This window comes from Lactuca virosa, chromosome 9, assembly GCF_052849685.1.
Source record: "Lactuca virosa cultivar CGN04683 chromosome 9, Lactuca_virosa_CGN04683_v6, whole genome shotgun sequence".
NCBI lineage: Eukaryota > Viridiplantae > Streptophyta > Magnoliopsida > Asterales > Asteraceae > Lactuca > Lactuca virosa.
Window position 1 is genome coordinate 92,730,000 of NC_136434.1, and position 144,179 is coordinate 92,874,178.

General features: G+C 37.0%; 3 protein-coding genes, 1 non-coding gene and 1 pseudogene across 4 annotated transcripts; 4 read left to right on the forward strand and 1 right to left on the reverse strand.

Moving 5' to 3' along the window:
- The first annotated feature begins 16,848 nt into the window (after window positions 1-16,848).
- Window positions 16,849-17,959, forward strand: LOC145136179 (protein ZW2-like). Its single transcript, XM_079070360.1, has one exon. It carries the CDS (start codon window positions 17,107-17,109, stop codon window positions 17,794-17,796), a length of 690 nt encoding a protein of 229 aa, XP_078926486.1. The 5' UTR covers window positions 16,849-17,106; the 3' UTR covers window positions 17,797-17,959.
- Window positions 17,960-42,380: 24,421 nt separating this feature from the next.
- Window positions 42,381-43,930, forward strand: LOC145139543 (uncharacterized). The gene is made up of 3 exons (XM_079073334.1): window positions 42,381-42,714; window positions 42,776-43,266; window positions 43,625-43,930. The coding sequence occupies exons 1-3, from the start codon at window positions 42,381-42,383 to the stop codon at window positions 43,928-43,930; spliced, it is 1,131 nt and encodes a 376-aa protein (XP_078929460.1).
- Window positions 43,931-44,202: 272 nt separating this feature from the next.
- LOC145135990 (protein ZW2 pseudogene) lies at window positions 44,203-45,479 on the forward strand (annotated as a pseudogene).
- Window positions 45,480-134,033: 88,554 nt separating this feature from the next.
- On the reverse strand, window positions 134,034-134,106 carry TRNAA-AGC (transfer RNA alanine (anticodon AGC)). Its single transcript has one exon. It is a non-coding gene; the product is annotated as a tRNA-Ala (tRNA).
- A 980-nt stretch (window positions 134,107-135,086) lies between these two features.
- LOC145139544 (uncharacterized) lies at window positions 135,087-136,280 on the forward strand. The gene is made up of 2 exons (XM_079073335.1): window positions 135,087-135,616; window positions 135,776-136,280. Exons 1-2 carry the CDS (start codon window positions 135,087-135,089, stop codon window positions 136,278-136,280), a joined length of 1,035 nt encoding a protein of 344 aa, XP_078929461.1.
- Window positions 136,281-144,179: the final 7,899 nt, after the last annotated feature.

Genomic DNA, 144,179 nt, shown 5'->3' on the forward strand with positions numbered 1-144,179 from the left:
GGCATATTTAAATCTAGGGTTTTATGAGGAGCTTGTTAGAGGCATGAAAATGGATAAAGTTGGAAACTTTATCCATTAAGACCATATTTCGAAGTACTTTGGAAAATATGAGCCTTGGTCTTAAGGGATTAAGTGCTTAATAAAAGAAGGCTTCTACCTCAAAAAGCACGACGCAACCAAGAAAGGACCGCGTCACGAGAATTGCGTTGGGTTCGCGACTAATTTGTTGCCTAGTGATCGCGATGAGACCAGAAGCCAGGTCGCGGCGCTGGTAGATTGTTGACTTTTTGACTCGTTTGACTTTTGGTCAAACTTTGATTAGAGTTTTTGACCGAGGATTTGTCTCGGATTGGTATTAGGTGGTTTGTGCTAGTTGTCTACTTTCCGGAGGCTGTTGTTGAGATTCTGCTGCTAGACTTAGGTGAGTTTTCTAACTATATTGTGTGTGACATGATATGTCTAATGTGTGATAGGATGTGTGTGTTTTGTTAGTATATAATTATGTGATAGACTAAAATAGTCTTATGTTAGGATATCTGACATGTTTACTTGGGGGGTTATGTTACTATTAGTATATCGTTAAGTGAATGCCATATAGGTTGTACATATTTAAAGTTAGATAGACTTAGAACTCTTGATCAAGCCTTATTGCATGATCCTTGTATGGTATATTGCTTTCGGGTAGGAACATTCGTTATTCTGTCTATCTTATTGTCGACTATGTATTTGAAACTGGTGATGTAGCTGCATAAGCTTTCTTTGTGGCAGTCGTAGCAGTATAGTGGATAAGAAATCTCCTTCTTAGATATATGAACCAAATGGCGGAGCATTATGGACTAGATTGATTAGAAGTCAAGTAATCGGAACTTGAACAAGGAAGGTGACATGGAATGCCTTCTTTATCGCTCTTGCCTTTGAACCCATGACTATGCATTCAAGACGATTCATAAATAATAACAGAAACTTTGGTATAGTTTGTGTGATGGTTAAGGGTCTATAGTTTGTATGCTGGCTGAGAGCCTATAGCTAGTATGAGGGTTGTGACCCCATAATTGTTCGATGGTTGAGAGCCTACAATAGTATGATGGCTGGGAGCCTGTGATTGTTATGCACGATAAGATCGTAGGCTTATTGTTGTATGCATTGTATGTGATGGAATTTGTGGTATATTGGAGAACTCACTAAATTTTATGCTTATTTTGTTAAGTTAAATGTTTTAGGTTGTTCAAGTGTGAAAAGGAAGGGTGCGACATGACTGTACATTCGCATCGGTGTTATGTCGTTATTTTGAGTCTTTGGCTAGTTTTTATAATATAGCTTTGGCTTAACCTTTTGATTTTGAAACAAATGGACTTTATGATATGTATTTAAAAAATGGATTGTAGATGTTTAATCTTCTTTTAAAAATAAAAATTGTGGTTTGAAAATTGGAACGTTATGCATTCTACATTTGAAAGTAAGCCTAATTCCCTAACACTTGCTGAGCCTGGCTTGTTGTGACTCCCACCAACTCCATTATATATCCTGACATTGTGAATCAAAACTATTTTTTCACAAAACCTATGATTGTTGGTTAAAAAGTAAAAACAAAAATTGTTATATGGATTTAAAATTACAAAACAAGATGCATACATTTTACAGTTCAATTTTTGGCCCAAACACACCATGATCACCCTAAAAAAGGGTTATTAACACACCATGATCACCATAAAAAAAGGGTTATTGAAATAAAAATCTTTAGGTTTGTCACGATTTGTTGGTTTTGTCCCTATGTTTGTTCATTTTTATCCTTAAGTTTTTCAAGTTTTTTTATTTTTGCTATTTTTACCTGTAATAACAGGTTTCAAGGTTACCATGAAATATTATTTGCAAAAAAAACCCTTAAGTTTATAAAATATTTTGCAAAAAAGCTCTTAAGTTTACAAATCTTAATAATGGTTTGGTATGTTGTTTAGGATGCTCGAATTAGTATTGATGAACACAGAGTGACATCGCTTCTTATCAAGACCGAATGGAATAAGATCTTTCCAAGTAAGGTTAATATGTTTCCAGTGAGAGCTATATTGGACCGTTTTTGTGACAACTCGATACTTTCTAGCCAACAAAAGTCAATTTCCGTTAAATAAAATGTCGAATTTTGTTTATTCCGTTAAGCTCTTGTGGGTTAGGAAATAATCTAATATATATAAATAAAGTTTATATAAGTTTTCGGAACCAAAAACACTCGAAAAATCCAGTTTCCTTCGAAAAATCAGCAAAAATCGTTCAACCCAGTGTTTACGGCCGCAAACCCTTGGGCCGTAAACTCGTTTACGGCCGTAAACTCGTTTACGGCCGTAAACCCGTTTCCGACCTTAAACCCAACCGGTATAAAGGTTTTTCCCTGAGAGATTCCTCAATTTTCATCTTTTTCACTCGAAAATCCTCTCAAAGTGTTCCCAAGAACCTCCCAAGAACATTCAAATCATCAAGATCAAACCTTCAAATCTTCAAGTTTTTCCTCAAGAACACCAAGAACACCAAGAACATCTTCAAATATTCAAAGGCTGCAAACCGTTTACAGCCGAAAACCGTTCACGGCCGCAAACCGTTTACGGCTGCAAACAGCCTTGAGCCGTGAACCTTGGCTACAAACCCTCGTTTTCCACAAAATAAAAGTCTCGGTAACATTCCTAACCAAAAAGCAAGTGTTTTCTAACACTTTAATTAATGGATTCGCTAATTTAAATACAATTATGTGTTTAATTATCATTAGGATACCATTAATTCTGCGTACTCCAACTCGAGGGTCATCTTTCCGGTTTTGCTGTCAAGCTCGTACACACAACCAACTGTGAGTTCATACCCCTACACTTTTACTGTTTTTAACATTTTCAGGGGGGAATACAAGCAAAACACAAAGAAATTTTGTGTTCTTATATAAAGGATTTCAAAAGGATTAAAACTTATGCAACTGATACAACCAAGAGATCACCACATTTTATAAAATATTTAGATATTTTATCCCTTTTATAACATGCTGATCATGAGGGAAGTTTTTCAACATACAACCATAATTGCAAAGTTTTCAGTACAAAACATGAACCCAATACATAAAAAACATGCAAACTATAATAGGTATGGTTTGGGATTCAACACACGATTTTATCAAGTCCAGAGCTTATACATTAACAAACATATAAACTATGTTAGATATAGTTTATGACATACATTACTACTTTCTAAGAACAAGAGTACAATACTAAATAATTATTTAAGTATAATTATTTTACTCTACAAGTATACATACAGTTTCAAGTACAAGAGAACAATACAATACTACACGTAAACTAGTTAATACAGGGTTGTGAGGAACTACTTCAATCGTACCCTTCGGGGCGCAGAACTAAATCCTAACACAGTATAACCAGAGTCTCCTGGAGGGAGAGCGTGAGATTTGTGAATAGATCTATTCGGGACTGACAATCCCACACCTGAACTGCTAGCTACAGTTAGGCAGGCATGCCTGGGGTGACAAATGTCATAACATCCGACGCCTGAAGAATGTCGTAGAGGTCACTAGGTCATATCAAGCATGGTTATACCAAACTCACAACAGTATAAACTAACCATTTGTTTACGGGATTTCAATTCTTCAAATAGTTTTATTTTCAGTAATAGAACTATCATACACTACAACTGGAGGATTCCAGGGGATACAAATACATGCTTTTATTTTAAGTAATAAAACTACTATACATATTGGTGGTAGCCAGGGTTTTCATACAGAACATACTATACAGACTGGTGGTAGCCATGGTTTTCATACAGAACATACTATACATACTGGTAGTAGCCAGGGTTTTCATACAGAACATACCATACAAAGGTTTTCGTACAGAACATACTATACAATCCAACTGGTGTTAACCAGGCAGACAAACTAACATTTTCATATACTACTACAAAATACAATAACGAACATACATTTTAGTCTTAGGGTTTAAGACTACTTTTCATTACTAAAGAAAATATTGGATTTTCTTGAGAACATGCAAACATTTTACAGATTTATAGACAGGTTTTCATTACAAAAATATACTTATGAACTCACCAGCTTTAATGCTGATACTCTTTCAAAACCGCTCGTATTCTCAGAAAATCAGTAGACAGGTATTCCTGCACGCTTTTGAGAAGACGAAGCTTTTAGAGTCGCGTCTTTTAATACTTTTGATTATACTTTTGATGTATACAGACTATGTATCAAACAGATGTAAATACCTTATATATATTCTGTAACATCCATAAAATTCAAGCCAATTTAAAAGTTTTTAAAACATTTCAAAACCAATAAGTATTACACTTGTATTTTCAAAATGGTTTATTATCAGAGTTTCCCAGAGACCATACATCCAAAACACGAGGATATGTACGATCACGCCTTCGCCTTGCCGAGTCATCTGAAGCACCTGAAACAATAAACTGAAACCGTAAGCACAAAGCTTAGTGAGTTCCCCCAAAATACCAACACCATACAAATATATCCATAACATATACCAATTCAGAACAACATGCATAATGAGCTGTCAGCTTGACTGGACCGCCTTACAGAGTCTATCTGGACTGTTCTCCGAGCCTTCGGCACGTCTGGACCGCCTCGCAGGGCCTAAAGCCTATCCGGACCGCTCGTCGGGACTTCGGTCTGACTGAATCCCTTTACAGGGCCTTCAGTTTATCCGAACCGCCCTGGGTATGTTGGCCTTCAGCACAAAGCAGGATTGCCTCAACCCAACCCCAAATCAACAAACATGTGTACATAAATATCACACTTGTATATATATAACAGTCATGCCAATCTAACAGATCATCAATCATAGCAACATCCTATAACCAGGATACCAGTCTAACATATCATAGCAGCATGCAACATCCTATCTACCAGGATACCGATCTAACAGATCATGATAACATACAACATCCTATATTCCAGGATACCGATCTAACAGATCATGATAACATACAACATCCTATGTACCAGGATACTGATCTAACAGATCATAACATACGACATCCTATATACCACGATATTGATCTAACAGATCATAACAACCTACAAGCATACGATAACCAGAATAACAATCTAAAGGGCCGGCCTTGGTGCCTTAGACCATGTTGATAAAGTGAGGGTAACTCACCTGCCACTGCTAAAGTCCTGCAGATAAAACTCGAGCTGCTGGTTGACAGATTCCCGAGCTGTCAACATCAAACAACACCCAATTAATAATTGGGTTCCAAGCCTAAGGTCAAACTCACACTCCAAAGGCCCAACAGTCAAGTAATGGGCCAAAGCCCAGCATATGGCCCAATTTTCCAAATTGGGCCCAAGACTCTCACATGGGCCTTATCCTCAAACCCATACAATTATTTAGTCCATTTACTTATTCTTGGAAAGCCCATTAATAGTTCAATTACCAAATCCCACTAGAAAGGCCCAACTCAAGGCCCAAGTGAAATTAGGGTTTTCACATGAAATGATGATTAGGGTTAAGTGTTTCTCACTTAACCCATTAGGCTTAATCCATTAAGGACTTAATCCGTTAACTCCAATATTATCTTCGGTTAATTTACAATAATTGTTAATTACTATTTTAGGTTGTTAAATAATTTCCACGCGTGTCCCGATCAATTCCCGAAATTAGGGTTTTAAGCCATTAGGGTTTTCCAAACCCTAATTAGGGTTTTCTACCCAATACTAGTCCATTAATCAATCAGTTGGGATTTTAGGTCACTTTGGGCCCCATTGGGCCCATTAGGGTTTTATTAGATCAATTAGGGTTTTCTTGGGCTCATTAGGGCTTCATTGGGCCCACTAGGGTTTCATGCATCCCATACGAATCAAACACAGCAAGGTAAGCACACCGCCACCCGACATGGAGGCCGGTGGCGGCAGGAGGCGGCAACCACCACCTTAGGGTGGTGGTTTAGACTTTTCTTTCTCATTATTCCGATACTGTTACAATTTACAATGCAAAATACCAAATTCACACACTCACACACTCACTAAAATACACATGCACAGCGGCAGCCACCACCTCACGGTGGTGGCGGCGGATTCTCGGTCTTCCGGCCAATTAGACTGCGCACACACCACACCAACAAACAAAACGTACCCATCCCTTTCTTGCTTCCGATCTGTAAGATGCACCCCAGCCACTCTCGGGGTGGCCCACGGCGGCGACCGCAACGCTTTGGAACGACAGCCACCACCTCACGGTGGTGGCGATGATCTCCTTTGGTTTTCAGCTGAACAACAGCACGCCCCGACGAGATTTTCCTCGGAATCAGGTCGCAACCACCACTTGGTGGTGCGTGACGACGACGGCGATATCCCAAGCGACCACCTCGGCGGCTAAAGGCTGTGGTTTAGGTCATCGGAACCACAACAGTGAAAAGAAGAGGAGGAGTCGCCTTCTCCGATAGAATAACAGCCATAGAACCTCCTTATCAATCAGCTCCGACTCACGGCTTCTCCTCTCGCCGGTAACTACAACAGCGGCATCAACACGATGGCAGGGTCCGGCAGCGGCGGTCGCCAACGGCAGTGACGAAACAGCAGCGCTTGGGGACTGCCATCACCCTCAATATCGGTCTTCTATGTCGATGGTTGCACCGTCGGTTGACTCGGACACGACGTCTGGACATGGCGGCAATGAATAGGACGACTAGAGAATGGAGGAAGGAGAGGAGGGTGGCGGCTGGATGGATGAAGAGGGAGTGGGGGGTGTCGGCTGCTTCATCTCTTAGGGTTAGGTTAAGAAGTTACGCTAAATACCCGATACACATAAAGCTTCATCCCATATTGACACAACTCGTCCCTCCTTCTCTTTTTTCCTTACAAAACAACTCCTTAATTTCCCTTTTTAACCCCTGCCTTCAAAACCCTTTACAATTTGAGTCTGAAATTTACCATTTAGCCCTTAACTTCCATCATCTCTTTATATTAAGTCCCAACAATTACCCAATAGTCCCTGCCTTCATAATTATTTACGAACCCATCCAAAACTCACATCTTTAACCCTCGGAAATCAAAAGTATATCATTTGTCACCCCGAAACCAACACTCCATTTATTATTATCTGATTTGAACTATAACAACATATAATATTAATAATTGCTTCTCAGGGTTTCGGGTTTATTATTTAATTATTATATTTTAAACGGGATGTTACAACTCTCCCCCACTTAAATTTGATTTCGTCCTCGAAATCGTTTCTTATCATTCCTTACACGCCCGACAACCTGAACTACAATCCCGAGCATAACCCTAGCCCTTCCAGGGCAACCGAACCAACTCTCGCAGGGTTCTAAAACCTGAAAATAAACGAATTCCTTGCCATATGATCACATTACTTGATCCGAAATCTGAAGTCTCGAGATGGTCTGGCTTCCTGACAGACCTCTCATACCAAATCATTATTGTTGAGCCCAGTCTGCTTGTCCCTCATCTAACTATTCAACTTCTGATATCAGGTGTTCCAACATCTAGATACCTCTCATACACTTGAAGACCCAATTTGTCAATACCGCCCAAAACACGAAGACTGTATGATCACTGATCTGCCTGAAGCAGTATGCCGCCACATGGCTGCTTTCCAAAATCTATCGAGACCTCCCTGGTCACAACTCGTTCATCAATCATCTGACATACCGGGTCCCGGCCCAGTCGCGGAGCTAAAGGACTCCCACATGGTTGCCTCACACGGCTTCCGTACGAAATCCTTCCCTGGAACTAGTTGCCACTAGTTATCATGCCACTGCGACTCTAACAACCTCCTGATCCAACCGATCGGATCCACGCATCGAATCCTGTCGTTACCAAATCCATGACTAAAAGCGGTTGCTACATGACCAATGGTAGCCTTACATTACACACAACCTTAAGCAATTCATTACTTCCTTGGTCTCATAACTGTAGTGGCGTTCCTACAGTCTTATCACTAGCTTAACCAGGTCTAATCCCCAGAACCTGAACGACAGAACATTCTAATCCCAAGCCTTCCTAAAACCGACGGATACCCATTCAGATCTACTCCCAGTCCCCAACTGGAGTATTACCCGATCCAAACAGATTAATCCTATGAGACACTTTGAACTGATGAGATCACCAAGATCCTATGTACTCTATCCGATTTCTAGAAATTACTTCCGATCAAACCAAAAATACACCGGAGTCTTCAGCCTACTCCAGTAACATGTTCAATACTTGGGAACAGACCTACTGATTGTTATAGCATAGCAGCATACTCAATACCGCACATAAATCTACAAACATATACAGAGTCTTCAGCATGACTGGACCGCCTCACCAGGCCTTCAGTCATCCGGACCACTCTAAACTGTTGAGCATCTCCTTGGACCACCCCCTGGTGATCTTTCCCATGTATACTTTTCTCACCCACTTAGGGTTCCGAAATCCTGATCCATTTCATGGACTCTAACCCCGGCCTACCCCTAGGCCTCATGTCGATCGTCCACCCTCTCGGAAATTCTTGGTCTGTTCCCTAACCTGCGTGTCTACCACATACGCTAATAACCCGCACACCCGTGCTGAATGTACTGCCGAGCCCTGGCAGCTAACAAAACCCTCAATCTATCCATCCAAAACCCTCAGAGTCGAGCACACCCTCGACCGAATACTCGAACTGATCTCAATTCATGACTAGAACTCCAACCTGGTTTCCCGACTTCTGCTATCAAGCACCAAGAAGACGTTATAAACATGCTCGGGAGTTTTACCGAACTCCCAATTCACCACCCACAAACTAAACAACCACTTGGGTTGTCTTCCTTCTTGACAACGATGCGAGACTTATCCCTTTTTCAACATTGCTCCTGCTTCTGCACCTCGAGACGATTCTCCCCCACTTAACTTTGACTAAGTCTTCACAATACATGATAATTTGGAGAATTCCCGATCCTTCTCACTTTCCAACGATCGATCTGATCACATCCAACTCTCACCAACTAGTGCTCCATTACCAGCCAATCACAAGTGATCACACACTTCTAATAACTAAAGGAATACTTACGGGATCCCAGGGAACCAGCAGTCCCTGATGCTCGAATGATCCCACACCCAAATCTTGAAGTCCAAAGATAGATGCTCCAACTAATGTCTCAACAATGAGATACTTCCCTTGGCGCTTTCCTTCGCCAATCAATAACGGTTACTAAAACCACTGCATCCTGACAATGCTGAATAACCATCCTGTGGGACCCTGTTCTCAGACCTCGCATATAATACTCTTCTTCCCCAAAGTGCTCCAACAAATCTCCCGCCCTCGACTGTAGAAATAATATCATTTATGGTCTCGCACCCTGATTCGCTCACCAGCTCGATCATCCACAACTGAACTGCAGTAGCTAAAATAACCTTTGTCCTATACCGGGCTGCAAACTACTCCCAAGACATAATCTATAATCCCCAAAAGTGCGATAGGTTGCACAATCAATCCTTACCGTCTGATACAAGAGATACAAGGCAACCCAGACCTCACAAAATACTTATGCCACATCGACCCACCTACGCTCACCGGCGCTGAAATAATATCACCAATCCCTGCAACCAATTGTCCCTGAGCTGGAATACAACTTGATCCTGGGTCACAAGCATGCTTACTCCTTCGAGCTTGAAGAACTGAAAGGGCACAATCCTTGCTCTATAAAACGACAGCCCAATCCATCAATTAACCATTCCACTTCCAGCTATCAAAACTCCAATTGAACATAATCATCACTCCTTTCCGAAGTCCCCCGCGACTCACATTCCAGCCTCAAGCAAAACCCCCGAAGCCTCACATCTAGAAACTCATGTTGTTAGCCTCTCCCGCTCAATTCGCGGAACATAACGAGTACAGAACATCTCCCTGATCCCACATAACTGCAGCCCTCGGCTCATCATAATATGCACCAGTAGCAAATCCCGGTACTAGAAAGCTCGACCAGCTCCTCTCCCTGCCGTTGTTAGAGCTGCTATAGTTGTCACGACAATCGTCTCAACACTAGCTGTATAGCGCTCGTCGAATACTCAACCATGGAGGTCGTGATATACCCAAACATCTCCGACAACTGTCCTCGAACAATCTCGATTACCTCCTCCCGAATAATCTCACTGACATGATCCTCTGACACACTGGCCTATCCTGGCTGCCAACTCTCAATCCTGACCCGGATCCGACTCAAAACATATCGTAACCACCATTCTGGTAATTCACCAGAAAGATCCTTGACAATCCATATACTGACAGGGGACCAACTCCCAACCCAACCCTAGGGGTTGTGACTTCCTTGATACGCGTATGGGTCCTGTGCTTTCAGTAGTACGGGCCCATACTACCTTCCACACCTACCCATATTTGTCTCAAGTATCACCACAACTCCCTAACTGAATACATAATATGGCGATCGCTCAAACCTCACTCCTAGAGGAAGGCTAACTGTCTCACAACTGATCTACTGATCTCACACAATCCACCCGTCCATGAAACTTCCACCAACCCTGTAGCACTAGTGCATGCTAGCCATACATAAAGCTGGACCTTATAGACTTTCGAATATCTAATCCTACCCTAAGCCCTAATCAATAAGAACAGAACATAAGGCCAAATCAAACATTCTTGGGCTATAAGATCTTAGTTATATACAGCCGTGATGCATACATTAAACAACTACAGTAATGATGTCAATCTCATATAAGGAAACCCTAGGCTAGCAGACATCATGTAATCAGGCAATTCTATCATGCAATTCCTGAAGATCTCTAGCCTAGCACTAGCATGCTGTTCTAACACATCACCATATCAAATAACTGTATGGTATTTTGGGGTCTACTTACTGGCTCCGGCTGATCGTACACCCTGCATCCCCCTTTACTTATTTTGAAAACCATTTTAGAAATCATTTTGAAAACCTTTCCTTGATTTGAGACTGGATTCACACGAATGTTCCTCCAATTCACTCAAACCAAGGCTCTGATACCAACTTGTAACATCCATAAAATTCAAGCCAATTTAAAACTTTTTAAAACATTTCAAAACCAATAAGTATTACACTTGTATTTTCAAAATGGTTTATTATCAAAGTTTCCCAGAGACCATACGTCCAAAACACGAGGATGTGTACGATCACGCCTTCGCCTTGCCGAGTCATCTGAAGCACCTGAAACAATAAACTGAAACCGTAAGCACAAAGCTTAGTGAGTTCCCCCAAAATACCAACACCATACAAATATATCCATAACATATACCAATTCAGAACAACATGCATAATGAGCTGTCAGCTTGACTGGACCACCTTACAGGCCTTCAGTCTATCTGGACTGTTCTCCGAGCCTTCGGCACGTTTGGACCGCCTCGCAGGGCCTAAAGCCTATCCGGACCGCTCGCCGGGCCTTTCGGTCTGACTGAATCCCTTTACACGGCCTTCAGTTTATCCGGACCGCCCTGGGTATGTTGGCCTTCAGCACAAAGCAGGATTGCCTCAACCCAACCCCAAATCAACAAACATGTGTACATAAATATCACACTTGTATATATATAACAGTCATGCCAATCTAACAGATCATCAATCATAGCAACATCTTATAACCAGGATACCAGTCTAACATATCATAGCAGCATGCAACATCCTATCTACTAGCATACCGATCTAACAGATCATGATAACATACAACATCCTATATTCCAGGATACCGATCTAACAGATCATGATAACATACAACATCCTATGTACTAGGATACTGATCTAACAGATCATAACATACGACATTCTACCAGGATACTGATCTAACAGATCATAACAGCCTACAAGCATACGATAACCAGAATAACAATCTAAAGGGTCGACCTTGGTGCCTTAGACCCTGTTGATATAGTGAGGGTAACTCACCTGGCACTGCTGAAGTCCTGCAGATAAAACTCGAGCTGCTGGTTGACAGATTCCCGAGCTGTCAACATCAAACAACACCCAATTAATAATTGGGTTCCAAGCCTAAGGTCAAACTCACACTCCAAAGGCCCAACAGTCAAGTAATGGGCCAAAGCCCAGCATATGGCCCAATTTTCCAAATTGGGCCCAAGACTCTCACATGGGCCTTATCCTCAAACCCATACAATTATTTAGTCCATTTACTTATTCTTGGAAAGCCCATTAATAGTTCAATTACCAAAGCCCACTAGAAAGGCCCAACTCAAGGCCCAAGTGAAATTAGGGTTTTCACATGAAATGATGATTAGGGTTAAGTGTTTCTCACTTAACCCATTAGGCTTAATCCATTAAGGACTTAATCCGTTAACTCCAATATTATCTTCGGTTAATTTACAATAATTGTTAATTACTATTTTAGGTTGTTAAATAATTTCCACGCGTGTCCCGATCAATTCCCGAAATTAGGGTTTTAAGCCATTAGGGTTTTCCAAACCCTAATTAGGGTTTTCTACCCAATACTAGTCCATTAATCAATCAGTTGGGATTTTAGGTCACTTTGGGCCCCATTGGGCCCATTAGGGTTTTATTAGATCAATTAGGGTTTACTTGGGCCCATTAGGGCTTCATTGGGCCCACTAGGGCTTCATGCATCCCATACGAATCAAACACAGCAAGGTAAGCACACCGCCACCCGACATGGAGGCCGGTGGCGGCAGGAGGCGGCAACCACCACCTTAGGGTGGTGGTTTAGACTTTTCTTTCTCATTATTCCGATACTGTTACAATTTACAATGCAAAATACCAAATTCACACACTCACACACTCACTAAAATACACATGCACAGCGGCAGCCACCACCTCACGGTGGTGGCGGCGGATTCTCGGTTTTCCGGCAATTAGACTGCACACACACCACACCAACGAACAAAACGTACCCATCCCTTTCTTGCTTCGGATCTGTAAGATGCACCCCTGCCACTCTCGGGGTGGCCCACGGCGGCGACCGCAACGCTTTGGAACGACAGCCACCACCTCACGGTGGTGGCAATGATCTCCTTTGGTTTTCAGCTGAACAACAGCACACCCCGACGAGATTTTCCTCGGAATCAGGTCGCAACCACCACTTGGTGGTGCGTGACGACAACGGCGATATCCCAAGCGACCACCTCGGCGGCTAAAGGCTACGGTTTAGGTCATCGGAACCACAACAGTGAAGGGAAGAGGAGGAGTCGCCTTCTCCGATAGAATAACAACCATAGAACCTCCTTATCAATCAGCTCCGACTCACGGCTTCTCCTCTCGCCGGTAACTACAACAGCGGCATCAACACGATGGCAGGGTCCGGCAGCGGCGGTCGCCAACGGCAGTGACGAAACATCAGCGCTTGGGGACTGCCATCACCCTCAATATCGGTCTTCTATGTCGATGGTTGCACCGTCGGTTGACTCGGACACGACGTCTGGACATGGCGGCAATGGATAGGACGACTAGAGAATGGAGGAAGGAGAGGAGGGTGGCGGCTGGATGGATGAAGAGGGAGTGGGGGGTGTCGGCTGCTTCATCTCTTAGGGTTAGGTTAAGAAGTTACGCTAAATACCCGATACACATAAAGCTTCATCCCATATTGACACAACTCGTCCCTCCTTCTCTTTTTTCCTTACAAAACAACTCCTTAATTTCCCTTTTTAACCCCTGCCTTCAAAACCCTTTACAATTTGAGTCCGAAATTTACCATTTAGCCCTTAACTTCCATCATCTCTTTATATTAAGTCCCAACAATTACCCAATAGTCCCTGCCTTCATAATTATTTACGAACCCATCCAAAACTCACACCTTTAACCCTCGGAAATCAAAAGTATATCATTTGTCACCCCGAAACCAACACTCCATTTATTATTATCTGATTTGAACTATAACAACATATAATATTAATAATTGCTTCTCGGGGTTCCGGGTTTATTATTTAATTATTAATATTCCTTGTTCCTTATACCCGATTTGTAATAACTCTATAGAAGAAATTTGGCATGTTCTCATCAAGTGTGAAGTGGTGTCCCAAATTCTTCTCAAGATAATTCGTTGGTGTGATATAGACTTATCTAATTTTATTATTATCCGTGAATTACCTAATTTTTTTGGATTCGTTGCATATGTATGCGGCTCGTAAAGCAATTTTGGAAGTGATCATAGTCACTACGTCGTGGTTCAGTTTGGAATTTGTAACATCCCGATGTTCAGGTACTTCTAAATTCATCCCTATAATTCAATTTAATTTTTAGTTTGGAGGCACCAACACGGCTTGTCTAAATATTAAAAGACGCGGGTTTTATTTGGGCAACACAACGTGTTTCCTCTTGGAACACGACGTGTTGACCACCGAAAATGAAACCCTAATATTTCGGGGTTTTCTCCCTATTTAAAGGAATGTGGAGGATAGGATTTGTTCACCCTCAGCCTCCATCAGCCCCTCAAGCTCGGAAAGAAACCCTAATCATTTCCTCTCCCATTTGTGAATGTAGTTGGTGTTTTGAAGGAAGAAGGTAAAAGAAGGAAGCAAAGATCTAGCAAGCAAGCCCCATTCTTCAGTTTGGCACTCTCCTGGACCTTTGTAAGTGTCCAAGACCCGATTTTTATCATTCAAAGTTATTAGATCTTGAGTTTTGTCCCTTTTTCTCCTTGTTCTTGGATGTTTCATTGGATGTATCTCATAAAGTTTGCAACTTTATGAATCTCCAAGTCAAGGTGACCTAGTAGTGGCTTGGATCTGGTCTTTAACTAAGTTTTGATGCCATGCATAGAGATTAGGTCATAAATCCCCCTTTTGACCTAATATGGGTTCAAGACATGCATTGGACATGTATGTCTAAAAAGCACCAACCTTTGGGATGATTTAGGTGTTAGAACCACTTCTGGAAGGGATGGACTTCAGATCTTAAGGATTAAGGGTATTGTGGTTAAGCCCTTGCATTATCAAGCTTGTAATTTGGGTTTTTGGACCTTTTGGTAGTCCCAATAGATAAAGTTGAAAACTTTATCCTTCCTAATCACATATTTGGTCTAGATCTGAGCTTTGGAGCTCTTGGGGTTGAAAAGGCAGCTGAATGTATTAAGCTGTTGGAACTCTGGCGAACACGTTGTGTTTGCAAGTCAACACACGTGTTGGCTGAAGTTTTCCTGTCTGTTTGGATGCTCGCGGAACAGGGCGTAGTCAAGGGGAACACGACGTGTTGGGTCAACATGGACTGTTGACCTTGACCGTTGACTTTAAACAAGTTGGACTTTGAGGGTATTTTGGGTTCTTGATGGAATTGGTCACTTGGTAGATGTAGGTATTGTGTAGAGAGCTGAGATTTTGGAGTCAGACCTCATCAGTTCTGTTCAGTCTGCGAGGTGAGTTTTCCCCACTGTACTTACGGGTCGAAGGCACCAAGGACGGCCTATTGGTTTGACAACCTGATATTCGCTGATATGCTGAGTATGGAATAGATATGCATGCTAGTTTTGATATGGTGGTTGGTAGATCTGTAGGACTGCCTGTGATATTGTCGGATTATTTGTGTATGTTATTATCTGTTATATGACGACATATTGAGTGGGTTGGGTTGAGGTTGTACTGCTCCGTGCGGTAGCCAATAAACCCTGGAGCAATCCAGATATGAGCTGAGGGTCGAGGAGGGCATGCCAGACTCATATTGAGGGGTCATGAGCATTCCAGATACGAGCTGAGGGTCGAGAAAGGCATGCCAGACTCGTATTGAGGGCTTTGTGGTATTCAGTCCGGGGACTGATCTGGTCGGGGAGCAAGCCATGCATAAGTTATGGGTCGAGGGCAAGCCAAACTTATGTTGTGGGCTCAGGGGTAATCCAGTCTGTTAGTTGTGGACTCATTGCATGTTGTTATTATATAAGTGTTATTTGTTGTGTTGGTATTTTGGTGGAACTCACTAAGCATTGGGCTTACAGTTTTGGGTTATGTTTCAGATATCTCAGATGATCGCGGGAAGGCGAATGCGTGATCGAACACCTCCTCGTGTTTTGTTCTATGATTTTGGGAAAACTCTAATATTAAACATGTTTCGAAAACTATTTTGTAAACAATGATGATTTATGAGTTTTTTTTAAAGTTTAAAATTTTCATGAATTTTATGGATGTTACAGAATTTCAGAAATAAATGCATTTTTAATACAAATAAATCAAGAAAGAATAAAATGTTTGAAGACATAGTTTTGATTGCTTTTAGTTGGATAGCTCATAGGAAGTATAAATTCCAATTTAAATGGCACCATTGGTTTCTGAATCCTCTTTTATACTTGATGTAAATGGTTTATTTTTGCTCTAGGTCCTTGTTATAATGTGGTTTTTTAATGTATTCAACCGTTCAAAAAATAAAAATAAAAACCTTTATTCGTATAATATGTAAACATAGGGTAAAAAACGTAAATAAAGCCTTTAAATCTTTATGAAAAAAACATATTTATATAAAAACATAAAATATTTATAAACTTAAGTGTTTTTATGCAAATAATATGTCATTGTAACTTGTTATTACACATAATTTTTTTTTTAAAACTCACAGAAATAAACAGAACAAAAAATTATCATGTAAACAAAGGGCGTGTTCGGTACGGAGCGTTTGAGAGTTTCTAGTTTCTAGCGTTTGACAAAACGTTCAATTTTGAACAAAAAGACTCGTTCGACACTACAAACTTCTAGCGTTTAGTTTAAACAAAACGCTCCAAAGCTACTTCATGTAGCGTTTAACAAAACGCTATAAGCTACAAACTACACGCTACCAACTAATTTTGCCGAACAGACCCAAAAATTATAAATCTTTGGAAAACTAAAACATAACAAAAAAAAAAGGAAAAAAAAAAGAAAAAAAGAAAAAACTAAAAGAGTAAGCAGAGTAGCAGACATAGATAATCGGAGTCTGATTAAAAAATGAGGTGTCGGTGGATAAGCCTCGTACGTGCCACTCGCAGCTGATTTCCCTGTAACCAGGGTTACTTCATACGTCACCTTTGCCTGCATATTCCACTTGTACTCGCAAGCATTCCAGAACCATCGGCAAATTTCTCTTCCACCGCCACCGTATAAATTTCAGCAGCTCAAGCAAAATTTTCCGGCGTATTTGTTCCAAATGACGAAATCCAGAAGAGCAATCGACACAAATGCAATAGAGTTCGAGAATTTCTTCCAAGGATGGTTAGTTCGTCAGGAACATTACCTGGAAGACCTCCGATCGGCTATGCAAACCTGTGACGCCTCCGAAGATGATCTCCGTGATTTGATCGCTCGTGTTCTCGCGCATTACCTGCAATACTTCGAGGAGAAATCTCGAATCGCGAATCATGATGTGTCGTTAGTTTTCTCGCCGCCGTGGTTTTCGTCTTTTGAACGGAGTTTCTTCTGGGTTGCTGGATTTAAGCCCGGATTAACGTTTCGCGTTGTGGATCGTTCGGTGGAGGATATGAATAAGGAGCAGGTGGAGATGATGGAGAGGCTGAAGGCGGAGACGAAGGCTGAGGAGAGGGAATTGGAGAATGAGTTGGCGATGATTCAGGAAAGCGTAGCGGCGCCGCCGATTGTTGAGGTTGCTAGGAGAGGAGAGAATTGGTTGGCGAATGGGAAGTATGACAAAATGGAATCGGCGTTTGAGACATTGAAAGAGCAGTTGGAGGTGGTTGTGGCGAACGCGGATATGTTGAGGTCGAGAGTGGCGGAGAGGGTGGTGGAGATTTTAACGCCGGTGCAGAACGTGAGGTTTTTAGCGGCAGTGACAGAGTTGCAGCTCAAAATAAGGACGCGTGGTTGGCAGCTTGATTCCTAGCGAGGAGAGAGAGGACGATGAGTTATGACTTGTAATCCGTTTCTCTTCTTTACCAAATAAGAAAAAGTTAGATTAGAAATTTTGGTCGTTTTTTTGTTATAAATTAATCAAGACTTCTCCTATGAATATTTTTGAATTAGAGAGTTATTAAAATTTGTTTTAATGTTGTGATAAATGTGCCTTAGGGTACCTTAAGATCACAAGCTTGATTCTAACTTCTAAGATTTTTACGAATTTAAGATCTTACAAACAAAAAAATCTCCATCTTACAAGGATTTATTTGATTTACAATGGGCTTATAGGATAATCGGATATTAAAATCTTAAATTCTTCATATCGATTTTAACATGATCTGATCCCATCCTATTAGTTTTATAACTTTATTATCTAGTTGAGTCTTAAAAATCCGTCTATTTGATTTGAAAAAAAAATGCAAGTTGCAAGAAGCCTCATAGAACATTACCGGTTCATTTTGAATTAGACATGTTATAATTATGATATTCTTTTTGTGATCTTAAGCCTTTACTTGTACATATCACAATGATCTTGATTTTGTTTGTAATTAACATGTTTTTATGGTCTTAACAATAAAAATTATGGTTCATGCTTAAAAACTTACGGTCTCAGCAACAAAAAGTTATGGTACATGCTTAAGGAAATAAAGTTGATTCCATATCGAGGTTTTAATCAACATCAATTTATAATCTATATTGTACACTCAAGACTTCACAAGCAAATTTGAATATGAGTTTATTTTAATAGGAACTTACGATCCTGATCCGATCTTATAATCACGATCTTACAAAAGATAAAACGATCCTGCTAAGATCATGATCTTGACAATCTTGCTATCAATTTGTTTTTTAAGGGCCGATTACTTGTATATGTAACGATATTTTAAGTTATTAAATTAATTTATACGGCAAGAAGTAAGATCAATATGAGAGAACAATTGTTTTGTAGTAAGTCATTGTGTAAATATAGAGATCGATATAAAGTTGTCTTGATCAAAATAAATGTTAGTGATTTCAGTGTTATGAATTCTTTAGTATAATCAGTAGGATAACTCGATAGTCAAGACAAGATTAAGTTAGTTTTAGCATTATTGCGAGTTTGTAATGTGTAGAATGTTGGTGATTTTGTATCATCAATGTGTATTTAAGTGTAATGGATTGACTTGTTGACCAAAAATCAATCTTGATGAATATTAAATAAGTAAGGAAGGTGCGGAGTGCACACTTGTTTAAGTTCATTCAAGATTCAAAGTAGATTGTCATTTATGGGCGAAGCCCCTAAACGAACGGGGGTCCGGGGGCAGCGGCCCTGGGAGCGGGGTCCAAGGGGCAGAGCCCCTAGCTAGGGTTGAACCCAGTTTTTTGACTTCATTTTAACCTTTATTAATGATCCGATTTTAGTGACAGTTTATGACTGTTATAAACTGGTTTTGACAGTTGGAGTGGTTTTTGGACAAAGAAAACTACCTTGACAATTTTCAGACAACTGAAGTACTTAATCATTTTGGTCATCATTTTCCCGGGACAATAACAATCACGAAAATCATACTTCATATTCTCTGTTCTTGAAACTCTTCTGAGTCTTATCCGATTAAAGGTTGTGAGTACCACCCAAATACTGTAATCTGAAAGTGTACACACGATTCTCAGAATTTCCAAGCCTTTTATTACCCCGAACTTCTAACATAGAATGTACGTTTGTATAAGCTTATATGACTTTTAAGAATATATACCAAATTAAAATCCGTAGCTAATCTGCTAGGTAATTTGCTATAGAGTAATTGGCCATAACTATTTCGCTACAAAATTTATTACAAAATTAAATTACGTACCTAATATGTGAATAATTATGAAATTTTTATCCAGAATCAAAAGTGTGTAGCTAGCCTGCTATGGAATTTGCTACTGAATCAAAATATATTGCTTTTTGCTACAAATTTTTTATTGTAACAACCCAAAAATCGTGATAAAATTTTTCATTTTAAAATCAACAGTTTCGATTATCAAATTGTTCCAAAATATCCACAAAGTACAATATCAAAATCATCAGAGTAATAATATCCAAAAGGTGCGGAAATCATGAGGGAGAATGTTGTGCCATCACGCCGGGCTCTTCCCCTTTGAACCGGAAGCACCTGAAAACATAAACATAAAATGTAAGCACAAGGCTTAGTGAGTTCCCCCAAAGTACCACATACAAAACATACAACTGGGCCTCCCCCTGTGGTATATTTCAACTCAATAAACAAATATGGGCCCCGCCCTAAGGCCTCGCCCTGTGTTATATTTCAACCTGAACATGCCATAGTGGGCCCCACCCTGGGGTGTATTTCAACGTGAACATGCCATAGTGAGCCCTGCCCTGGGGTGTATTTCAACCTGATCATATAAACATATATGTCACATAACAACTAGCATTCTACATAACAGAATAATGGGCCGACATTGGTTCCTTCGACCTATGGATACAGTGAGGAGACTCACCTCAGGAACAGACGAAATAGCTACACAACATGCGGCTCCGAATACCGACTCTGCCGGTTATCGTTACATAAAACAGTGACCACTACTCAGACTACAACTCAAAATACCCAAAATACCCCTAGGTCAATCTTAGTCAAATCCTGGTCAAAAACAAAAGTCAACCGAGTCAAATCCATCAGACAAAACCCTAATATCGGGTCTCACGTCATTACCAGTCCTTGGTCACATCGTGAGAGTCGACCAGGTCCGATCCCAACAACTCGCTCCCGATTCAGATAACTCAGTCACGAATTTCCTACTGGACTGACCTCACGATGTGGGAATCACAAAGTCACGTCGTGAGTTCTATGAACTCAACGACTTACTGTTGGATTAATGTCTAAGTCCATAACTATATTTGGTATGTACTTGACCCGACCCGGCATGGTTCATTTGGGTTGCACTTCACCGACACAATTTATATGGAAAGTCTTTTGAGAATAGTATATTTATGATTTATATTAATATATTATAAGTTCTAATATATTAATATGGAATCATATTATTTAATTAGTATCGATCAAGAATTAATTTAGAATTAATTAAGTGATCAAAAAGAACTAATTAAATATGGACTCTTATATATATGGAATGAGCCAAGTTCATTTAGGTTGGGCTAAGCTTTCATGGATGGTCCATGGAGCTTTTAACCCATGGATCCTATGTAAATGAAAGGTCATGGGTATTAGGGTTTACATGGATGTAACCCTAATCCTCCATAATATATAAAGGGGTCATTGGCTCACAAAATTGGTACAAGTGTGTGAAAATAAGAGTGGGCCGATTTTAGTGTGCATACATATTCTCTCAAGTTCTTCCAAGGTGTTTTGGTGATTTGTGATTCCATTTGAGGCTTCCACACTATTGGGGCTAAGCTCTTAAAGCTTGAAGACATCAAGCTACATCAAAAGGTATGTCATCTAACTAGAACTTTGTAGTATAGGTGCTTCATAATATGCTAGTTATGATGAAACCTTGGAATAGTTAATATTTGCATGTATAATAGAGAAAACATAGATCCAAGGTTTATAGGGTTGCATGTACACCATAGGAGTGTTAGAATGCTCAAAACCCAATAGTGGTATCAGAGTCATGGGTTGTTTTCTGTTATATTGATGCAAATGTTTTATTTTCAAAGTTGGAAAAAAAAAGAAAAAAAACATGACGTTTGTCAAATTTTAAGATAATTACTTGTTTTTGTGAAAAACTATTTATTTGTAAAATTTGAATCATTTGCTATATGAGTTGAATTAGGTCAAATTTAGTAAAATATAAAATGATATGATTATTTTATTAGTTTTAAAAGTTTGATCTAAAGAGTTTTTTGAAACCTCCATAAGTTATGGATATGAAAAGGTTTTTAAAAAAATTGATTCAAAGTTTTTTATGGAGTTACAAAACTTGGTCTTAATGTTTTAAAGAATTCCATAACTTGTTCTTAAGTTATGGAACATGAAAAGTTTCATCATAAAACAAGTATTTAACTCCATAAGTTATGGAATCCAAAAGTTTTCAAGAGCTACAAAACTTGCCCTCAAGTTTTGGAATTTGGAAAAAGTTTTTTTTATGATAAAAAAAAAGAATTGAATTCTAAAAGTCTTGGGTTCATAATTTAAACAATTAATTAAATGGTTTTAATTTTGAATTTAATAATTGGAATTATGATGTTTTTATTGAATAATTCAATTAACTCTTATGGACTTTATTAATAGTTAATTAAAGCGTTTAATTAAAAGAGTATTATTAATCCATAAATATATGGTTTGAGTTTAATTTAATTAATAGTTAATTAAAGCGTTTATAAAAAGAACTTTGAAAAGAGAAAATAATTTTGAAAAAAGAAAAGGGTGTGGTGCATGCAATCAACCGATCTCAAGTAAGTTCTCTCAATTTACCCATACAATTTTATGTTATGATACTGCATGTTAGATTAGGGCTAAGGATCTAGGAATGATGCCTTATGTTCCTGCTATATGTGTATCATCTTTATGAATTGCATGCTAGTGCAGATTAGTCAGTGATATGATTGCATGATTAGGATATGCTTGATTATGTTTACTCGATGCTCGAATGCTGCTTGCTTTGTGCTTTTAGGAGTCTTAGTTATCTTTTACTAACTAGTAAACGAATATGTTAAGTTACATATTTCAAGGACTAAATAATTTCAGAAGGTTAGGTCTAGCTATATTTCGCAGCTCTTGTTTGAGTCCAACCGTTGTAGGGTAGGATCTCTCATTCGAAGAATTATCTTGTCTTAACGATATGTAATGGTATTTGCGAGCTAGTTAGGGGGAGATAACAAGGACTTCTTATGCAGCTGATGGCTGAGAATGGGTTGGTGATTACCTTAGGGCAAGCCTAAGATGCGAGTAATGTTGGGAGCAATAGTAGTAGTGAAAGCGACTTGGTGGAGTCGAGGAAATTCTTGAGGAAAGTACAGATAGATGTGGAAGGTAGTATGGGCCCATACTACTAAAAGCAGAGAATCCGTACTCGAGTCAAGGATGGCTGAGATAAAACTAGGAAACTTGTAGCGTGTGTATGATCCCTCTAGTTATGATGAGTATTTTGATGGTTATTATGATATGTTGCAGCATGGTGATGCTACGTACCAGACCAGTTGGCAGTTCAGGTGCCGGTGAGGGCTCAGGCTCGGGCTCTGGTGCCGGGCAGCTGGATGACCAGATGAGAGAGTTTATTTCAGCTGAGATTATGCGCAATATTATGGACCAGACTCCTGTGATCTTCTGTACGGTCAAGGAGGGCATTCTGGAGATTTTGGACGAGAGGTTGGGTGCGTTCCGCATCGAGATGGCGACCATGTTAGGGGCGCACACATTGACATTCAGGGAGTTTAGAGCATGCGGAGCTCCAGACTATCAAGGGGCTAAGGACCCCATTGCTAGCAGCCGATGGTTGGCAGATGTCGCCAACGCTTTTCGTACTAGCCGGTGTCCCGAAGGGGACAAGGTCCGACTCCCCTCCATTCTTTTGAAGGACAGATCACTTGATTGGTGAGAGGAGGTTGGACATGCCATTAGAGATGATGTCGTGTTGGACGCGATGAGATGGAGTGACTTCTCGGCCAGGTTAAGGGTCGAGTTTGCACCAGTTATTGAGGTGCATCAGTTAGCACGGGAGTTTCAGGATTTCCAGCAGACTACAGAGACGGTGACTGAGACCATCGCTAAGTTCAGAGAGAGGGACCTCTCTTGTTCTGCAGTATGTAGCGGACGAGGAAATGAAGAAGACTCGATACCATGAGATGCTGAGGAGCGACATTAGACAGTTTGTGAGTCGGTCCAACTGCTAGACGCTGGAGGATATGATCGCTCGAGACAGGGAGAGGGAGATCGACTTAGAGGCAGAAAGGAAGAGGAAACCAGATGAGGTGCAGACATCTGTAGGTTCGGGAAAGAGGCCCAAGGTATCAGATTCTAGATCGAAAGGTCATCAGGACCGTAGCCACTGTGGCAAGTGCGGTAGGACACACGAGGGTGCGTGTAGGAGTGGTAGTGGTGGTGATTCTGGCTGCTTAAAGTGCGGTCGGATCGGGCATTATAGCAGGGATTGTACTGCTGTCACCACCCAAGTATCGGATCTGATCTGCTTCCATTGCAGTCAGCGGGGCCACAAGAAGGCCTAATGTCCGAGTTTGACAGCGGCAGGACAGGTGATTGCACCTGACCCTGCGACGTTGAGGATCACCGACGGCCGTCAGGGCCGGGCAGAGGCGCCTGCAGCGAGGAGCAGGGCTTTCCAGATGACTACAGAGGAGACACGATCAGCTTCCGATGTTGCAGGTGTGTAACTTTTTCCTATCTGTCAGTTTTTATTTATGATTTTATTGCTATTTTCTTGCATCCATATGAGTAGTTGTATCTTGGAATTATGCTTCCTGCTTATGTTCGAATTATATGCCATCTGCATACCATGGGTCTTAGGGTAGTAGTGTGGGGACGTCTCCGTGTAAGGTGGATTCTCAGGATGCGATAGTTGTAGCAAGTGTGAAGGGACCCCGGGAAGTGTCCCGACAGTCTTCAAGGGCCTTACTGCTTTAGTGTCGGTTAGTTTGGGAACATTAACAGTGGTAAGCGTGGGTTGCCAGCAATATTGATCACTGGATGATACGAAGGATTGGGGATCCTTCCAGCCTGATGTGCTATAAGATGTTAGTTGAACCAAAGTGGGGGAGAGTTCTCCAAGGGTTCAGGAACAGAAGGAAGTGTGGATTTAGGATGAGTGTTGTAAGACTGCGGGATAGCCGTAGAATTCACTAGCAGCCAGACAACGTGGAAAGTGTTGTAAGACTACGGGATAGCCGTAGCAATCACTAGCAGCCAGACAGCGTGGAAAGTGTTGTAAGACTGCGGGATTTCCGTAGCATTCACTAACAGTCAGACAACGTGGAAAATGTTGTAAGACTGTGGGTTAGCCGCAACATTCATTAGCAGCCAGTTAGCAGAGTGTGGGCGGGGGCCCGTATCTCCTAGTTAGCAGAGTGTGGGCGGGGGCCCGTATCTTCTAGTCAGCAGAGTGTGGGCGAGGCCCATATCCCCTAGTCAGCATGATCAGAATCAGGAAATGATAGGTAGATAGGATTTGATGTGGAGTTGTACATGCGTATCCCTAGATAGGTAAGACCTGAGAGCAATACCACTTCGTAGTATGGTTCGGGTGAGACCCGTGGGCGAGGTCCGTGCGATCATAGCAAGGCAGGTAGGACCTGGCAGAGACCGTAGGGTCAAGGTAGGGGATCGGAGATCCCAAGACTATAGAGCCAGAAGTGGAAATGTAAATAGAGCAGTTTTCGATAGCCGGAGTTTTTCTTCGGAGGTCGCAGGGAGCGACTAAGAGGGTGTTATTTAGTTCGGCAACCGGGTGAGAATCCGGTATTTCAGATAATTGGCAGTTAAGTTGGGAACTGGGAGGTCTCGGATCGGTTGGAAAGTGGGTAAGAGGCAGCAGGATCTTCAGACAGGTAGTGATAAGAGAATTCTTATGTGGAGCAGCCAATTGACCGAGATATGCTAAGTCACTCACAACGGGATTAAATAATCTCAAAGTAAATAATTTGACTCTGTTGCGCAGCTCTCGTCTGAGTCTAACCGTTGCAGGGACGAATCTTTTACTCGTAGGATTATCTGATTCACACGTTGAGCTGGGTGTTCAGCATCTGGACATAGTAAGTGGAATCATTCAGTGGGTAATGGCGTAATGACCGGCACTGGGAGTGGCTGGGATTTCAGTTATGGGAGAGGATTTATCCTTCATAGAGATAGGAAAAGGTTTTGTTGCTTATGTACAGTTGCCTTGGGAAACCCTTTGACTGCGTAGGGTAATGATTGTACCCCTTATGATGCCACGTATAAGTACTCGAGGAGTACATAAAGGATTGTCGGCAGTGGTGAGAGCAGTGTACCCAGGAATTATAGTGATTAAAGTGGTCTCAAGATTTTACCTCCAGGGAGTAGCATTTCGCTCAGAAAACAGGATGGAGGGCTAAGTGAAGCGATCCTTCTGAGGATTGGACCAAGCAGACAAGGTTATGCACCGTATATGATTGTTGTGAGACGTTTTCGGGGCAGGTGACTTCGAGGACGAAGTCTAGTTTAAGTGGGGAGAGTTGTAACACCCGAAATCCAGAAGGCCAATTAAGGAAAGAAAAAAAAAACCCAAATCAAAAGGTAACTCGTCGAGTCAAATAAGGAGAACTCGACGAGTAGGAATAGATTTGGGACGCGGGTTGGGAAACCTACTCGATGAGTTGGAGGGACCAACTAGACAAGTTGGTCTGGGTTTGGGAAACCCTAAATCCGAGTTTTTGTACCCTATTTAAGCATCCTATTGCCCACCTTTCAGCCTCATTTCCAGCCTCCATTGTCTAAACCCTAGATCTCGAACCCTAATACCACAGTGAGCCATTTTTGAGTGATCTTGTGAGTGTTGAAGCTTGGGGAGGAAAGAGAAGCTTGGGGAATCAAGAAGAAGCTAGTGGATCCAGAAACACCTCGCCTTTCTCATCATTTCTGGGTAAGAAAGTCTCAACCTTGCTCACTAATCACTTAGATCTCCTTTCTTACCTCTTTAGTGGGTTTTTGGTCCAATGAGCTTGATCCTTGGGAAATGGACGTCCCAAGTGTACATCTTTCCAGATCTAGATCCTTGGAGAGCTTTCATGGCATAAAGGTGCAAACTTTATGGCCATTGAAGCCCCATGCAAGTTATAGATGGTTGTTTTGGCCTTTTAAGCTCCAAAAGGCCATGCATGAAGGAAAAAGGTGGAAGCTTTACGTGTTTTGTAGTATCTAGAGCCCATATCTCAGTTTATATGCCTTGGTTTAGAGTGTTGTTGATGTTTGGATCAAGATCTAAGTCTTAAAGGACTAGGGTTTGAGCTATAGCCATTAAGTGAGAGTATTAACGGGTAAAGCTGGAAACTTTACCCTTAAAAGGACATTTTAAGTGTATATGAGAAGTATGAAGCTTAGATCTAAAGAGTAGGGGCTTAATTCATTAAGAAGGCCCAAACGGACTAGGAACTCGGCGAGTCCATGGAGGGACTCGACGAGTTGAGTTGGTTTGTCCCGATTCTGTACAGGAGGAACTCGACGAGTCTGTGAAGGGACTCGACGAGTTAGTTCGTCTTTTCGCGACTATGAGTAGCAAGGGAACTTGGCGAGTCAGGGGGGTGACTCGACGAGTTGAGTCAACTCTGTGCGTTGACTTTGACTTTGACCAAGGTTGACCTAGTTTGAAGGCATTTAGACAAGAGTATGTGAGGGGTGGAATGGTCTTCTACCCCAGTGAGGACTTATGGTTAAGTTATAAGAATCCCAGAATTATCTAAGTTATATGATGATCGGTAGCTCGGGGAGTTGAGAGAGCAGCAGTTCAGGGATCTGTCAGCTAGCAGCGAGAGGTTTATTCGCGGGATTCGGCAGTCAGCTTGTGAGGTGAGTCTCCTCACTGTTTGCATGGGTCTACGGCCATAATGCCGGCCCATTTAGTTTATGTATGGTAGGAAGACCCGAGGGTTAGCCCTAGGTATTGTACGATAGTATGTTCTTCCGGACCAAGGTCCTATGATGCGCGGTGCCCGAGGAATGTTTGCATGTTAGATTATACTTGTTGTCTGCGTGATACTTGTATGTGCTTGGTAGGGAGGTGAGTGTGGGCGAGGTCTCGTATCTCATCACTAGCTGAGTGTGGACGGGGTTCTACATCTCATTATTAGCAGAGTAGGGGGCCCGTATCTCACTATCAGCAGGAGTGTGGACGGGGTTCCATGACTTATCAGTAGCAGGACAGGGGCGGGGCCCAAGATAGGTGAGGCCTTAGGACAGGAATACATCTAGAGTATGTTTCTTTATGTGCTAGTATGATTATGTGATATTATTGTATGCGTATAGCGGGTGGGGCCCAGAGACAGGCGGGGCCTAAGAGAAACAAATTTGTATACCGAGCAGGGCTCGATGTCAGGCGGGGCCTGATTCCGGACACTGTCCGATGCCGGGCGGGGCCCGATGTAGGGCGGGTGCCCAGTATATGTGGTTATGTGTATGGTATGTGGTAGTATGGGGAACTCACTAAGCTTCGTGTTTACGGTTTTTAGTTTTGGTTTCAGGTATTTTCAGTTGCAGAGAGAATAGCTCGGGATGACTGCATTACACACACCAAGATGATTTAGCCTGGGATGTTTACTCTGATAATAATTTTTTGAGATATTTTGACTATGCTTTGATGAAATGATTTGATAACTAAGGTTTTATTTAATGATTTAAAATGAAATTTTTGGTCATGATTTTTGGAATGTTTCAATGGCTCTTATACCACACCAACTTCCAGATCTGGACAATATGATGATCAAGGAACCGTTAGAATCCATAAAGTTGCTAACTTTATAGATTTACTTTACTCAAGCATGCTTAACATAAAGAAGTATGGACAAAACCCTAGATCTATCCTTAATATGCAATAAAAAATTGAACCTTTGATACTTACAATGGTCCAACAACAAGAAGAGATGATGATGATGATGATGATGATGACACTTTTCCCACTCCACCACTAGAGCACTTCTTTCCTCTTCTTCTCTCATTCTTCAAGCTATAAAACGCACCAAAAATGACTAATGGCCTCAACGATGATTGATATAAGGAGTTTCTGGAGGCTTAAAGTGTGAGGGGGGATGAGGGTGGACAACCCTAGCCCTCTTATTCCATTAAATACCGAAAAATTAGGGTTTTGGTCATCAGACCGCTCTCACGTCGTGAGCAACAAGGAATGCAGGTCAACAAGTCAACCCTAGCTCACGACGTGGAGACATTACTCACGTCGTGACTTCATCCAAATGCTAAAGAAAACCTCGAAATCATGTACCTTAAAACTGAATGCTACACTTATACTAGGTGTGAGACCCATGTATTACATAGATTTATTTAAAAAAAATTAAATATGAAATTTTGACAATTTGAGAAGTTTGAATTTATAAGAAAAATGAGAAAAAATTTAAATTATTAAAATTAATGAGGCTTTAATACATTGAATACATTACATATATAAACCTTTTCTAATAAATACCTTACATATATATTACCTTACATATTAAATGTGAATTTTAATTTAATAAAATGAAAAATACAATAAAATGACAAGTGGAAAATAGAAAATTGAAAAATTCTAGAAAATGTCATGTGTCCAAATGAAGGAGAAGAGGACATATGACAAAAAGATTTTGCTTTATTAGGAAGGATTAGTCGCAAAATACAAGTGCACTCCTATAGAAAGAAAATATAAATATTTTGTTGTTATATATAAAATTAAAATATATTGTTATTATCGAAAAAAGATTTAAAAAAATATAAATATATTCAAGTTATGAGCAAAACATATTTTAAATAAAAAAAATACATCGTCTACATTTTGAAAAAGAAGTCCTTTCTTATTTTTCACTATTCACCCTTGATATTAATACATGACTAGGTTTTCTTAAAGTGTATATATATATATATATATATATATATATATATATATATATATATATATATATATATATATATATCCCCTAATCTAATAAATAAGTACATTTATGCTACATGACAATTGCTAAGCACGCTCCCATTGAATTTTCCCGCTCTAAACATCAATGTGAATTTCCAGCTTTGCCCTTGCAATCGAGGATATAACCTGTTCCTTCTAATAAGGTAATTCCATAATCTACTTTCCTGATTTTTTGGAGAAATTTGAATTCTTCTTTTGATTAATTTTAGTTTGATACGAAAGAGGCATGAAATAAGCAATAATTTATCACATCAAAAAAAATCAGGAACTCCAATTTTGATTCGATTTTGTAGACCGTCTTCCTGACTTCATATATTTTAGGTGTTTTAAACCATCTTGGAATGAAGAGCAGATAGATTTTATAATGGTCGGAGAATGTTCAGAAGTTATCAAAGCATGTGGAGAAGACGATCATCATTTTGATTTTGAGGTATATATATTTTATTTATTTCTCTATGGTTAGGATGTAACTGATGCATCAGTGTTTGGTTTCCATAGTACCAAATCATGAGCATCGTAGTGTTACTCATCATTGAATCTGAAGTTCATCATCGAAGGCATGTATTCGTTTCTTTTAACGTTTTTTTGGCTTAACAAATTCCATTAGTATGTACTCCAAGATATTAACCTGATTTTTGCTTAACATTTTAGTCTGTGTTTCTTCTACATGTTTTATTTTTTGCGATAAGATCGATCTTATGTTGGTGTTTTGATGCAGTTTGTGCCTACAGGCTACAACGCATGTCCCTCTAGGAGTTGTATGATTGTCAAACTGAACAGATGAACCTAAAGTTTATAATTCATTGAATGTTCAATTGCCCACAGAGTGTTCGATCATTTGCTTGAGTGAGTTTTGTAAGTTTATTAGTAACTTTTGAGGTCAAGTGAAAACCAATTTTGCTATTTAAAATCCAGTGACTCCGACCACTACCATTTAAAATCCCAACATCAATCTCCCTATCTGTGTGTTTCAATCAAGCTTCTGGTGCCATGGGTGATCATCTAGCATCTACAACTCCAACCATCTTTAAATACTCATCGTTCTTCATTTTCTATAATTTTCAATTTTGTTTGGAATTTAAAGTTGGGGTTTTCATTCTATCGGAAGCAACAGACGGCCAAACAACTGGATTTCAGAGATATACCGTATTCGTCGGGGTGCGGTCGATAGCTTAGGGATTCTTCTGGATGACGATGATAACAAAAGGAGTTTTAACAGGACTCCTTTTAGGTGGGGAGCGACGTCGTTGATCGGTGAAACATCATTCATCGATAGGTGGGGCTCCTTCTCATCGATTTTATGATTTTTTTATTATTTCCCAGGTTTGGATTTTAGGTATGTAAATGTTTAAATCTATAAATACGCATCTGTTTTATTGTTTTTTGATTTTACATGCTTGAATATTAGGTCTGTAAATGTTCATTGATTGTGTTTTAATTGATTCCCAGTCAGTAAAATAAGGTATCAAGGTTCCACAATTTACTTTAATTTCAAGACACTTCGCTTCTACACATTTCTAATTGCATTCAAATTCTTCTCATGTTTCAATCAACAGTCTCAGATAAAAGGTGGTGATTCTTCTGGCATGTCTGATATTGTGGACAAATCATTTGGCTTTCCTGTTAAAGATTCATTTACTCAAACAAGGTTTCTACTTCATATCATGAAACCTGCAATGTTTGATTGTTAGTGTAATACCTAAAATGCACTTTGATGAAAGTTGTTTGGTTTATGATGACAGTACATTGCTATATCTTGTATTTAATCTTTTCATGTCATTTTAAAAGTTTTCCTGGGTATGCCTTCAACCTTTAAATTTATATTGGAACGTGTAAGTTGAAAAGTATATATATATATATATATATATATATATATATATATATATATATATATGTGTGTGTGTGTGTGTGTGTGTATGTGTGTGTAGGTCTATATTTAGTTGAATGGATTTAAAAATAATCCAAAATTACACCTTTTAAACTATAAATCAACCTTTAAATTTTTATACATTATCGTTTTTCTTTTAAAAATGAATGATTATATTCTTTTTTTACATAATCTTCCAAATACAAGTCGATTTTTGACTACTTATTTGTATTTTCATCTTTTTGCATCTTTTTTTTTGTTTTTTTTTTCATTTTTTGAAAGCACTTCATTCAAAAACAGCACCTCTATTCAAGACATTTGGTTGGGTAGCTATGAAGTATTCATCTACAAACGTAAAGATCTGTTCGATTTTTACTTTTTGGAAGCAAGAGTTTTGGTTCATTTTAATATATTGCATAAGATTCTTGGCTATTGTTGTAGATATGTTCATCTAGTTAATTACGGGATGCACCTGACCTTTGTAATTGCTCTTATACTAAAGATTTTGAAGTTGATTTATTATGTTGATTACCCAATTAAATCTTTTGCTCTTATATTTTTGCCTAAGTGGTCATCAAGTTGGAAATCTCCTACATTTAGGAATTTATCTGCTGAGAATTGGTTATTTTTTAATTAACTTCCAAGTTTCTATTATATTTTTTTGGGTTTAAATTAGATCCTAAAATGCGTGGTCAAAGAAAAAAAAATCAATTAAAGGCATAACTTGGTGTTTCTTTTATGGTCGGTTGTCTCTTTAGATCAACAACAACAACATTAACACGAGATGCATGGTTAGCCGGTACCGACATGTCAGTAATCTATTTTGGACTATTGGAGTGTAGATCTGTAGGAAAGTCACTTATGGGGCCATGGGGTGTTCTTTGACCCAAATGATAAGAATAAAAACTGTGTTTATGTTATACTTGGTCGTAAAATTGGTGTTTCTAAATTAATATTGAAATACTATAATAAAAATAAAAATTGTAATAGCAATAATAATAATGATGATATACTTCAGTTATTGTTGTAAGCAACATGTTTTAGCGTGTAAATTTATCTTATAAGAAAGGCTTAATCCTAATAGTTAAAATATTTCTTATGAGCAAGGTTTAATGCTAATAGTTAATTAGTGAGTATATTTTTATTATCGTTTATATTATTTTATTTTGTTAACCGTTGTGGTACACGAGTTTTCACCTTATTATTGTTAAAAGTAATTTTTTTTATTTGAATATTAGAAATAATTCGCTAGTAATTGGTGGTCAGGAGGAACCAACAAATTTTATATTGCAACTTCAAATTGTTTACATTTACAATTTACTTATTCAAAACTCTAATTAACAAAAACAATTTTTAAAAAAAATTGTAAATAAATATTAAATGTAATACTTCATATTTTGTTTATTTTGATGTTTTAATGATAACTTGTAAGTTTATTTAAAGTATATCAAGTATGATGAATAATGAAACACTAACATAAAAAATGGAAGAACTAAAAAGATACACATTAAAAATGTTAATTTATTAAGTAATTACGTTATATTCGGTGGGTTTGTGGGATAATATTTGTATATAAAAACATTAAATTAATTGTTACTTTGTAAATTTTGGAGGGTTAGTGGGATAATATTTTAAATAAAAACATTAAATTGATTGTTACTTTATAAATTTTGCAGACATTTTAAAATAAACTTTACATTAATATGTATTTTGAGAAAACATATATTTATTGGCTTATATTTCTTGGGAAACTCTTTAACATACACGAGTATACAACAGTGGTCGAAGTTGAAAATTGACAAATAAATGTTTAATCATGAATATAATAGTTAAACAAATGTGTCAAGCGATTAATTACATTTCCAATTTTTAATAAAAATATATATCCTGTTTTAATGCTCTTTGGAATACGAAATGCTTCAAAAAAATTAACTATTTACTATCCGCCGAAAGGAAACTAATCGATAAAGGAATTTATTCGCCAGAAAAAAAATTTATTCACTTCACCTGTTATTGATAAAACATCTAAGTTTACAAATAAATCTTTGTTTACAAATGTATGATTAATGATCATAATTTTGAAGTTTCAATATTTTTTTACTTTGTCACAGTAGATTCCACGGGTTGTAACCTAGTATATATATATATATATATATATATATATATATATATATATATATATATATATATATATATATATATATATATATATATATATATATATATAGGGCTAGGTTATAATATGGATGGACAACTATTGTGCGGACGTGTGGACAATGCTATTCTCTATGAGAAATACTAAGAGAATATGTTGTTTGCTAATGTGAATACGTTCAACCTTACACAACTATCGTCATTTTCATGCATTCTCACTAATTCTTATTTATTTTTGTTCTCACGCATCGTTTTTTACTTATTTTCATTCTTACAGAATACGACTCAATAAACATTCTGACAACATTATGACAGAATGAGAATAATAATAAAAAGTCTATAATAACCTTATAGACGATTTAATTAGTGAGAATGTGTGATAATGACAATAATTATGTAAGATTGAACGTATTCACATTACCAAACAACATATTTTCTTTATCATTCTCACATAATAACACTGTCCACACGTCCGCACAATAGATGTCAATCCACATTTAAACCTATATATATATATATATATATATATATATATATATATATATATATATATATATATATATATATATATATATATATATATATCTTGATGCATCATAGCTGCCCGACATACCATACAATTATAACTTTCACTATAAGAATATCGGGCTTTTGTGGCGATATCATTAGCGTCAACAACCACTATGAGCAGCAACACCCAACATTAGCGTTAGGTGTCGCCTCTAATAGTATTTGTCGCTGTTTAGCTCATCAGACCCGATCTGTGTGAATCTCTGGGGTTAAACCTTATTTTTCGATTTTGTGCCTAATCAAACGGTCAAAACCAAGATAAGCACACAACAATAGCGGTGACCCCAATACCGGCGACGGGTGTCGCCGGTAATACTTGAAAAAAAAGACCGCCAACAATTCCCTCCAAAGTTGTCGCTGCTATTAATAACCCGTCGCCGCTAATACGTGTCACATATAATAACCCTCCATGTTCATTCCTTCCCTCTTTTATGTTCTTTTTTCTCTATCAACAGTTTGACGAAATTACTACCCTTCCGTCGATTTCGTCGAATTTTTACCAACAAAGGCCACAATCGACAACCTATCAATACTCTGGACACGAGGTACCTCATCACCTCCACGATAGTATCGACAATGACAGGTGACCAATCCGCGTGAAACCTCCATCTTTTTTCTTTTTCTTTTTTGTATTACTTCTATGGTCCCCAATGAACAAACTCGTCGATTTTGTCGAATTTTACCAGTTATCTGTATGAACTGCTGCTCCCTGCCGAAATTTCTAGCTTTATGTCAAAATATCGATTATGCTGTCAGAGTATTGCCACCAATACCCTTCTCCGTCGGATTACGACACCACAGGTTCTATATAACATGTTTTATTTTTTTTATATGTATAATGTATATTTTGTGTATGTATATGTATATTTGTATGTGCATTTATATGTATAATGCATATATGGAAAAAAAAGACAATTATATATATATAGGGAAAATGACATAAAAGCTCTTAAGTTTTCACAAAAATATCGGTTTTACCCTTGGACGTGTTTTATGTCCAGTAAAGCCCGGAATTTTGTTTAATTTGTTCATTTTTACCCTTGTAGCCGGTTTCCAGGTAACCTACCGGTTACCTAATGCCATTAAAGCCCTTGAATTTTCAAAAATGTTTAGATTTACCCTTAAGTTTTTCAAAAATGTTCGGATTTACCCTTACATTGATTGTTGTTGTTATTATTGTTATTATTATTATTATTATTAATACATTTTTAATTGTATAAAAATATTTTATACATACATTTTTAAATGTATAAAAATATTTTATACATTTTAATACATTTTTAAATGTATAAAAATATTTTATACACACATTTTTAAATGTATAAAAATATTTTTACTAATATAAATATATTTTTAAAAATATATGTACTTGTATTTAGTATTTATATACATTTGAAAACCCTAAATCTTCATCTATAATTGTTGAATCGAACAGAAAAAGCTTGATAAAGTAAAAAATGTCGTCAATGACTGATTTTACAAAAACAAATGCTTCAGATCAATATAAAAATTGATGCATTTCGTGATCTTTTTTGTGAACTTACAACAATCATAAATGAAGTTTACACTTGTATTTGACATTTCGTTATCAATTTTTGAGATAAAAACAGTTAATGAATGATTTTAAGTTGATAATACTTAATTTTTACAGTGATCAAGTGTTTTTGTCGAGGTTTTTTTGAATTATATTTTGTATATTTTCCATTTACGAGTGTTATTTGTTGATCATTTATTGTTATCTACTAACTATTAACCTAATATAGTTGAATAATAGAGGTTTTCTCAAATTTTATACTAAATCTTATCTGTAATCGAGTGTTTTTATTGAGGTTTTATAGTTACGAGGGTTTTATAATTGTTACGTTATGTTTTTAATTAATGAATATTTATTTTGCTTATCAATTTAGTATGATGTTTGATAATAAATACATATTTATACTTGGTAATATGTACAAATACATATAATTATATCTTTTATATAATATAAACCATATAAATACATATTTTTATATTTATATGTATATAATATATTTTTATATGAAATAAATATATATTTATACTTATACCTACTAAATACAAATAAATACATTTTTAATATATAAATACATTTCTATAGGAATACATGGGCTTTCAAATGTATATATAAATATTAAATACAAGTATATATATTTTTAAAAATATATTTATATTAGTAAAAATATTTTTATACATTTAAAAATGTGTGTATAAAATATTTTTATACATTTAAAAATGTGTGTATAAAATATTTTTATACATTTAAAAATGTATTAATAATAATAATAACAATAATAATAATAATAATAATAATAATATGTATAAAAATGTATTAAAAACGTATGAAATATTTTTATACATTTAAAAATGTATGTATAAAATATTTTTATACAATTAATAATAATAATAATAATAATAATAATAATAATAATAATAATAATAATAATAACAACAATCAAGGTAAGGGTAAATTCGAACATTTTTGAAAAACTTAAGGGTAAATCAGAACATTTTTGAATATCCATGGGCTTTACTGGCATTAGGTAACCTAGGTAACCGGTAGGTAACCTAGGTAACCGGTAGGTTACCTGGAAACCGGCTACAAGGGTAAAAATGAACAAATTAAACAAAACTTCGGGCTTTACTGGACATAAAACACGTCCAAGGGTAAAACCGACATTTTTGTGAAAACTTAAGGGCTTTTATGTCATTTTCCCATATATATATATATATATATATATATATATATATATATATATATATATATATATATATATATATGTTTTTGTATATGTGTATTATGTATGTATAATGTAAATGTATGTATAATATATATATATATATATATATATATGGAAATAGAAAATTATGTATGTATATGTATGTATTTGTATGCAATTTGGAATGTATGTGTGTATAATGTGTGTATATATATATATATATATATATATATATATATATATATATATATATATATATCATGGCCTTACTTTGTAAAGTACAATACTATAATTCACAAAAAAAAACTATAAAATATGTAAAGTACAATACTAAAAGTACAATGCTATAATAGGAAAAAAAATAAAAAAATAAAAATGTATAATGTTATAATAGAAAAAAATAATATAATATTTAAATTACATTGTTATAATAGAAAAATTAAATCAAAATCTAATGCCATAAATAACAAAAAAAAAGGAAAAGTAGGATGCTATAAATAAAAAATATGCTAAATGTATTAACGACGACATTGTTCACCTTTTGCAGCGAAATGTATCGTCACTAAAAGTCGATATTCTTGTAGTTTTTTCTTATTTATATGATATGATCTTTGTTGAAGACTATGTGATACAACATTCTTCACCTTTTGCAGCGTCATATGTTGCCACTAAAACTCGATATTCTTGTAGTGTTTTCTTATTTATATGATACGATCTTTGTTGAATATTATTTGATACAACAAAGTATGAATATAATAAGTTTAAAAACTTGTATCAAATACTTAAAACATTTATTTCTATTTAGGAAAAAAAAATAGAAAAATCTCATTATTTTAGGAAATTTTTTGATAAAGTATTTTTTTTAACAAAAAAGTCTTGAATATTTAATATTTTGTTTAAATTAACGAGAAAGTCCTTACTTTTATTTTAACTGTAAATGACTGATTATCGTATAAAATTAAGTAATCGATACTTTTTTGTTAAAAAAAAAAGATTTAGACTTATCAAAAAAAATTTCAAAATAATGAAATTTATCTGCATATTTCCTTCTATTTATAATAATAATTCGTATTGCAGATTCCAGTATTTTGTGGGACTAATTAAAAAAAACGTGAAATGGCACTTGGTCAAAAATGTTGTACTCTTCTATTTATAATAATAATTCGTATTGCAGATTCAGTATTTGTGGGACTAATTAAAAAAAACGTAAAATGGCACTTGGTCAATAATGTTGTACGCCCTTTGTCCTTCGTAAGTAAGGACTAATGACACATCCCACCCTTTTTGGGTTGCAACTTGCATGTTAGTGTTCTATCTAGAATATTCTTTTTTGACTAAGAATAACAGTAAGTCTGGAAAAGTATAGCTCAATAATCACAAAAAATAATACATATACATGTCACAAATTCGATCACCAAGCCACATGGCCTCATTCAATTTTAAAATCACGGGAAAATACTAATCTAGCCAAATATATTAATTATCTATCTAAAATTAGCCAAAAAAAACACATTAGCCAAAACTAGCCAACGAAATAGTAGATAGGTTAGGGTTGACTACGGTCATCGATGTTTGACTACGGTCAACCTTCGAAAACTACTATTTCGTCGCAATGAACTACTCTTTTGTGGCCCGTCTACTGTTTTGTGGCCCATTGGCCCATAATATATAATGTCTTATTTTTCAGTTAGGTTACTTTTTCCTTATTTTTTTCTTCCATTGTCTACTATTTTCTCTCAATAGAGCACCCGAAGAACAACGAGATACGTCCATTTTTAATCAAAATTTTACCGTATTGTTGATTAGGAGTAGTTTTTGTATATGGGGATAACTTTTTTTTTTTTGAAAAAAACCGAAAAAAAAAAACGTAGGTTTCTTACGAAACCTACGGTGTACAAGTCCACAATGCACAAAACCGTAGCTTTTTAACCCAAAATCGTAGACTTCAACCCAAAACCGTAGTTTTCATTAAAAAAAACGGTAGATTTAACCCAAAACCGTAAGCTACGGTTTGGGAAACCGTATTTTATAGAGAGAAAACCGTAGGTTTTAAAAAAACCTACGGTTTTATATATTCAAAATGATTTTTTTATACTAAACACGAAACAGTAGACTAATTAGCGAAACAGTAGACGATTCTAAAAACCTACAGTTTCGTGGACTATTTTGGGACAATTCCTAATTTTTGGCTAAAAATGGTTAATTACTTTCTTAATTTGGATAGATTAGTAATTAGCCCTTAAAATTATGCCTATTTCACGAGATCCTAAACAAATGCTACAAAACATAAGTTAAACCCTTAATAAGTTCATGAATTTGATGATAACAAATAAAACTCATTGTCATTTATTTTTATCCAAAAATGTTTATAGCATATAGAGCATCATACATACTTATAAAGCTAACATTTTTTCTTGAATCTCATGCATTTGAAACCCCATTTTTTAACTTCCTTTCACCACATTCATTTGAAACTCCCATGACTTTTCAATTTCTTTACAATAATATTATAAATAAGTTAAATAATGTTCTATAAACAAGATTGGTGTTTTATTACAATGTCTTCATCCCACATCGATGGTGAGAGTGAACAAGAGAATGTTTCCTCTTCTATAAATAGGAAAGGTTGTGAAATGTTTCAAAGGGACCAAACCATGAGAACTTCCTCATGCCTACCTTTGTAGGATTTTGAAGGTATTATTTGGTGAGATTATCTATATTGGCAAGTGTCCAGTTAACTTTTAGAATTCCAAAAATGGTTTTGAATCGATTTTTTCCAGGTTTAAACCGTGTTTCAGTTAGAAAAAAATTTATGTAGTTGTGTATATTGAGTTGAACCGGAGTTGGATCAATTTGGACCGATAAAGGAATCATTTTCCTTTCACAACAATCATTTGAAACTCCCATGATTTTTCAAATTATTTCTAATAATATTATAAATAAGTTACATAATTTTATATAAATATAAAAAAACATCTACCTAAACCTAAAATTATAATTGTTTGAAAAATCACTTTGATTTAAAAGCACGAAATATATACAAACCGGGTTTCACTAGAAAAAAATATGTAGTTTGGTATATTTAGTTGAATCGGTCCGAGTTTGATCTATTTGGACCATAAAAGAAGCATTTTCCTTTCACTACATACATTTGAAACTCCCATGATTTTTCAAATTGTTTCCAATGATATTTTAAAAAATTTACATAATGTTATATAAATATAAAAAAACATCTACCTAAACATAAAATTATAATTGTTTCAAAATTCGATTTGATCAAAAGCACGAAATATATACGCAGATTATATTTTATAAATGAATTCTTTTTATAATGAACTTTTGAATCTTGAAAATACATATAAACAAACTTTCTATATTAAGTACCTAACAGAATTTATGATTTTAGAATTGAACAAAAAGTTATTCAATAAAAACTTACTTTTTTGGATAGCAACTTACGAGATTATAGAAAAATGGAACTATTGAACAATAAAGAAAGGGTAAACAAGAGAAATAGTGTTTTACTAAATAAGTTGAATAATGTTTTATAAACAATAAAGCGTGTTTTATTACAATATCTTCATCCCACATCGATGGTGAGAGTAAACAAGAGAACGTTTCCTCTTCTATAAATAGGAAAGGTTGTAAAATGTTTCAAAGGGACCAAACCATGAGAACTTCCTTATGCCTACCTTTTTAGGATGTTGAGGGTATTCTTTGGTGAGATTGTCTTTATTGGCAACTGTCCATTTAAGTTTTAGAATCCCGAAAATAGTTTTGAACAAGATTTTTTTAGGTTCAAACAGAGTTTCAGTTGAAAAACCGTTATGTAGTTTGGTATATTGAGTTGAATCGGTCTGAATTTGATCAATTTGGATCGATAAAGGAAGCATTTTCCTTTCAGCACATACATTTGAAACTCCCATGATTTTCCAAATTGTTTCTAATAATATTATAAATAAGTTACCTAATCATAAAATTATAATTGTTTGAAAAATAAATTTGATTCAAAAACAAAATATATACAAACCGGGTTTCAATAGAAAAAACGTTATGTAGTTTGGTATATTAAGCTGAATCGGTCCGAGTTTGATCAATTTGGACCGATAAATGAAGCATTTTCCTTTCACCACATACATTTGAAACTCCCATGATTATTCAAATTGTTTATAATAATATTATAAGTTACATAATGTTATATAAATATAAAAAAAGCTACCTAAACATAAAATTATAATTGTTTGAAAAATCACTTTGATTCAAAAGCACGAAATATATACTCGATTATATTTTATAAATGAATTCATTTTATAATGACATTTTGAATCATGAAAATACATATAAACAAACTTTTTATATTAAGTACCTAACTGAATTTATGATTTTAGGATTTAACAAAAAGTTATTCAATAAAAACTTAATTTTTTATAGCAACTTACGAGATTACTGAAAAATAGAACTATTGAACAATAAATTTTCTGGATAACGTTTTATTTTTATTATTTAATATTTTATTTAACAAAATGAAATTATTGGCAAACAAAAAAATTAGTTTAATTAAAATGTCTTCATCCCACATTGATCGTGAGAGTAAACAAGAGAATGTATTCTCCTCTATAAATAGGAAAGGTTGTGAAATATTTCAAAGGGACTAAGCCATGAGATCTTCCTTGCATCTAACTTTGTAGGACGTTGAGTGTATTCTTTGGTGAGATTGTCTTTGTCGACAAGTGACCAATTAAATTTCAGAATTTCGAAAATGATTTTGGACCGTATTTTTTAGATTTGGATCGAGTTTAATAAGGATCCGAGTGTCTTCTGGCTGAGTTAGGCAAACTCGCTTCCATTGGAGACCGAGTTTAAGTAACATGCCGAGTATTTGGTTGTGTTAGCCAAGTTTTACAACCCTGTATGTAATACAATTAAAAGTTTTAACCTTATAAAAGACGTCACTATTATCATATTTTCTACATAATTATGGTAATATTTATGATACAAAACATTTTTTTTACTATTTAAGATAAAAAGTTGTCTCTATTATCATATGTTGTACAGAATGATAAAATTTAAGATAGATAAAAAGATGTCTCTATTATCGTATTTTCTACATAATGATAATATTTAATATAAACGTTTTAATTTAATATGAAATTATTATTTAATAGATAACAATAACGATTTATTTATTTTTAAAAATTAATTTTTTTTTCTATTTTAATCATATAACTTTATATATGCAAAACAACTTCAAGTTCCAACCTTATCTCTTATAATATAGTTCAACATAATAACAATACTAAAAATCATTTTTTATATTTTTTATGAAATTATTATTTAATTGTTAATAACAATGATTTAGTTATTTTTAATATAAGTGATTTAATAGTGAAACAATTAGGATTGCCGAAGCAAATCGCGTAGAAAAATGAAGTGGATCGATTTGTTGTCCTTGTAACATTTGTACAAACTTTAAAACGTGTAATTGCATCGAAGAAATAGAGTATCATTTGTTGTAAAATGGTATTGCGCCTAATTACACTTGTTGGTCAAGACATAAAGAAACACTACTTGATTGTAGCACATCATTCAACAATTTACATATTAACAATAGTACATACAACAACTATTCATATGTTGATGATGATGATCACCATTCAAATGACGTACCCCAATGACAATTTCAATGAAATGTTTGATGACATGGAGGCTAATATGGGTGATGTTGAACCAGAAAAATTACAAGGCCTATTTGAAGAAGCAGAAACACCGTTATATAGCGGTTCCAAATTTATGAAACTTGATGTTGTATTGAGGTTGATTAACTTAAAGTCAAAAAACGGATGTAGTGATAAAAGTTTCACAAGTCTATTAGAGCTTTTACATGAAATTCTTCCGGAAGACAATGAATTACCCATTTCTACATACCAAGCAAAAAAGCTAATGTGTCCGATGAGATTGGAAGTTGAAATAATACATACATGTCCAAATAATTGTATGTTGTATAGAAAGGAGTTCGAGAATAAACATAACTGTGTTTTCTGCCGTGCATCGAGGTATAAAACGGAAAAAAGATTCGGATGAAGTTGACGATGATGTGACAGAAAATGGACCACCGGCTAAAATGTTGTGGTATCTCCCTATTATACCTAGACTGAAAAGGTTATTTTCAAACGAAAAAGAAGCAAAGTTACTTTGTTGGCATTCCGAAGAACGTGTAACTGACAGAAAACTAAGACATGTTGTGGATTCACCTCAGTGGAGAAACATTGATAAGAAATATCCTGAATTTGGAAAAGAGATGAGAAACATACGGTTTGGGCTTAGTTCAGACAGGAACAATCCTTTTAGGAACATAAACAATCGTCATAGTACGTGGTCAGTTCATTTATGCATTTACAATCTTCCATCGTGGTTATGCATGAAACAGAAATACATTATGATATCGTTGTTGATTCAGGGGCCGAGACAGCCTGGTAACGATATTGATGCATATTTGTCTCCTTTGATTGATGACTTAAAAACTCTTTGGAGTTTGGGTGTAGACGTATATGATACTTATAAGAAACAACACTTTCAATTGTTGGCCACAATTTTTTGTATTGTCAAGATACAAAACAAAGGGTAAGAAAGCTTGTCTAGTTTGTGAAGATCAAATAAGCTCGATATGGTTAACAAATTGCAAAAAAACTGTATATATGGGAGATCGAAGATTCATTTCGAATGGTCACTGTTTTAGGAAGAAAACTATTGAGTTTGACGGAAGTATCGAGATCAGAACGATGAGGAAACAATTTGATGCATTTTCACGAGTTGCAAGTATAAATGTTGTGTTGGGAAAAAAAATTCGTGTTGATAAAGATGCTATTTGGAAAAAAAAAAGTCAATTTTTTTAATTGTCTTAGTGGAGACATTTGGATGTTAGACATTGTCTAGATGTTATGCATATAGAAAAAAACGTATTTGAGAGCTTGATATGCTTATCATTAGAGATGAAACATAGAACTAAAGAGGTTAAAGTCCGAAAGGACATGGTCGAGATGGGGGTACATGAAGATCTTGCCCCCGAACATAGTGCTAACCGTATTTATCTTCCACCTGTTTGTTATACTACATCAAAAGAAGAAAAAACGAAGTTTCATCAATATTTACGTGATATTAAAGTTCCATCAACTTATTCTACAAACATTATTAAACCTATTCTATACTAGTGAAGTCAATCTTTTTAACTTTTGTAAATTTCGCATAAACTATTATGACTGGTAATACGTGAGGATGAGTTCACTATGCTCTTTATGCCCTAAGTTTGGTTTTTTTCAAAAGTAACGACCTTGATTTTTCATCTGATCAATTCGGACTATTTTAAGAACCAATTAAGTGGATAATAAATTTACAATAAAATAAAATGAGACTCCATAACAAATAAATAGCTAATTTTATGTTTCCATTTCCATAAGCGTTATTTAAGCAGAGTCCAGTTGAAAAAAAGGGGCTGGTGGTGAATAACGCGCTTCGTTGTCACTCACAGTTGATTTCCCTCTAACCAGGGTTTTTCCATCTGTCACTTTGGCATGCATCTTCCACTTGTACTCACGCAACTTCTAGAAAGATCACGAATATTATCACCCAAAATATCCAACTCCATAACCACCTTATAAGTTTCCATCGCTCAAATCAAGATATTTCCGGTGATTTTTCCGACATCAATCAATCACTCAAAATGTCGCCAAAATCTAGAAGAACAGTCATCACTAGTGTAAGAGAGTTCGAGAATTTCTTCCAAGGATGGTTAGTTCGTCAGGAACATTACCTGGACGAGCTTCGATCGAATTTACGAACTTCTGATCATAGCTCCGACGAGGAACATCTCCGTGATTTGATCGGTCGTGTTCTCGCGCATTACCAGCAGTACTACGAGGAGAAATCTCGAATCTCGAATCATGATGTGTCGTTAGTTTTCTCTCCGCCGTGGTTCTCGTCGTTTGAACGGAGTTTCTTCTGGATTGCTGGATTCAAGCCTGTATTAACGTTTCGAATTGTAGGTAGTTCGATTGGGGATATGAGTGAGGAACAGGTGGAGAGAATGGAGAGGCTGAAGGCGGAGACGAAGGCGGATGAGAGGGTATTGGATAACGAGTTGGCGAGGATTCAAGAAAGCGTAGCGGCGCCGCCGATTGTTGAGATTGCAAGGAGAGGAGGGAATCCGCTCGTGGATGGGGAGTATGATGAAATGGAATCGGTGATTGAGACGTTGAGAACGCAGATGGAGGTGGTTGTGGCGAACGCGGATATGTTGAGGACGAGAACGGCGGAGAAGGTGGTGGAGATATTAACGCCGGTGCAGAACTTGAGGTTTTTAGCGGCGGTGACGGAGTTGCAGCTTAAAATCAGGATGTGCGGTTGGCAGCTAGATGCGCAGATAGGACGATGAGATAAGCAATTGACTGCTGCGTCCGTAATCAATCGCTGTTTGCTTTTTTTTTTTTTTTTTTTTTTTTACACCAAAAAAAAAAATCCTTTCTTTTTTTTTTTGGTAAATTAATTAATTAAGAGTTGATGGTATATATTTCCAAAATATTCTTTGCTAGGGATTTTCATAGGTATCCTTTCAAAGAATATTTTGAAATAAATAAGAGTTTAAATGTAATATATTTTCGCGATATATCTAAATATGTTCAAGTAACAAGTTGATTTTCTAAAAGTTTATGTAGGTTTTGATGGATAAGTAGCAAAATGGGTGGGTTTGTAATTCTTTTTTTTTTTTTTGGTAGTTTTATGTTTGTTGAATCGTTTAAATAAAAAAAAAAAAAAAACCTAACAAGTATGAATGAGTGTTTTATATGATAACTTGTGTTTTAAGTTTTAGTTATGTGAATTGTGAAAGAAACTTTCGAATAGCGTATTAGATAATTTTGTTATAAGATCCTCTCACACATGCTTTTACTTTTGAGAATAATGCAAGTTTGTTTATGAGACTTAGAGATGGCAACGGGGCGGAGACTACTGGATGGACTCGAGTCTCCATCCCCGAATTCTAATTGCAATCCTTATCCCTATTCTTGTTTCCATCTGGGAATATAAATAAACCTCTATCCCCATCCCCAATGGGTGGGGATCCCAGCGGGGAATCGGGGATTTCTTTTCCTCTTTTAATATGAAAACTTTTACATAAATAAAAACTCTAAATTTCAATTTTACCAGCATAAGTTTAAAGAATTTACAAAAATATAAAAATATTCATAGAATGCACAAAAAATATAAATTAATTTTCTACCAAATTTAAATCAATACATGAAAAATAAAATGAAAAAAATTATCATAGTGATATTTGAGGTAAAATAAATAAAACAGATAGAAAAAAATTATACATGAGTTTAAATTAGATAAAAGGAAAAGAAAACGTATAATTTCAACCAAGTAATTGCTAATGACTTATGTTACTTGGATCAAATTTTATGTATTGTAAATTGTACTGTAATATATGTTTTGTATTATTTTTATATATTAATATATATCGGGGGCAGGTTCAGGGTCGGGGATTAGGGGTATCCCCATCCTCATCCCCATTCCCACTTTTTTATTCGGGGATTCCCCATCCCGTCCCCATCCCCGGTCAACTCGGGGATTCCCCAGTCAAAACGGATGCGCGTTTCGGAGGTATGGGGTTTTTTGCCATCCCTAATGAGACTCCCAGCTTGAAGGATGATTAGGTTTTATACGGTGGATGGTTAAGTTGTTGATGTAAGGGTGGAATTGATATGATATAAAAGAAAATCTTTTAAAGTGTGTACTGCATCAACCATAGAGATTATTTTAATTTAATTACTAGTATCCTACACCAATTTATTTATCTACCAATAAATTTAGTTGGTATATATTGGTACTAGTTGTGATACCCATGTATTACATGAGTTAATTTAAAAAAATAATTAAATATAAAAGTCCAAATATTTGAGAACTTTGGATTTATAAGAAAATAAGAAAAATAATAAATTATTATAATAAAAATATAATTTATCTTTTAAATTTAAACAAATAATTTAAATAAATAAACAAAAAAACTAATGAGCTTTAATTTTGAGAATTTTGAAATTAAAAGGTAAGTTTATTAATGATATTGATATCCATTTATTATTATATTTATTGTAATTATTACATTAAAATATTATGTGAAATTTAGAAAAATAGAAAAACTTATAAAATGACATGTGGAAAAAAAAATAATTCAAAATAACCACAAAATGACATTTGGCAAACTAAATGAGAATGTGACAAGTGGCAAAAAAATCTTCATTTATTAGAGTAGAAGAAAAAGATTTACATATATATTTGAAGAGTTTGAAGCTTTGGTTGTTGCGTGAGTTAGTAATTCATTTTAGCTCAGCGTGCTTTAACTTTGTGTTAGTAATTTTTTTTAGCATTATTCAAAAAGAATTAGTATCAAGCCAATTATATTAGTAATTTCAAACGTGAGTTGTTAGTGTTACACCTAATTAAAATATAAAAAAAAAATTATGAGAATTGATATTTTTTTTATATTTATTAATATATATATATATATATATATATATATATATATATATATATATATATATATATATATATATATATATATATATAGGGGAGCGTTCAATCGAGAATATTTTTATTTCGAAAACATTTGAGAACAAAAATTACACTTTAACTTTATAAGGTGACATAATTGTAAATAACTTAACAATTGGTTGCAAACATATGACATTTAAAAAATAACAGGGGTATAATCGTAAAAAGGAATAATAACTGAATTGTGCATACATCATCAGAATCCGCGATTTACGAAAACCAAAACCCTCATTTCTCTCAACCGAAAACTCTCATTTATATCTAACATTTCATTGATTTTCAACGATTTTCAACGAAAACGAAGAAAATGCCAAAATAGAGAAAAATGTAACGTCCCAAATTTCAATCCAAAATTTTCAATTAAAACTTTAAGTGTTTATTCAAATCACAACAACAAGATCTTAAAACATTTATCAGAGTATCATTAAAAGTTGTCATGTGCATAAGTCCCCCATTGATGTGATGCAATCGAGTCGTGCCCCTCCTTTAATATAAGAAAACCTGAAACATGTAAACCACAAACCGTAAGAACAAAGCTTAGTGAGTTTCCCAAAATACCACACACAACACAACACAAATAAACAGGCTTGGGTTATCAGCAACCCTGGAGACTACCTGAAGTCTCAGTGGGCAAACAGCACTCCCGGTGGTTTATCAGCAACCCTGAAGACTACCCAAAGTCTCAGTGGGCAAACAGCACGCCCGGTGGGTTATCACTTATCAGCAACCCTAGAGACTACCCGGAGTCTCAGTACACAGTAACACATATCACAGTAACAACAAGAAAGACCCAGCTGGTCAGCACACAGACACACACACACACACACACACACACACATATATATATATATATATATATATATATATATATATATATATATATATATATATATATTACCACACACGCTCATACAAACATGCAAGAGTCACGAAGACAGCTAGCATCCTACATCTACAATTTAGTGGGCCGACATTGGTTCCTTCGACCCACGAGCACAGTGAGAAGACTCACCTCAATTGGAAGATAGCAAATCTCGCACCCAAGTCTGCTGGACAACGGCTCCTCCCACTGAACACATTCAATACCATCCCAAGTTACATTCTTAAAGTCAAGCCCATAAATCACGCGGCCCAATAATGGCCCAAGCCCAAACTAGGCCCACTAATGGCCCAAGCCCATATAGAGAGTCCTAAGGCCCAAATTATATTCTGTCTTCCTAAAGGGTAAAAGACCATTTTACCCTTCCCATAACTGGTCCAACATCTAATAGCCTAAATCCCAAAAAGGCCCAAGATGAGCATCGCGGGAGTACGCCTCGCGTATTGCTCATCGATGCGCAATGTACAAGTCGTGAAGCCTTATCCATGCATTACGCTGAGCGTACTTCTACGTACGCCCAACGTACTCGTCAGAGGGCCAAAACTCACCATTAGGATCTTAATGGTTAAGACAAGAACGTCCATACACAGATCTGACCCTTAAGATGTGACTTAAGTCATAAAGTTCCTGACTTTATGACTTTGCATGGCTTAATGAGGTCCAAACCATAATCTAAAGCTTCCTAATCTTCATAAAAGGTCACCAATACTTTCATGAAGGGATAAAACTCCACAAGATCCAAACTTTATGACTTAATAACCTCAACAAGGACCAAATATGAGGCTCAAAGGTTCTAGAGTAACTTCTACTCACAAGAACCACAACCATGGGACCAATACATGATAAAATACCACCCAAAACAAGATCTATACAAAGAAGCCATCAAGATTGAGAATTTATACCTCCAAAAGATGTAGAAAGGAAAACCAAGCCTGGATCTACACGCTCCAAGGAATCAAACTCTCCTTCATGAAGCTCCTTCTTCTTTATTGAGCACTAAACACATGAAATTACACCAAGAACTCAATAATCACTCTAATGGGGGCTAGGGTTTCATATTTAGGGTTTAATGGGATAGAGGCTGAAGGTAAGAGGGTTCAGAGTTGAGTTAAGGTCAATAAATAGGGTCCAAGACCCTAAATTAGGGTTTTCACCTGACTGAAGTACGCCCTGCTACTCCTGGTACACCCAACGTACTCCAAAGAGCACTCGTGATCCTCCTGCCTAATAAGTACGCCCAACGTACTCGTAGTAGTTGCTTTAAGCGTTGTCTAGTATCGTTGATACATAGTAGGTCACATGAGAGTCTCTGCTATTCTTTTGACCCAAAACGGCGCCTATAGCATAGTTGATTTCATCACACATGATCTCAAAGGGGAGATCCTAATTTGGTGCTTGTATGATGGGGGCGGATGTAATTAACTCTTTGAGCTTATCAAAAGCCTCTTTGCACGCCTCATTGAACTCGAAATAAACTTCCTTTTGCAAGAGTTGGCACATTGGTCATGTTATCTTTGAAAAGTCCTTGATGAACCTTCGGTAGAAACGCTTATGACCTAAAAAAGAACAAACTTCCCGAACACAAGTCGAGTAAGGTAAGCTTAGAATAACATCAATTTTTGCCTTATCTACCTCAATTCCTTTCTTTGACACAATGTGGCCTAGAATGAGACCTTGACTCACCATAAAATGACATTTTTCAAAATTTAAAACCAAATTTGTTTCAATGCATCTTTTCAAAATCTTTGTGAGGTTGGTCAAACACTCTTGAAAGGAGTTTCCGTATACCGTAAAATCATCCATAAAAACTTCAATTATATTTTCAACATATTCCAAGAAAATGCTAACCATACAACGTTGGAAAGTAGCCGGGGCACTACACAATCCAAATGGCATTCTCCGGTATGCAAAAGTTCCAAATAGACATGTATAGGTTGTCTTTTCTTGGTTTTCTGGTGCCACCGGGATTTGGTGAAAAACGGAATACCCATCTAGACAATAATAATGAGATTTCCTGGCCAACCTTTCTAACATTTGATCAATGAAAGGTAATGGGAAATGGTCTTTTTTCGTGCTTGCATTAAGCTTTCGGTAGTCAATACATAGTCTCCAACCGTTTTGCATACGGGTGGGGACCATAATACCTTTGTTATTCTCGACCACCATGATTCTCGTCTTCTTTGGTACCACTTGCACCGAGATCACCCACTTGCTATCCGAGATTGGATAGATCATCCTAGCATCAAGAAGCTTAAGTATCTCTTTCTTCACAACTTCCATCATGGGTGGATTTAATCTTGTTTGTGTTGGATTAGGTGTCTATGCCATAACTATATTTGGTATGTACTTGATCCAGTTGTCGCATGGTCCTTTTGGGTTGCCTTCACCAGAGCAACTTGACTGGATGAATAATGGAGAAAGAGGTTATTATGGTCTATTAATATATTATATGAATAATATATTAAAGGAGAAATCATATTATTTAATTAACATTGGTCAAGAATTAATTTAGAATTAATTTTGTGGTCAAAAGAGGTTAATTGAATTAAGGGGACTGAACTTGTAATTATAAGATAATTTCATAATGGGCTGAGGAACCCTTTGGAAGGGGGTTGGATGAAACCTTATGGGAGCCCATAAGGATTTCGTCCAAGGGCTTATGTTCTGGAAGATTCTTGTGGGCTGCTTAGAGCCTAAGCAACCGGATGAGGTGTTTGACTGAAACCCTAATTCCTCACCTATATAAAGGACCCTAGGCTTCACAAATTTGGCTACCACTTGAACCCTATAGATCATAGACCCGACTTTGAGCCTCCCCTGTAACATCCGTCTCTCAAGGTATTATTTAATTAAGTAATTAATATTTATTAATTGGACTAATAATGGGACAAGTGGACTTTTGGAATGGACCTTAAGCAAGTGGGCCGAGATTTTGGGCCGCCCATAAGACGTACGTTGGGCGTAGCCTTGGTGTACGCGGGGCGTAGAGGCGCCTTGGATGCGGGGGACACGCAACATACGTGAGCAGATGCCAAAACCCAAATTTTTAGGGTTTAAGACATATAAATACCCCATTATAGCCCCCCTGGCCTCCTTACCAGCCCCTTACCCTCAGAAAACCCTAATTCGCCCTCATACTCCATTGTTGTGTGTGTGTTTGACCTTTTGAGCTCATTTTTGGTGAAGAAAGGCTTGGAAGAAGAGAAGAAGAGTTGAAGAAGAAGAACTTGAGTATCTTGAGCTCAAGGATCTGGGAGTATTTCATCTTTTGGCACTCAAAGGAGGTATAAAGCTCCTAACTTTCCTCTTAGAAGCTTAGATCTAGGATTATGGAGATTTGGACCTTTTTAGGTCCAAAGGTTAGATCTTTAACATGCAACTTCGTTTTTGAGCTTAGGGTTGCCACCCTTGGAGCTCAAAGCCTTCATTTAGCAGTAAAGTTTCAACCTTTAAGGCTTTTATGTAACCATGCATGAGATCTAGCCATTTCTATGGAGTTAGTTGCTATTATTCAATGTTTGGGCTCATTTGGTGGGTTGCAAGCCACCAAGTGATCGACTTTATGGATCAAGACATTAAGGAGGACTTGGATCCGTAATTATAGCCTTTATATTAGAGTATTAAGCAGTTAATGGGAAAAGCGACTTAACAGGGAAGTACGTTGGGCGTACATGCAGGTACGCGCAACGTACACGCCATTTAGCCAGTACGCTTAGCGTACAGAGGAGTACGCCCCGTGTAGTCAACAGATATGGGCTTGGCATGTTTTGGGCCTCAGTTTGGCCCATACCTTGGATTTTGGGCCTTAGAGGGTCGGGTCTGGACTATTGGGCCCTATGGTCCACTGTGGAGTATAGTTCTGGGCCCGGGAATTTGGAATTAGAAGTATTGGTCCTTTTGGGCCATTCGAGATTATTCATTTTGGGCTAAGGACTTATTGGACTTGTGAAAAGGCCCATTTGAAGTGTTGGGCCCAATTTAGAAAATTGGGCCGTTAGTGGGCCTTAGGGAGCCTTTGATGGGCCATTGGTGCACTTGGTTTAATAAGTTAGAATTGGGCCTTAGGAATGGTTCAAGTTTAGCCAAGGGGGTAAAATGGTCATTTTACCCTAAGTAGTGTTATAGATTTTGATTGAGTATTATTATGATTATGATAGCTGGGAGTCATCGGAGCAGCTGTTAGAGGTTACTTCCCATGAGATTCGACACTCAGCTTTACGAGGTGAGTTATCTTCCAGTAGAAGTGTGTCTATGGCCATAACGCTGGCCTACTAGCAGGAGTTGTTTGATTAAATGATTGTCTTTGTGATAATTATCTAGGTTTGCTACTACTTGATATGTTTTATGTGTTAGCAAGATATGATGATATGTGATAGTAGCAGTAGGGGGAATAGTCCCCGTGACATGGTCGTAAGGACCCGAGGGTAGGTCGGGCACCCCAGATTTGCCTGATAGGGTAGGTCAAGCACCCCAGAACTGCTTGACATGGGTAGGTCGGGCACCCCAGAAATACCTGGAAGGGTAGGTCGGGCACCCCAGAATTCCCCGACAGTATGTATGTTGTATGGTATGTGGTATGATGGGGGAACTCACTAAGCTTCGTGCTTACATTTTTCAGTTTTGTTTCAGGTACCTCTTCAGCGAAGGGGAAGGAGCCGACGCGGTAGCAGCGCATCACACACATATGATTTCCACATTTTGAGATCCATGGGATTGTACTCTGACATATTTTTACTATTTGATGATATAGTTTGAGACACGTGACTATGTTTTATGAAATGATATGAATCAATGATGTTTTTCAGTAAATTGTTTTACAAGTCACTTAATTAAAAACGAAAATTTTGATCTATAAAATTGGGATGTTACAAGTTGGTATCAGAGCCCTGGTTTGAGGGATTCGGGCACACCTACGGGGGTGTCTGAACTCAAATTGAGGGTATGAAATATTTTTACAAGAAAATAGTTTTCTAAAAGGTTAAAATAAGGAGTTTTGAGAAAGAAGAAGGTGTGTGATGCGTGCGACCGGCCGAGCTCATGTAAGTTTTCCCCAAGATACCCATACATGTTATGTTATGATGTGATATGATTATGAGAACTGCAGGCTAGATTAGGGCTAAGGATCTAGGAAGGATGCCTTGTATGCCTATTATATGTGTATGAGAACTGCATGCTAGATTAGGGCTAAGGATCTAGGAAGATGCCTTATGTGCCTGTTATATGTGCCTATTGAGTTACATGCTAGAACTGATTAGTCAGTAATATGATGGCCGAATAGGACATGCTTGGTATGGTTACTCAATGCTCGAATGTTGCTTGCTTTGTGCTTTTAGGAGTTCTAGTTATCTTTAACAAAATAGTAAATGAATACGTTAAGTTACATATTGAGAGGACTAAATAATTTCAGAAGGTTAGGTCTAGCCCTGTTTCGCAGCTCTTGTTTGAGTCCAACCGTTGTAGGGTAGGACCTCTCATTCAAAGAATTATCTGGTCTTAGTGATATGTAATGGTATTCGCAAGCTAGTTAGGTAAAGGTAGCAGGGATTCCTTATGCAGCTGATGGCGGAGAGTAGGTCGGAGAGTTACCCTAGGGTAAGCCTAGGATGAGATTAATGCAGTGAGCAGTGGTAGTGAAAGGGACTTGGTGAAGTCAAGGCAATCCTTGAGGAAAGTACAGATAGATATGGAAGGTAGTATGGATGCGTACTACTGAAAACAGAGGATCCATACTTGAGTGAAGGAGGGACAACATAGAACCAGGGAACTTGTAGTATGTGAGACCTTCTGAGGTTATGTATGACCCTGACGATTATGTGTTTTGTTTTAGAATGGTGATGATTACGCGACACGGAGGAGGAGGCGGTTCAGGGTCAGGATCAGGTTCAGGATCAGGTTCGGGATCAGGTGCCGAGCCCGTTGATGAGGGACTACATGAGTTCATTGCTTCTGAGATCACTAGAGGCATCCTTGAGTCGACCCCGGTGATTTTCGGGTCGATCGAGGAAGAGATTATTGAGCTAATGGAGGATCGCCTCAGGGCGTTTAGGAGTGACTGGGCGGCTAGCCAGTCAGAGGCGCACACACTGTCCTTTAAGGACTTCAGGGGATGCGGTGCGCCAGACTTCCACGGGGTGAATGACCCCATTGCTGCCAGGAGGTGGATTGCAGACATGGAGTCTGGTCAGTTGACTAGCTTCTGCCCTGAGGGGTCGAAGGTTCGGTATGCTGCTGGATGTTTGAGGGACAGGGCTAAAGATTGGTGGGAGTCAGTTGGTGATTCTTTAGGAGCCTCAACCATTGAGGCAATGACCTGGTCGTACTTTGTGACCAGGTTTAGGGCTGAGTTTGCGCCGGCTGTGGAGCTTCAGCAGCTGGCCTGGGAGTTTCTTGAAATGAGACAGACTACTGAGACGGTGGCGAAGATTACCGCCAAGTTTCGGGAGAGGGCCTTATTGGTGCCTCAGTATGCAGGAGATGAGGAGATGAGGAAGACCCGCTACCATGATATGTTGAGAGCTGATATCCGGGAGCATGTCAGCTACTCAGCATGCCCGAACCTGGATTCCAAGATTGCCAGGACGAGGGAGAGGGAGATTGATTTGGAGCACCTCAGGAAGAGGAAGGCAGAGAATGAGCAGGTTACTGGGGTTTCAGGGAAGAAACCCAAGGGATCCGACACTAGGTCGAAGGGCCAGCCGGGCCAGAGCCGCTGCAGGAAATGCGGCAAGCCGCATGAGGGAGCTTGTAGATTGGGATCATCGGGCTGCTACAAGTGCGGCAAGACGGTGCACTTCAGCAGGGATTGTACTGCCCCTACCCCCACATTCCAGACATCAGACCTGATTTTCTTCCATTGCAATCAGAAGGGCCACAAAAGGCCGATTGCCCGAGATTGACAGCAACAACAACGCCAGCGGCGGCGCCAGCTCCAGCGACCCTGCGACTCACTGATGGCTGACAGGGAAAGTCAGAGGCTCCAGTGGTGAGGAGCCGAGCCTTCCAGTTGACTACCGAGGAGGCACACACCGCACCCGATGTGGTGACGGGTATGATTTCTTCTCCCTAGCTTTTATTATATGTTGTTTATGATATTTATGTGCCATGTTATGTGTTTTGTTTAGGATCGTTCCATGTGAACGGTATTCCAGTTCAGGTGTTGTTCGATTCGAGTGCTACCCGATCATTTGTCTCTCTTGCACTTAGTAAGAGGTTCCATGAGTCTTCGGGCATGGTGGATTGCCCACTAGAGGTCGAGATTGCTGACGACCGATCAGTTCGAGCATCAGAGGTTTTCAGAGATTGTGTTTTGAGGTTATTCGAGGAGTGCTACCTGGTAGACTTGGTTCCCATACCATTGCGTGGGAACAAGGTCATCATCGGTATGGACTGGTTGAGCCCTAATGGGGCTTTGATTGACTGTGCACAACAGTTGGTACGCGTCAGGACCCCAAGTGGGGGAGAGCTGGTGATTCAGGGCGAGAGGCCACGTCGTGGACCAACTTTATGCTCAGCAGCGAGGGCTAGGCGCTACCTTCAGCATGGTTGCGTCGGATATCCCGCCTACATCATGGATACCCGGGAGGAGGGTAAGGCGACTGTGAGTGATGTGTCGGTGTTGCGAGAGTACCCGGATGTGTTTCCAGAGGAGTTGCATGGAATACCTCCGGAGAGACAGGTGGAATTTAGGATCGAACTGGTTCTTGGTGCGGCCCCGAAAGCCAAGGCACAGTATCGGTTGGCTCCTCCCGAGATGCAGGAGTTGTCTACACAGCTGTAGGAGCTGTTAGACAAGGGATTCATCAGACCGAGCAGTTCACCCTGGGGAGCCCCAATTTTGTTCGCGAAGAAGAAGGACGGGTCGCATCGGATGTGTATAGATTACCGGGAGCTGAACAAGGTAACGGTGAAGAACCGTTACCCACTCCCGATGATTGATGATCTTTTCGACCAGCTACAAGGGGCATCTTGGTTTTCCAAGATAGATTTACGTTCATGCTACCACCAGATGAGGGCCAGAGACGAGGATGTACAGAAGACTGTGTTTCAGACTCTCTTTGGCCACTACGAGTTTGTGGTGATGCCCTTCGGGCTCACCAATGCTCCTGCCGCGTTCATGGACCTCATGAACCGCGTATGCAGACCGATGTTGGATCGGCCGGTGATAGTTTTCATCAATTACATCTTGGTTTACTCCAAGACACAGGAGCAGCATGAGGAACACTTGCGAGAGGTGTTGGATACCCTGAGGAGGGAGAGCTTGTATGTCAAGTTCTCCAAGTGCGAGTTCTAGTTGAGCGAGGTGCAGTTTCTGGGGCACCTTATCAACCAGAATGAGATATTGGTCGACCCGGCCAAAGTAGAGGCCGTGATGAGATGGGAGGTTCCGAAGTCTCCATCTGAGATTCGGAGTTTCCTGGGATTAGCAGGCTATTACCGGAGATTCATTCAGGACTTCTCCAAGATAGTCGTACCCTTGACCCGGTTAACGAAGAAGGTCGTGGTATTCCGATGGGGGCCTGAGCAATAGGCAACGTTTGAGACATTGAGAAAGAGACTATGCGAGGCGCCGATCCTCGCCCTGCCAGAGGGCGTGTAGGATTTTGTAGTATACTGCGATGTGTCCATTTTGGGTTTGGGCACAGTATTGATGCAGAGAGGGCATGTCATCGCCTACGCCTCGAGGCAGCTGAAGCCTCACGAGGTGAACTACTCGACGCATGATTTGGAGTTGGGGGCGGTCGTCTTCGCCCTCAAGATTTGGCGATATTACCTCTATGGGGTTCGTTGTACCATTTACACGGATCACAAGAGTCTGAGTTACCTCATGGATCAGTCGAATCTGAACATGAGGCAGCGTCGGTGGCTAGACGTGGTGAAGGATTACGACTGTGAGATCCTCTACCACCCGGGGAAGGCCAACGTTGTGGATGATGCTCTTAGCCACAAGACAGCCCCGATCAGAGACACTTTCCTGCGGATGACAGTGGTAACTCCACTGTTGGAGCATATCCGAGAGGCCCAACATGAGGCTATGAAGGAGGAACATCGGAAGAGCGAGCGTATTGTGGGTCAGGTTTCCTCCTTTGACTATGATAATCGAGGGTTGTTGACACTACACCGCAGGGTGTGGGTTCCATATCATGGAGGTGTGCGCCAGGTTCTGATGGAGAAGGCACACAAATCCCGATTTTCCATTCATCCCGGGGCGACGAAGATGTACAGAGATCTTCGTCCTGATTACTGGTGGCCCTGCATGAAGCGGGATGTAGCCTAGTATGTCGAGAGATGCCTGACCTGCAGGAAGGTCAAGGCCGAGTACCAGAGGCCTCACGACAAGACGCAACCATTGGATATCCCTATGTGGAAATGGGAAGATATTACTATGGATTTCATCACAAAACTTCCCAGGACTGCACGGGGAGTGGATTCGATTTGGGTAATCGTGGATCGGTTGACCAAGAGTGCCCACTTCATACCGATCCAGGAGAGCATCTCGGCCGAGAAGTTGGACGATATCTACATCCAAGAGGTAGTAGCTCAACATGGAGTGCCAGTCTCCGTGATTTCTGACAGAGATGTGCGGTTCACCTCCAGATTCTGGAAGAAATTCCATGACGAGTTGGGTACTCGTCTACACTTTAGCATAACTTTTCACCCGCAGACGGATGGCCAAAGCGAGCGGACCATCCAGACTTTGGAGGATATGTTGCGGGCATGTGTCTTAGACTTCGATGGTAGATGGGATACCTATCTTCCATTGGCTGAGTTCTCCTACAACAACAGCTACCACGCGAGTATCGACCGTCCTCCCTTCGATATGTTGTACGGGAGGAAGTGCAGGACCCCAATATGTTGGGGTGAGGTTGGGCAGAGGGTCATGGGGAGTACCGAAGTGGTACTCAAGACGACAGAGAGGATCCAACAGGTCCGGAGCAGGCTTCAGACTTCTCAGAGTCGGCAGAAAATCTATGCCGACAAGCGCCGTTCGGAACTGGAATTCCAGGTCGGGGATATGGTCCTCCTGAAGGTGTCACCTTGGAAAGGTGTCATCTGATTCAGGAAGCGGAGCAATTTGGGCCCAGGTACATCGGTCCCTTTAGGGTTGCAGCCCGGGTGGGCAAAGTGGCATATAGGATGGATCTGCCAGCCGAGCTTAGCCAGATTCACAGTACTTTCCACGTCTCCCAGCCGCGGAAATGCCTGGTAAACAACTCTGCAGTGGTGCCTCTCAAGGATATTCGGGTGGATGACAGCCTGAACTGCATCGAGCGACCGATAGCCATTCTAGATAGGAAGACGAAGGCGCTGAGGAACAAGGAAGTGCAGCTGGTGAAGGTGCAGTGGCAGCACCGCAAGGGATCAGAGTGGACCTAGGAGCCCGAGGAGGAGACGAGGGAGCACTACCCGGAGTTGTTTCTGGATGCATCAGACTTCGAGGATGAAGTTTGATTTGGGGGACAATCATAACATCCGCCTCTCGAGGTAAGAAAGTTGTAGTAAGTTGTAAGTTCTTTTAGAAAAGTTCGCCTATTCCTCCAGGAAATCCTATATTTCCTGCTTTGATGAAAGATAAGTAAAAATTACTCTACAGTCCTTTCTATGAGTACTAAATGAATACAAGTTATATAAAACTCAAAGTAAACAAACAATCGGTTGTGTGTATCTGCCCTAAGCCCACAACCAAACAAGGAACATGAAATGAGACGGAAGACACACATCCCATTGTTTGTTAGATCATCGTTGTATATAACCTTGGCGTTTCCACTCGGTACTCACGGAGTTGACTGTAATAGTTCCTTTAGTTTGATGAAAAGATTCCTTAAGAAAACCCTTATTTCTTATAATAAAATGGTAACCACAGTAGTTCCTTCTATAATCACTTAGTTTATACTAGCTATATATAATCTAATATCGAACAAATAGTTAATTGTGTGAATCTGCCCTAAGCCCACAACCAAACAAGGAACATGGAATGAGGTGGGAAGCACACATCCAACTACCTATCGGGTATTAATTATATATAACCCTGTTGTATAAACTAAGGTATTATAGAATTAACCACCTAAGGTCCTTTAAGTTATACTGGTTTAATAAAATGGATTAAAACCTTTACTGGTAAGTTTCTAGTTTTGTATATCAAAAGTTATTTACTTGAAAAGTATGATTTGTACTAGAAAACGGTGCATTGAATTAGTGTCCTATGACCTGGCCCATACCTGGTACCCCTTTTGATTACTTGGTGTATACGGAAACATATATATATATATATATATATATATATATATATATATATATATATATCTAAGATCGGATAGATAGTAGGTTGGGTGTATCTGCTCTAAGCCCACAACCAAACAAGGAACAGGAAATGAAGCGGAAAGCACGCATCCTACTACCTGTCGGATCCGATTAATATATATCCCTGAATGCATACACTAAGGAATCATAAAGTTAACATTATAGGCCCCCTTCTACTGAATGTACTAGACTCGACTATTCTGTGTGTCGGCTGTAAAATGTAAGTTTTCCCTAGTTTATAACTATCTTGACTCGAAAATAGTTTATATTAACTTTCAAGTGGAACCGTCACAATATGAAAGTATTTGGAAAATATAAGTACTCAGTTGTCTTATGAACTAACATCCTGACGTACTGATTACCTTAAAACATGTTTGTTTTATTAAGGTCATAATGTGATGTGGTTGTACCCATACTATACGCTCTCCCTACAAGAGATTCTGGTTACAAAACGCGTCTTCAGCAAACAAATTGCTAAGCCGTGAAGTAGTCTCACATTAAAGTTATATGATCATGTATACCCAATTTTACTATCACCTTTTGTTTAGAACAATGAGTTAGTGATTCATTGGTATACTTAGATCCTGTAATTGTTCTTATGCTATAGCATCTTAGTATATTCGTTTTGTTATAGTATCTTAGTATCTTCTCGTTATAGTATCTTAGTATCCTCTTGTTATAGTATCTTAGTATCCTCTAGTTATAGTATCTTAGTATCCTCTAGTATCTAGTATGAATTGAATCCCTAAACTATACCCCTTATAGTTTACTAGTGTTTTTACTTGAACTGATACTGAAAAGACTCATTTTTCTACTAAGTTATGCTGGTACTTTAAAAATGGAGTTTTATTAAACTATAAAGTAACATAACTTTAAAAGATTTTTTGAAAATTTTTGACTACTTATAAATGACATAAGCAATCTTTTTGAATATGTTTATAACAAACAATTACACAATTATCATTGTGTTCAACTTGTATCCCCCCTTAAAAGCATTTAAAACAGTTTAAAAGATTGATTACAGGGGTATGAACTCACCTTATGTGGGTGATTCAAACGAATATGCGCGTAAGGATGAGAAGTTCCACGAATGAAGTCCCGAGACTCAACGAGTCCTAAATGACATATGATGGCATATATTGACATAAATATAGTGTTTAGAAGCAACCAAATGCAAAGAAACACCTTAAGGGACTAGGAAACACTTTGACCAAGTGTTGGAATCACATGTGATTCATTTAAGGGGAGTGTACGACCACTTTGAGGAGTGTGCGGCCATGGGTGTGCGGCCAGGGAGTGTGTGGCCACACACTCATGGTAATGAGTGCACAAAAACGTTTTCCAAGGGTAGGGAGGCTTGTGGGATAATTGCTCATCAAGTGGTGAAGCTGGAAATGCATTTTAAAGGCCCTTTAGGGGTGTTTTGAGGGGTGTACGGCCACACATGGGTGTGCGGCCGCACACACCTTGTGTTCTTGAGTTATAGGCACTTTTAAGGTGTTAATCTAGTGTTCTTAACAAGATCTAAGCATAGGGAAGGAGTACTTACGATCCGGAGGCTCGAGAAGGCTCAAAATCACCAAGAACAAGTGTGTGTTCTTGGTGTTCTTAGTGAAATGGATGAAGATTTGAAGATCTAGCCAAAATATGATTTCCAATGGATGAAATCAAAGGGTGTTACTAGTTTAAGAAGATTAACAACAAATCATAGGAAGAACACTTACAATCTTGAAGATCTAGGATGAAAATCGGATGGTAGTTGAGAGAGAAGTCGAGTTCTTGGCTTGGGAGGGTGAAAATAGTTAAAGGAAAGCTAAGTCCCACCTATATACACGGGAGTATGCTGCCAGGAGAGGGGTGTGCGGCCGCACACCCAAGTGTACGGCCATACACTCCTCATGTTGGAGTGTAAGGCCTGATTTCGATGTTAGAAGTGTACGCGACTCAATCCTATACTCAATGCTTGAATGTACTGAGCTTTGAACCTTTAAACGGACTCTAAACAAGGCTAAATGATAGCAGAAATGAGTCTGACACTCAGTTGAGTTGACTGGCTGGGCTTTACAAGGCAAAATTTTTCGGGTTGTCACAGAAGCGCACACGTACGCGCAGCGTACCAGGAGTACGCGCAGCGTACGTGAGGAGATGCCAAAACCCTAATTTTTAGGGTTTAATACATATAAATACCCCATTATAGCCCCCCTGGCCTCCTTACCAGCCACTTACCCTCAGAAAACCCTAATTCGCCCTCATATTCCATTGTTGTGTGTGTTTGACCTTTTGAGCTCATTTTTGGTGAAGAAAGGCTTGGAAGAAGAAAAGAAGAGTTGAAGAAGAAGAACTTGAGTATCTTGAGCTCAAGGATCTGGGAGTATTTCATCTTTTGGCACTCAAAGGAGGTATAAAGCTCCTAACTTTCCTCATAGAAGCTTAGATCTAGGATTATGGAGATTTGGACCTTTTTAGGTCCAAAGGTTGGATCTTTAACATGCAACTTCGTTTTTGAGCTTAGGGTTTCCACCCTTGGAGCTCAAAGCCTTCCTTTAGCAGAAAAGTTTCAACCTTTAAGGCCTTTATGTAACCATGCATTAGATCTAGCCATTTCTATGGAGTTAGTTGCTATTATTCAATGTTTGGGCTCATTTGGTGGGTTGCAAGCCACCAAGTAATCGACTATATGGATCAAGACATTAAAGAGGACTTGGATCCATAATTATAACCTTTGTGTTAGAGTATTAAGAACTTAATGGGAAAAGTGACTTAACAGGGAAGTACGATGGGCGTACCTGCAGGTACACGCAGCGTACACGCCATTTAGCCAGTACGCTTAGCGTACAGATGAGTACGCCCTGTGTACTCAACAGATATGGGCTTGGCGTGTTTTGGGCCTCGGTTTGGCCCATACCTTGGATTTTGGGCCTTAGAGGGTCGGGTTTGGACTATTGGGCCCTGTGGCCCACTGTGGAGTATTGTTATGGGCCCGGGAATTTGGAATTAGAAGTATTGGGCCTTTTGGGCCATATTGGGCCATTCAAGATTATTCATTTTGGGCTAAGGACTTATTGGACTTGTGAAAAGGCCCATTTGAAGTGTTGGGCGCAATTTAGAAAATTGGGCCATTAGTGGGCCTCAGGGAGCCTTTGATGGGCCATGGGTGCACTGGGTTTAATAAGTTAGAATTGGCCTTAGGAATGGTTCAAGTTTAGCCAAGGGGGTAAAATGATCATTTTACCCTAAGTAGTGTTATAGATTCTGATTGAGTATTATTATGATTATGAAAGCCAGGAGTCATTAGAGCAGCTGTTAGAGGTTACTTCCCATGAGATTCGGCACTCAGCTTTACGAGGTGAGTTACCTTCCAGTAGAAGTGAGTCTACGACCATAACGCTGGCCCACTAGCAGGAGTTGTTTGATTAGATGATTGTCTTTGTGATAATTATCTAGGTTTGCTACTACTTGATATGTTTTATGTGTTATCAAGATATGATGATATGTGATAGTAGCAGTAGGGGGAATAGTCCCCGTGACACGGTCGTAAGGACCCGAGGGTAGGTCGGGCACCCCAAAATTTCCTGATAGGGTAGGTCAAGCACCCTAGAATTGCTTGACATGGGTAGGTCGGGCACCCCAGAAATGTCTGGCAGGGTAGGTCGGGCACCTCATAATTGCCCGATAGTATGTATGTTGTATGGTATGTGGTATGATGGGGGAACTCACTAAGCTTATTGCTTACAGTTTTCAGTTTTGTTTCAGGTACCTCTTCAGCGAAGGGGAAGGAGCCGACGCGGTAGCAGCGCATCACACACATATGATTTCCGCATTTTGAGATCCACGGGATTGTACTCTGACATATTTTTACTATTTGATGATATAGTTTGAGACACGTGACTATGTTTTATGAAATGATATGAATCAATGATGTTTTTCAGTAAATTGTTTTACAAGTCACTTAATTAAAAACGAAATTTTTGATCTAGAAAATTGGGATGTTACATCCCCCCTCTCTCTCCAAGATCATCCAATTGCTTTGTGATTTACTAGATTAGGGTTTGCAAGTCTTGGACAATTATTGCATGTTCAAATAGAAAAACTAGATCCAAGCATTAAGGTTTGCATGTGCACCATAGGATTGATGTAATGCCCATAACTCATGTAACACCCGATTCCTGGTACGTATTTAAATTCAAGAAATGTTGCGATTTACTCTGGGACTTGGCGAGTTGGAGGCCCAACTCGTCGAGTAGACTCGATTTTGATCGGGGGTTTAAGTGACCTACTCGACGAGTCGGAAGACCGACTCGACGAGTAGGAGCTGTCTGGACAAAACCCTAATATTTAGGGTTTGCACCCTATTTAAACAACTTATCTCCTCCCATATCATCCTCCATCGTCCCTCACACTTCCAGAAGACCTTAAACTGAAACTCTAGCCTTTTTTGGGTGCTCTTAAGCCATTTTTGTGCATTTTTGGTGGTGGTGAAGCTTGAGAAGAAGGAAGGAGCTTGGGAGTTCAAGTTGAAGCTAGAAGATCCAGAGATTGTGTTCCATTTCCAGCTCATTTAAGGCAAAAAGCTTCAATCTTGACTTTCCATGTGTTTAATCAACTAAGGGCTTGGATTTTGGCATCTTTAGGGCATTTGTAAGCCATTTTCGGGTTGTGGGGTGTAATGTGGAGATATGGCTTCAAATCTTGGACTTTGGAGGGTTCTCATGTGTAACATACACGTTCAGTTATCGTGTTATGTAATTTTAAAAGTGAAAAATATAATGAAATATTATATGAATTTGAGCGTTGAGTTCTAACAGATAGTTTTTACTAGAAATGAAGTAAAACTATGTTTAGAATCACTCATAAAATATTGGAAGTCTTATGAGATTCCAATTAAAAGTTAAAATATTGAAATTTAACGAAAATATAAAATTTGAAATAAGTAAAATTTTATTATTCAAAGTTGTAGATAATTTCATTAGAAGCATTTAGGCGAAAACCTCATCGAAATCCGAGTTATAACGAAGAAGTTATGACCAATCGAAGATCTGCGACAAAACCGGCACGACACCGAATGACGTAAAAAGTAAGTTTTTGATAAACTAGTTTTTAGCCTTGGTGATCTAAACGAAAGTCGTAGTATTTGTTAAACCGGGAATTTTGATAAAAAGAACGCCCAAATTTGACTTCGTATGAGGAAGTTATGATTTTTCTAAGTTTCGGGATAGCAGTAGACAACTAAAAACTCGAATTTTAGATCGAGTGATTTTTAGCCGATACAATCTAAACGAGAATCGAAGATCTCGTCGATTGTAGTTCAACGGTAAAAAGACGGAAGAAAACGGAAGTCAGATGAAGAAGTTATGAATTTTTAACGGACTTTTCCTGTCCCGGCCCGTTAAAAATATAATATTAAAAATGAAGTCAAAATTAGTCGACAGAGTCTAAACAAAAATTGTAGAGCATAATCTTACCTACGCGTGGATATAAAGAACGTCAAAAACGAAGCTTGTACGCAAAAGATATGAATTTTCGAAGTTTTTAATAAAAATAAATGAAAATTCGAAGCCTTATCCGAAGGGTACGCCCAGCGTACTTAGCTTCGTACGCCCAACGTACTTCGCACTTGCAGGGCCTCGGATCAGCCACATCGCCGGTCTTCGCTCGGATGCCACGTATCGGGTAAGATTGCCACGTCCGAGACCCGGGTTCCGATCAGAGGACACGCCTTGCATGTACGCCCCGCGTAGATGGCCGCCTCGCAGTACGCCCAGCGTACAGAGGACTTACGCTCAGCGTAGTCAGCAGCTTCGGTCCCCTATAAATAGAGACCGAGGGTCTCCGGAACTATGTTATATTTTCTCATTTCCTTTTACTCTAAAACCCCTTTTTTCCCACTTTTAACCCCCAGGAGCCCCAGTATCATTCCCGACACCCGAAGCAAGCCCCGACGCTCCGAAGTTCCTGATAAAATTATATTTACAAGCCGAAACTCTGCCCGTGTAAGGCCGGTTTTCATCTAAAATTTCCGGTTTCGTCACAAAAAGTCATATTTAGAGCCGTAGTGCTGCCCAAATTATCATGTAATCCTCGGTTATTTCACGGTGAGTTCAATATATAGGAACAATTGTATGTTATGTGTTATATGTGCTATGTGCTTTCCTGTGTTATTCTGGTTTTATACCTTTGGCTATGTAAAACATTATTTTTATAATAACGGAATACTAACGGAGCTATACCTTTGACTTGAAGTGTATGACATAAGCATCACTTGGGTATTGGTATGTAGCCTCTGGCCATGTAGAACATGTCTCCGTAAGAAAATGACTTCTATTCTATGGCATTGGCAGATGGTTAGACAGGGCTATAAGCCTGAAATCTACCGAAATGTTTAAATCAGAAAGTGTATGTCTTCTGTGCCATTTGGGCCGAAGCTTTATTGATCGTATATCTTTGTATCAAATCATTGATTGATATGGAAAGTTTGTCTCATGATTCACATATGCCTTTGTTGTTCCTTGTTCCTCTTTGCTTCTGCCACATTGAAGTATATATATGGCATAACGTTATATTGTATCTATTGTTGAACTCACTAAGCGTCACCGCTTACCCTCTCAATGTTTAACAAATTGCAGGAGATAAGTAACCAGTATGGTTATATACTGTCGGAAGATGTAGAATAGTTTTTACTATTACTTTTGTATTTCGGTTTATGTTTGTATAAAATTACAATATCCTGGGTAGTTATGTAAAATATTAAAACATAGTCGGTTTGTATCCAGTAGTTTGTAATCACTTTATCAATATAAAATATTGTTTTTATGAATATGCATGTAGCATGTTTCGGAGTAACAATTGTCAAGCATGAAAGTTAGGGTCTTTCATCATGGCATAAAGGTGCCAACTTTATGGCCATGAGAGACCCATGCATCTTGTAGACCTCCTTTTATGGCTTTTTGAGCCAAAGGCCCCATGCATGTACATCAAGTTTGAAGCTTTACGTATAAAATGGACCCTGGGAGGCCAGATCTATGGTTTTGACGCATTAAGACCCATTATAATCGACTGTATAGTTTTGAACATAGAGGGAATCGGCGAGTCGTTCTTGGGACTCGACGAGTCGGGGTGTATTTTCCACCAAATCCTTTATGTTCATGGACCAGTTGTTAAGATCAAAGGTTCCCCCAGTTGTTTAGGTTCACTAGGGACCTGGGAATCATAGGACTCGGAGAGTGGATGAACGGACTCGGCGAGTTCAAGGCAATCTCCCAGCCACATGAAGATGGACTCGGCGAGTTCAAAGGGAACTCGGCAAGTCATAGACTAAACATCTTCTTATGGATGAAGATGAACTCGGCGAGTTCAAGGACAAACTCGGCGAGTCGGTTGAAGATTGTCCGATGTGTTGTTGAAGGCGAACTCGTCGAGCTCTTGCTAGACTCGACGAGTAGGTACGGGATTATGGCTTTTGTGGATATGGGGACTCGACGAGTTGATGGGCCAACTCGGCGAGTCGAGTCAACCAGATGTTGACTTTGACCATGGATTTGACTTTGACTTTGACTTGGATTTAGTGACCCTTGTAAGGGTTACGAGTATGAGTTGATAACTTAGAAGAGTTGCCGTGTAGGGATTGAGGATTCGGGGAGAGTCGATTTCCACACCGAGATCAGCTCAGACACTACACTACTTCGAGGTGAGTTTCCTTCTAGTAGGGGTGGGTCTACGGCCACAATGTCGGCCCACAAGTGAGAGTGTTGGATAAGATGATTATCTTTGTGATAATTATCTAGGATTGATATGTGATATGCTTACTGTACTTGATATGATTAATGTGCTTGATATGATTATTGTGCTTAATATGTGTTAGCAGTAGTAGGGGTGAAATAGTCCCCGGTTACCGGTTGAAAGATACCGAAGGGGAGGTTGGTTCCCAGCTACCGGTTGAAAGATATCGAAGGGGAGGTTAGTTCCCAGTTACCGGTTGAAAGATACCGAGGGGGAGTCCCGCTCCCGGCTATGCCTGATAGTTACCGGTTGAAAGATACCGAGGATTATGCATTATTTGGTAGGGGTATGATGGGGGAACTCACTAAGCTTTGTGCTTACGGTTTTTAGTTTTGGTTTAAGGTACCTCTTCATCTAAGGGGAAGGAGTCGGCGGTGTAGCAGCGCATTACACACACACACACATGATTTCCGCATTGAGTTTTATGGGATTGTACTCTGATTTTTATTACTATTGATGATATGGTTTTGAGACACGTTGTTACGGTTTTATAAATTGATATGACATTGGCAATGTTTTGGTAAACTATTTTACAAGTTACTTAATTAAAAATGAAATTTCTGGCCTTAAAAATTGGGATGTTACAACTCAGCAGTGGTATCAGAACCTAGATCGTTTTTCTTTTATATTTGATGCATTGTTAAAATTGTTCAAAGCTGAAAATCGAAAAATCTTGCTTCTGACTGATGAACTCGTCGAGTCACCTGATGAACTCGACGAGTCCAATTAGTGACTCGGCGAGTCGGGCAGTCTGGTGGCCGATTTTTTGGGATTTTGACTAAAATTGAATTGGGATGATTACCAAAAACGTTTTTGACTGATAAAATATGATTTTTTTAATAAGGTATTGATTATCCTAATGTAATTCAAAGATAATTGTAATAAATAAGATAATTACTTGTTTTATATGATAAAGATTGATTATTTGTATTTTGATTTGAATTATCTTGTCCTGTAAATAGATTAAGTCAAATTATGTGATAAAGATTAATAATATGATTAATTAATTATTTTTCAAATTTGATCTAAAAGATGTTTTGAAAAGTTTCAAAACTTGCCCTCAAGTTTTGGGATTTAAATTTTAATTAAAAGTTTTAATTTTGAAAAAATATTTAAATTGCAAACCCTAGAGTTTTAAAAGTTAAAATTCAAACCTTATACTATTAAAATATTAAAAGATTAATAATTATATATATATATATATATGTATAAGATAAGCTAGTCTTATCGTTAGTAGGCCTCATTCACGAAGCCGATCTATAAGGGGGGTATAAGGTTGATGCCTATAAAATGACAGTTTAATGGGTGTCCACTCTCACCCACCGCTTCCTTGATTGGTGGAGGGTCGTTAGCCGAACGGGTAGGATAGGGCAACCAATTCCTCATTAATAAGTATAATGATTATATAAAGTAACTAAATGTTTTTATAAATTCCCAATCTTAGTTACTTTAGGAAAAATGTGAAAATGTATGCTATTCCATGAAATTACACTGTGCACCTTGCCAAGTCGTTAGTGGAGCGTGTGTGGTTAACCGGCACACTAATTTGGGACTAGCAAAGGTGGAAAAGGGTAAATTGATGTTTATTATAGATCAATGGAGCGTGTGTGGTTAACCGACACATTGATTAGGTGGTAAATGACATCGAGAGTACCAAGTACATTTGCATGGTTATTCACACCTTGTTTGTGATCCTCGGTATCCCAGTCACAAACTTGAAGGGCATAATCGAGATTTAAACATGCCATTGAAAAGTTCAATGAATCTCAAAAGAATCTAGGAATTTCAATTCATTTAAAACTTAAAGTCATTTTTTGTTTTTCGTGGTGGAAATTGGTAAATCGTCATTTACCTACCTTCATATTATTTGCAATTAGATTACGACATTCCTCTTCTGAATTGTAAATAATCATTTTGGGTCCTAGCCCTAATTTCTCATTTGGGTGTTTATTTGGGGATAATTATCTAATCTAAACTTTGTTCCTTTTCTATTTCAGATGTCTACTCAAAACAACAACAACGCTTCTGGCTCGACCCCTTCTGGATCATTCTCACTCATGAACTTGTATGGGAGGGTGATTTTCGCTGGGACCAATTTCAATGATTGGATCCGCAACATTCGCATGGTCACCCGCTACGAGGACAAAGAGTATGTTCTCGATAAGGAGCTGAAAGACATCAACGTGAACACTGCTACTCCTGAAGATATTGCTGCTTACGAAACTCATTAGCGAGATGCTACGAAGGTTCATTGCATCATGCTCGCAACAATGACTGATGAACTCTAAAAGTCCTACGAGGACTACTATCCCTATGAGATGCACCAATATTTGATGGAAAGGTACCATCAAAGTGCCAGGAAGGAAAGGTATGAGATCATCACCTCGATGATCACTACCAAAATGAAGGATGAAGAGTCCATCACGGCCCACTTGCAGAAAATACAGGGTTATTTTGTCAAATAGAGCTAGATGAGTGATGCATGGTCATAAAGGTCAAACCTTTACGTGATTAATGAGCCTTTAGTGCATAGATCTGAAGTTTGAGAAAGTATCTTCCACTAAATCGTCTGAATGAAAAAGAGTCTTAATAGACTCGCCGAGTCGAGCCGCTGACTCGGCGAGTAGCCCAGGGTTTTGTCCCGATGAACTGAGTCAGATGGTGACCCGTCGAGTTAGGGGTTAGCTCGTCGAGTTGGAGTTTGCTGGGGTTGCCATGAATCGACTGGACTCGACGAGTCTCCCGAGTGCACTCGACGAGTCTGGTCAAAGTTGGACCGTTGACTGGAGTTGACTTCTGTTGACTTTAGGGTTTGGTCAAAACGAGTGAAAGAGGTCAGGGAAGGGTAGAATGGTCTTCTACCCGCTTTTCAGAGATAAGAGTAGAATATTAATTAAAAATATTAATTGTGATAGGCGGAGGCTAGACCGAGGATTTCGGGCACGAGACTTTTACTAGCTATTTTACGAGGTGAGTCTTCTCACTATACTTTACCTAGAGTGGTAATTATGTGTGACCAGAGGGTCTTATGTGCTTGCTTGAGTTATGCATGATTGTGTGATATGTATTGTATGCTATATTATTTGTTGCTTAGACCGGACCGGAGGGTCCAACGAACTATGAGGCCAGAGGGTTGTCAATCAGACCGGACCGGAGGGTCCAATGAGCTACGGGACTGGAGGGTCCCGCTGAGACACATAGACCGGAGGGTCTTACAGAGTATAGCCTCGAGTGGCGAATTGTTGTATGTGGTATTTTGGGGAACTCACTAAGCATTCGTGCTTACCGTGTTATGTGTTATGTGTTTCAGGTACTTCCGAGGATCGCGGGAAGGCACCAACGTGATTGTACACACACTCTTGATATGGAGCTATGATTGTGGATCCTGGATTTGAATAATTGTATTGAAAAATTGTTGGTTGTTTTGAGAATTAATGATGAGACATATGTTTTATGAGTTTAAAAATTGAAAATTTTGTTTTGAAAAATCATGTTGTTACAAGTTGGTATCAGAGCCTTGGTTTGAGGGATTCAGATACACCTACGGGCATATCTGGACTCAAACTGAGGATTTGTGAAAAAGTTTTCAAAAAGAAACAATTTTTCTTAAAAGAGTGAAAGATTCCAGAAAAAGCGGAAAAGAGCAGTGTGTACAATCGGCCAGCGCCCGAACGGTGATTTCCCAAAATACCCTTACGTTATGTGTTATGAGATGTGTTATGCATGCTAGAGTAGGCTAGGTATTCATATTTAGGACTAGAGTGGGCCTGATTTGTGATGCCTTAGCCTAGGAGTTACTGCTACTGTGAATTTCTTCGAGTGTGAGTAGGTAGCAGAGAGGAACTTATGAGAGGTCTACTGGGTGGTAGCCTGCGCTCAGCGAGACATAGAGTACTTGTGAACTAGAATCCTTGGAGGAGGACTTGGGGTGAATACTTATGTGGTGTGGAAGGTAGTATAGGGCCAGTACTACTGGAAACATTGGATCAGTGAGCAGCCCAGGTAAGAATCCTTAGGGTACTAAGGAACAAGTAAGGTTAAGTAATTGAGTGCGAGAATACTCGAGCGAGTCTCTGATTTCTTTTGTGTTGTGTTTCAGAGACATGATGGTGGGTACGCGCCACACCCCAGAGAGCAACGGTGGTAGCGATGATGAGATTCGCAGGGTGATTCATGATGAGGTAGTTGCAGCCATTCGAGCTGTGATACCAGAGATGTTTGGGTCTATCAAGACCACGCTGATTGAGACATTTGATGAGCGGTACGCTGCTCTTACCGATGCTGCTGTTGTTGCGGCCACCGCAGCCGTTGCCGCTGCTAGGCCACAGGGGGGTGACTCGTTGCTGTACCGGGAGTTCAGCAACACGAAGCCACCAGAGTTTGATGAGACTCAAGATCCGATAGCCGCGATGAGATGGATCTCTGACATTGAGGGATGCTTCTACACATGTTCTTGTCCGGAGCATCTGAGGGTACGGTTCGCGCTGAACCAGCTTCGCTTGGGAGCGAAGGACTGGTGGAAGTTTGTGACAACTGACTTTACTACTGCAGAGCTTACCGCGGTGACTTGGGAGAGGTTTACCGCTATGTTTCGAGATGAGTACGTTCCCCCGGTGGAGAGGGAACGGTTGGCCCATGATTTCTTGTCCCTCAAGCAAGGGACTGAGTCTGTGACTGTGATCACACGGATGTTTCACGAGAGGGCGTTGTTTTGCCCTGAGCACGTGTCTACTGAGCATGCACATATGAGCCGATATCTGAGCATTTTGAGGAGAGACATTCGTGAGTTCATGGCGAACTCGACATACCGAACATTTGCCGAGCTCCAGGCAAATGCTCGGAAGAGGGAGATTGAGCTAGAGACTCAGGCCAGGGAGGAGGCGGAGTCTCAGAGAAGGGATAGGCGGCCGACACAGTCTCAGCCGGCGGCCAAGCGGGCAAAGCCCGCTGATTCGAGATCGGGAGGTTAGAAGGGCTGCACTTGTGGGAAGTGCGGCAAAAGCCATGATGGGGTGTGCAGAGCAGGTGTGTGTTACAAGTACGGGAAGGAGGGGCACCGAAGGCTCGCGGTAGATACTTCCAGTTGACAGCGGAGGAGGTCCGTGCAGCACCCGATGTTGTGGTTGGTATGTGATCTTTTTCTTAATCTTTTGTTTATATATGGTGCTTATTTGTGATATGTTTAGGTACTTTTCTTGTGAGTTTTGTACCTTCTTTGGTGTTGTTTGACTCAGGTGCGAGTCGATCCTTCGTATCGCTAGCATTTAGTCGTCATATCAATATCCGACGCGAGGCGTTGAGTCGACCTTTGAGAGTCTCCATAGCTGATGAACATGCTGTTTTTGCGACTGATGTGATCTGGGGATGTGTGCTTGAGATTTTTGGAGTCGAGTTTCCGATAGATTTGGTACCTATCGCGATGGGGGATGTCTGTGTCATCGTGGGCATAGACTAGTTGAGTCGATTCGAGGCTATGATCGACTGTGAGCGTCAATTGGTGACCATCCGGAACCCTAGTGGGGGAGTACTTACAGTATTCGGTGAGGGTAACCGATCTGGGTCAGCATTTTGTTCGGCTGCTCGAGCGAGGCAGAGCTTGCAGCAGGGATGCATGGGTTTTCTGGCGTATGTGTCAGATACGCGGGATGTTACAGAGAGACCGAGTACTGTCGCTGAGGTTCCGGTGGTTAGCGAGTTTCCGTACGTTTTCCCCGAGGAGTTACCAGGTGTGCCTCCCAAGAGGCAGGTGGAGTTTCGTATTGATTTACTTCCAGGGGTGGCACCTATCGCCAAGGCGCCCTATCGCCTTGCGCCGCTAGAGATACAAGAGTTATTCTCGCAGCTTCAGGAGCTGTTGGGAAAGGGATTTATCTGGCCGAGTAGCTCGCCGTGGGGAGCACCGATCCTTTTTGTCAAGAAAAAGGATGGCTCGCACCGGATGTGCATTGATTACCGGGAGTTGAACAAGCTGACGGTCAAGAACCGTTATCCACTCCCGAGGATCGACGATCTGGTCGATCAGTTGCAGGGTACATCTTGGTTTTCCAAGATCGATTTGAGGTCTGGTTATCATCAGATGAGGGTTCGTGAGGAGGATATCCAGAAGACAACATTTAGAACTTGTTATGGGTATTACGAGTTCGTGGTGATGCCTTTCGGGCTCACCAATGCACCAGCAGCGTTCATGGATCTCATGAACCGGGTATGCAGGCCTATGTTGGATCGTTCGGTGATCGTGTTCATCGAGTATATCTTGGTATATTCGAGGTCTAGAGAACAGCATGAGGAGTATTTGAGAGAAGTCCTCGGAGCATTGAGATCAGAAAGGCTTTATGCCAAATTCTCCAAGTGTGATTTCTGGTTACGAGAGGTCCAGTTTTTGGGACACCTCGTTAATCAGAATGGGATTTTAGTCGACCCAGCCAAGATTGAGGCGGTTATGAGTTGGGAGGTGCCTAGATCCCCCACCGAGATCAGGAGTTTTCTGGGGTTGGCCGGCTACTATCGGAGGTTTATCAGAGACTTCTCCAAGATCGCCGTTCCTCTCACCAGGTTGAACCGGAAGGGCATTGCTTTCACTTGGGGTCCCGAGAAGCAGACCTCGTTTGAGACTCTTCGCCAGAGATTGTGCGAAGCTCCAGTATTAGCTCTTCCTGAGGGAATGGAGGACTTTGTGGTTTACTGCGATGCATCTATATCGGGGTTAGGTGCAGTGCTTATTCAGAGAGGGCACGTGATAGCATACGCATCGAGGCAGCTGAAGCCTCATGAGACGAGGTATCCCACCCACGATTTAGATTTGGGGACAGTGGTGTTCGCCTTCAAGATCTGGCGCCATTACTTGTACGGGGTTCGGTGTACCATATACACGGACCACAAGAGCTTGAAGTATTTGATGGATCAGCCCAACCTGAATATGCGCCAGAGGAGGTGGTTGGACGTGGTAAAAGATTATGACTGTGAGATTCTGTATCACCCGGGCAAGGCTAACGTGGTAGCCGATGCTCTGAGTCGCAAGGCGGAGAGTGCCCCGATTCGGATAGCCGGGGACTTATGACCTTTCGAGTTTGTGACGGATAGCCGGGGACTTATGACCTTTCGAGGTCGGATTTGGGTACCTTATACGGGCGGAGCTCGTAGCACTCTGATGGAGGAAGCACATAGGTCGAGATTTTCGATCCATCCCGGGGCCACTAAGATGTATTTGGATTTGAAGAGAGATTATTGGTGGCCCTGTATGAAGAGGGATGTTGCTTGGGTGGTCGAGAGGTGCTTGACCTTCCGTCGGGTCAAGGCAGAGCACCAACGTCCACATGGTCCATTGCAGCCTTTGGAGATTCCCCAGTGGAAGTGGGAGCAGATCTCGATGGACTTTATCACCAAATTACCGAGAACGGCGCGGGGAGTTGACGCGATCTGGGTGATTGTGGATCGGTTGACGAAGAGTGCTCACTTCCTTGCTATTAGTGAGAGCTCTTCTGCTGAGAGGTTGGAAGAGATTTATGTGCGAGAGGTGGTAGCTCAGCATGGAGTGCCAACGTCCATAGTGTCGGATCGGGATGTGCGTTTTTACTTCCAGATTCTGGAAGAAGTTCCATGAGGAGTTGGGAACGCGATTGCATTTTAATACCGCCTACCACCCACAGACAGACGGACAGAGCGAGCAAACGATTCAAATGCTCGAGGACATGCTTCGAGCATGTGTTATGGACTTCGGTGGGAGTTGGGACACATGCCTACCCTTGGCTGATGTTTTCTTACAACAACAGCCATCACTCGAGCATTGGTATGCCTCCCTTTGAGCTCCTGTATGGGATAAGGTGTCGCACCCCCATCTGTTGGGGAGAGGTGGGGCAGAGAGTTATGGGCAGCACTGAGATAGTGCTGAAGACGACTGAGCATATTCAGCAGGTCAGACAGAGGTTACTGACATCTCAGAGTCGCCAGAAGAGTTATGCGGATAGGCGACGATCCGAGATCGAGTTCCAGGTCGGAGATTTTATACTCCTGAAAGTTTCCCCATGGAAAGGGGTGATTCGGTTCAGAAAACAGGGAAAGTTGGGGCCTCGATACATCGTTCCTTTCAGAGTGACCGCCAGAGTGGGGAAGGTAGCTTACCGTTTGGAGCTGCCTGAAGAGTTGAGTCAGATTCATAACACCTTCCACGTGTCCCAGTTGTGGAAGTGTGTGGCTGATGAGACGGTAGTGGTACCATTAGAGGACATTCAGGTGGATGCGAGCCTGAATTACATCGAGAGGCCGATCGCGATCATAGATCGGAAGGTGAAGGTTCTGAGGAACAAGGAAGTGCCCCTGGTTCAGGTCCAGTGGCAACATCAGAAGGGGTCCGATTTGACTTGGGAACCGGAGTCGGAAATGCGGGAGCAGTACCCTTAGCTATTTGCGGAGCAAGACTTCGAGGGCGAAGTCTGATTCTAGTGGGGGACAATTGTAACATCCGGTTTTCCATGTATAGTAATTTAAGCATTTATTTTAAGGATTTTGGGTGGACTCGACGAGTTGGTGCCTCAACTCGTCGAGTGGGATCGCGACTTGGTGACGTGTTTAATGAATGGACTCGACGAGTCGGGTATCTGACTTGCCGAGTCAGCGCTGCTGAGGGAAACCCTAATTGCTCGGGTTTGTGGCCTAAATTAAAGGCTCTTATGGCCTCCATTTGCGGCCACACTTTCCCTTGAGAGACCCTAATCGATCCAGAGAGCTTAGAGAGAGAGAGAGAGAGGGAGCTAATTTCTTCAATTTTGGTGCATTCTTGCAAGGAAGAAGGAGAGGGTTCAAGCTTGGCTGTCTAGAAGGGGCTCAGATCTTTCACTATTTCATTCAAGGCTGCTGTTGAAGGTATGAGTTCATACCCGTTTTCGTTTGATTAGTAGATCTCATGAATTTAGGGTTTCTTTACCCTCTTTTAAGTTGAGTTATGAAATATGTGAAGTCCCTTTGAGGCTTAGACATCAGATTTGGACCTTGAGAGGTCCAGAGAGCCCCAAGAACCCAGCTTTATGCAGTCACATAAGAATATTGAGCTTATGACACCATTATGAGGGTTATTTTGTCAAATAGAGCTAGATGAGTGATGCATGGTCATAAAGGTCAAACCTTTACGTGATTAATGAGCCTTTAGTGCATAGATCTGAAGTTTGGGAAAGTATCTTGCACTAAATCGTCTGAATGCAAAAGAGTCTTAATAGACTCGCCGAGTCGAGCCGCTGACTCGGCGAGTAGCCCAGGGTTTTGTCCCGATGAACTGAGTCAGATGGTGACCCGTCGAGTTAGGGGTTAGCTTGTCGAGTTGGAGTTTGCTGGGGTTGCCATGAATCGACTGGACTCGACGAGTCTCCCGAGTGCACTCGACGAGTCTGGTCAAAGTTGGACCGTTGACTGGAGTTGACTTATGTTGACTTTAAGGTTTGGTCAAAATGAGTGAAAGAGGTCAGGGAAGGGTAGAATGGTCTTCTACCCGCTTTTCAGAGATAAGAGTAGAATATTAATTAGAAATATTAATTATGATAGGCGGAGGCTAGACCGAGGATTTCGGGCACGAGACTTTTACTAGCTATCTTACGAGGTGAGTCTTCTCACTATACTTTACCTAGAGTGGTAATTATGTGTGACCAGAGGGTCTTATGTGCTTGCTTGAGTTATGCATGATTGTGTGATATGTATTGTATGCTATATTATTTGTTGCTTAGACCGGACCGGAGGGTCCAACGAACTATGAGGCCAGAGGGTTCTCAATCAGACCGGACCGGAGGGTCCAACGAGCTATAGGACTAGAGGGTCCCGCTGAGACACATAGACCGGAGGGTCTTACAGAGTATAGCCTCGAGTGGCGAATTGTTGTATGTGGTATTTTGGGGAACTCACTAAGCATTCTTGCTTACCATGTTATGTGTTATGTGTTTCAGGTACTTCCGATGATCGCGGGAAGGCACCGACGTGATTGTACACACACTCTTGATATGGAGCTATGATTGTGGATCCTGGATTTGAATAATTATATTGAAAACTTGTTGGTTGTTTTGAGAATTAATGATGAGACATATGTTTTATGAGTTTAAAAACTGAAAATTTTGTTTTGAAAAATCATGTTGTTACATTACGAGTCGGTTGTGCATTGATAATGTGAAACGCATCAGTAACTTGATGTTATAAAACTCATTGTTGTGTATGATTTGATGAGTAAATCGTACAAGCATATAGTCGAAGTTTATCTGTTCCTTTTATCCTACAAGGCTAAAAGAGATATCTTGGGCCCCTCGATGATTTTGTTTTGACTTATGTGTGACATCCCCATTTTCACGGCCAGAAAAGACCGATTTTGTTTATGCTTTGTTTAAAAATCAGAGTAACATTTTAAATAAAAGTGTTGCGGAATTTGTTCCCAAAATAAAATATGATAAAGATTTATCAAAGCATTTCCGTAGAAATGTATTTCATTAAAAACCTCGGGATGTCATGTTCAATACAGATCAAAAGCATAAACAGTACAATATAAGCCTTACTACATTTATTCATATCTACAGGCCTATATCCGTGATCTCTCATCCCAAACATCATATCTATGCTCGTGCGCCACTACCTGTAATACAAGAAACTGAGTGGGTCAGGCTTGGGAGCCTGGTGAGCACATAAGGTTTTCAACCCACAATAAATAAGTTTATTAATTTCATCAATCAACAATAACCCGATTACCCGTTCCCGTTATCCTCACATTACGTCCCTAAAACACCTATCATAAGGGACCTAGACTAAGGATCAATATCGGGATGGACACTACTGCCAAGGGGTTTTCTCAGCAATAAATGTCCTAAAGGCAACCATGAGGGGGATGGAGTACACCGGTGAACACATCGTTCACAAACACCTACAGGTTGCGAGCCTGCTAGCGTTCCACTGGACTGTCTAGAAGAGTCCGTGGTCGTCATCCATACTCCGCTAGATGACAGAATCAATAACAACAACATCGAGGCCTCTCATCATTTTATCACACATTGTCTTATTACATCTACCCATGTTTTACCCCAACATTTTTGTAGATATAAAATACATATACAGTTTAAATTATTTAAAACATGTATAAAAATCTTTCATCAGCATAGGCAGCAAGTATTCAGATAATATGCACACATAGCACGTAATTAATATAAAATACTTCATATCTATGTGTAAGATGAAAGTAACTATGCACTCACCTGATTAGGTGGTGACTCGGTATTTGAACAGCACTTCGTTATCTCAAAACAATTTTTCCTTGACCAAAACCTAGTATTAATACCACTAGAGTTTAGTTTTAACGTTAACCGTGACTAATTAATAGTCTAGCTATTATTATTATTATATAAGCGTTAAATAACACTCAATATATAAATAATAATAGCCCAAATAATTATTTTAAGGACCTAATAACATTACTATAATTATTTAAAAGTTATATTAAAAATTTCGTAGGCGTACCTTACTTACAGCGGGTTTTTCTCAAAACCGGGCTTCGCTGGAGCAGCGTTTCCGAGCCGAAAGGTTCTTTTCTCGGGACTCCGGGAGCCTCGGAACTTCCTTCGGGTGCTAGGGGGTTTACCTAGACTTTTAGGGGCTCAAGGGAGCTTAGAGAGAGAGTTTAGAGAGGGAAAGTGGAAGAGGAAAGGTGTAAGAAATGAGAGAACCCGGCACTTCTATTTATAGTGAGTTGGGGCATGTGGTGGCCTTCTGGTGGTGCCACTTGTCCAAATTCTGGTGGTGTCACATGTCCAATTTCTGGTGGTGTCATGTGTCCAATTTCTGGTGGTGCCATGTCACCCAATATCGCGTATCGGCCTCCCGTCTTAGAAAAATCATAACTCTCGCATACGAGCTCCGTTTTTGACGTTATTTATATCCACGCGAAGGCGGGAACGTAATCTACAACTTTCGTTTAGACTCCGTTGGCTAATTTTGAATTTATTTTAAAAGTTATATTTTTAACAGGCCGGGACAGGATTGGTCCGTTAAAAATTCATAACTTCTTCATCTGACGTCCGTTTTCGTCTGTCTTTTTATTGTTACGCCACAATTAAAGAGCTCTTCGATTCTCGTTTAGGTCGTGTCGGCTAAAAACTCGCTTTATCATAAATTCACTATTCACGCTTCCCGGTATCGTGCCGGTTCGGTCGTGAAACTTCGTCGGGTCATAACTTCTTCGTTATAACTCGGATTTCGGCGTTCTTTATATCTCCGGAACCCTTGTTTTGACCACTACAACTTTATGTAAAGATATCGGGCTTATCTCATATTTTAATTTTGACGCTTATTTTTATTCTTTATTAATTATACATTTATAATTAAATAATAAGCACATAAATTCACAAAATACTCAAATATTTCATTTTTATTACATCAAAAGAGTTACAATAGTTGACCTAGACTATTACATCGTTTAAAAATGCTTAGCCCCGAAACCCGGGCGTTACATTATGTGTCGGGCCCGGTCAGTTCTGAACTGATGTGTTCAATTAAGTTCTATGTCAGACAAATCAGAGATCGAGAAACAAATTGCTGGACAATAAGTATGACTAGGTTCAATGTGATTGTCCACACGATATCTTGAGAACGGAGGACTGTATGATCCCTTATCTATAGGACGTGTCAGAGTTCGACAACGGCTTTTAAGAGCTACGATTGCTAATCAGATTTTGAAGTCGTACTTGCAATTATAGTTATTAGACTTATCCAAGTTGGAGACTGTTGGATTAGGTGTCTAAGCCATGACTATATTTGGTATGTACTTGACCCGGTTGTAGCATGGTCCTTTTGGGTTGCCTTCACCAGAGCAACTTGACTGGATGAATAATGGAGAAAGAGGTTATTATGGTTTATTAATATATTATATGAATAATATATTAAAGGAGAAATCATATTATTTAATTAACGTTGGTCAAGAATTAATTCTGTGGTAAAAAGAGGTTAATTGAATTAAGGGGACTAAACTTGTAATTATAAGATAATTGCATAATGGGCTGAGGAACCCTTTGGAAAGGGGTTGGACAAAACCTTATGGGAGCCCATAAGGATTTCGTCCAAGGGCCTAGGTTCTGGAAGATTCTTGTGGGCTGCTTAGAGCCTAAGCAACCGGATGAGGTCTTTGACTGAAACCCTAATTCCTCACCTATATAAAGGACCCTAGGCTTCACAAATTCGGCTACCACTTGAACCCTAGAGATCATAGAGCCGACTTTGAGCCTTCCCCCTCTCTCTCTCCAAGATCATCCAATTGCTTTGGTGTTTGTGATTCATTAGAGGCATCGCATTTGAGGTGCTAGGTTCTCAAAAGCTCAAGGATTTTCAAGATACAATCAAGGTAACATTCTTACTAGTTTATTTATGTTGTTTTTGATTTTGATATGCTAGATTAGGGTTTGCAAGTCTTGGACAATTATTGCATGTTCAAATAGAAAAACTAGATCCAAGCATTAGGGTTTGCATGTGCACTATAGGATTGATGTAATGCCCATAACCCAACAATTTGTGCATCTCGGCTTGGCTTGCATTCATCCTCCATCAAAATCTTATCATTACAAATGGAGGGGCTCAATCCTTTAATATCCGCAATCGTCCAACCCATGGCTTATTTGTGTTCCTTCAACACTTTGAGGAGTTTGTCTTCTTCAAAACTCGGTAACCGTAAGAGTTTCATTCTTTCCCAAATAAGCATACTTCAAGTGTTGGGGTAAGACTTTTAATTCCAATTCTGGTGGGTGAACAATGGAAGTTGGTAACTTTGTGTGAGTTAGAGGCAACTCGACTTGCTTGACATCAACCCTTGTGGATTTCTTCACCTCCAAATTATTGACCAACCTTTCTGCATCTGGATCCAAAGAATACAATTCCAAATTCTTGCACTACTAGAAAGCAGACCTTAAATGACACACGATTTATGACACACATTGATTTATGATACGCAAAAGTACGTGACCTAAAAATAATGTCACCTCTCCAAAAATTTGAAGGATTTAGGACGTGCATTTTTGTGTGCCCTAAAATTAGTGTCAGAAAAAAAAATACGGAGGGCGCTTATTATAAAATGTGTGTTATCTAAGCATGTTTTTTTATACGTTTTTAATGAAATGCACGTTTTAATAGCCAAGGGGGGAAATGGAATTCCAAAAAATTAAAACCCCCCTCTGTTTGATCCTCTCTCAGTCTCCCTTGTTCCCTCTACTGATGCCTCCACCTTCTGCCATCGATCCTCTCTCAGTCTCCCTTCTTCACCCACCTCCAGCGCCCCCAACCTTTCTTCGTTCACCCAACACAACTAAGGCTTTCTCTGCAAGAAAACCTCCAACTACATCCTCCACATGAAAAAAAACCCTAATTGGCGACCACATTTTGACGTCAGGTACCCTTAGGATGAAAGCCTCATATTTAGTTCATACATCCCCTCTAACCAAACCCTTAGCATCCCAAAACAACCCTAATCTTCTGTTCGTTCGTCTTGGCGGCTAGAGAGGGAGTTGTTCGAGTTTTTATGTGGGGCTGTCGGAATTTTGAGTCATCATCGAGGGAGGAGGAGGAAAAGGACCTTGAGACAAACTTTGCTCTAGCCTAAGGTATCGATGCCTATACTTTTCTTCTCCTTCTTTTCTGTTTTCCCCGCCAAGCACCACCTACCGACATGGCCGGCAGCCTAGGCTGCCGACATGTTTCTATCCCACCACCCACCACCATTAGGTGGTTGTGGTTGTATATGTGGGTGTTCTAATGTGTATGGTCTTTAGATTAATACTTTCCAAGTCATTAGTTTGTGTGTACATGATTTTTTTTGTTGTTTACTTTTGGTCCACCACCATGAACCACCATAAGACCACCACCGACAGCCTCCTGATTCTCTATAGACAAATGACTTGACCACACAAAGAAGTGAATTTGGCAAATTTGCCATTTGTTCACTCGTAAACCATGAGAGCACGTAACCTGTTTGAATACAATGCATGAGATGTTACTTTTAAAAGTTATGATTGTGAGAGAAAAAAAGGAAACCTTGAGAGCACGTAACCTAGTTTTATATGTAATTTCATTAATTTATTTAGCATACCCAACTAATTTAGGGTTAAATGTTTATTTTCATTGCCGTTAATCTCTTTTTGTTTATGTACAACATTATCTTTTTTAGCATATAGATGTTGGTCTCATTCGTAACATGAGCCAAATGAATTTGATTATCTTTTAAAATTCATCTCTCAGTAGAGGTTTTCTTTTTATGAGTGATGTTATGCAACTCAATTCTTGTGTTTGAAATTTTTGCAGATTAGGTGTATGATGACTGAACCAAGAAGAGAGACTATCTTCACTGATCCTGAATGGAGTGGATTTGGTTATGAAAGGATGTTTGTGAAGGATTTTGAGGTAAACAAACATGGGAGGAAAGATTGGTATGTGAGGATAACAACACTTCATTCTCTTTCACAAGTTGGTAGTAACTTAAGCTTGAATGAATTTAGGTTGAGTAGCAAGCAGGAGGCATGGTTTCTTGAGTTAATTTAACCAACCAATGTATATTATTTCTTGTGTCTTTGTCTATCAGATTCTACATGACTAGAGAAACTCTCATTTTCCTACCTATTTGGGAAAACACTAAAAAACAGGAGGTGGAGAAATCATTATTATCACCAGGTTTACTATCTATGTGGGTGATGTTCTGATCATGACAAGACTTGAGTGCCACTGACTAATAAAACAGAAAAAAGAAATAACATATTAGATTACAAGCCATTATAACACAATAGTAGTTCACGTTTGTTTTCCTGTAGGGTGAACATCCACTTCGTTCAAGTATTGTAATCCAGTCTTGATGTACGTTAGCTTGTGCCAAAATACCATTTTATAGTTTGAATACTAAAAAACAAAAAAAAAAAAAATTTGATTTTGTATATAATATAGGTACATACGGCCAGAGGATGTACCAGTAGAGTATGGTGTACTGAGTCGACCGAGTGATTTGAACAATGGTCCACCCAAACCAGCTTTTGAGTTCACATTCAAAGGAGGAGAAAAAGTTAACACTAAAACTGAGGGCATTAAGGTAATTTACCTATCTTCTTTACTTATGTATATATTGACTTGTACATCCTTCATTGAAAACTGTACCTTCTTTTCTTAATTGATTGGTAATAGTTGTAGTAACTTTTTGTTATTGAAAAAAAGGACATACATACAATACAATAATGAATCAATGATTACAATTGCTTATACGAGTCTGGAAGTCGATCAAATTGGGGAGATCTTTTGGTAATGGTTGGTGTGATTATAGAGTTTCATTTGATTATGGATCAATTTGGTGTGATTATATAGTTTCATTTTACTTCCATTTCCTACAACATTTTCAGGTTCAAATCAGCATATATTTGGTATTTGTTGGATGGGACAAGATAAGATTAGATTGGGCAAGATTTTTAGGGTTGTTTTCGACCGTAAGAGTGAGGTCATTTATGTCTTTCGTGGTGCGAGCATCACAAAATCCATTGATCAAAATTTTGCAGCTCTTAATCGAGATGCTTTGGCCAAAATAGTTTACTCTAGATTATTAGATGGGTAAGTTTTTTTTATCTAATTAGAAAATTGCTATCTTCCATTTTTGTTATAGCTCAAGGTGTTTATTGTATCATCCAAGACTATGAGCAAGATTAATAATTCTAACGGTCAAGATCCAAAATCCAAATTCTTGATTGGAGTTCTCGATATTTACGGATTTGAAAGCTTCAAGATGAACATGTGCTTAACTGGTAGGCTTTTGGTTCATCATTTATATAGGTTATTTCTTGGAAATCACTCCATAAAAGCCCTTAGTTAATGGACTTGTTAATAAATAAGTCTAAGTTTGATTTGTATTTTCTGCCCAATTATGGTTTATATACCATTTAACCTAAAAGTTAATTAGTTGTATCCCTTATGCAGTTTTGAGCAATTTTGCAACAATCTGATCATTGAGAAACTCCAACTACATCTTAATTAGGTTTGTGAAATTTAATATATCCTACCATGTAGAATTATATGTTTTAAATATTTGAATTATGTATAATTGATAAAATGATTCCCGTTTTGTCCTTTTGCCAACATGTTTTCAGTATGTAGCAAGAATTGTATACCAAAGAGGTAAATATCCTCTTTTTTCATAAATGTCATCCTAATACCATTCTTTTTACACAAAAAGACATATATGGGCGATGAAAATCTCGGAAACGCATCAGAAGGAGATGACGTTGTCATCACTCCAGCTGGTGTACCAAGGAAGTCAAGTATGACCCATGATGATCTTTTTCTACATCAATGTTGGCATTGTTAAAGCTCTGTGCGAAGGTATCATCAAGTATTGCCCCCATGTGATTACTCACCTATCTTAACTCTGCAGTTCATAGAATAACTCATGAAGTACCTACTTTTTTTTTGTTATGTTTCAACATATATAACAATCTTGATTCTTGAACATGGTGTTATATGTCGGTCACTTTACATTTATTATCATCAGACATGGGTTAACATCAGCAGAAACCCTGTCAACTCCACTCTACCCATTGCTTCTGAAGTCGTCAAGAAAACGGGCACCTATGATGAAAAAAGGGTGTTTGGTGTCACCACACTTGATGTTGTTAAGGCAAAAACTTTATAGGCTGGAAAGGCTAAAGTTCCAGTTGCTGGTATAGTTTCATAATTCATAATTTACAATTCATAATTCATAGTTATGTTTTTTTTTGTCTAATCTTTTTACATGTAGGTTGGTAATGGAAGATATGTTGGGTTAAATCAAATTGCCCTGTTTGACGGCAATTTTGCGAGTGGAAATGGAGAACTAGTTTTAAGCAAGGACGTATACCGGGTTGGTCAAACTTGGAGAGATTCTTTGTATACATGATATTTTTTGTATAATGAAATTATTGAATGTGATTTAGTTTCAATGTTATGACATTTAATTTATTGTATGAAATAAATTGTTTTGTTATATATGTATTTTATTTTGTACTATGAGATTTTAATTGTCATTTAATTTGAAAATTAGTAAATCTATCAAAAACATAAATATTTTTAAAACATTTAAAATTATGACAAGAAAAAATGTGTGTTGTCTTCCTTTATGACAGGGGCTTCAATGACACGCAATGCGTGTCGTAAATGCGTGTCGTAAATGCGTGTCGTAAATGTGCATCGTAAGTGTACGAAACACAAATGTGTCGTGTTCCTTTATGACAGGGCTTTCCTTGACACACATTTGCTTGTCATCTGTGTCTTTTTTGACACACAATGCGTGTCATTAAAGGGTATTTTTGTAGTAGTGTTGGAGAGCTTTTCACAATAAAACCCCTTGCTCAGGATCATCTCTGGCATGTCACCATTCGTCAACTCAAACAACTCTTAGGTTAGTAGTTCAACAATATCAACAAAATACAAAGATCAGACATCACTAGGATATCTCATAGCATCATAAATATTAAAGCTTATTGTTTCACCACCATAGTCCATTGTTAAATTACCCACATGCGTATTAATTTTCGTCCTAGCCGTTTCCCAAAAACGGTCTTCCAAGCAAGATTAGAGCCGATTTGGAGGAAACTTGTTCATCTAAATCAATCACATAGAAATCCACCAGGAAGACTAATTGATTTACTTGCACCAAAACATCTCCTAAGACACCCCTAGGAAAAACACTCGATTTATCCGCAAGTGAAATTATGACACGTGTTTCATTTAAATGACCAACATTTAGCGATTCATATACCGAACAGGGCATGATATTAATAGAAGCAGCAATATCAAGCATGTAACTACTAAAAGTAACATCTCCTATTTTGCATGGAATCGTGAACATTCCAAGGTCTTTGCATTTAGGTGGGAGTTTTCTTTTGAAAACCGCAGATACATTTTCACTCATGAAATCGTTTCATTTCCTTTCAATTTCTTTTGTTTGTGCAAAGTTCTTTCAAAATTTTTGCATATCTAGGGATTTTTTTGATTGCATCAAGAAAGGGAATTTTTACATCCACATTTCGGAAGGTGTCCAATATTTCTTTCTCCTCTGCATTCTTCTTTGAAATTGCAAGTCGAGAGGGGAATGGTGGTTGAGTGTATATTGGAGTGACTAGAGAGGTAGTCTTCTTTGGGGCACTGGTTTGTGCATCATTCTTGACAATAGGGTCTTCAATGTGAGTGATCTCTATTTCTTCCTCATCTTCCATTGACTTCTTCTTTGAGCTACTCTCTCCGGTTTGCTTACCACTTCTCAAGGTTACCACATTGACATTTAGGTTCTTTTCGGTTTGAGAAAGTAGTTTACCATGGGACTCCAACTTGCTCAAGGATGTAACTATATCTCATACTTGTGCTTCAATGTTGGAGATACTAGTTCTTGTCTCCTTTTGGAATTGTTGGGTGCTAGTGGCAAGAGACTTGACAATGTCTTCAAGAGACATTCTGGAGCTACTAGGTTGGGATTGAGGAGGTTGTTGGTGATGATGTGAAGGGTGTGGTTTGGATTGATAGTGGGGTTGTGGATGTTGGTAATGGGGTTGTTGTGGTTGGTAAGAAGGTCTAACCAATACATTTTGAGGCAATGGTCTTGGGTTGTATCTCATATTGGGATTTGGCTTCCAACTTGAGTTATAATCATTTTGATAACTGGATCGCTTGTTGTGGTAGTTTTGAAATTCTCTCGTGGCATTTACATGTTCCGCCTCTTCTTGAAGAATAGGACACATATCCGTAGGATGTCCCATTGTTGCATAAATTCCACATACCATCACTTGTGGAGTTTGTCCCATGGCTAACTGTTGAACAATGGATGCTAAATATTTAAGTTGTGACTCGAGGCTTTATGTCACCACTTCATTGACTTTTTGATGTGCATCCCTCTTCATGTCTTGGTGGGGGGAAAAGTGTTGAGAACTGGAGGCTATGGTGTTGAAGAGTTGTCTTGTTTATTGATGAGTTTTGCTAAAGACATCTCCACCACTTGAAGCATCAACTAATCTTCTGTCCATTGGTAACAATCCTTCATAGAAGTGTTGGATGAGAAGTTGTTCCGGAATCGGGTGTTATGGGCAACTCAAACACAAGCTATTGAATCTCTCCCAATAATCATGGAGGGTCTCATTTTGACCTTGACGGATTCCACAAATCTCATTTCTAAGACTTGAGACTTTTGAGGCATGATAGAACTTATCAAGAAAAGCTCTTTCCATGTTGGTCCATGACTTGATCGACCCCCGTGGAAGATAAAATAACAAATCTTTTGCCTATCAACCAATGAAAAGGCGAATGCCCTAAATTTGATTTGGTCATCGATTGACCCTTGTGGCTTCATGCTAATGCAAATGATATGGAACATCTTCAAATGTTTGTATAGGTCTTCATTCTCCAATCCACAGTAAGTTGGAATGTGATGGACTAAGCTTCGCTTCAATTCTGAGCCTCCTTCTAGAACCGGATAATTGATACCGGTTGGAGTTTGGGTGACATCGATTTCCATCATTTATCTTAAGGTTCTCTCGGGAGCTTCTTCTCCTTACACCATTGTATTTTGGTTTATGATGGGTGGATTTGTTGTATGGGTGGGGTTTTCGGAATCTCTTGGCGAGGGCCGAGGCTAGAATCGGGTTCTACTTCGGTTTCGGAATCACTAGAGGAAGCGGTTTCAACCTCCGAGTCTACATTAGGGTTAGAAGTTTGACCACGTTCTATTCTCCTTTCCTTTTCCAAACACATTGCTTCTTTTTCAATTTATGGATTGTGGACTAAAGTACATGTACGATGAGATTTGGGCATAGAGAAACAAATTGATTAAAAATAAACCAATCCCTGACAATGGCACCAAAATTTGGTGGTTGTCGAGACCACCAAATAAAAAAAAACCTTAATATGACGACATACAAAAATGAATTGTAGCAGCGGTAATACGGATCAAATCCACAAGGATTGGTTCAAATCAAATCTATGCATTTCGTTTCTACAAAATAAAATTATAAAATGATATGGGAGTTTTCAAAATTTTAAATGTGATAAAAACTAATTTACAAAAATAGCTAAAATGCAAAAATATAAAATCTATAAAACAAACGTTCCAATATTGGGATAAATTGCAAGTTCAATTAATTGACTAATCATCATAATTTTGTGGTGCAATGAGTTTGATGGATCCTAATTTGGTTGTAGCAATTTAATAAGTTTGAGATCGCCTAGACTTTTCTTAGATAATTCAATGGTTAGAGAAGCTTGTAACACATTTTCTTAGTTAAAGTCACAATTTCCATGAAGCATGTAATTAATGAAAATTAACTAGCATTAAATTTAAAAGCCACCAAATTCAAGAGGAGTCGAAATATTTTCACTACCATGTTGGAGAAAATACTTTAATGATTGTGTGAAATGAAAATAAACACAAGAACCATTTGTTGCTTGTTAATTTGAAGATCTATTACGTAATCAAGAAATTAACCAACTAATTAAACATTAACATATCTAAACTCATGATTAAAAACATATGAACATAAATATATATTTTATTATAAAATATTTTCATAGAATATCATAAAAACTTACATAAAATTACTCATAATCAATTAAATGTTCTATAGATCCACCAAACATTAGAATTAAAAACTAACTACTCATAATAATAATAACATTAAAATGATAGAAAATTATATCAATACCTGTCAAATGGAGATAACCAAAGCTTGTTGAAATCGTCATTTATTATTGTTCTAAAAACTCCCTCCACAATTAAAGTATTAATGAAAAAAAGAGTAAATTACACGCATGGTCCCTCTGATTTAGGTTAATTTGATCGTCTAATTCCTAACTTATTTTTTTAATTCGGACGGTCCTTATTATATTATTTAGTTGCGTATTTGGTCTCTGTTAAACTTAAAAAGACTATTTTACCTCTGTATTTTTTTCTAATTAGTTTATTATTTATTTATTATTTTTTGTTTACATATAAATAATTAATGAATTAAAATATTAAATGGGGCCAAACACGTCTAGGAATGGCAACGGGGCGGGTTCGGGGCGGGGCATGGTTTCCCAAACCCGCCCGATATCTTTCGGGTATCTTATCGGGACGCCTTATTGGGTTTCGGGTTTTCCCGTCGGGTTTTGGGTATCTTATCTGGTTTACAACAATTCATAACGAAATCTTTATTCCGTTTTAAGGTATCTCAATGTCTTATAAAAATACATGTTATAGCCTCCCTTTTAAATTAAAAATATGATGAATCACTTTAATAAAATAAACTGGACGTTATATTAAAAATTATTTGATTTAAGTTTAGTGTAATACGTTAAAACATAAAAAATGATCATTCATAGTAAATTGTTAATAACTAAAAAGATTGTCCACAGTAAGTATTTTATTTTTGAATACGTGCAACTAACATCAAAAGGATTCGAACATATATATATATATATATATATATATATATATATATATATATATATATATATATATATATATATATATATATATATAATCGGGACGGGGCGGGTCGGGGCGATGATAACCCACTCCCTTCCCCGAACCCGATGACGACCCGGTACCCGACCCAAAATGACCGGGTTTCGGGTTTCCCCGCCGGGTTCGGGCTTTTTTACTATCCCTAAACACGTCTGTACCCTTTCTTTAATCATTCTTTATGTTACTTTTTGCCTTATCCCTTCCATCGACTACACCCCTCCAACTTAGATGCCGCAAAACCATCCCTTTACTCAGAATCTCATGCTTGAAAATGTCGCCGGTACCGGTGAACAGCCATCAAATACCGTACCTTACGATTAAGATGGGTGTGCAAGAACTCATCGGAAATCGATTGAGGATCTTGCTGCAGTTGTTCAAGACGATCTCTTATGTTCGTTGTCCTTTCAAATCGTTGAAGACGATCTATAAAAATCTCGTCGTCGGCGATCTTGCTGGTGGAGTCGAACCCTAATCTTGAAAGTTGTTGGTCTTTTACCTTCTGCATCCCTAACAATCCCGTCGGCGGAGACCTTGCTGCAAGATTTGAAGGATAAGCGGATGAAATCCTCGATTAATTGGGGTTTAATACATTCTTCCAGTGGTCAACGACCTTGTCGCAAGATTTGGTGGGTTATGATTATCTGGGTTTTGCAAAAGCACACTTAGATCTCTATTCTTTGTTTTCCGCCAGATTTGGTAGTTGGGTTAGAGTTTGGTAGTCGGAATTAGGCTGCGTAATTGGGCTTGAGTTTGGTCGGAACTGTTGTTACAGGTGGGTTTGTTTGGTAGTTTTAGAAGTTATGAAGTTTAAAAAAAGAGAGGGAAAAAGCTCATCAGTTCATCATCACTTCTTTGAAAATGTTACATTCCCATATCCATACTTGATAAATCTAATCGTAGATATTTTTTTTGCCAATTTCTGTATCGTCACTCTAATTTTTGCGACAATTTAGAGAGAGATAGTTATTATTTTAATATTATAAAAAGAAATTTACAAAAATAGTCCAATCCCTTAGATTACTTTTTGGAAAATAGTAAAAAAAAAAAAAAAAACAAAAAACAAAAAAAAAACTCAAATTATAGAAATAGCCACCAAAATCGTAGATGGAGTCGGTCCATCTGCGATTTTACTTGTCCATCTGCAAACGTACAAGTCGTTAAAGCACATCCGTACTTTAGCGACTTGTATGCTCGTAGATGGGCTCGGTTCATCTGTGATTTTGCGTCCATCTGTGATTTCCCCTTTTTCAGAGGTATAAAAACGTAATTTTTTTTTCTTTCCTTTTTCAAACTTTTTGTTGGAGAACTATCTCTCTCTCTAGAAGCACTATGGACAATTTCATTTTTCAAACTTTTTGCAAAAATTTATATATAATAAGGTTGTTACGTAGTCAAACTCTATCAGTTTCGTAGTCAAAATAAGAAAAATAAAAAAAAAATAAAAACAACGTAAAATCGCAAGTGGGATGAGAGGAAATCGCAAGTTCATCTGCGATTGTAGTCCGAGATGAGGGTATTTATATGGAAAAAATTAAAAAAAAAACCACATGCGAACATACAAGTCGCTAAAGCACGACTGTGCTTTAGCGACTTGTACGTTCGTAGATGGAATGCTAAAATCGCAGATGAGCTTAATCCATCTGCGATTTTCATGGCTGTATTTGTAATTTGTTTGTTTGTTTGTTTGTTTTTGTTTTTGTTTTTTTTTTTGTTATTTTCCACAAAGTAATTAAGGGATTGGGTTATATTTGTAATTTTCTCTATTATAAAATATATACACAAAACCAATAAATTAAAAAAAAATGAGTAAGGATAAAGTAGTCTTTTTATCTAAGGCAAGGACCAACAACGTAACAAAAACATAACATAAGGATCGTCCAAGTTAAAAAAAATAAGTTAAAGACCAAACATGAAAATTACGCCAAACCACAAGGATCATTCCTATAATTTACTCATACAAAAATTAACCTATTGAAAATGACTAATTACAATAGACAAAATTGCAAAAATGGTCCCTGTGGTATGCATTTTTTTGGGGTTTTAGTCCAAACCACGACTTTTTTGGATTGGTGGTCCTTTTGAGGTAGTTTCGTTGCGTTTTTTGTCCCTCGGTAAAGTGAAATGACTGTAATACCCTTGGGGTATTTATTTTTTATTTTTCTTTCAATTTTTTAAATCTAATAATTATTTTAATAATTAAAAAAAGAGAGGCCCACCTCTCTCTCTCTAAAACTCAAGTAGAAAACGGAGGCTGTTACCCTCTGTTCCGGCATGTTTCATTTTTCTTTCTCGATGACAAGCAAGCCAAACAACCACTGATACTTGTTGTTTCTGCCTCCATCCTCCTCTTTTTTCACTTCTCTGGACTTGGAGGACTCGTCTTCACCACCAATCATCCATATCTCGGCATACAAACCCACCAGATTTCTATAGGTAAAAAACACCAGTTCTTACCAACATCCTCGTCTCTTTCCCCTCTCTCTCATCATCTAATCTATTTATGGAGGTAAAATTGCATAGAACAATGGCATACAAATAACCGGGAATGGGAGAATGGAGGTTTGATTTTGGGTAACTGCATCGAGAAATTAATCACTTTGGTAACCAGGGTAAAGAACATGGAAGAAGATAGATACTCCATCATCATCGACCATCGATCACATGCTTCTGCTCTAAGGTATCTTCTCCACTTTTAGGATTTTTAGAAACCTAATCTTTCTCATCGTTTCCCATCTAATCATCCTCAATCCAAGGGTTTTTGGAAGAAGCTGGATAACCCCTTCTTTTTTCTCAAAATAATCTCCTAGCGACTTTGTTGATTAGGGATTCACTTGTCTCTTTTTTCAAAATGTACCAATTTGTTCCCAATTGAATGGAATTGGAAGATTTGATGTTGGCGATAGTTTCTAATAACCTGGATGGGTATTTGAATTTGCAACATTCTAATTTGAATCCAAATGTTCTCCTTAAAGATGGAGTAACGGTTTGTAATGGAGATAGAGATTCTTCTTTTGATTCAGTAGTTGCAGTGAGCTGGTCTCCAAACGGCGGCCTAAGAACCAGGTAATGTGTTGTTTACTTCATTTTCCCTTTCATCATTTTTGTTTCCTTTTGCATTTTATATTCTTATGAGATCATCTGCTATCAGAAAAGATGTATGTCTGTTTCTTGATTGTGGGGTGGCTTGAACACAGTGATGATGATGATATTTTGAAGGCAATAAGAAGATGGTAATGTGTTAGAAGGTTTCGTCGTCGTCGTCGTCGTCTCTCTCTCTCTCTCTCTCTCTCGAGAGAGAGAGAGAGAGAGAGAGAGAGAGAGAGAGAGAGAGAGAGAGAGGCCCAAATTAATTATTTATTTTCTTTTTTATTTAAATTAAATAGAAAAAACATAAAAAAATATATCATAAGGGCATTACAGTCATTTCAATTTTACGAGGGACCAAATCTACGTACAAATATGGCCAAAAGGACCACGAATCCAAAAAAGTCGAGGTTTGGACTAAATCCCCAAAAAAATGAATACCACAGGGACCATTTTTGCAATTTTGTCATTACAATATAAAATCATGACATGCTTTCTAACTCAAAATGCCTTCCTCCTTTCTTTTTTACTGCTACGTACGTAATCCACCCAACATTGATGGGCTTCAACTTCGAATATGGGTTGCTAAACATTTCTGAAATCGGCTGTCAAATAATTCTTCTTGGGCTACTGAATTGGGCTAGTAAAAATCCGAAAATGTGCTGCCAAAATTAAAGCTAGCAGCTTTCTGTATTGCTGTTCACGTGGCCGAACACTGCATCAAAACTTGTCGGAATTCATTTATTTTCTGTGAGATCGAAGATCAACGAGTTGGGAACACGTCCGTAAAATTTCATCTAAATCGCACAACGTTTACCCCTCTTTCTGATCGCTCGAAGAAACTCGCGCAATGTTGTCAAAAATCCGAAAATTAATTTATATCGCTTTGTTTTTCTTGTAACTCGCGGATTTTGCTACGGGAATTCAATCATGGTTGCAAGGTATTCGATGTGGCTTTAACGCTGCCCCAAAATATCATCTTGCTTGTACAAATCTACACAAAAATAACTTAAACGGGTAAAAATATTCAAAACAATAAATCTTATGATTTAATGCAAAAAAGAATATCATAAATGTTAAAACCAAAAGAAAATAAATGCTAAAATATATACAAAAAATCAAGCTATCAACAATCGTGTCGTGTTTGGGTTGGCATGTCGAAATACACAAACCCGAGCACGGCCCATTTAATTATACAAGTCATGAGTTGGAGGGTTTGGAACATCAACCCGTAAATGACCCGTCAACCCATTTATTTATACGGGTTCACGGGTCAGATTCGGGTTCGTAGGTCGGATTTGGGTGAGTTGCTTAAGTTAACAGACAATTTGTGTGTTTGTGTGAATATGTGAATGGTACATGTAGAAGAAATATGATAAATAAAACACACATACATTGATACACATTACAACTTAAATATCGGTGTGTGAATGAGTGATTCTGTGAATGATTAAGCAACTAAATATGATAAATGAAGTATAAAGAAAACATACGAGAGGTCCAAGCTGAGAAAGTGAGAGCAAGGAAGTGTAGAGCAACAACAACAAATCGACCGCAGAAGTGCAGCGCAACTACTGGCGGTGGCGACCGACGAGTTAGGATTTTCGGCAAAGAGAACTAAGAAGGTGTTCGCCGTTCAATCTTTCATCAGTGACTCAGTACGTATTTTCGATTTTGTGTGATTTAGTGAAAACATGTAAATGGTTAAGTTAAGGGACTGAGGGAGTAACCGAATAACAAACAACAGAGCACAGGTTCTACTTAAAACATTTAATAACTATATAATTGTTTATATTAAAATCATAAACGGGTCATGGGTCAACCCATGATTTTTTGTACAAACCCGTATACAACCTATTTAATAAACAGGTAGGAGGGTTGAAAAACTCTACCCAAACTCGTTTATCTTCGTGTTGGTTTCGTGTCCGGTCACAGTCGTATTGAAAATTGTCAGACTTACCTAAAACCTTTTCCCACTCCATCCGGTATAACTTCATTTCTCCCGCTTTCCAGAAAAAACAAAATCTCAAATATTCCAACACATCTAGAACTTCTTCCGGAGCTATGGAAATCCACATATAATAAATCTTAAATTCCATAATGCAAATTTAATTAAATTAGTTTTTTCAACAATTGACCAAATAAAAATATTAATAAATAATAAATCATATGAACTTAGATCAATCAAATCAATTTTTGCGTAATGACCAGACACAATTAATGTATCCATTTATTATCATCCTCTCGTATATACAATTTGAAATAGCTATGTAAAAGATTTTAAATCATTTAAGAAAAGATTTACGGATAAAGTTTCAATATTATCGTTTTTACAGTTCAGTTAGCTTGAAAGATTAATGAATACGATGGTGTAAGTAAACATTATATCGACATAACCAGAAGTCTTCTAAATATGATTAGTTCTTCAATCTTCAAGTCTACAACTAAAAGTGTCTTCTAAATATGATTAGTTCTTCGATCTTCAAGTCTACAACTAAAAGTTCTAATATAAAGACATGTCAAAATACCTTGATTATGCGTCGGAAGTCTAGTAAACATTATCGAGGTTTAATATTGGTAAATTGCATGGACACTTACAAAGTCCATATATAACTCAAACCCCTCAAAAATTTCAAAACTCATAAACATTGGTAAAAGTTTAATATTCTGGGTTACAATAAAAAATACAATTTAACAATAAATCTCAACAAAAACAAAGAGCAATGTAAACAAAAGGCCATGCATGACATGATTTTAAGCCTATTTCCTCACATCAACTCAAAGTTTAAAACATCTCATAAATTGGTGGTTTTAGAACCAATGTAAAGATAACATGAAACACACTACACACTCTAATGTTTTTCTCCTTAGGTAACACGTGAACCATCACACATGTGCCACATGAGGGGTTGTAAATCCAACATGCATGTGAGATAATTTAGAATGTTGTCGCAAATATCTCAACATCTCAATCCAAGTCATCTCAAGTGGTCACATAAGTCTAAAAACCCATCTTAAAGTGGATGTATGTAATCATTGGTAAAATCTCCATTGAAAATAAAAATAAAGGTTTGTCCCAATTTCAAAACTCTTTCATAAAGTCATTTTGTGAATGTAACATGTATTATGTAATACATGTTAAAACCCATCTTAAAGTGGATGTATGTAATCATTGGTAAAATCTCAATTGAAAATAAAAAAAGGTTTGTCCCAATTTCAAAACTCTTTCATAAAATCATTTTGTGAATGTAACATGTATTATATAATACATGTTTTCCTTAAAAGGTATTATTTCAAAGGAGTACAACTTGTTTACAAGACAAGTAGGAGAAATAAAGCATTGGGTTTGCTTTAAGTTGTTTATTGGTGTTTAACAAAATACACTTAAAGGAAGTTGTATTTCATACGAAGATGATTCCGTGGATATAAAGTTCTTCAAAAACGGAGTTTGTACGACGAAGTTATGACTGTTTGAAGTTCAGATAAACATACGTTGCCATTCTAAGAAAGTCAACGAAAATCAAAGTCAAACGGTCAACGACAGCCATTCACAGCGCTGCCAAGTCCTCACCGCGGCGCGGAGATGAAGTGAGTTACCGAGATACGTGGTGATCGTACGCGACATATGGTGACATCTAAGACACGTACCAAATTTCAGAGAAACGTGTGGCCGCGACGCGACCACATGATTGCCGCGGTGCGGCAGCCATATAATATAAGTATTCTCGAATTGTATCATTTGGAGATTTTTGGCACACACTGGCCAAAGAGACTCTAGAGGCATTTTGGAGGCTTATTACCGCAAAGTTGTACGACGATACGAAGGTCGAGTTACGGGATTCGACGAGGTGTCTTTTATTTCGTTATTGTGTAATTATGTTAATGTAATATTTTCTAGAGGATTGTTAAACCCGAACATGTGTTATGGGAGTTTGTGATATGGTGCTATTACAAACCTGATGGTAAGAGTATTTGATAAATCTTAAGGTTATATATATATATATATATATATATATATATATATATATATATATATATATATTCTGGACAGTGAGGGTTATAAACCCTACCAGATGTGTAGAATTTAGCTAACGGCTTATTGGTTTAAGCCAGTAGCAATTATATTATAGAGTTTAATTAGTTTGGTGACTAATGGTCACAGAGTTTAGCTCGTAGTAAGTTGTTACAAGTTCTGGGGAACTGTTAACTATTGAATATGTGTTGGTATGTGGCAAGCTGAGAGGCAACAGGGGTCAGAGACTAAAGCTGGAGTTAATCAACTAGCTAGGCAAGTGAATAACTCTATGCTAACACATGATGATATTGATGTATGTTATCCAAAGTAGTTTAACAAAATGTTGGCTGATTATCTAATAGTTTTATAGTAAGATGTATTGTGATAATAATTATGTTGGTAGTCTTAAACAGTGACAAGAGACAGTTATCTGTTGAGTAGTTTTAGTTGTAATATATTATTGGAGTACATAGTTGATGATATATTATTATATGCTTTGATTAATTGTTAATAATGTTATCGTAGTTATTATTCACTAAACCAATTGGATTACGATGTTTTAATTGTTGTTTAGTTGCACGTTAGGTTATTGTAGTGCCCAGCTCAGATCGTGTACTTGATGCCAATACGATTTCTGGTGATAACTTCTTGTATACTTCTTGTATACCAGTGTTCTAGTGTACACCAAAATATTTTATAAGATTGTAAATAAATGAATTTTTTTGGTGTAACTAGTAAGAAAATTTACGTGTTACATATTACATATTGTTTTTCTCATATATTATTCACATAATAAGATATTTCATTTGAATATTCAATATACACTTTTATATGACGGGATGTGTGCTCATACAGGTAATGAGCTCATATTGGTATTACTAAACATTCAACACTAAAATATCACAACATTATCCTGAAGGTATCTTAAACCTAGATCTCATCCCCATTATGAAATATTCACAGGAGACCAAATATGTAAACAGGGATAAATACATGGTCTAATAATATGATATTTCATATTTTATTTAATAAGTTGTCTCAGTCATGTATCTCTTTATTTAGTTAATTTGTCCAATTCTAAGTAAGGTCCATCTAACAATTCACCACATAATTAGGGTTGATCCATAACATTTATCCAATCTAAATGTTATATTTCATGATTAATAAATCTAAATTAGGCTCAATGAAATGACAAACTCTTTCCCTAATTGTTAGATACTCTATATTGATATACCACTCCATTTACTAGTTTACCATTTGATTATAACCATTTTAGCCCATTTAAACTAAACTTCTATCCTAATCGCTTACTAGTTTTCTTTTACAAAATTATGGTTTATAAATTTGACCATAAATTGTGTTACCTAGCATGTAATAAATGTGTATTTTTAAGATTCCTACCGTATATGTAATAATAAGAAATCATATTAGGTAAACTTCTTGAATAAGAGCCATGAGTACGGTGACATTGAAGTTTCCATGGCACTATGTTCATTTTCGACATCATTTCTTTCTTAGTTTCTCTCATGTAACCGCTTTCACGAGACCATCAACTTTCTCCCTTATACAAATTTAATCTTTTCCATTCATGTCGGTGGAAAATACTTGATCCATGGTACCTTACCAAAAACATTACATGAAATCAACTAAACATATCCAAACATTCACCATCAACAACATATCATATATACTACTAGACGAATCCATGTGCATTGCGCGAGAATATACCTATATAGAAAATAATAACTCTTACAAATGATTATTTAATATTTCTACTTGAAAACCAATGCCAGTAGTAAAACAAACATTAATTAACTATTAGTTTTATTAAACATCATAGTTTTAACTCATTAGTGGTGTATACAATTAATTGATAATTTTATAGACCATTAAAAATTATGTAAATTATATATAAAACGTATGATGATCTATATATATAACGAATAAGAAAAATTATGAAAAATATATACTACAACTTTTAATAACATAAAAATACTGAAACATCTAGTATGACATTTGTATTAAAGAAAACTTAAAAAGCACTTACAACTTTTACAAAAAAATATACAATAATCAATATACATTTTTAATATATGAAAACTCTATTATCCCAAGATTCAACAAAACTAATTTTTTTTAACTCTTCATATTTGAATTACAAACCTCTTCAAACACATAAATGTTTTTTTGAGCAAAATTTACTTATATACTATTAATATAAGTTAACTACAAAGTTTACAAATGAAAGAAAAATAAAAAATCATTAGTCATTACTACTTAATAACTATAAGTTAAAAACTTTTGAGTTGTAAGTACTAAATATACATAAATTAGAAAACTATTTTGTTGTAGTTGGAGTTTGAAATGAATGTGGTACTTAAAAATATATATCTATTATTAAATAACATGAATAAATTTTAAATAATAAAAGTTTGGAATATGCACAATAATTACAAAATTGAGTTTTGGATCTCTGATAAATGTTTCTTTATGTAATGGTTAAATAATAAAAAGTTATAAAAAAGAAATTATTCGAATAGGCAAAATTAAAGTATGTCATTCTCATAAGTTAGATCATCTCCGATGTATGACTTATTAATATTTTATCAACCATTGAATATCATTGGATTTAAAAATTTATCGTGTTTGTATTTGTAAACAACTAAATATTCTCTAACCATTTATCTTTAAATATTATTAAAAGAGAACATTTAATTCACCAATAAAGCAATCAGAGCCATTGATTGTGTTTTAATATTATGTTTTCCACCCGTAGATCAAATTGCTGACATCATCTTCCACAAATAAAATTCAAATACAATTATATTTAATTATAAAATCTATAATAATTATAGAATCTCTAAATTCAGTAATTATTTTATCAATTGAAACATATCATTATATTTATATACATGATATCGGTTTCTCTAATTAATATTGCTCCTAATTTAACTCGTTTACTTATAGCTTTTGATTTCCAAATTCAAACCCGTTTACATTTTATTTTTTATTTATTTTTTTAAAAAAACTCATTAAACAAGCATATCAATAATTAAGTTATTAACTTATAAAATCTAATCTAATCCCACTAAATCAGCAAAATATTTAAGTGTTAAAATTAAAGTCAATTTTATTCATAATTTATCTCCCAGTATATCTCACATAAAATGAATCAATTTGAGATAATTGTTTGAATTTTAAAACTGATTAAATAAGAAAGTCAATTAATTTGAAGTTTTGAATTAATATAGTTGATATCTTTCTTTTTTTCCAGATGAATAGCCGAAAATCTCCAAGATGAGATCTTAGGATCCCAAATTTTTTAGAAGATAATGATTTCCTTATTCAAAAACACTTATATATACGATTACACTGAAGTGGTTATTCTTACGATTTTGGATTGAGTCCTATGATTTACAGTGTTCTTCTTGAGCAATCTTCTTCTCCAATTCTTTTTTCCAAGCTCTTACTTTACTCTGTTCTCCTTATTCTTCTTCAATTTCTTGCATTTACTATGTTCTTCTTATTTGTTATTACTGTGTTCTTGTTGAGAGGTCATGAAAAAAGTAATCAATCTACTTTAAGCATATTAGTTTCATTCATTTAGTTACAGAAACAAAATTATACACTTTATATCGATTTTTTAATGTGTTGAGCTATGTTTGTCAAGAAAAAGTCATAAAAGTCGTTTTAATGCATGATGACAAAGTTAGTGGTACGAACCAAAAGCAGGATAAAAAAGTTTTTTATTGTTACACTTCAACTTGCATGAACAAAGACGTATTTGTTGTTCCAAGGATTTCAATAGCTCTTTTATACATATTATTATAATCTTCGATTAAAATTTTCTAATTTTATATTATTGAATTTGTTTATATCAATAATTTTAGTTTCAAAATCACCATTATAGTACAAGACTTTACCGACATGGTGTCACTTACGTTATTTGATCGTGACACAAAGAAACTTCTGGAAAAAAACACACAAGAGTTGCTTCAAAGTTTAATGAGGTTATTGATATTAACTTCATTTACATAAAACTAATTTTTACTTTTTGTTTGTCTATTTTTATAACCGTTAATTTTTTCATTTTTAGGAGGGTAATATGAAGATTTATCCGTCTGCTTTGAAATTACTTTTGGATAAAAAGTTGGCGTTATAAATTCAAATTTCTCATTATAATTTGAAGAACAATGTTGATGGTTATGAATCTCAAACTTCAATGTTGATAATAAAATCACTATTGAATTGGAAAAAAAAATTAACATCAAACATGTAACATTCTTTTACGAAACATACTACAAACACTACACTTATTAGATTCGTTTTTTATATTTTAGTTGATCAACTAACATATTTTTATGTACTACAAATATAGGCACCGTAATCTGATTCGTTTAACGTTTTATCGGCGAAATTCGGATGTCAAGACACATTAAATTTAAAGGTTTTAAATACAATATGACTAAATCTAATATTTTAAATACTTTAAAGTATTATTAACTTTTAGATTGACATATGAATTTATTTTCTATATTTAGGATGCAGTTTCGTTTATTAAGGAAAATGTCACACCCGCTTCGAATCTTGATAAAAGTATTGCAACAAGTCCACTAATTAAGTGGACATCCTTTAAAAAAGTGTCTAGACATGAAGAATTAAAACACAACTTGGAAGATGTTTGCGATGTTGATAATCTGGAAACAATGTCCTCAATGACAGATCGTACTGCTGGAGAAGGCAAGCCAAAACTGTTAATTCCAAAGAAAGAAAAATAATATATGATTTTCATGATTTTATATGAGTAGTTTTGGTGATTTGATTATGGTTGATTTCATATTATGTTTACATATTATTTGGTTTTTGGGTTTGGTTTTTGATTACTTTGTTTCATACTATTCGTTTTTTGGATTAGAATTTTGATCATTTAAATACATTTTGAGTTTTATGAAATGTTGAATTATTCATCTATTTGTCTTTTGGGTGTAAACTCATATGAATTTAGAATTTTAATCATTTTTTACTCTATTATTCCGTTTGAATGTGAATTTGTCAGCATTGTTACAATGTTATTCATTACAACTTCAATATAAATATTAGCAAACTCGAACTTTTTATGAAATTATAACTTTTATAAATCTTTTAACCGTTCTAAAACAATTATTTATAGTTCAATGGTAAACATTTACCATTAAATTTGAGCAATCGTTAAATTTGTCCATTTTCTACTGTTAAATCGAGTGTAAATGAATTTGAACAATCGTTAAATTTCATATTCTATAATTTAATTTATGTACTAATTAATCAAATAATAGTACATATCCAAGTGGTCGGGTACCTCCAAGACAAGAAGCAAACATGTAAATTATATGTAATTTCACAATATTGTAATTTTTTATTGGATTTAAATGAACAATTACTTCTTTCACTTGATTTAGATTCTTGATTACTCATATAAGGTTGTAATAAAATAAAATTCTGATAAATTGAAAAAATTGTTAAGCTAAACCTTAAAATTTTCAAATTTGTTGGAAATTTTGTTATATGCCAAGTTAGGTTTCTTTTTGTGTTGTCATGTTTGCTGATTTGACTATGTAGGGTTCATTTGAAGTTCCATTTCTCTATAAGAATGTTAATGTTCACATCCAAGTGGGAACAATCACAACTGGTAAGCATTCTAAATGATTTTTTCACTTATATTAATCAAAACTGTTATTTTAAGTGCTGCGCTCTCATGGATGCCACATCGGTTGTCACTGTATAGACCTTCTAGCAGTCTATAGAAGAATCCTAGCAGCTTTATGAAGAATTTTGCTGCGTTTTCAATGAAGTATCACTCTGTCAACATTCTTCTCTATAGTTATTTCTCTTATTTTCGATATAGATGCGTGTCACAACAATAAGGCAAAAAGAGGTGTTAGTGACCATTAAAGATGAAAAGGTAATATATAATTTAAGAATAATATATAAAGTGTAAATTGTAGATTTATGATATTTATTTCAATGAAAAATATGTTGTTTGATTGTTAGGTTACATATCTGGTTATTTTTATTATTATTTTTTTTTATAATTTGATTTTGACAAGCTTGATCTAAATTTGATAATTGAAGCATGTAGGAAAGATATGTGCTAACGATTTTGAATTTGTATTGACCTATAGAAACCAACCGTAGCCTCACAGACCATTCCCTCATATCTCAGTAGGTCTTAACATTTCCCAAAATTCAGCTACAAGAAGTCACGGATGCACTTCTTGAATCAATCCTCTAAACCGAATTTTATTTGTTAGTTAGATGTAGTGACCAAAATGCAAGATTTGTGAAAGTTCATTATTATTTATTAGTGTTAATCTTTAGCAAATTATGAAACTAATATTATATTTTCGTTCATAACATGTTTTTTTTTAATAATTTATTTGATCGGAAGATATGTATATGTAATTAGGTGTAGCCTGAAAAATCATAGTTTAATTTTTATAAGGAAAAAATACTTTAAAATCGACCAAATTACAATGTCTGAATTTGATGTTTATGGTTATGACAATTCACTTTATTTGTAATGTTTATCGAATTTCTTTGCAGAATTTAATGTTGCTGGTACATGTAACAACTTATTGTTGCTTTTGGTTTTACAGAGCTAATATGAAAAAAGTCATATGAGCCTCCATGGGTGTTGGTACACCGAACAAAGTTAATTCAGAAAGCTACTACACAACATGTTTTAATCAAGAAGTCACATTATGTTGTGATAAAATAAAAATCACATAGATCATTTATGTTAAAAATTATTGTATTAAAAAACCAAATTGCTCTAATATAAATATTAAATATTTTTATCTAATAAGTTTGGTTAAAAAAACTCTAAAAATAATCTAACTTAACATTTTTTTATTAAAATTCAACCTAAGACAAAGTCACCTATTAATGTGATATGTATTTAATTTAGGTTCCCCGCGTTTAATACGTGTCATAATCTAGTATCTATTATAACATTTGATATAATTTGTCGTCTTGTTACATTATCATTTTATCGCTCTTGGTTATATTTTATATTTGTATTTTTATTATTTCTTGGCTATTTAATCTAATAGATTATATACACAAAATAAATAATCAATATTTATATAAAGCATATATTTAAAAAATATTTCTAACTCAATCAAAATGACACATAGAATGAGGGTACTTCATAATATATATCAAGTAGTTTAGATGAATGTATAATTATTAAAAAAAACTAATTACATTAAAGAATAATTTAAATATAATTTTTCTATTAATATGTTGCTCTTATATTTATATTTTGATAAAGCCGTTTGACCCTGAATTTTTTACTACTTTCGAGTGAAGGCATATATGTGGTAAATCTTTAACATATTATCGAGTCATTTGTATCTGATATTTAATTATTAATTATACATTATTCATATCATCCACCATTATAAAACAAAGTTTTTGATTATTTTGAGCTTTCATTTTGTTAATATATCATTAAACAAAGACAAATAAAATAGCTTTCAAATGAAAAGTAAGGAATTAATAAACTTTATTAAAATGAAAAATAAAAAAAAGATTCTCTAATAATAGAAATAATATGAAAAGAAAAAAATAAGTTTAAAACAAAGAAATAAATAAAATAAAAATCATAATAATAATAATGTATATGATAAAAATGTCTATAAAAACCAAATAATTACCCATGTTCTAACCTCTAAAGTAGACTTTGTTTCTTCAAGATTAGTTCTTTATCCATCTTATTCTTGAAACTCTAGCTTTCTAAACTACAACCATGAACTATATATATATATATATATATATATATATATATATATATATATATATATATATATATATATATATATATCCATATCAACCAATTAATACAATAAGTTAAAAATAACTCTTATCTTTCAAAGTGGCATATAATTGTTCCTCGTTTGATATAAATATGCACGCCACCGTTGTAGAGCTTTATGTGTTCTCAAATTGTCTTTCCTCCATCTTATTCTAAAAACGCTGACAACTTATTTTATCTCCTCGAACTATATATAACTTTATATCAATCAATTAATAACCACAAGTATCATAAGTTTAAAAAGACTTTTGAGTGGCAGTGATTAATTATTGAAAATTGAAGAGTTCTAATATTAAGTTAAAAGGATAACTAATCAATTTAAAATCTTTATTAGAAAGATTATGAATATTTATAATTTATTATTACAATCATTATTAAAGGGAAATTGAGAGGTCTTTGGAGTTTCAAATCAACGAGGTTCAAATATTTTGACCTCTATTATAATAGACTAGACGAATTCTCGCGCATTGCGCAGCGAAGATTAAAAATATATTGTTAAAATATTGAAAAATATATGTTTAAAATGGTTATGTTATTGACATTAACTTTGAGATTATATATATATATATATATATATATATATATATATATATATATGTATATATAATCTCAATTATTTTGAACAATAATATTCATTGACATCAACCCACATTCCTCATTAATAGAATCAAATATAATTATCTATTTAGTATTATTTCTAACAATTATTATTATTGATTAATTATATCTTTACTTACGTGATCATTTTCTAATTTCAATAAAGATGTTCATTTAAAATACAATTTATTTATAGCTAAATGTAATTTATAATTTGATGTTATTATCATTTAAAATTGTTATTAATTAATTTTAAACCACTTATTATTAATAATAAGTTAAAAAAGACTTTTAAGAAACACTTAATATTATTATTAAAATGTGAAACATACACTAAATAATAAAGTGATAAGATAGACAATTTGCATTTCAAAAGAGACTTGCATGGATAATATGACATATCCATGTAATTTGATTTTATTATTTATAATTGTTGCTTATTAATTTTAAAACCACTTTTTATTATTAATAAGTGAAAGAAACTTTTAAAAAAACACTTATTATTATAACTAAAATGTTAAACATATACTAAAATATAAAGTGATAAGATAGACAATTTGCATTTTAAAAAAGGCTTACATGGATAATATGGATAATATGACATATCAATGATTTTTAATTAATTATTGTTTTGAAGCAACATGAACATACAAACATGTATACAATAGTTAATTAAATATTATATATATCACCTTCCATAACATATGATCGATAACATGAATCTAATCTAATTTACATTAAAATTTCAACCACAACATACAATGATATTCTTAAAAGAATACTTAAATCAAGAAAATACAAAAAAGAATTTGTATATAACAAACTTACAAATTAAAAACTTCAAAATAATAACATGGCTCGAAAAATTGTTCAAGCCCTCAAACCAACACAAAAACTTTAAATTTGTTTTCTTTTTGAATTTTGTATGTGATTTGTATTTGTGTGTCTACTCAAAAAGATTGACTTTTTTATAGTAGAGTATCCATTAATTGTTTATTAAATATATTATATAAGTTATAAAACCTTTGAATTGTTAATCATTATTAAGAGACTTTTGAGTGGTATTCATTAAAATAAGAGGTTTCAAATGCATGAGGTGTTTGTAAAATTTTATGGGGATTTCAAATGAATGTGGTTCAAGGAAAAACACTAGCTTTATAAGTATGTATGATACTGGGCAAATACCCGCGCGTTGCACATAATACAACAATATATTTGAAATCTTTATAAATATACGTTTTTCAATGATGTTGTTGTTAGCTCTTATGTAATAAATCTTATAATAAGTTGGTATAAACATTGTTTGTTTTGAATTATATGATAATGTAGATATTTATTAAAATTCTATAATCCCAATTGTCTCAATGGCCTCTACATGCGGGTTACTCATGAATAAAATTAAATATAATATATGGTTTAATGATATTTATAGTTGTTGTCATGATTAATTAATTTTAAAAAGTTTATTTGCTTAAGATTTTAATTTCTATCATTGTAATTTTTTAAAACATAAACATTGTTTTTGTTTTTAAAGGTAACAATATAATTTTTGTATATAATGTTACTTTTAACTATTGTTGTTGTAAGTTATTTAAAATAACGTATTTGGAAACTTTTAATTATTTTAATTCGGTTTCAGAAATTTAAATTTTTTAAAATTTATTTAATGAATATTGTTAATTTCTATGATTGTAACTATTTAAAACAACAAACATTGTTTTTGTTTTTAAAGATATTATAATTTTTTATATAATATTACTTTTAACTATTCTTAATGATTATAAAAAATAGTTTCATGGTTTTTTTGTTAATTTAGGATTACAATTTAGGTTTAACACTATAATTTATAACTTTTAACTATTTATAAAATAGTCTCTCGATTTTTTTTCAAGTTTAACTGAAATTTTGATTGAAGTTAACCGTTTAACATTATATTGAAATTAATAATTTAACTCTTTTTCATAAATCATAAATTATAAAAAAGTTGTGACTTTAAAATGACAATTGCTCAAATACGACAATATATCTAAACTAATAAGTTAACTATAATATGTTAAAAAGTTAAAGTCGTAATTTTATAAATAGAAGTAAAATATGATATTTTAATATTGTAGTTTAGTTAATTTATGTTTAGAATTTAGTTTTGCATTAATTTAACATTATTAACCAATTTATAATAATTAGTAGAAAAAAACTGAAAAGTCATGGAGATTTCAAATGATGCGATGCAAGTAAAAATGCATCTTTTATAAGTATACTAGAAGAATTCCCGCGCGTTGCACAACGTAGGTTAAAAATATATTGTTAAAATATTGAAAAGTATATGTTTAAAATGGTTATGTTATTGACATTAACTTTGAGATAATATTTTTACACTAATTTATATACATATAATCTCAATTATTTTGAACAATAATATTCACTGACATCAACTCACCTTCCTCATTAATAGAATTAAATATAATTATCTATTTAGTATTATTTTTAACAATTATTATGATTGATTAATTATAGTTTTACTTATGCGATCATTTAAATTTGATATTATTATCACTTAAAATTATTATTCATTAATTTTAAATCACTTATTATTAACAATAAGTTAAAGAAGACTTTTAAGAAACACTTAATATTATTATTAAAATGTGAAACATACACTAAATAATAAATTGATAAGATAGACAATTTGCATTGCAAAATAGACTTGCATGGATAATACGACATATCCATGATTTTATAATTTGATTTTATTATTTATAATTATTGTTCATTAGTTTTAAAACCACTTATTGATATAATTAAACTTAAACATATACTAAAATATAAAGTGATAAGATAGACAATTTGCATTTTAAAAGAGACTTATGTAACGCCCGAGTTTCGGGGCTAAGCATTAATAGATGATATAATAGTCTAGGTCAACTATTGTAACTCTTTTTGAAGTAATAAAGATGAATTATTTGAGTATTGAGTGAATTATGTGCATTTATGTGCTTTATACTTAATTATAAAGATATAATTAATAAAGGATAAAAATAAGCGTCAAAATTAAAGTGTGATATAAGCCCGATATCTTTACATAAAGTTGTAGTGGTCGAAACAAGGATTCCGGGGATATAAAGAACGCCGAAATCCGAGTTATAACGAAGAAGTTATGACCCGTCGAAGTTTCGTGACGGAACCGGCACGGCACCGGGAAGCGTAAATAGCGAATTTGCGATAGAGGACTTTTTGACCTTAGTAATATAAACGAAAGTCGTAGAATATGTTAAACCGAGAACATCCATAAAAAGAACGCCCAAATTTGACTTCGTATGAGGAAGTTATGATTTTTCTAAGATTCGGCTTAGCAGTGCATGACCCGAAACTCGAAATTTAGTTCGAGCGGTTTTTGGCTTACGCGACCTAAATGAGAGTTGAAGATCTCACTAATAGGAACTCAACGGTAAAAAGACAGACGAAAACGGAGTCTGTATGAAGGAGTTACGAATTCTTCGCGGTCATTTAACAGTCTAATCTCTTCCTACTGTTAAATTAAAGATAGGTCGAGAGATAGCCGACGGAGTCTAAATGAAAGTTGTATATCTTTTTTTTACCTACGCTTGGAAAAAAAGAACGTAAAAAACGGAGCTCGTATGCGAAAGTTACGGGGTTTAGAAGTCGTCAGGGTGCTGCTGCAAAAAGGGGTGACGTGGCACAATACAGGCCACACACGTTTGGCCACCAGAAAGCTGACATGTGGCATGGACTCGGCGAGTCAGTACTTCGACTCGGCGAGTCGATCAGGAATTCAGCCTATAAATAGAGGTGTCGGGTTCCCTCATTCTTCACACCATCCAAACTCTTCTCTCACTCTCTCTACTTTCTCTCTCTAAAGCCCCAAATCCCCCCTAAAGTCTAGGTAAACCCCCTAGCACCCGAAGGAAGCCCCGAGGCTCCCGAAGCCCCGAGAAAAGAGCCTTTCGGCTCAGAAACTATGCTCCGACAGAGTCCGGTTTTCGAGGAAACCCGCTGTAAGTGAGCTACGCCTACGCTATTTTTAATATAGCTTTTAATTAATTATAGTAACGTTATTAGGACCTTATAATAATTATTTGGGCTATTATTATGAGTTATATAAGAGTCGTTATAATACCTTTTTAACCACTCGTGGTACGGGGAATCTGGTTTAAAGGGCCGCATAGGGTTGTTGGATTTCAGAAGTGCTATATGCCAAAATGGTCCTGCCCTCCGGTGTTTTATGTCTCGCCCCTGTCTGTACATAGTGGGTGAAGAGTATTGTTTAACGCTTATATAATAGTAATAATAGCTAGACTATTAATTAGTCTCAGTGAAATTAGACTAAACCCTAGTGGTAATGATACTAGGTTCTGTCGAAGGAAATTGTTTTAAGAGTAACGAAGCGTTGTCTGAGTTCGAAATCACCACCTCTTCAGGTGAGTGCATAGTTACTTTCATCTTACACATAGATATGAAATATTTAATATAAACTACGTGCTATGTGTGCATATTGTCTGAATACTTGTTGTCTATGTTGATGAAAGATTTTTATACATGTTTTAAATGATTTAAACTGTATATGTATTTTATATCTACAAAAATGTTGGGGTAAAACATGGGTAGATGTAATAGACGATGCGTGATAAAATTATGAGAGGCCTCAATGTTGGTGTTGTTGATTCTGTCCTCTAGCGGAGTATAGATGACGACCACAGACTCTTCTAGACAGTCCAGTGGAACGCTAGCAGGCTCGTAACCTGTAGGTGTTTGTGAACGATGTGTTCACCGGTGTACTCCATCCCCCTCATGGTTGCCTTAAGGACATTTATTGCTGAGGAATCCCCTTAGCAGTTGTGTCCATCCCGATGATGATCCTTATGATTGGTGTTTAGGGACGTAATGTGAGGATAACGGGAACGGGTAATCGGGTTATTGTTGGTTGATGAAATTAATAAATTTATTTATTGTGGGTTGAAAACCCTATGTGCTCACCAGGCTCCCAATCCTGACCCACTCAGTTTCATGTATTACAGGTAGTGGCGCTCGAGCATAGATGTGATGTTTTGGATGAGGGATTACGGATATAGGCCTGTAGATATGAAATAATGTAGTAAGGCTTATATTGTACTGTTTATGCTTTTGATCTGTATCAAACATGACATCCCGAGTCTTTTTAATGAAATACATTTCTACGGAAATGATTTGATAAATCTTTATCATATTTTTATTTTGGGAACAAATTTCGCAACACTTTTATGTAAAATGTTACTCTGATTTTCAAACAAGCATAAACAAAATCGGTCTTTTCTGGCCGTGAAAATAGGGATGTCACAGTTGGTATCAGAGCATTAGTTTAAGCGAACTAGGAATTTGTAGGATTTCTAGACTTAAACTTAGATTGCTAAGCGATGATTGTGAGATGTGAGCACTAGCTTATGTAGGAAAGTATGCCTAATATGCTTTATGTGCTAAATGATTTACGTCTTATATGTTGTTATTTGTTCGGATCTATGGTCTGTTGCCGACCGGATCTGGAAACCTTATGTGTTTAGGATTCTAAACGTACGACTACGATATTAGAACTAGCATGTAAACGTTTCGGAGTGATAAGGATGATTTAAACGTCTATCCTAAATAAAGATCTAAAATCACCTTATTCGGTGTATAGATCAAAATGGCAAGAACCCGCAGTGGAGCTGGGAATGCGAATGGGAATAGGAATCAACCCCCAGTGATTGAGCAAATACCTGTTGTAGCAGCCGCTCCCGATCTAATCACGATGGCCGGAGTACAAGCGATGATCCAGATGATGTTGGATCGTCAGATGGAGGAGACCTGACGTTTACTTCAACAGAATCGAGATGAAGCTACAATACTGGTCGAACAACCCGAGTTGAATGATGGGCCGTCAGAAGGAGGGAACTACAGTGGGACTGTTGGTCAAGCTAACCCACCAATAGTTAGACGAAACAACCAGGATGGAGGAAATAACGGACGTGGATGCAAGTACAAGGATTTCATGGCATCCAAACCACCGTGTCTATCTGGAATCCCAACACCGGTGGAAGTTATGGACTGGATATCCGAGATGGAGACAATGTTTGAGAGCTGCGAATGTAGCAACAGGAAGAAGACCGCTCTCACGGTTCCCCTGTTAAAATCAGAAGTACTAAGCTGGTGGAAGCTACTAGCTGATTCAATGCCCAAGGGTGAAGTGAGCAAGATGCCTTGGGAGGATTTTCTGGTGCAACTAAAGATGCAATACTGCTCTGAGCAGGATCTTCTGGAAATCAACAATGAGTTCCAAAATCTGAAGAATGGAAGAATGAGCGTCGTTGAATACGCTGCAAGTTTTACAGAGAAAATGAAGCTTGTTCCGTACCTAGTTCCAACCGAACTCTCCAAGGTTAACAAATTTGCCCACGGATTACCAGCGGACTTTGGTCCGATGGTCAAACAAGCAACCACTCTGAAAGCCGTCATCTGGGTGCTAAGAATGTGGAGACCCAGATTCGAGAGAAGGGTCTGGAGAGAGCGGAGGTTGGTGAGAAAAGGAAATTCGATGGATCCTCGAGGTCCAGCAAGAAGAGTAAATTCTCGAAGTCTGGTTTGAGAGGAGGAGGAGCCGAAGCAAAATGATGCGACAAATGCAAGAAGAAGCACAGAGGAAAATGTGATGGAGGGGTCACCTGTTTCAAGTGTGGAATGCCCAGGCACTATGCCAACGAGTGCACGTTCACTAAGAAGGTCTGTTATGAGTGCAACGAGGAAGGGCACATTTCGAGAGACTGCCCGAAGAAGAAGGAGGCAGGAAGACCCAACATTCCACCAAAGCCGAAGGCAAGAGCCTTCCAAATGACGCTCGAGGCTGCAAAGGAGGCAGCATATGTCGCTTCAGGTACCTTTCTTGTAAATGGTTTGCCTGCCAATATACTGTTTGATTCCGGAACAAACTACTCCTTTGTGTCACATAAGTTTGGTGGGAAACTAGCATTGCCCGTAGAAAAACTTGATAATGCCCTGATTGTAGAAGTGTTGGATTAATGTCTAAGTCCATAACTATATTTGGTATGTACTTGACCCGACCCGGCATGGTCCATTTGGGTTTCACTTCACCGGCACAATTTATATGGATAGTCTTTTGAGAATAGTATATTTATGATTTATATTAATATATTATAAGTTCTAATATATTAATATGGAATCATATTATTTAATTAGTATTGATCAAGAATTAATTTAGAATTAATTAAGTGATCAAAAAGAACTAATTAAATATGGACTCTTATATATATGGAATGGGCCAAGTTCATTTAGGTTGGGCTAAGCTTTCATGGATGGTCCATGGAGCTTTTAACCCATGGATCCTATGTAAATGAAAGGTCATGGGTATTAGGGTTTACATGGATGTAACCCTAATCCTCCATAATATATAAAGGGGTCCTTGGCTCACAAAATTGGCACAAGTGTGTGAAAATAAGAGTGGGCCGATTTTAGTGTGCATACATATTCTCTCAAGTTCTTCCAAGGTGTTTTGGTGATTTGTGATTCCATTTGAGGCTTCCACACTATTGGGGCTAAGCTCTTAAAGCTTGAAGACATCAAGCTACATCAAAAGGTATGTCATCTAACTAGAACTTTGTAGTATAGGTGCTTCATAATATGCTAGTTAGGATGAAACCTTGGAATAGTTAATATTTGCATGTATAATAGAGAAAACATAGATCCAAGGTTTATAGGGTTGCATGTACACCATAGGAGTGTTAGAATGCTCAAAACCCAACAGTGGTATCAAAGCCATGGGTTGTTTTCTGTTATATTGATGCAAATGTTTTATTTTCAAGTTGAAAAAAAAGGAAAAAAAAAACATGACGTTTGTCAAATTTTAAGATAATTACTTGTTTTGTGAAAAACGAATTATTTGTAAAATTTGAATCATTTGTTATATGAGTTGAATTAGGTCAAATTTAGTAAAAGATAAAATGATATGATTATTTTATTAGTTTTAAAAGTTTGATCTAAATGCTTTAAAGAGTTACATATTTTGTCATAAAATTTTGGAGCTCAAAAGTTTTTTTAAAGTTGTGATCTTAAGGGTTTTTGAAACTTCCATAAGTTATGGATATGAAAGTTTTTTTTTAAAAAAAAAAATTTTTGATTCAAAGTTTTTATGGAGTTACAAAATTTGGTATTAATGTTTTAAAGAATTCCATAACTTGTTCTTAAGTTATGGAACATGGAAAGTTTCATCATAAAACACCATTAATTCCATAAGTTATGGAATCCAAAGGTTTTCAAGAATTACAAAACTTGCCCTCAATTTTTGGAATTTGAAAAAAGTTTTTTATGAAAAAAAAAGAATTGAATTCTAAAACTCTTGGGTTCATAACTTAAACAATTAATTAAATGGTTTTAATTTTGGGTTTAATAATTGCAATTATGATGTTTTGTTGAATAGTTCAAATTAACTCTTATGGACTTTATTAATAGTTAATTAAAGCGTTTAATTAAAAGAGTATTATTAAATCCATAAATATATGGTTTGAGTTTAATTAAATTAAAAGTCTAGTTTAATTAATAGATTAAACCACCAAGTATTTTAAATGTCTAAAATACACCCTTATACTATTATAATATTAAAAGTTTAATATATTATATTTATAAGAGCAAGTCGTCTTACCATTAGTAGGCCTCATTCACGAAGCCGGTCTATAAGGGGGGTATAAGGTTACTGCCTATAAAATGGCAGTTTAATGGGTGTCCACTCTCACTCACCGCTTCCTTGACCGGTGGAGGGTCGTTAGCCGAACAGGTAGGACAACGACTATAATTCTCCCTTCATTATAAATATAATGATAAATACTAAGTAACTAAACACTTATAAATTCCCAATCTTAGTTACTTAGGAAAATGTGAATAAGGTGCTAATCCATGAAATTACACTTTGCACTTTGTTTAAGCTGTTAGTGGAGCGTGTGTGGTTAACCGGCACACTAACCTGGACTTAACAAGGTAGGCAAAGGGTAACTTAATGTTTATCATAGTATCGTTGGAGCGTGTGTGGTTAACCGACACATCGATTGAGGGGTAAATATTAAGGGTACCAAGTATATTTGCATGGTTACTTCACACCTTGTTTTGTGATCCTCGGCATCCCAGTCACAAAACCTGAAGGGCACACTCGAGATTGAAACATGCCATTGAAAAGTTCAATGAATTTCAAAAAATCTAGGAGTTTCAAAACCAATTAAAATCTAATAATACATTTCGTTTATCTTGGTGGAAATTGGTGAATCGTCATTCACCTACCTTCATATATTTTATAGCTTGGATTACGGCATCCCTCTTCCAAGTTATAAAATAGTTTGTTGGGTCGTAGCCTTAATATATCATATTGGGTGTTATATTAAGGACTTAAATCAACTTTACGTGAATTTCTCCCATTGTTGATGTCTGGTTTAGACAACAATGATCTTCCCAAACCAAGCTTTCCTAATGAATATGACTTCCCGAGTTTGGGTCATGGAAGTCATACTTCTCTTCCTCCACCTCCTCCAATTATTCTCCCTAACCCACAAGTTCAAGGTCACTTAAGCCCTAATGGCAAGCAAGGTCTATGTGTGATCACATCTTAGAGATGAAGTCACATATTGACAAGCCGGGAGAGTTGGGTGTCAAAGTCTTGAGAAAGTTGGATGTTCAATTGCTTTCTAAGTCACATAGTGAGTTCCTTTGGGACTACTATGAACAGACTATGACATGAACCTTAATGATCATATCTATTTGCTTGGTGCTGCTGAATCAGCAATGATTTGGAACGATAGTAAAGCAAATTTGATTAGAAGATCAACTTCCAAAAAACTTTATGGACAGTGACAATGGTGACACTGGAAATCCAGAAAAAGCATTCTCTTCCCAATGGAAAGGGATTGACCATAGTCAACCCGGTTGACCAAATGGTAAAGAGAAAGGCTAAGTCTGAGATAGTCCCATTACCAAAGGGTCCATATGTTTATTTTGCCAAAGGAAGGGGCGTTGATTGCAAAGCTGCCAAATTTACCTAAGGATGTTAAAGTCAATAAGTTTGACTCTACATCAGGTAGAGCCCATTATCTAACTCTGTTAAGTTCTATTCTGAGATCCTCATTACATGATGTGACTGGGTCACATGTTGATGTTTTAAGAATCAAAGAATAGAGAGAAATATTAAAGGAAGTATATGTTGATTCTGATCGCGAAGGTGGATTTCGATCGCATCAGAATTTTGAGCAGTTGCTTAAGAAGTTATGATATATTGCTAAGGAATAGATAACAACAATTTTCCATGTGGATTGTAAGGATAAGTTTTTCCGCAAAGTTTTAAAATAAAAGAAAATTGTTTAATTTTATTTATTTGAAGTATCCTTACAATGACATTTGTGGAAAATTGTTGCTTATATGATTCCACTGACAGCAATATTGGAAAATGGATTTGATTCTTTCATTTGTGGTAGTGTCTAAATTTACCAAATCAGGAAAGTTCCTCATCGCCCAAGTTTCAATTGGACCGAAACTTGGAATCATGCAAGTTGAATAGTATGACGAATGAGAACTTTCAAGCATTGGAAAATCAAGACTAATTACTTGTTCACATGGATGTGTGAGTCAAGTGAAGGACTAAAGGGATCGAGTACACATTCTTGTGCACTGGTCATGTCCACCACAAAGCTCGTTAAGACTATTTGATTTACTAAAGTTTAGTAAATATGGTTATACTTACAAGTTTAAGTATAATTCTGAAACATTGGAAAAGTCTCAATGTATGGCAGAACGAATGGGAAGAATCAAATTAGGCAGAAAGATAAAAGTTTCTCAAATCTGAAAAGATGGGAGAGTACTTTAGTATCATGTTTGTGATCATCTTAATGATTTAGCAATCATATCACAATTAGTCCTCTAAAGGTCATCTTAGTGCATTCTTATGACTAAGAAGAGGAGTCATGAATTGTTGAAATGGTTAGATCAGGAAGATGAGTCATACTTCGTTCCAAAACAATTCTTAGAGTCATACTCCAAGATTGTAACTTGAGTGACATATCTTAAAGAAAGGTTTAAAACACTTGTCAAATGTAAGAGTAAAAGTGTCCTACTCTTGTACATTTGAAATTGGTAAGTTGTGATGTTTTGGATAAAACAAAGACCAACTAAGGCCAATTGTGTGAAGTGTTTGTCTTGATAAAGAATCCGCACTATCTCTTGAATATTTGGCAAGATAGTCTTATATGTCAAGAGGATAGTGGGAGTCTTAAAGATCCTAAAAAGAATTTCAAGAACTAATCAAGAATAAAACCTGAGGTTCTTCACTAGCACACGACTTGAGGTTTATAACCTATCGTGTTGACATATTCTGTGCCCATTCCAGTTAAAGTTGGCTTTGCATAGGAGTTCTGAAAGTTCTCAATTGGTTGCATAACAACTTGGAAGCAATGGCAGGCCCTGTACTGCCAGGTGGCATGAAGTTAAGATTGCATAAGTTCAGTCCATATGAGTTTGGATTTGTCATTATCCTTGTCTTGTGACTATGGTTTGACGATTCACATGGATAAGAACACATACACCATAAAATCTAAGGGTCATAAGGTTTCTCTCCGATTCATGAAAATGATGGTGAGGAAACACTTCCACCAAGTAGATTTGAAGCAGATGGCAAAAGGTCTAAACAATTGAGACTATGATTACGGCATCCCTTTTCATAGTTCTGAAATTGTTTAGACATACATGCATGCTATCTAAGGAAAGGTGTATGATTTTGATAAAGTTTTATCAAAGCATCTCGTATCAGAAATCTGAACTTTGGTAAGAAAGTTAATAAAATATTGATTTCTAGAAGTCCAGCTGATTTCTGAGTACATGTCAAAGCTAGTGGGAGCATAAGTGTTATGCTAATAATCATCATGTTAGTGGGAGCATGATAATTATTGTTAGTGTTGCAAGTTAGCAATGTTAATTATAGAAAACAAAAGTTTCAATTCGTGAGGCTGCAGGGATTGAAAAAGTTGTTTTGCTATAATTAAGGGAGAGGATATACTTCATTTCAGTTCTAAAGGCTTAGATTGAGACCTTAATCATCTTTAGTCAAGAATATATATATATATATATATATATATATATATATATATATATATATATGAATTTCATGTTGGATTGGTTCAACTTAAGGAAATTCTATATATTGCGTTCTCAAAATTCGATTATGATTACGGCATCCCTCTTCATAGTCAAATTTTGAAAACATGGCAAATAAAAATATTGTAGCAAAAGACTGGTCTAGAATCATGTCTTTATGTGAGACATCATGAATCGTGTACCATTTGCTTTGGGTACAGGATCGATTGCATGTGCTATAATATTTGTCATTTCTAAATTTTTCCAAATGCCCAGAGGCATTAAGAAGGGAAAAGGTCTAGAATTGGATATGACTAAAATGATTAAGCAATTGTCGAGGACAATCTGAGGTTTACCAAAGATTGGTTTCTCAGGGACATTTGGAAGTATAATGCTAATTTTGGAAGGACCATATTGACATATTCTGAAAAGAGGCATCTCTTATTCAGAAGTGATAGTCAAAATGAGAATATGGAGTTGTCTCCATAGGTGGAAGTTATCTGTGTAAGATTAGAAAACTTAATGCAAGAAGCATGTTCAAAGCAATGTACTTTGAATATGAGACTTAGTTTCCATGGAGTTGATCTCCATTGGAATACCTTATAATGACTATTGACAAGTCTTTGTGACTTTGTACATATTCATTACAGGAGGGTCAGTGCATATAAGTTTAAAATCTAAACAGATTTCGATAAATGATAGGAATTTGAAATTCTCACATTTTTCGATAAGGATTTGGGAGTGTGAAATTAGAATCATTGAAATTATGTTCAATTGGTTTATTTCACAAAGTAAGGATCATAGACAAACATAGAGTGCATACTTGGTGTATGGCAAAGCTATTGTTTAAGAAAAACATAGTGTACATGCTTGGAGCATGGGACAACTATTGTTTTTAATTCAAGTATAAAGTTGATAAAACCGAAACAATGAATAATGAGTAATCAGTATGGTGATAAATAAAAGTGTTTATTTATATTCATAGGGTTTGATACCATATTTGATTCATTTATTCTTGTGTTTCACTTTGCATGTTTTGACTTCCAGAATAACTAAGTCGCTCTTCCTGAATGATTAAGTTATTCAAACCATCCACAGTCGGTCATATGTTGGAAGTAGATATAAATCAAGACTATCATGAGTTGGTTTGTAGAGGTCCAAGTTGGTGGAAAAAGTGGTGCTACAACACTCATGAGTGCTCATAAGTTCTGAGTATTGGATTCAACCCGCGCTCATTTAAATCACTTCATGGATTTTATCACGAGTGATCATGAGACGATAATATCTTATATTCTTCAAACCTAGAGATATGAGTTGTTACTATTGGATAAGGTGTCTAAGTCCATAACTATTTCTGGTATGTACTTGACCCGACCCGGCATGGTCCATTTGGGTTGCATGGCACCATGCATTTGGATAAACTAAAATGAGAGAAATAACACTTATGGTTTATTAATACATTATAAGTTCTAATATATTAATAATATTATTTAATTAGTTTGATCAAGAATTAATTTAGAATTAATTAAGTGATCAAAAGATAACTAATTAAATATATGGGTAGATTATGTAAATCTTCCATATCTTATATAGTGGGCTAAGAGGCTCCATGGATTATCAAGTTGGGTTTCACCCATAGGATGCTCCATGGGAGTTACAAACCCATGGGTCATGGAAATGAAGAGTCATGACACATTAGGGTTTACATGGTGTAACCCTAGATGTGTCAACACTATATAAAGAACCCATGCTCCACCAAAATCGGTTGCACACAAGAATCAAGAGGGCTAGAGCCGATTTTGCAAGTGTAAGATTCTCTCAAAGTTTACTCCTTTGCATTTGGTGTTGTGTGAAGCATTTGAGGCATCACACTTGGGGTGCTAGGCTCACAAGGTTTCAAGGATCATAATCAACAACAAGGTAAGTTATTCTATCTTTCATTCAAGTTAAAAATGTTTCCCATGTATGCTAGATAGGAATATAACCTTGGAATTCAACTTTCCATGATTATTAGACAAACATAGATCCAAGGTTATTAGGGTTGCATGTACACTTAGGAAGTGTTAGAATGCTCAAAACCCATCAATGGTATCAGAGCCTAGGTTTGTTTGTTGTTTTTTTTTTGTGCAAACAGCTTGAAAAAAAATCGTTTTTCTGTTTTCTGCTCGTATGAAAGTTTGCACATTTGTTGCTGGAAATGGACTAGAAACATTACCCTAAACTGTTTTGATGTTTTAAAGCTTGTTTTACATGGTGTAATGTTTATGCTAATCCATTTACAATGGCAATTATTAAAATTACAAGTTTTTTTAAGTGTAATTTTTGATTCTTGAAAGTGTTCATATTCATGTTCTTGAACTTATGAAGATTAGATGATCATAGGAATTGTTTGTAACCTTCATGGTAGTTTAATTCATGATCATAATGTGTTTTAATGGAGTCCATAACTTGTCCTCAAGTTATGGAAAACCAAAAGTCTCACTTTTATTAAAGCCATTAAAAGACCACAAGAGTTATAAAAATGAAGAGTCTTCATTTTTATTACTCAATTAATTCATAAGTTATAAGAAATGAAAAGTTTTGGAAGTTTACAAAACTTGCCCTCAAGTTTTGGAACATGTAAAGTCTTGATTAAAACTTTAGTTCCAACCCTTCGAAGGGTACCAAGGCTAGGACCCTTGATGGCTCTTCTTCAAGTGGAACCAAGAAAGGCTTTGTCACTCCTTCTTCTGACCCTAAGGAGGTTGAATGCTTCTATTGCCATGAAAAGTCACATTGGAAGCGGAACTGCCCAAAGTACCAGCAAAATGTGAAGGATGGGAAAGTTAAACCCAACCATGCAGGTATTTACACTATCTTATCTAATAACTCACCCCATTCTAACTCTTGGGTCCTTGATACTGGTTGTGGTATTCATATCTGTTCTGATTTGCAGGGACTAAGAAGAAGTGAGAATGTGGAGCATGGAAGAATAAACTTAATCATGGGGAATAGGAAAGCTTTACCTGTCACCAAGATTGGAGTTTATACTTTATCGCTAAGTAGTGGGTTTAGTTTAGATTTGAATAAATGTTGTTATTCGCCAGAAATGGCAAGAAATATTATTTCCTTTCATGCATTGTATAAACAAGGTTTCACTTTTTCATTTGATAATGAAGTTGGTTCGATTAATGCTTTCTTTAATAATGTTCTTTATTTTAAAGCATTACCTTGTGATGGTGTGTATGAAACTGTATCTGTGGTTGATAACTTAGGAAATAATGTATTGTGTATTGATTTTGTTAATGATAATAACTTGGATAAAGCATCATTATGGAATTGTCGTCTTGGACATATAAGCAAGAAACGCATAGGCCAACTCCAAAAGGATGGAGTATTGGAGTCATTTGACCTAAAGTCAGATGATAGTTGCGAATCATGCTTACTTGGAAAAATGACAAAGTCACCCTTCACAGGTTCTTGTGAGAGGGGTGAAGGTTTGTTGGATCTTATACACACGGATGTGTATGGGCCCTTCAAACATGCCACAAGGGATGCTAATCGTTATTATTTGACTTTTACTGATGATTACAGTAGATATGGATATGTCTACTTAATCAAGCATAAGTCAGAGACTTTCGAGAGGTTTAAAGAGTTTAAACAGGAAGTCGAGAATCAATTGGGCAGGAAAATTAAGATGCTTTGATCCGATCGAGGTGGTGAGTATCTTAGTTCAGAGTTCCTCGACTATCTTAGGGAATGTGGGATTGTCTCACAATTGACACCTCCCAGGACACCGCAGTTGAATGGTGTAGCTGAGAGGCATAATCGAACCTTGTTGGATATGGTTCGTTCCATGATGAGTCGAGCTTCGCTACCAATCTCATTTTGGGGGTATGCCTTAGAGACTGCCGCCCATATCCTTAATCTAGTTCCCACAAAGAAAGTTGCCAAAACTCCTCATGAGATGTGGACTGGTAAAGTACCCAAACTAGACCACATTAAGATTTGGGGTTGCGAGGCTTTCGTGAGATGCGAGACTCATGATAAGCTCGAACCTCGAAGTGAGAGGTGTATTTTCATCGGCTACCCACAGAAATCCTTTGGTTACCTCTTCTACAGACCTAGTGAGAATGTGGTCTTTGTAGCTAGGAGGGCTTTCTTTCGAGAGAGAGAGTTCATAAGCCAAGGAGACAGTGGGAGGCAAGTTGACCTTGAAGAAATTCAAGAGTCAAGTGGTGAAGGAACTTCAAACCCTAGCACTCAACTTGAGGAGGAAACTTCTGTTGAGCCAATTGACAAGTCTGTACCTCTGAGGCGTTCCACGAGGGTTAGGAATGCACCTGAGCATTACTATGGATTCCATATTACTGCGGAAGGTGATACACTTATCAGTGATGAGACACTGATAGGTCTGGATAAACCTAATAGTTACGCGGAAGCCATGGCAGGCCCTGAGTCAGCCAAGTGGAAAGAGGCAATGGACAGCGAGATACAGTCCATGTATGACAATCAAGTTTGGAACTTGGTTGAGAATGTACCAGGTCGTAAGACTGTAGGGTGCAAATGGATCTTCAAGAAGAAGACCGACATGGATGGTAATGTACACACTTATAAGGCACGACTGGTTGCAAAGGGTTTCTCACAAACTCTGGGAGTTGATTATGATGAGACCTTTTCTCCAGTGGCCAAGATTAAGTCTACCAGGGTTCTGTTAGCCATAGCCGCATTTCATGACTATGAAATATGGCAAATGGATGTCAAAACCGCTTTCCTTAATGGAAAGTTGGCTGAGTATGTTTACATGAGTTAGCCAGAGGGTTTTGTCAACACAGAGTACCCTAATAGAGTGTGTAAGCTTGAGAAATCCATTTATGGGTTAAAGCAAGCACCTCACAGATGGAATCTTTGCTTTGATGAGAAAGTCAAGGAATTTGGCTTTTCTAGGAGTGAAGATGAATCTTGTATATATGTCAAGGCTAGTGGGAGTATAGTTAGCTTTTTGGTATTGTATGTGGATGACATACTACTCATAGGAAATGACATCCCAACTCTGCAGGAAGTTAAGTCCTGGCTTGGGAAGTGTTTCTCTATGAAGGACCTAGGAGAAGCTGCCTATATTCTAGGGATAAGGATCTTGAGAGACCGGAGTAAAAGACTAATTGGACTTAGTCAGAGTACCTACTTGGATAAGGTGCTGAAGAGATTCGGCATGCAAGACTCCAAGAAAGGAGAGTTACCCATCCAGAGTAACGCTAGATTGAGTAAGACACAAAGCCCTAGTACTGAGGCTGAGATAGCAGAAATGAGTCGAATACCTTATGCTTCGGCTGTAGGATCGATCATGTATGCTATGACGTGTACTCGACCTGATGTAGCCTTTGCTTTGAGCATGGTTAGCAGGTATCAGGGGAACCCTGGCAAGGCACACTGGACTGCGGTAAAGAATATCCTCAAGTACTTACGGAGGTCTAAGGACTGGGTCCTTACCCTCGGTGGGAGTGAAGACTTGAGAGTTGTAGGGTATAGTGATGCTAGCTTTCAGACTGATAGGGATAATTTACGCTCTCAGTCAGGCTGGGTCTTTACCTTAAATGGAGGAGCAATTTCTTGGAAGAGTTCCAAGCAAGAGACAGTGGCTGATTCAACTTGCGAATCAGAGTATATAGCAGCTAGCGAGGTAGCAAAGGAGGCGATATGACTAAAGAACTTCATTGGAGACCTTGGAGTTGTACCAGCTATTAAAGAGCCAATGGAAATTTTCTGTGATAGTGAAAGTGCAGTTGCCTTAGCCAAGGAACGAAGGGATCACGGGAGATCCAGACACATCGACAGAAAATACCATTTCATCAGACATCGAATAGAAGAAGGACTCCTCGTGGCAAAGAGGGTATCATCGGATGAGAATCCAACAGATCCCCTCACGAAGGGACTGACTCGAGTTAAGCATCTCCAGCATGCTCGGAGCATAGGGCTGAAGGATGATATTAGATTTAGTAGTTAGATAACCTTGAAATTTGTAAAGTGTAATTGACATTAGATGATGAATAAAAGGTGTTTTATTTATGAGTAAAGTGTTGCTATCTCTTGTCGGTCGTTTACTATATTTCTTTTGCATGTTTTGACTTCTAGAATAATTATGTTTGGTATATCATATTATTCGAACCTCCACAGTCGGTCATATATCGGAAGTAGGTATGAATCAAGACTGTCATGATTGGTTGCAGAGGTCTAAGTTGTTGGACATGGCTACAACACTCATGAGTGCTCATAAGTTCTGAGCATTGGACTCAACCCACGCTCACTGGAATCACTTCATGGAATTTATCTCGAGTGATCGTGAGACGGTAATATCATATAAGTCTTCAAACCTAGAGATATGATTTGTTACTTATGAGTTGGTTATGCATTGATTGTATGTTAACGCATTGGTAACTCAATGTTATAAAACGTGCTTTTGTGTATAATTCAATGAGTGGTAGAACAAACATATGAGTCGAAGTTTATCTGTTCCTTCTTGGATTAGAAGCTGATATCTGGGCCCCTCGATGATTTTGTTTTGACCTATGTACCGGGCCCGGTCAGAACTAAGTTGATGTGTTCAATTAAGTTCTTTGTCAAACAAATCGGAAATCGGGAAACAAACTGCTGGACAATAAGTAAGACATTGTTCCATGTATTTGTCCGGCTGATATCTAGAACAGAGGATTATATGATCACTTATCTTAAATGGCGTATCACCATCTTCTCAGTTCCAAGAGACCTTGAAAGAGCTACGATTGCCGATCGGTTCCTGAAGTATTGCAGTTATAGTTATTAGACTTATCCAAGTGGGAGACTGTTGGATAAGGTGTCTAAGTCCATAACTATTTCTGGTATGTACTTGACCCGACCCGGCATGGTCCATTTGGGTTGCATGGCACCATGCAATTGGATAAACTAAAATGAGAGAAATAACACTTATGGTTTATTAATATATTATAAGTTCTAATATATTAATAATATTATTTAATTAGTTTGATCAAGAATTAATTTAGAATTAATTAAGTGATCAAAAGATAACTAATTAAATATATGGGTAGATTATGTAAATCTTCCATATCTTATATAGTGGGCTAAGAGGCTCCATGGATTATCAAGTTGGGTTCCACCCATAGGATGCTCCATGGATGCTCCATGGGAGTTACAAACCCATGGGTCATGGAAATGAAGAGTCATGACACATTAGGGTTTACATGGTGTAACCCTAGATGTGTCAACACTATATAAAGAACCCATGCTCCACCAAAATCGGTTGCACACAAGAATCAAGAGGGCTAGAGCCGATTTTGCAAGTGTAAGATTCTCTCAAAGTTTACTCCTTTGCATTTGGTGTTGTGTGAAGCATTTGAGGCATCACACTTGGGGTGCTAGGCTCACAAGGTTTCAAGGATCATAATCAACAACAAGGTAAGTTATTCTATCTTTCATTCAAGTTAAAAATGTTTCCCATGTATGCTAGATAGGAATATAACCTTGGAATTCAACTTTCCATGATTATTAGACAAACATAGATCCAAGGTTATTAGGGTTGCATGTACACTTAGGAAGTGTTAGAATGCTCAAAACCCATCAGTTACTATGAGTTGGTTATACATTGATTGCACGAAAACGCATTTGGTAACTCGATGTTATAAAACGTGCCTTTGTGTATGATTCAACAAGTAGTAGAACAAGCCATATGAGTCGAAGTTTATCCAGTCCTTTTACCTTCGGGATAAAAGCGATATCTGTGGGGCCCTCGATGATTTAGCGATGACACATGTGAGTGCTTGGCCAAGCCAGGACTGATTTGATTTGTTCAATCAGTCAGTCATCATAAATCGAAAATCGGGAAACAACAAATAGACAGAGAGAATGATTATAATCAATGTCTTAGTCCATATGATATCTAGAATGGAGGAATATATGATCCCTTATCTAATGGACAAGTCATTGACAATGTCAGAGTTCGACAGCGGCTTTAAGAGCTACGATTGCCAGTTAGGTTTTGAAGTCATACTCAATAATAGTTTTAGACTTATCCAAGTGGGAGACTGTTGGATTAATGTCTAAGTCCATAACTATATTTGGTATGTACTTGACCCGACCTGGCATGGTCCATTTGGGTTGCACTTCACCGGTACAATTTATATGGATAGTCTTTTGAGAATAGTATATTTATGATTTATATTAATATATTATAAGTTCTAATATATTAATATGGAATCATATTATTTAATTAGTATTGATCAAGAATAAATTTAGAATTAATTAAGTGATCAAAAAGAACTAATTAAATATGGACTCTTATATATATGGAATGGGCCAAGTTCATTTAGGTTGGGCTAAGCTTTCATGGATGGTCCATGGAGCTTTTAACCCATGGATCCTATGTAAATGAAAGGTCATGGGTATTAGGGTTTACATGGATGTAACCCTAATCCTCCATAATATATAAAGGGGTCCTTGGCTCACAAAATTGGCACAAGTGTGTGAAAATAAGAGTGGGCCGATTTTAGTGTGCATACATATTCTCTCAAGTTCTTCCAAGGTGTTTTGGTGATTTGTGATTCCATTTGAGGCTTCCACACTATTGGGGCTAAGCTCTTAAAGCTTGAAGACATCAAGCTACATCAAAAGGTATGTCATCTAACTAGAACTTTGTAGTATAGGTGCTTCATAATATGCTAGTTAGGATGAAACCTTGGAATAGTTAATATTTGCATGTATAATAGAGAAAACATAGATCCAAGGTTTATAGGGTTGCATGTACACCATAGGAGTGTTAGAATGCTCAAAACCCAACAAGAAGTTGCCAGTGGCAAGTTCGTACCTATTAGTGATCATATTAAGAACATAGTCATCGACTTAAACGGAAACGAATTCCACGAGGAGCTGTTACCCATAGAGCTGAACGGTTTCGATATCGTTTTGGGAATGGATTGGCTTAGCGCCAACGACGCCGAGATACTATGCAGAAAGAAGATAGTAAGGGTGAACCCACCCGGGAAAGAGTCATTTATGGTGTACGGGGACAAACGCAGAGTGAATTCTGGAATCATCTCCCTGATGAAAGCCAGGAAATGTTTCTCCAAAGGATGTGCATCATACTTGGCGTTTGTGATCGATGCCAAGAAGGAAAAGAAGGAGGTGCAGAATATACTAGTGGTGTGTGATTATCCGGAGGTCTTTCTCGAAGATCTTCCTGGATTACCGCCTGATAGACAAGTGGAGTTCAGAATAGACTTGTTACCAGGAACGACACCGATAGCAAAAGCACCATACCGATTAGCACCAACGGATATGAAGGAGCTCATGACGCAACTTCAGGAGTTGTTGGACAACAGTTTCATTCGACCTAGTTCATCACCCTGGGGAGCTCCAGTGTTATTCGTGAAAAAGAAGGACGGAAGCATGATAATGTGTATAGACTATCGAGAGCTGAACAAGGCAACGGTGAAGAACAAGTATCCATTGCCAAGGATTGATGACCTATTCAATCAGCTGCAAGGTTCGAGCTATTTCTCAAAGATCGATCTTAGTTCAGGGTATCATCAGCTGAAGGTAAGAGAGCAGGATATTGAGAAAACTGCATTCAGAACGAGATATGGACACTACGAGTTCTTGGTTATGTCGTTTGGACTGACCAATGCTCCGACAGCATTCATGGATTTGATGAACAGGGTTTGTAAACCATTCCTCGATAAATCCATGATAGTGTTCATAGATGACATTCTGATTTACTCAAAGAGCCGGAGGAGCATGGTAAGCATCTGCGAGAAGTCCTAGAAGTCTTGAAGAAGGAGAAGCTGTATGCAAAGTTCTCCAAATGTATTTTTGTATCCGAGAAGTCCAATTCTTGGGTCATGTGGTTAACCAGGAGGGAATAATGGTTGACCCAGCAAAAATCGAAGTTGTGATGAAGTGGGAACGTCCGAAGAGTCCCACAGAGATTTGAAGCTTTCTGGGATTAGCTGGATATTACCGAAGGTTTATCCAAGGATTTTCTTCGATAGCTGCTCCACTGACAGCTTTGACCCACAAATGAGCTACTTATACATGGAGCGAGAAGCATGAAGAAGCATTCGAGAAGCCAAAGAAGAAATTATGTGAAACACCGATTCTTTCTCTACCCGATGGAGTTGAAGACTTCGCGGTATATAGTGATGCGTCGGGAGTTGGGTTGGGTTGTGTTCTGACCCAAAGAGAAAAGGTGATAGCATACGCGTCTCGATAATTGAAGGAGCATGAAAAGAACTACCCCACTCACGATTTGGAGTTGGCAGCGGTAGTTTTTGCTCTAAAGATATGGAGGCATTACCTCTATGGCACGAAGTGCAAACTTTTCACTGATCATAAGAGTCTCCAATATCTCTTTAATCAGAAAGAATTGAACATGAGACAACGACGCTGGCTAGAGTTACTCAAGGACTACGACTGTGAGATACTTTACCACCCCGGTAAAGCAAATGTTGTCGCTGATGCTCTCAGTTGGAAAGCAAACCTTGAAAGGAAAAGGCCAAGAGCGTTGAGAATAGAAGTTGTCTTGACGATTGTGGAAAGTATCAGGAAAGCTCAAGAAGAAGCTTCAGAGAAGAATGACCGAAAGGAAGAACGTTTGGGCAAAACGTTAGTATTCGGTACAAACAGTCAAGGACTGAAGGTATTCCAAGATCGGATTTGGGTACCTAATACGGGAGGAGTAAGAGATCTTCTGATGGAAGAAGCACACAAGACCATGTACTCGATTCATCCCAGCAACACTGAAATGTATAGGGACCTAAAACCATACTACTGGTGGCCGACGATAAAGCTCGATGTTGCAAAGTATGTGACCGAGTGTGTAACATGTGCAAGAGTTAAGGCACAACATTAGAAACCGTATGGGAGTTTGGAACCTTTACCTGTACCCATGGGTAAATGGGAAGACATCACCATGGATTTTGTGACTAAACTGCCCAGGACGAAGAACGGTCACGACATGATTTGGGTGGTTGTGCATCGTTTCACTAAGAGTGCACACTTCATAGCAGCCAACGAGCGGTGGTCTATGGATAAGCTCGCAAATGTTTACGTGAAGGAGGTAGTAAGACTTCATAGTGTTCCTCTTAAAATTGTATCGGATCGTGATAGCCGTTTCACGTCAAGATTCTGGAGAAGTCTACAAGAGGAATTGGGTATGAAGTTGTGTTTAAGTACAGCTTACCATCCGCAGACTGATGGCCAGAGTGAAAGAACGATACAAACACTTGAAGATATGTTGAGAGCATGTACTCTGGAATTCCAAGGTAACTGTGATGAGCACTTACCTTTGGTAGAGTTTTCCTACAACAATAGTTTCCACTCGAGCATCAAGATGGCACCTTATCAAGCTTTCTATGGACAGAAGTTTCGTACACCATCTTGTTGGCTTGAGGTTGGAGAAAAGCAGTTTATGGGCCCCGAGATAGTCCATGAGACTGATGAGAAGCTGAAGGTGATTAGGGAAAGAATGTTAGCAGCTCAGGATCGTCAGAAGAGCTATGCTGACAAGAAAAGACGACCGATGACTTTTGAAGTTGGGGATTCGGTTTTGCTTAAAGTCTCACCGTGGAAGGGACTTATAAGATTTGGGAAATGAGGAAAGTTGAGTCGAAGGTTTATTGGACCGTTTAAAGTTCTTCAGAGAATTGGGAACCAAGCTTACAAGCTCGAATTACCCGAAGAACTAGATGGTATTCATAACACCTTCCATGTGTGTTATCTGAGGAAGTTCACGGGAGAAGTTCCCGACATAATTCTAATCTCGGAGTTAAGGATGGATGAAAATAAGAGGCTGATCGAAGAGCCCGAGGCAATTGTTGACCGTAAGACTAAGAAGTTACGACGCAAGATGGTCGACTTAGTGCTAGTCCGATGGAAACATTCGAATGGGCCGAATCTCACTTGGGAAACAGAGAGTGACATGATGAGTCGCTATCCACATATGTATGTTGATGCATGATTCCGGGACGGAATCATCCTAAGGGGGAGAGAATTGTAACGCCCGGGTTTCGGGGCTAAGCATTAATAGATGATGTAATAGTCTAGGTCAACTATTGTAACTCTTTTTGAAGTAATAAAGATGAATTATTTGAGTATTATGTGAATTATGTGCATTTATGTGCTTTATACTTAATTATAAAGTTATAATTAATAAAGGATAAAAATAAGCGTCAAAATTAAAGTGTGATATAAGCCCGATATCTTTAATAAAAGTTGTAGTGGTCGAAACAAGGATTCCGGGGATATAAAGAACGCCGAAATCCGAGTTATAACGAAGAAGTTATGACCCGTCGAAGTTTCGAGAAAACCCGCTGTAAGTGAGCTACGCCTACGCTATTTTTAATATAGCTTTTAATTAATTATAGTAACGTTATTAGGACCTTATAATAATTATTTGGGCTATTATTATTAGTTATATAAGAGTCGTTATAATACCTTTTTACCCACTCGCGGTACGGGGAATCTGGTTTAAAGGGCCGCATAGGGTTGTTGGATTTCAGAAGTGATATATGCCAAAATGGTCCTGCCCTCCGGTGTTTTATGTCTCGCCCCTGTCTGTACATAGTGGGTGAAGAGTATTGTTTAACGCTTATATAATAGTAATAATAGCTAGACTATTAATTAGTCTCGGTGAATGTTAGACTAAACCCTAGTGGTAATGATACTAGGTTATGTCGAAGGAAATTATTTTAAGAGTAACGAAGCGCTGTCTGAGTTCGGTATCACCACCTCTTCAGGTGAGTGCATAGTTAATTTCATATTACACATAGATATGAAGTATTTAATATAAACTACGTGCTATGTGTGCATATTGTCTGAATACTTGTTGTCTATGTTGATGAAAGATTTTTATACATGTTTTAAATGATTTAAACTGTATATGTATTTTATATCTACAAAAATGTTGGGGTAAAACATGGGTAGATGTAATAGACGATGTGTGATAAAATGATGAGAGGCCTCGATGTTGGTGTTGTTGATTTTGTCATCTAACGGAGTATAGATGACGACCACAGACTCTTCTAGACAGTCCAGTGGAACGCTAGCAGGCTCGCAACCTGTAGGTGTTTGTGAACGATGTGCTCACCGGTGTACTCCATCCCCCTCATGGTTGCCTTAAGGACATTTATTGCTGAGGAATCCCCTTAGCAGTAGTGTCCATCCCGATGATGATCCTTATGATAGGTGTTTAGGGACGTAATGTGAGGATAACGGGAACGGGTAATCGGGTTATTGTTGGTTGATGAAATTAATACATTTATTTATTGTGGGTTGAAAACCCTATGTGCTCACCAGGCTCCCAAGCCTGACCCACTCAGTTTCATGTATTACAGGTAGTGGCGCTCGAGCATAGATGTGATGTTTTGGATGAGGGATTACGTATATAGGTCTGTAGATATGAAATAATGTAGTAAGGCTTATATTATACTGTTTATGCTTTTGATCTGTATCGAACATGACATCCCGAGTCTTTTTAATGAAATACATTTCTAAGGAAATACTTTGATAAATCTTTATCATATTTTTATTTTGGGAACAAATTCCGCAACACTTTTATGTAAAATGTTACTCTGATTTTCAAACAAGCATAAACAAAATCGGTCTTTTCTGGCCGTGAAAATGGGGATGTCACAACTTACATGGATAATATGACATATCCATGATTTTTAATTAATTATTACTTTGAAACAACACGAACATACAAACATGTATATAATATTTAATTAAATATTATATATATCACATTCCATAACATATGATCGATAACATGAATCTAATCTAATTTACATTAAAATTTCAACCACAATATACAATGATATTCTTAAAAGAATACTTAAACCAAGAAAATATAAAAAAGAAATAGTATATAACAAACTTACAAATTAAAAACTTCAACATAATAACATGACCCAAAAAATGGTCCAAAACCCTCAAACCAACACAAAAACATTTAAACTTGTTTTCTTTGTTAATTTTGTATGTGATTTGTATTTGTGTGTCTACTCAAAGAGATTGACCTTTTTATAGTAGAGTATCTATTAATTGTTTATTAAATACATTATATAAGTTATAAAACCTTTGAATTGTTGATCAATATTAAGAGACTTTTGAGTGATATTCATTAAAATAGGAGGTTTCAAACGCATGAGGTGTTTGCAAAATTTTGTGGGGGTTTCAAATGCATGAGGTTCAAGGAAAAATGTCTCCTTTATAAGTATAGTATGATAGTATGATACAGATATAGATATAGATATATAGATATATAGATTTCTAACATCATCGGAGGTTCTAAATAATGCATTTTAGCCCCATATTTGCTTGATTGAAGATCTAACACATGCTGGAAACCTTACCTAAGCTCATTATGTTACCACCTTGGTACCATTTTCACAACGAATCATCATCAATAGAAAGTATATCATATGAAATTGTAATAAGTATCTCATCATTACCTCAAAACATCGAAACAAAGCATCAAATAGAGAAAATTACTACCTTAGTAGCTTTATGACTAAGATCTTTTGTTGAAACTTGAATTGTTTCACTAATTATTCTCTAATTCGATTTATGTCCTTGAAAATGAGCTCTCCCTCTACAAAACATAAAAATGAGGAGAAAAGATTGATCTAAGGCTTGAGATCTAAACCTTCTTATGACTTTTCTCAAATGCCCTTTTGAGATTAAAAAGCACTCCCAAACACCCCCTTAATTTTGCAAAACAAACACCTCAACTTTCAAATTTTAGATTAACTCCTAAATGACATCCACTTATAATTACTAGTCTTATAACTTCTATCGTAACCCTAGAATGTTAATAATTAAAAATTTATGTCCAAAATCTACTTAACTGAATTAAGTCAAATGTCATCTTAACTTCCAAGGTAAAAAATGAACTTTAATTTGGACTATCTACTAGATTTTCATTTAATTACTTTAAATTATCTAAAATTGGAAATTTGCTTAGTTATATATTATTTAATTTAATTGAAAAATAATGAAAAATTACATTTATATATTAAAACATTTAGTCCCAATTCGTGAGTGTTACAAACCGGTTTCTTACATTATCAGAAGACTGTATGGATTCAAGCCAATACAACGATATTGTTGTATCAACTAAAGAGCTTCAACAACCTTATAACCCATACGACCATATCTAACATGGTATAAAATTACATACGAGTATATAGGAGTTTTGATAGTAACCGTGAGTAGTTTTCATTAGATCAGGGGAAGTGGGAGTTCATTTTGGGAGATCAGTTAGACGAAAAAAATTAAATAAAAATAGTTTATTGGCATCAAAATTTTAATTTCTTCATTTGTAAGTGGTAATTTGAACATTAATATTATCTAATTCTTCATTTGTAAGTGTTAATTTGAACATTATTATGTTAGTAGCTTTGTAATTGGTAGTTAGCCAACATGTGTGGCTAGAAGCCTCATTATCCAACTTTGAATTTGCATTTCATTTAGGTTGTTTTGTCAATTGAGACTAGTTTGTCGATTTACGTTTGATTTAGTAATGTTTGTTATAATCTATATAAATATCATGTTATCTCTACTATTTATGCTAACCACTTGAATTGGTCTATGATTTTGGGTTGTTATTTCCTTTACTAGAATGTGTAATCATTTTAGGAATCGAGTCAAGTCACAATCGATTGAAATGGTTTTCTAGAAAGATCGTTTTCCTTATAAACGCATATTATATGTTTGCAAAACCTTCAAACTTTTGTAAGAATCTAACATAATTGGGAATCTAATTGTGTGTAATGCAACTTATAGTTGAATCTCAGATCTTATGGAAATTTGATTGACAATTTAGGTTTAATCAAAGAGTTTCTTTTGTTTAAATACTTTAACCGTCACGTGTTAGAGATTGTTAATGCATAGTCATACCAAACAAAATCAATTATGTGATATCCTTTACACCATACTTATCTAGGATGAGATACTTACAAGTTACAAGAAAGTGGAATAAAGTAGTAGTGAATATTTTTTTTATCGAACTTTAGTGTATTACATTGTTTTGCATGTCTTAACATTTAACACCCCTTCTCTTCTATTCTCTTCTCTTTTTATTTATTCAATCACAAATCTCAAGTCTTCTATGTTGGCATAAATTAGTCAACTTGAATCCTTGTGGATACATCCTTAATTACACTAATTACAATCCTTTTTGTATGATGCTACTAGGTATACTATTTTATTATTGTTATTTATTGTTTTCGACACACCAAAATGTTCAAATTTTATTACTTCTATTTTGATGGAACCGTGGAAGTAATCCAAAAAAGACATAATAACATTTCTTGAATGAAACAAATTTAAAATAACAAAATTGGTTTGCCAAAAGATAAAATATTTAGGTATACTATTTTATTATTGTTATTTATTGTTTTCGACACACCAAAATATTCAAATTTTATTACTTCTATTTTGATGGAACCGTGGAAGTAATCCAAAAAAGACATAATAACATTTCTTGAATGAAACAAATTTAAAATAACAAAATTGGTTTGCCAAAAGATAAAATATTGAGGTGGAGATGCGGGGTATCGATCCCCGTACCTCTCGCATGCTAAGCGAGCGCTCTACCATCTGAGCTACATCCCCATTCGAGATTGGTATTCTAAAAAAGCTATTTATTAAGTCAGATAAATTGTTTTTTTTTTACCGAGTTACTAGTCTTTATTCTATTTGTATTCGTGCTTTGTTTATTCTTTAAACACTACATACCATTTTTCATAATTATAGAATTCTGTAGTGAGGTTAATGTGTTATTAAGTTTTAAAAAAAAACTAAACTCAAAATTATGTTCGTTTTCAAAGTATAGAAAGAATGCATCGATTTTTAAGTGGAAAGTTAAGTCTACATTATCATTATGTAGGTTTTGTGAATGGCGGACAGGAGTTGATACCATATGCTATGAAATTTCCTAAAAAAGAAAGTTTACCAAATTTGGATTGATACCATGTGCTATGAAATTTCTTTAAAAGGGATGTATGCCAAAGTTGATTAACCAACCACAAAAGTTGAGGGCATTTGGAAGCCTACAAATACCAAAATGCTTATGATATCTGTTTATGCGCCACAAGAGCTGTCTGAAAAACGCATACTTTGGGATTATCTTTCTCATGTTGTGTATAGGTGGGAAGGTGAAACGTTGATTATGGGGGACTTTAATTCAGTTCGTGTCGAATCTGAAAGATACGGTTGGGGGACTTCAATGAAGTTCGTGTCTTAAAGATACGGTTCAATTTTTAATTCACCTGGAGCCTTGGCTTTTAATGATTTTATCTCTAAAGCTAGTTTGTTCGATGTTATGCTTATACTTGGTCGGATCGGGTAGCAAGGAAAATGAGCAAGCTTGATAGATTTTTTGTTTTGCATGGATTGTTGGAAGTTTTCCCGAATCTCTCTGGTCTTATTTTAGAAAGACATCTTTCTGATCACAGACCAATCTTTTTTAAGGGAGTTGGCGTATGATTATGGCCCACTCACTTCCGTGTTTTTCATTCTTGGTTTCAGCTAGAGGAGTTTGAAAAGTGGTCTTCGACTCTTGGAATAATGATGGGGTTGTGGAGGTTAACCCTATGGTTTTTCTTAAAAAAAAGTTACAGTATTTGAAGAAAATGTTGCGGATTTGGAGTAATGATTCCAAAAGCGCAAGAAACTCTTCTAGGACGACTTTACTTACTTCTTTAGCAGAGATTGATGGCAGATTGGATCATGGAGAGGGCTTGGAGTCGGATCTTAATGATAGAATGGTTTTGATGAAATCTCTTGCTGATGTGAATAAAATTGATATGTTTGATTTAGCTAAAAAAGATAAGATTCGTTGGGCCATTAAAGGGGATGAAAACTCTAAATATTTCCATGGGGTTATTAAACATAAACGTAGAAAACTAGATATTCGGGGAGTGTTTGCTGACGGAGATTTGATTGATAAACCGGGTGATATGAAATTAAAGTTTTTGAAATACTTTTCGAGTCGTTTCTCTACTCCTTCTCCTTCTCGACTTCATCTTGGTGTCGAATTTCCCAGAAAACTCACACATGCTCAAGTTCATTTCTTAGAAGGAGAGATCACTAGTGAGGAAGTCAAGAATGTTGTGTGGTTTTGGTTTTTTTTCAGAGGTTTTGGCACATTGTTGGCGATGTAGTAGTTAATGTTGAGCTTCATTTTTTTAGTACAGGTGTCTTTCCAAGGGGATGCAATCCTTCCTTTTTAGCTTTGATTCCTAAAGTGTCGGATGCTAAATTTGTGAAAGATTCCCATTAGTCTGATTGGGTGTCAATACAAGATTGTTGGTAAAATTCTTGCCAAACGTCTTTCTTCTGTGATTGAATATTTCGTGAGTATTAAGCAGTCTGCTTTTATTGCGGGTCGTCGGATTTTAGATGGCCCTATGATCTTGAGCGAGGTTATTTCTTGGTGTAAGGTGAGGAAAAAGAAGGCTATGGTGTTTAAGGTGGATTTTGAAAAATCCTACGTCTCGGTGAGATGGGATTTTCTGGATGATATTCTTCACAAGTTCGGATTTGGTCCTACGTGGAGGAAATGGGTCAAGGGTTGCCTTATGTCTTCAAGGGGTTCTATCTTGGTGAATGATAGTCCTACTGAAGAGTTTCAATTCTTTCGTGGGTTAAGGAAAGGGGATCCTCCATCTCCTTTCTTGTTCATTCTGGTGATGGAAGTTCTTCATTTGTCTTTTGAAGGATCTATGACTCATGGTATTTTCAGTGGTTTTTCTATTGGGTCAATAAATCCTATTGAGAGTTTTTAAGAAAAAAAATCGAGTTATAGCTAGAAAAAGTTATAGAAAAAGTTTGGTTATCTCATGATCCAAAAGTTACTTAGAGTTTTTAGTTTTTGGAAGCTTTTAAATTTGATCGTTGTATGTAATTTTATATTTGTAAAAGTTTCTAGCTAGTTTGTCCAACACTTCTTCTAAACAAATAAAAACTATAATTTTTGGCTATGTGTTTAATTGAAATTAAATTTCAATTAAGATCTATAATATTATAAAAATATTCTCAAAACTTTTTATAAATTTTTATTGAAAATTTCTAAATCTCATATTAAATCTATAAGTATAGTCGTTTCCCACTTGATACGATATATATTTGGGGGGTGATTCTTCCACAGACAAATTTTTATACATCAACTGAAGTTTATATGCATTCACGATTATACCCTTGTGTTAATTCCCTGTTTTAATTATAATTATTGAAGAAAGAGAAGGAGCCATTTTTTTGTTTCCAAAACCTATGTCCGCTCACAACCCCCCTTCCCCCCCCCCCCTCTCTCACACACTCACACACAAAGATCTCTTCTGCTCACAACCCCCCTTCCCCCCCCCCCCCCTCTCTCACACACTCACACACAAAGATCTCTTCTCCATCAGCATATACAACATTCTCTTATTCTACCAAACAATAAAAACTAAAAAGACTCTCAAATCGGTCACATCTACCCTTCACGATTTGAAGATGTTATTGATTTTCTTTAAGCCATGGAAAACCCATATGAATTTCTTGGTAAACACTTCTCCGATCAAACCACCACCGCCAGCAAAATTTGATTTAATATAAAGCAAAGACAAAACTTCAAAAATGGTCCCTATGGTTTCCAGAAATCTGAAGTTTAGTCTCTAATTTTAAAAAACCTCACAGATGATCCCTGTGGTTTCAGAACTTTTAATAGATGGTTTTTTTCGCCAACTCCGTTAGCTTTTGGCCGTTAAGTGAATGACATTTCTGTCATTTCACAATCACAATGACCATTTATGAAGTTTTACCTTGTTTAAAAAAAAAAGAAAAAAAATATAATTATGTAATATTAAAGGGTCTCTCTCTCTCCCTCTCCATCTCCCTCTCCCTCTCCCTCTCCCTCTTCCTCTCTCTCGTTGTATAATTGGAAGTCAAACATTATACAAACCACAAATCCATTGTTGTAACTACAATTTTAATTAGAGGAAAGAAGATCAAAGGCTTTTTGCTTTGACTAAAAACAGAAACATAAATGCAGAAATTTGTTTGGTTGCTCTTACACTAAACCCATGACCACCCATCACCTTCCCACCATTGTTAGATCAAACATCACCACCTCACCTCCTTTTCTCTCCGGCCCTCTCGTCGATCTACTGTAAAGAAACGAAGAAAGAAACAAGGATAACCAAGGGCTGCCACCCTCAACCACCCACCGGTGACCACCCACCACCGTGAACCACCACAAACGGCCAATCTCTATTCCCCTCTTGTATTGTAGAATCCATTGCACCACCCACCCTTCACGTTTTCTGTTTTCATTTTCTTCTTTCACTGCCAAGAACAACCACCACTGAGGAGTGGTGGTGTTGTTGTTGGTGTGACCACTGAACATCACTAGGAACCACCTCTTCTAACCATTTTTGCCAATCAGCACCTACCCAAACACACCCTTTGACCACTGCCATCTCCACTATCTCTCCCTTGCTTCTTTTCTCAGATAACAATAGCTCCACCAATAACAATATCCCCACTAGAGGTGACATCAAGAGGGTGTTTGGGATTGCTTTTCAAATGAATTTTTGGCTTTTGGCTTTTTCGAAAAGTCAAAAAATTCAAAAAGTTGTTTAACAAATAAAAAAGTCCTTTTGAAAATAATTTTTTGCCAAGAACAAAATGGTGGGTTTTCAAAAGTCAGGAAATCCTATCTTTTTGTGACTTTTAGCCATTTAAAGGGTAAACTAGATTCAAAAGCCAAAAAATCTAAGGCAAACACTTTTTAAAACCAACTTTTAGCTTTTGCTCCTTCAAAAGTTAAAATCAAAAAGGAATTTTACAAAAAAGGACTTTTGAGGATTAAAAAGTAATCCCAAACACCCCCAACATCCCAAGAACCACCGACTGCCACCCCGTCTTTCCCCTGTGACGACGAGCAAACACCAACCCCCACTATGAGATCTTGACAAATGAAAACGATTTGTTTCTTATTGCTACCGATCAAAAGCACAAAGCATCATCCAAATTGATCAACCAAATTTAATCTTAAATTTTGAGAATGAAATCAGATCTATGATGAGTTGGAATTGATTGAAACATAATCGATTGTTTACAACACATAATTCAAATCTTTCAACACATAATCGATTCTAGTTTTTCTTACTGATTTTTCTTATGGTTTTGGGAATGGAATCTGCAATTAATAGCTACATTTTGGCCATTGGTTCTATGTTTGTAACTGTTGCACACACCAACTGTTCGACAGATTGCTCCAAAGAATAATCGTCTTTTAAAATGTTGTTTTTTGATTAGATTTGTTGTACATATTGTAAACCCAAATGTGCATATCGACGCACTGCAACATCACACAAGAAGCCATGGAGGGGAGGTGGAGAGGTTGGTAGAAAAACGGAGAAGAAAGGGAGGGAAAGAGCAGATCGGAAACAACACAGCAGGTGGGGGTTCGTGGGTTTGCTCAGCAACCGAGGGGAGGTGGAGAGGTTGACAACCGGTTTTTCCGATGGGCTCTCTTTCTCGACTGTTAGATTATCTCACCGGAGCTGTGGCTTCGGGGAAAGCAGGGGTCGAGCAAAACAATAATAGAGGATGTTTGGGGTGATGCGTCTTAACAGGGGGGAGAGAGAGTGAGAGAGAGAGAGAGAGATTAAATTTCTTTCATTTTTTCTTTTTTTTTAATAAAAAAATTAAGATAATAAGAGAAAACCTCATTATTGGTCATTGGGTATTGAAATGACGAAAATGCCCCTCACTTAACGGTAGAAAGCTGACGGAGTTAGGCGTAAGGATTAAACATTAAAATTTTTGAAACCACAGGAACCATCCGTGAGGCTTTTTAAAATTAGAGACCAAATTTCAGATTTTATGAAACCACAGGGACCATTTATGAAGTTTTGTCTATAGCAACCAAATGAAACATAACAAAAAATACAACCCAATTCTCTTAGGAGGAACACCCAAAAGGACAACCAAGTTCGATTGCTAAACATCAAATAGCAGTGTAGAAAGGTAGCTTCACCAAAAAGTCACCCAGTTAATTGATTTCTGTGAAAGATTTCCAAGCAAAACCAGGCTTCCAAGATCCAAACAGCTTATTTCTTGAGGGTAATATTGTCCAACTAACCCAAATTTGCCCTAACAACCACCTAAATTACCCAGCAACAGGATCTGATCAAGCCATGGGTTTAGAGCCTCAATACAGCCGGGAAGCAGTGGCGGACGCATGATTTTACAGTAGGGGTTGCACGGGAGTGTTAGGGGTTGCACGGTAGTAGAAAAAATAAAATTTTCAAAATTTTTCGAAAAATTTTCCACTGCGGCCGGAAAACTTAGGGGTTGCCGGTGCCACCGTTGACCACCCCTAGGTCCGCTCCGGCCGGGAAGAGACAGAGAGAGGTGAGTGGACGCAGGTTTGGTAACAAAAAAGGTACAATTATAATGAAGGTATTATTTAATGAGGGTATAATTGTCAATGAGTATAATTATCAGTGGATGAATAACCACCCCTATATATTTACTTAAAAGTTTAGCGATCTTCTTTTAAACGTTTGTAGAATTTGGTGTCATGTTTCAAAACTAATGAAATTCCCCTAACCTCCTATTTTAAACCACCTATAACTACTGTGTCTCTTCTATCTCTCCTCCATTTTCCCTCTCTTAATTTCTGTGGCTGAGTGTGTGAAGTCGAAGGCAATGGACAACAACAACAACAATAATGGCCATGTTACTAGCTATGAGATTTCTGCATATGAGATTTTGTTACGCGCGACGGCGTTTTGCGTAACGCTACTATCTACGCTGCTAACAAGTGTTGATAATGAGACATCCTCTTTCGAAGTCACCTTTCACTGGTATGAACTTTCTTCTACTGTGTGTTCATTTATTACGACTATTCCTCTTCTGATGATTTAGCTATCAACATGAATCTATTTTGTTTTGAAATGCGAACTCATTTTCGATGAACTATGAAATAAAACGTAGCTGAAAAAGGTGTGGATCTGTAATCTGTATCATATATTCGTTTTAGCTCAAATTGCTTAGCTAAAAACAAACTATATTAAGATTATATCAATAACGTCGTCGATCGAGACAAATGTTGCTACTCTGCTTCATGTTTCGATCACGTTCCGGCCTTGAGCGATTCAATCACCAGAGCGGCGCGGCGGAGGGACGACGGACACCTTAGCCGGACGATTAGATCTGAAAGGTATATATATATATATATAAGCTATCTGAAATCCTTCGTCCCTTGGCGGTTTCTGTGGCGATGTCTTCCGATCTTCTTTGGAGGAGAAAGCGGGTCGTCCAACCTTAGGAGCGAGTCAGCTAGCTAGTGAACTCAGCTCGCTGGCTGCACGGCGGACATAGACGTCGAAGACGACTTCTGACGGATCAAACTTCGGCGGCAGACGGTGGATAGTACAGATTTGGCAAGGCTACGGAGTGTGAATATAATATTCAGATCTTACCATATATTTTATTGTTTTTTTATTTTTTTTAATATATTAATAGTAATAATCATATTAACAAATTAATATGTACAAAAGTGTAATTATAACGAATATATGTTAATCGCTTGCTTTTTGGCCTCGATTTTCATGATGATACAATGCTTGATTCCAACATCTATTATTTCTCATACTAAAAGGAATCGGAAATAAATAATTTCTTTTGTTAAGAAACAAAGTGTTGAATGTATTTTAGTTCTTAGTTAGTTGCATATCTAAACAAACAGGACTATTAATTTATGGTTTGTTCCATGAATTTATATATAACTTTTGTTCTTGTGCAGCTGGATGTTGAAGATATCAAATGCAATAGTATGCTTATACTTGGAAGGATCAGCAATACTCTCCCTGATATATCACATCAAAAAGGTCCGTACTGAATTCCCAAGATTTCTGGTGTTGGACACTGTCGTGATGGGGATGCTGTTCTCCGCTGCTACTGTGTCTGCCCTGCCCCCGAATCCGATCACAGGCGTGTGGGAGTGGGACATCATTGGCTACCCGATACTCATGTCGTACCTTGGATCCCTTCTGGTTATATGGCTCATATATGCTTCATTTCAAAGCCACGCTAAAAAATACTAGTTATATACATACGCTGGAACAAATTAACTACCATGCAAAATATTGAGGTTAGATTTGTGTTTTTCATCTTTAGATCATGATTTCGAAGAAATTGAATCTGTTAAATAAATTTGAATATTACGGACTTGGAGTTTGAATCGGTGCATGTATTTGGTTGACAGGCCATGGAAGGAAATAATTTTGGTTTTGTGTTTGGTTTGTAGATATGCATGTCTAATTAGATTAATGTAAGTTGTGTTAATTGACCTAAACAATTATTTATTTAAGTTTTTATTATGGATAATAAAAAAAAGACCATATTATTTTAGGAGATACACAAAAATTACCCCAATGAGAAATAACTACCATTTATAATACTCCTTTCGATCCAAAATTATTGTCTACAGACAAAAAACACACAGATTAAGAAAACATTAATTACCAACAATTTTATTAAATGAATTGACAGTTTATCCATTTGTTGCATTTAATTTCATGATAGGTGAACTAATAATGAGATATATTTTAGTAAAAGAGATATTTATTTGTAAAAGTAGACTATTATTTTGGGACAAACCAAAAATGAAACATGGACTATTAATATGGGAGATGATTTGTAAACAACAAATTTTCTCTATACACAACAATTGGTGCTTTAAAATGTTGTACAATACAACTCTATCATGCATAAATTGTTATGTATGACAAAAAACTGTTGTGTACGAATCACTTTCCTATTAATATGGACGGAGAAAATATATATTTAGATTTAGATATGTGCAGAAAAACACAACCAATTATATATATATATATATATATATATATATATATATATATATATATATATATATATATATATATATATGTGTGTGTGTGTGTGTGTGTGTGTGTGCGCGCGCGCGCGTGCACGTGCGCACATAGATACCTTTATATTATCTTTATGTTTAAAAACACTCTTATGTTAATGTTTACCATTCAAATAAAACTAAAATACGGGTTTTTTTTTATGAGAAACTATTATTGGCTAAAAATCTAATGTTGCATACATTTTTCTTTTTTAATATGGGAGTGATGTTAATTGGGATAAAACGATTAGTCAAGGAGGGAGAAATAATATGTATAGTTCCACACAGAGAATACAATCGAACAAAAGTAATCGAAATAGATGTATTCCGAACATACAATCAAGAAAGATATATATGTCATATCATATTTCGATATTTACTTTAACATAGATGTATTCCGAACATACAATCAAGAAAGATATATATGTCATATCATATTTCGATATTTACTTTAACACTGACAAACCGGTTATTTGATCAATGCTTCTTGAATTTAAAATCTTTCTACAAGACCTTGACAGTGTCAAATGCCATAGTATACTCATATTTAGGTGGAACATTGATGCACATACACTTGGTCATATATGTTACAACAAAAAAGTCCATACCGAATTGCCAATATTTCACCTCTTTGACATCATCATGGGGGCGTTGTTGAGCTCTTATGCTACGTGTGCCGTTGTGAGGGTTGGAGAGATTGTGGGCCTCACCAGCTTCTCGATCATCATGACCTACATTGAATCATTTGTCTTTCTATGGCTTGTATGTGTATGTGTTAGTGTATATATCTATATTTGTATATAATATTCATAGTTAGCCTATTTATTTGTAATTCTTATTGTCAGCCCATGTTTTGTATATAGCCCAATACTTTTGTACATGTTTTTATTTAGAATAGTGGAATACGGCTCAGTTCAGGGGAGAACACCGTTTGTAACATGGTATCAGAGCATAGAATACCTTAGTCGTATTCCATTATCGGTGATCAATTACGTAACATCGTTATTGGAGACTCCTCTATAATGGAATATTGCAACCGCATCAAGTCCATTGCCGATCTTCTTGCAAATATTGGAGCATCGATCCTTGAGCGTAATCTTGTCATCTACACCATCAACGGGTTGTCCCAAAAATACGCTCACGTTGTCACTACAATCCACCATTAAAAACCTTTGCCCACGTTTGTTGAGATGAGATCCATTCTTACACTCAAGGAACGCTCTATGCAAAAGGATCAATGTCGATCGGTCCAAGCCTCTCATCACAACCACTCTTCCTCTCCAACAATTCTTGCAATCGATCATCACAACCGAGCTCCAAATCCTTCATGTGAGAATCACAGTAATGGTCAAAATGGTGGTAGAGGTGGTAGTCCGAATCACCGTGGAGGTGGTAGAGGAGGACGAACTGGAAGGGGTCGTGAACGATCCCATGGTGCAACCTCGTCTTAATTTCAGCTCTCTGGATAGGGAGGATTCATGTCTTGGCAGACGTGACAGCATCCTCAATGAGGTCTTCTTCCAGCGCCTACAACTCCCTCGTGGGCTCCCTCTACTGGCCCAAGAAATCAGCAACAGTAACAACAATGGCCCACTTCAGCAACCCTATTTTCTCATCCTTGGGCTTCTGCGCCAACAGCCCAACAACAGACTCTTTTTATTGCTAGTTCATCTCCACATCATCCCAATACATGACCTATTGTTCAAAAATTTAACTACTCGGATTAGGTCACTACTCTTCTTTAAGCGTTTAGTACCATGAGCCT

Excerpts from the sequence above, each read along its gene's own strand:
- LOC145136179 (XM_079070360.1), top strand. The coding sequence starts at position 17,107 with ATGACGAAATCCAGAAGAGCAATCGACACAAATGCAATAGAGTTCGAG.
- LOC145139543 (XM_079073334.1), top strand. The coding sequence starts at position 42,381 with ATGACGTACCCCAATGACAATTTCAATGAAATGTTTGATGACATGGAG. Across the intron at positions 42,715-42,775 it reads ACATACATGTCCAAATAATT|GTATAAAACGGAAAAAAGAT; the intron begins GTATGTTGTATA and ends CCGTGCATCGAG. Across the intron at positions 43,267-43,624 it reads TTTGGAGTTTGGGTGTAGAC|TGGAGACATTTGGATGTTAG; the intron begins GTATATGATACT and ends TAATTGTCTTAG.
- LOC145139544 (XM_079073335.1), top strand. The coding sequence starts at position 135,087 with ATGGTTTTTCTTAAAAAAAAGTTACAGTATTTGAAGAAAATGTTGCGG. Across the intron at positions 135,617-135,775 it reads AAGAATGTTGTGTGGTTTTG|TCTGATTGGGTGTCAATACA; the intron begins GTTTTTTTTCAG and ends GATTCCCATTAG.